The sequence below is a fragment of the Pygocentrus nattereri genome, chromosome 26 (genome assembly GCF_015220715.1).
Source record: "Pygocentrus nattereri isolate fPygNat1 chromosome 26, fPygNat1.pri, whole genome shotgun sequence".
Taxonomy (NCBI): domain Eukaryota; kingdom Metazoa; phylum Chordata; class Actinopteri; order Characiformes; family Serrasalmidae; genus Pygocentrus; species Pygocentrus nattereri.
This window is the reverse complement of record NC_051236.1, coordinates 4,649,908-4,794,086: the sequence shown is the minus strand read 5'-3', so window position 1 is coordinate 4,794,086 and position 144,179 is coordinate 4,649,908. Positions and strand designations below refer to the sequence as shown.

General features: G+C 42.3%; 2 protein-coding genes across 2 annotated transcripts in view; both read right to left on the bottom strand.

The window, feature by feature from the left end:
- The window catches only part of fam83c (family with sequence similarity 83 member C), a 16,352-nt gene extending 9,149 nt beyond the window's left edge, over window positions 1–7,203 (bottom strand). The window contains exons 1-3 of the mRNA XM_017684397.2: window positions 6,422–7,203; window positions 1,830–1,997; window positions 1,011–1,135 (exon numbers count right to left, since the gene is read on the bottom strand). Of these exons, the coding sequence (XP_017539886.1) occupies window positions 1,011–1,135; window positions 1,830–1,997; window positions 6,422–6,934 (806 nt within the window). The 5' untranslated portion in view covers window positions 6,935–7,203. The remainder of the gene's footprint in view (window positions 1–1,010; window positions 1,136–1,829; window positions 1,998–6,421) is intronic.
- Window positions 7,204–40,241: 33,038 nt separating this feature from the next.
- Window positions 40,242–86,806, bottom strand: LOC108411580 (ubiquinol-cytochrome-c reductase complex assembly factor 1). Its single transcript, XM_017683211.2, has 9 exons — window positions 86,570–86,806; window positions 84,263–84,370; window positions 80,197–80,304; window positions 77,511–77,583; window positions 76,820–76,877; window positions 69,131–69,239; window positions 50,918–50,995; window positions 48,895–49,008; window positions 40,242–40,891 (listed from the first exon to the last, which is right to left on the bottom strand). The coding sequence occupies exons 1-9, from the start codon at window positions 86,645–86,647 to the stop codon at window positions 40,757–40,759; spliced, it is 861 nt and encodes a 286-aa protein (XP_017538700.1). The 5' UTR covers window positions 86,648–86,806; the 3' UTR covers window positions 40,242–40,756.
- Window positions 86,807–144,179: the final 57,373 nt, after the last annotated feature.

The following is a 144,179-nucleotide window of genomic DNA, read 5'->3' as shown; positions in this document are numbered from 1 at the left end:
ATTATAAGCGTATAGTGATATGTGGAGATCATAAAACACACGTTCTGTTCATTTAAATAAAAATGTATATTTATTTCATTATTTTCAATTGACAATTTGGTCACGTAAATTCAGATGGACAAGCCAAAACATACCCAGGAGAATAAAGTATGATTAGCTGTCCCTTGAATGTGTCAAACGTTCGTGTTTCAGTCAAAACCAGACTGAATCCCAATCGGCTCGGTACTCCCTAAATAGTGTGCTAGCTATGAAAGTTTACAAGATTACCGCACGATATTGTGTTTAAGATACAAACAAAGCCATTCAAATTGGTTTGATGTGAAATGGTTAATTGTAGCCAATTTACAGATATTTACCATTATAATGATGGGAACCAGGGTTGCCACGGCTACAACACAAATACAGCGATTTTATTTGCTAAAGAAAAAAATTTGAGCTTGATTTTTTTTCTATTACAGTTACTGTTTGGCAACAGCGAAATAAGAAGATATAAGGAGGAGGAGGAAATAAACACTTAAATAAATAAATAAGAATTAGGGGTATTAATTTAATATATAAATCAAAAAAGATAAATACATGTGTGTGTGTTGAGCTTGATTGCTCAGCAATCCATCTGATCAGCTATGAGCCAATAAACATGCTTGTTCTGAAAGCTAGACTGCTGATTGGCTGTGTTTATTATATGGTTTTATATATATACATATACATACTTCCACATCTCTCATTTCTGCTTTAAGCCATTTTCAATTTAAAGAAAGATACCAACAAAGTCTCACTCAAGAATCGGTATAAAAGCCAAATGATCTGTTTGTATTAAAAGTAACATAATATTAATTTTATTATAGAAATTATATATAATATTGATTTTAATGTTACATAAATAATATTAAAAAACATTCAAACACTTCGACCCGGTCAGAGTTGTCTGTGTGCTGCATTTTGAAAAGGAAATCGATACATTTCAATGCATTTCATTCAAAATCAACTTAAGTTGAGCCTGAAATTCTTACCTATATGATCCGGCTATGACCTCCTCGCAGTCGATGATCATGAATTTCTCCTGAACTTGGCCTGTAAATTTCTTTCCACTTTTGGTGCAGTAAGTATCTCCACACACGCTTCGTATCCGCATATTCTGAAAAACATGAATTAATTAATTTTGTATTAAAAGCAGGGGCGCACAACATGAGGCTCTACAGTAAACTCTACGCAGCTATAATTTACTTTCTAGAACAGATTTCGATGCACAAAATTTGGCAAAAAGACATGAAAACGGATGTTTCTGATGAAACTGGACGTTTAATCTGAATAAGTGGCTCTGGGAAATAACAGTTTAAAGGGGAATTCCACCAAAATTTCTGCATAATTCAGTGGTCGACATGCAAATTTATTCCAAGTGGTTTGATGATTTACAGGTTTACAGATATTTAATTTAGCATTATAATGACAGGAACCAGGAGTCACCATGACTACATTACCTACCAACGCCCTGCATGCACCTCTCTCCAGAATTAAAACGCATTTAAGATATATTTTAGCATATTAAAACCAACTTAAAGCAACATCTCAGACATCAGGCAGTGCATTCATGTCTCTGTGAGGAGCTTTTAGAGGTGGACGTCTGGTTCCTATCACCACCACTGTGAACAGCTCTGACTCGGTAAGTTTCTCTAGAATGAAGTATGTCACACCGAGCCGCTCAGAATGATAATTCTGCATAATTAATTAAGCCGATATTTTGAAAAACTGAAAGTTCTCCCCTTTAGGAGCTTTTGAAGTCAACTGATGTTAAAGGTTAAATCCCTACAGCTTCATGAGCTTTGACTTACATTCAGGTGTGAGCTCTGGATGTCCAGTGCTGTGCACATGTCAACGAAGTAGCTGAGATTCTTCTCGTCCAGGAGAATGTACACCGGAACCCTGCGCTTGTTGGAGGCCTCAATTAAGTCACAGAACAAGTCCACATCTGTGAAGACGTCCATGACCAGGGCGATAACCTGCATGCAGAGAGATAACGTGCCGTAAGAGCTACAGAAACAGGTTTCGATAGTCTGGTTGATCTGGATATAAAGCGGTCAGTTGTAGTTCAGCACCACTCACTCACTCATTCATCCATGAAATTAAGGCTCTTTAAAGAGCCAATAAAGCTACGGTCAGATATCAAGCCTCGTCGCTCAAATGATGGTTCAATGTGACGAACCAGCTCCTGAAATGACCCTCGTGAGCTCCTCCTACTCAGTAACATCACGTGACTGAATCACTGCATCATCAGCACAAACTAACGAGCAGAACGAGCTTCGCTGAGAAGATCATAAACTCTGATCAGCTCTCGAGAAAATAGGAAATGGGTTAAAAGTGTGTTTTTGCCAATATAACTTTAAAATAAATACAAACAAATGTAAATACAGTAAAATGTAAGACGTATTTTACATACTGCACTACACTAAATCCGCTTAAACAGGACAAACTGTTGGTCAGCCTTCTTTAAAGGGCTCATATTCTACATTTTTCTTGTAATTTGATTTTTTTCCTCCCTCTGAGGACCAATTATGCTGTTTGTGTAGTTTTATGCACATCATTTTTTTCACAACCCTGTCTCAACCTCTCTTTAGGCCTTATAATTAAACAATTAGGGTTTTTCTTGTTACCGTCCCTTTAAGAATGACGTATGTAAATGAGCTCTATTCTGAGTGACCCTTTCATTCAAAAACCAGCCCAGAGGAAACCCGTCTAATTTCCGTGTGAAGTGCTGGGCCTGAACTGCGGTAAGCTGGACGGGCAACATGTCAACGTGTTTGTTTTTGTGATGTCACAAAAACAGTGGCTGATTTCACAACTCACTGTCCACATATTGACTGGAGAGTGAAAGGTGTGTTTTGAAACGTACACAATGTTTAAAAATGCTACAGAAACCGGTTTTGACTGTCTGGTTCTTTTGGATATGAAGGGGTCAGTTCAGGTCAGTTCAACAGACTCCTCACTGAAATTAAAAGGTTCTTGAACCAGTAATAATTCTGGCCTGTTTTAAATTCACCATTTTTGTGATGTCATAAAAACCAATGCATTTACATATATCCACCTTATCAGTCAACAGCGCTTAAAGGGGAACTCCTCCAGTTTTTCAAAAAGAGTCAGCATGATTAAATGGCTAAGATGTAAACAGAGCCATTCAGAGTGGTTTGGCGGGAAATACTAATTTAGTACTGCAACTTAAATGATTATTTTCACTGTCGATTAATCGGCCGATTATTTTCTCGATTAATCGATTAGTTGTTCGGCCTATAAAATGTCAGAAAATGGTGAGAAAATGTCAATCAGGGTTTTCCAAAGCCCGAGATGACATCCTCAAATTAGTTTTCTTGTCCACACCATAAAAGATCTTCAGTTTGGAGTAAATAAAGCAGAAAATATTGAAATGTAAGAAGCAGAAATCAGAATTTTTTTCCTTTTAAAAAAATTACTCAACCGATTAATCGACTTAATATTCGACAACTAATCGATTCATTGTTGCAGCTCTATACTTAATTCTAGTATTTCTAGACTTACTTAGTAAGTCAGAACGGTTCACAGTGGTAGTGATAGGAACCAGACGTCTGAAGAGACGTCTCCCTCACAGAAAGTTATTACTTTAAACGGTTATGAAAACTGATGTCAGACACTGGTTCACAGTAGTTTTGAGAAGTTTGGGCTGAAAAAGTGCTTTAATACATTTACTCTAATCTGTTCATGGTGGAGGGATACATTACAGGGGTTCTAAGGCAAAACGGTCCCAGAAGGAAAACTCGTTTTTCCAGATTTACCATCAACATTACATGTAAAAACCTCAGCAGGCTGGTGAACGCCGGCGGATTTGGACAGTAAATGAAACGGCTACATCAGGACCCCTGGTTCCTATCACCACCCGTGTAACTCATTCAGAGTCAGTAAGTTTCTCTACAAATGAACCATTTCACATCAAAACCGCTCTGAATGACTTTGTTTACATTTCAACCACTGAATTATGCAGACATTTAGAAAAACTGGTGGAATTCCCCTTTGAGTCCTGCCATCACAAGCTGAAGTTATAAGCAGTGTTTCAGCCTCAAATGCGTTTGAATGAGTCACAACGCAGGGCAGCCAATCAGAGCAGAGCTCATTCTTAAAGGCACAGTAACTAAAACATTAAAAGGTATAAAGAGAGGATGGGAATCATGTAAAAATGGATTATGACTGTTTTTGGTACATAAATCAACACATCTGTTACAAAAAGACCTCAGAGGAAAAATATGAATACGGGAAAAACACAGGAAATGTGTTAAAAGTGTGTTTTTGCCAATATGACGTTAGATTAAATACAAATAAATATAAATACAGTAAAACCTAAGACGGTTATGCTGTTTTCAATACAGTTATGAATATGTAGGTTAGAAAAACAGAAGAGCTCAGGTTTGGTTCCCTGACTTCGCTGCACAGCTTTATCCACTTCCAGCTGTAAATATGGGATTTTTTTTTTCCATAGTGTGATTTGTAATTTGTCTAGTTTAATAAATTAAAAACTTTAAGTACAGTCATTTTTGCTTAAATGTACTTTACATGCAGCACTACAGTAAGTCCACTTAAACAGGACGAACTGGGCTCTGTGTGTAATGAACCGCAGAGTCGGTCAGTGCTCTTTAAAGCGCCGGTATCCAACATTTTTCTTGCATTTTCTTTTCTTTTGAGGACCAATTATGCTGTCTGTGCAGTTTTATGTGCCTCATTTTCCCCCCCAACCTCTCTTTAGGCCTTACAATTCAATAACTACATTTTTTATTACCGTCCCTTTAAGAATGGCATATGTAAATGAGCTCCATTCGTACTGTTTCTCTCAAAAACCAGCCCATATGAATCCTGTCTAACTTCAGCTTGCTGAACAGGCAACATGTAAACATGTTTGTTTTTGTGACATCACAAAAACAGTGAACTAAAAATGGGCTGTTCTCAGAGCTCACTGTCCACATACAGACGGGGGAATGAAAGGCGTGTTTTGAAACTTTAATAACGTTTAAAACAAGCGAGAAAAATTTGCACAAATCTTTAAAATCGCTGTTGTCGGCGGAAAACCCTTGTAATTCCATTTTTTGTCGTTTTTCAGTTTTTTGCACATTTTGAAAGTGACTGTTCTCCTTTACATTGGGTGTGAATTTCAAGATGAATGGACTAGAACAAACGGTCCAAAACGACTCTGGAAAAATTCTGGTTCCATTGACTTACATTGAAAGTAAAGTAGGTTTTTAACTTCTCCTGTAAAGTTACTATTTAGGAGATACGAGGTTTTGTTCCGACAGCAGAGAAATACTGACATAGTCCACGATATCCTGAGAAAAGCTGACTGTGATGAGTTATATCACCATATCAACAGCATATCACATCACCCAGCAAGGTTTAAACAGCACAGCCTGCTTAAAGCAGCAGCCGGTTTGCTTTTATTACTGAAATGATGCTGGTGCTGAAATGCGGTCAGGAGCAACAGCGGACGTGTGTACTGTAGTAAGCAGTTCCCAAAACAATGAGGCTGTTGTCACAATGCTGTGACCCACTTCACATGAAAAGGAGATTTGACTGGACGCAACACAGCGCAGTCTTATTGAATTAAAAGGTCTAATCTTCTGTTTCTGGCTTGTAGAGGCTGTAAATGCAGCCTGGGAGGAGCTTTAGGGCCTAATCACTTCATAAAGATCGAAGTTGGCTGGTGAGTTTAAGGCGAAGGTAAATAATGATGAGGTTTAATAACGACAGTGATGACGAAATCTGGCTTAGAGGATTAGGAAACACTCAGACGACAAGACTGGAGTTAGTTTCTTATTCCAACTTCCCGTTCCACCTTAAATGGTGCAGCAGTTCCATTCTGGCGCCTGTAGAACGCAATAAGATGCCAGCTCGGGAGAATGTACCTACTGCACGATTTAAGGTGGAGCGGAGCATTCAGATAAAAAGACAGTCAATAAGAAGTGAACTGGCCAGAACGTACCTGCCTGCTGCACCATTTAAGGTGGAACGGCAAATTCAGATAAAAAGTCAATAAGAAGTGAACTGGCCAGAACGTGCCTGCCTGCTGCACCATTTAAGGTGGAACGGCAAATTCAGATAAAAAGTCAATAAGAAGTGAACTGGCCAGAACGTGCCTGCCTGCTGCCCCATTTAAGGTGGAACGGCAAATTACTATTAGAAGTTGGTGAACAAGTAGCCAGCTCGCCAAAATGCACCTGCTGTACCATTTAAGGTGGGGCAGAAAATATAATCCAGCAACTGGTGAATAAAAAGCCAACTTGCAGGAAAGTACTCGCCGCACCATTTAAGGTGGAACGGAAAATTCGAGTAAGAAGTCCACTTTGCCAGGTGGAATAGCGAACTTGGCTCAGGGCTAAAGGGAAACGAGCCTCAGCCGCGCTGCTGTTCTTACCTTCTTCGCCTTATTGATCAGCGATCGAATCAGATCTTTCAGGTTTTGGGTTTTGTCTCTCTGGAAGTATATCTGCGTCTCTGAGGGGCCGAAGCGGTTGGGCACCTCCGGCCAGCCGAGCTCCAGCAGCGGCGGCTCTTCGTCGGACATCATGGGGAAGTACGTCCCGGAGGTGAGCTCGGACACGGCGTCGCCCTCCCCGCAGTCCCGCTCGGCTCCGTTGCACCCGTTTTCAGGCCGGGCGCTCTTGGCCGCGCTCTCGGTGATGTAGCGAATCTCCAGCGACGACAGAAAGTTCAGCTCCCTCTCCTCCGCCAGCACTCGCCGGTACTCCTTCTCGCCGGCCTCCAGCAGGGCGTCCGTGGCCAGTCTGGCCGCCTCGTTGTGGCTCAGCTCCAGTGCAGAAACCTGCCTCCAGGAGTTCTTCACCTCCTCCAGCCGGGTGGCCAGTTTGCCCAGCGCTTTGCGCCCGGAGTTGGGCACCGGCCGCAGGCCGTCCGAGTTCATCATCATCGCGTCTGCGTTCGGGAAAGCAACAAGTTCTCGGTCAGCGGCAGTGAGGGAGGCTGCTCCGAGGCATCGCAGTGAGGATGGAGGAGGGTAGGAGCTGCTCCTGGTGGACCTTTTGTTGTTCGCTGCTGAGAAACTAAAAGAAACTCGAGGCTTCCACCTTCTTTACGTCTCTACCTGGCGTCGTGTTAACCTGCGCTGAGCTCCGCCTCCCTCTGTCACATGATACCCAAAACAAGCCCGGGTCTCTTCTCCACCCGCTTTCCGACAAGCCCCGCCCCTCGCGCTACAATTGGCTGGGGAAGTCATAAGCGCGTTAGGATTGGCTGACAGCTCGTAGTAAGTCCAGGTGAACTTGGACTGGAGTTCAGTTTAGAGTTGTTGTTTTTTTATCGATCAAGATAAATTTGTTTCTAAATGACCGTTACTGCGATTGATTTGTTTATTGATTGTTAAATGTTTTTGTGATCGATTGTAGATTTCAGGGTCTTTTTCTGAAAACATACAGGAGTTAAATTTGATCATAAAGACTTTTTATGGAGCCTCTGAAATAATGTGGTGTACTTTTTTTGGGGGATAAAAAATCTGATACTATCAGGTGAGCACCAGTTACTATGTGGTGAACAGGTACTGAAGAACACCAGACAGAATAAAAGAATACACCATGTTCATATTACCATCAGGTGCGCACCAGTTACCATGTGGCGAGCAGATACTATAGAATGATAGAATAAAAATACACCATGTTCATATCGGGTGCTCACAAAATAGTATCAGGCGCTCACCTGATAGTATCTGGTGCGTGCCAGATTTTTTACCTTAAAAATACACCCCATCCTATCAGAGGCCCCCTAGATTTTTGAACTGGAGAAAATCCTTTCTGAGAACCCAAACTTACTTCTGTGCCACCTTAAATGTAGTGCTGTTAATTAAAGTTCCACCTTAAATTCTGTGCCACCTTAAATTTAGTGCTATGTTCTTTGATGTTCCACCCTAAATTTAGCGCTACCTTCAAAAGGGTTCCACCTTCAATTCTGTGTCACCTTAAAAGAAGTTCCACCTTAATTTTATTGCTTTGTTAATTGAAGTTCCACCTTAAACTCAGTGCCATAGTGCCACCCTAAAAGCAGTTCCACCTTAAATCTAGTGCAGTCCTAGCTAAGCCCCAGTTAAAGTGAAGCTGATAGGGCTCGAATGGTTTTAATATCTTATTATCTGGACGTATGTCACTTGCTTTCGTCCTGCGAACCAGCCAATCCTAGCACAAGGGGCGTGGTCTGTCGCAATACGGGTGGAATAAGAAAAACCCTGAGTAGACAAATGCGCTTTGAAGTGAGTGAGCCAACCGGGTGAACGACCAACCTAAATTCAGCTCGCACACCGCCCAGCCCCCCGAGAGGGATAAAGACCTCGCAGAACAAAAGGGGATTACAGGGCCTGCCGTTCTGTCGCGCTTCGCCCCGCGTTAGTGGCTCTGCTGCCGAACACAGCTCATTCATCAGCAGCGTCTCGCACCGTTAAAGGGCCTGTATTATACAAAACGTCATAATAAATTCACTTCACTTTATTCAAATAGAAGTAAACACTGTTATGTTAAAGCTTCAAAACGTACCATTCACCTTCCAGTCCACACATGGCAGCTGCAAAAGCAGCATGCTTTACATTTGTTTTTGTGATGTCACAAAAAACATCACTGTTCATTCAGCAAGCAGCAGTTTAGCTCCACCCACTCATGCTAAAGTTATAAGAAGTGCTTCAGGAAGAAGTCGGGAGTGTGTGTCTTTCTCCGGGTTTAAGCATAAAACAGGAGAAAGTGGTACAATAATACCAACGAGCATAATATACTAATATATTAATACTTTATTACACTTAAAGGGCCAATACCCTACTTTTTCCCATATACTTATTTTTTTTCTCGAGATCTATTTACAACATTTGTGTTTATTATGTACCAAAAGCATCATAATTATTTCTATATGACCATTTTTCAACCTCTCATTGACCCTCAGAGTTAAACAGACTGTACCTTTAAGACCATTATATGTAAATGAGCTCTGTTCTGATTGGACACCTTGTAGTGTGGCTCATTCTAAAAGCAGTCTGGGCTGAAACACTCCTTATAACTTCAGGTTGAATGGGCCAGACCAAACCACTGTAGGCTGAATAGGTGGAGACACGTCAGTGCAATTGTTTTTATGACATCAGAAAAACAGTAATTCAAAAGTTTTTGCACAGCCACTGGAAGAAAATTCAGAAAATTCATGGGCTCTTTAATGTGGAAGATGCTGCTTTTTTCAGCCTAGTGTCCATATATGGACTGTAGGGATGCCCCACTTTAGTGGCTCTGCTACTGAGCAGAGTTCATTGATGAGCACCGTTAAAGGGCCCGTATTACAAGAAAATGTCGGAATAAATTTACTTCACTTTCTTGAAATAGAAGTAAACACTGCTAAAGCTTCAAAACATACCATTCACTTTCCAGCCCAATCATGGAAGCTGCAAAAACCTGCTTTACATTTGTTTTTGTGATGTCACAGACAACAACACTTAGTCATAGACCTGTCTATTCAGCATACAACAGTTTAGCTCCACCATTTATCCTGAAGTTATAAGAAGTGTTTCAGGACTGCTTTTTGAACGATGCCCCTAGGGCAGCCAATCAGAACAGAAGAGCTAATTTACATACATCAGTCTTAAAGGAACAGTAGCAAAAACAGCTTGCTTAGTTACAAAATTGGCCGACTGGAAAAAGATAATATAAAAATGAATTGTGACTGTTTTTAACATATAAACCAAGTGGAGCTGGCGGTGAAAGGAATCCAACACACTAAAAATGTAGGATATCGCTGCAGGCGGGACAAAACCTCGTATCTCCATTTTTGACGTTTTTCAGTTTTTGACATGACTTGAAACTACATGTTCCTTTTTACATTGTGTGGAAATTTCATGATGAAAGGACTAAAAGAAACAACTCAAAATGACTTGGAAAAAATTCTGGTTCCATAGACTTCCATTAAAAGTCAAGTAGGTTTTTCCCTTTTCCTGTAAAGTTACCATTTCAGAGATATGAGGTTTTCTTCCAACAACAGCGATACAGGCCCTTTAAATAAAAGTGTCACGGTACATTGTCATTGTTATATAGTTAAATAGCCTAGTTAGTATCTCAAAGTCACATTTTCAGCTAAGAAGCCTTGGACGACTGCAGGAACAGTTCCCCTGGAGTACCTTCAAGTTAAATGTTCTGCAGAAGGATATGACCTTCTGGTTCATCGCCAGCCGCTGGACAGCTGGCTCTCCTTCCCTACACATACTAGCATTAATAAGCTGTTGGCTGTGTTCTACTCAAAGCATGGTGTCAGAGTGCGTTCGTAAATTCATAAATCCATACATTTGATACCTTTGTTACCCGGTGAAGGGCATGGCTCACAGTTTGAGAGCGATGGGAGATTAGTTTCCACATAAAAGTGAATTTTAACCCCTTAAATGCTCAAGAATCACCAGCAGGCCCAAAGTTTTATCACTCACTTCTACAGCCTAAGCACAGCTCAGTGAGTTTGCACTGAAGTCCCTTTAGTTACCAGATAATAAGCCTAAGTATGTAATAAGATATTAAGGGGTTAAAGGGCCCATATGCTGCAGTTTGCTTGTAGTTATTTTTTCTGACTCGAGATCCACTTATAACATTATTTTTGTGGTTTTATGCACCAAAAACATTCATAATTCATTCATACATGACTATTTTCCAACTTCTTCTACCCCTTAGAATTAAACAGACTGCACCTTTAAGGCTGATGTATATACATGGGCTTTGCTCCGATTGGCTGGTCTGTATTTGACTGGCTGATCGGCTTTGTTTAAAAAGCATGGCTTTTACACTCCTTATAGCTTCACAAAGACAGGCCGAGGGCTAATCTGCTGTAGGCTGAATATGCAAATGAGCTGGACTTTGTTACATCGCAACTCAAAAACACAGCCTCGTTTCCATGAACAGACCTGGGACTGAACGTTTACCAGTGTTTTGTGTCCTCTGTCGAACTTCTACGTCAAAAAGTGGAGGAAATCAAGTTTTCAAGTCAGGCTTTTTCCTCATATGGTCACTTTAACTGACTAAAAGTCACATTCCAATATTCATCCGTCCACTCTGGACATGTTTTGTGGGGGCTTGCTTAAGATCCTGTAAAATCTTCCGCCGAGGCGACAACCGAAAACTCTGTGAAGAAAATCTGTCATCACACGTCTGAAATGGCTGTTCTTTCTTTGTGCGCGGAGGCGGTCTCATTTGAATAGTAAATAAGGTGTAGTGGTTGACACTAGAGCGGTTCATTTACATGACGGATGATCAGGAGATGAAGAGACGCAATAAAAGCCGAAACACCTGACGGACCGGTTCCCGGCTCTGTGACCACCTGACGGCGTACCTGTATGTAAATCCACCTGTCAAGACAAGATACGGAACAACTGAGGCGGCACACGCGCTGCACCTTCACAGCCAAACACAGCACAATACTTTCGGCAGGGCAGTTTCAGTGTAAAGCTTCTGGTTCCTCCAGGTTTAAAGGGGAACTCCATTGATTTTTTAACACTTCTGTAAAATTAAATGATTAACATGTCAACAAAATCGTTCAGAGTGGTTCGGTGAGAAACGGGTCGTCCTACAGAAACGTCCACTGTTCTGTCCTTCATAGGAGTCACTGGTGTTACCGACCGTCATCGGTGTTCCACATAATAAAGGAAACACCAGAGACGTTTTTAATGATCAATGCATTTTACAGAACGGCTGCTGCAGAACATCAAACCACACGCTGTCCATCAGGGAACGTCCACTAAAATATGGAATTTAATCCATTTGTCTTCTATTTTTTCACAGTGACCACAGAATAAAGTCGGTCACACCGGTGACGTCAGCTAGAAGCTTCGTATGAGATCATGAGCTGAATGAGAAGATCTCTGAGAACTGAGAGACACAGTGGACTCACCGTGAGCTTTTCTTCAGAGATCCTCAGAAAACAGGTCAAAGGAGGTCGAGTGACGTCATCGGTGTGACTTTTATTTCAAAATAAGAGATTTTTTGTTACATGGTAACACCAGTGACTCGACTCCTGGGGGACATTCATTATATATTCTATCATATTTATCTGGCGTTTATTTTCTTTATGTCATTTAATTCATATATTCCACAGTCATGTAGAGATTATTGTAGTTAAAGTAGGGAAAAAATGTTTTTTTCTTCAAAATTATGGCCTCGGCCTTCACACACGACTGTGGGGACGAGCTCTTCTGTGATATTTGGAGCTCTAGATGATTGATTAGAAAACCAATATTGCTAAATTGAGGCTGAAGAAGGTGTAATTGTTAAAATAGCTTATTGTTTTATTTGAAAATGTAAATAAGTTGTAACCCCAACATGTTTTTAAGTGTAATATATCTGCAAACGCTAGGGACACACAAACGATAGAATGAGCCAAATGCTTTGTTTCGGAGAAACTTTCAGACTCAGAGTTGTTCACAGTGCTGGTGATAGGAACCAGACGTCTGAGGAGTTTAGCACCTCTAAAAACTCCCTCACACAAAGCAAGTGATCACATTCAGTGGTTATTAACGCCCTGCCTGGTGTCTGAGACGCTGTTTTGGGTCTAAAGTATATTTTAATTTATTTTTAATCCATTCGTGGTGGAGGGATACATGAGGGATGTTCTACGGGGAAAATAATCCCACATTTTTTTCAGATTGGCCGCTATTTTACCTTCATTAGTGTTACAAATAAATAAATAAAACCCCTCCAAACACGTGTAGGTTCACTGGTGGTTTGGGATGGTAAGTAAAATGGTGAGATTTGCATTGCGAACATCCATTTCCATAGTCGTGACCACGACTTAGTAAGGTGTACAAACGAGACCATGCCTTACTAAGTAGTGGCCACGCATCACATTCCTATGCCTTACTAAGTTGTGGCCACGCATTAGGATCTCGTTCCCATGCCTTACTAAGTAGTGGCCACGCATCACATTCCTATGCCTTACTAAGTTGTGGCCACGCATTAGGATCTCGTTCCCATGCCTTACTAAGTTGTGGTCACGCATTAGGATCTCATTCCCATGCCTTACTAAGTCATGGCCACCCATTAGGATTTTGTTGCCATGCCTCACTACGTCGTGGCCACGCATTAGGATCTTGTTCCCATGCCTTACTAAGTAGTGGCCACGCATTAGGATCTCATCGCGAACATCCATTTCCATAGTCGTGGCCACGACTTAGTAAGGTGTACAAATGAGACCATGCCTTACAAAGTCGTGGCCACTTATTAGGATCTCATTCCCATGCCTTACTAAGTAGTGGCCATGCATTAGGATCTCATTCCTATGCCTTACTAAGTTGTGGTCACGCATTAGGATCTCGTTCCCATGCCTCACTAAGTCCTTCTCATGCCTTACTAAGTTGTGGTCACACGTTAGGATCTCATTCCCGTGCCTTACTAAGTAGTGGCCACGCATTAGGATCTCATTCCCATGCCTTACTAAGTCGTGGCCACGCATTAGGATCTCGTTCCCATGCCTTACTAAGTAGTGGCCACGCATTAGGATCTCATTCCCATGCCTTACTAAGTTGTGGTCACGCATTAGGATCTCATTCCCATGCTTTACCTAGTCATGGCCACCCATTAGGATCTTGTTGCCATGCCTCACTACGTCGTGGCCACACATTAGGATCTTGTTCCCATGCCTTACTAAGTAGTGGCCACGCATCACATTCCTATGCCTTACTAAATTGTGGCCACGCATTAGGATCTCGTTCCCATGCCTTACTAAGTAGTGGCCACGCATCACATTCCTATGCCTTACTAAGTTGTGGCCACGCATTAGGATCTCGTTCCCATGCCTTACTAAGTTGTGGTCACGCATTAGGATCTCATTCCCATGCCTTACTAAGTCATGGCCACCCATTAGGATTTTGTTGCCATGCCTCACTACGTCGTGGCCACGCATTAGGATCTTGTTCCCATGCCTTACTAAGTAGTGGCCACGCATTAGGATCTCATTGCGAACATCCATTTCCATAGTCGTGGCCACGACTTAGTAAGGTGTACAAATGAGACCATGCCTTACAAAGTCGTGGCCACTTATTAGGATCTCATTCCCATGCCTTACTAAGTAGTGGCCATGCATTAGGATCTCATTCCTATGCCTTACTAAGTTGTGGTCATGCATTAGGATCTCGTTCCCATGCCTCACTAAGTCCTTCTCATGCCTTACTAAGTTGTGGTCACACGTTAGGATCTCATTCCCGTGCCTTACTAAGTAGTGGCCACACATTAGGATCTCATTCCCATGCCTTACTAAGTCGTGGCCACGCTTTAGGATCTCGTTCCCATGCCTTACTAAGTAGTGGCCACGCATTAGGATCTCGTTCCCATGCCTTACTAAGTTGTGGCCATGTATTAGGATCTCGTTCCCATGCCTTACTAAGTTGTGGTCACGCATTAGGATCTCATTCCCATGCCTTACCTAGTCATGGCCACCCATTAGGATCTTGTTGCCATGCCTCACTACGTCGTGGCCACACATTAGGATCTTGTTCCCATGCCTTACTAAGTAGTGGCCACGCATCACATTCCTATGCCTTACTAAGTTGTGGCCACGCATTAGGATCTCGTTCCCATGCCTTACTAAGTTGTGGTCACGCATTAGGATCTCATTCCCATGCCTTACTAAGTCATGGCCACCAATTAGGATTTTGTTGCCATGCCTCACTACGTCGTGGCCACGCATTAGGATCTTGTTCCCATGCCTTACTAAGTAGTGGCCACGCATTAGGATCTCATTGCGAACATCCATTTAAATAGTCGTGGCCACGACTTAGTAAGGTGTACAAATGAGACCATGCCTTACAAAGTCGTGGCCACTTATTAGGATCTCATTCCCATGCCTTACTAAGTAGTGGCCATGCATTAGGATCTCATTCCTATGCCTTACTAAGTTGTGGTCACGCATTAGGATCTCGTTCCCATGCCTCACTAAGTCCTTCTCATGCCTTACTAAGTTGTGGTCACACGTGAGGATCTCATTCCCGTGCCTTACTAAGTAGTGGCCACGCATTAGGATCTCGTTCCCATGCCTTACTAAGTAGTGGCCACGCATTAGGATCTCGTTCCCATGCCTTACTAAGTAGTGGCCACGCATTAGGATCTCATTCCCATGCCTTACTAAGTTGTGGCCATTTATTAGGATCTCGTTCCCATGCCTTACTAAGTCCTTCCCATGCCTTACTAAGTTGTGGTCACACGTTAGGATCTCGTTCCCATGCCTTACCAAGTAGTGGCCACGCATTAGGATCTCATTCCCATGCCTTACTAAGTTGTGGCCATGTATTAGGATCTCGTTCCCATGCCTCACTAAGTCCTTCCCATGCCTTACTAAGTTGTGGTCACACGTTAGGATCTCGTTCCCATGCCTTACTAAGTTGTCGCCATGCATTAGGATCTTGTTCCCATGCCTTACTAAGTTGTGGCCTAACAAAATGAAGAAAATTCAGTTTTTCATGAAATCGACTCTTCAATGGTGGAAGATGCTGATTTTTCCAGCCTGGTTTCCGTACATGGACTGTTTGGACTTTGGAGTAAACTGTGTGTTATGAAAGAATTCCGTTTTCCATAGCACGAAAAAAGACTTTTTATTTTCACTTACATTTGCATTTAGACCTTCACTATGGTAGATTTAATATTTTATGTTTTCCAGTATGTTGCTTTCAGCAAATACACAGACGTTGTACGCTGACTTTTGACTTATAAAGGGTTTTTTTGCACGTTGGCATAAAAAAAGCACTTTTGGTTCCCTAAAAAATCAAGACGTGAGAGTGTGAAGAACGTTTAAAGGGCTTAAAATAATAAATGCACTCAATTCTAGTCAATATATTTAATGTTTCTTATTTTGAGACGGTTGTGCGCTTATTATAAGATTATTTTGCTTATTTCTATACATGTTTACCTGTTTTACGTCATTCATTAAACGTATAAAAGCATCTTACTATACCGGCAGATCATTTTGCTGGTTTCAAGCTCATTTCTTAAAATGAGCAAACATATCAGCCACTATCCTGAGATAAGTTTACTGAATAAAACCATTTAAAACAAGTAAAAAATGTTTGGAAATAATTGAAATGATCTTAAAATAAGCTTACAGCAATGCCACCAGGAGAAATATTGAATATTTCAACTAGATTTAAGATCATTTTTCCTTGCAGTGCATAATGTGTAACTGTTTTTTAAGCAGGGCTTGTTTACGGTGTCACTAGCAGAACCGTTTGTGGTTCCTTTACGTTCGAGAGTGCGTGTCTGCGGCTTTAGGGATGGCCTCAGTTCTCTGAAGTTCCTTTGTTTTGCTTCTACCTCTTTTTTTGAGCTCTTCCCCTCTTTCTTTCTCGGCCATTGTCACGTCTGTCCAGCGAGGGACGTCACGGCTTTTCCTTCCTCTGCTCATGACCGAACTATTTTAATCTCCTCCTGAACTGCAGCGCTGAGTGAAGGGACAGCAGGAACGTTTATGTGGGGAACAGTGAGTTTGGAGGTAGAAGAATGCCTTCTGTGTGGTGTGTGTGATACTGGGCTGTATAATGATAAAGGGAATGATTTGAATTGTGCATGTGAGTCCCACAAGGCAGGCCTTCAGAGGGCAACCCTTGGCCTTTTGCATTTTTACAGGAAGAGCAGCGTCCTGCACAGCACTATCACACTATGGCACCAACCTTTGACTCCTCATTGTATCCACTTCTCTTTCATCCTCTACTGTAAAGACGCTGGTCAGAAGCTGTGCGATAAGCAGTGATATAACTGAGGGACAAAGGAACAGAACAAAGTTCCTTCTGAGAAAACAGGCAGAGACGCTGGCATATAAAGCTGTCATTGTCAGGGATTGCAGCCAGCTTAGCATATCAGGGCGACGGTTTCTGCCCTGCAGTAATACAGACATGGCAGAAGGACAGCGTGGGGCACAGCTTAGCACATCGCAGAAACACAGATCTGAATATACTGCTATTGAAGAAAACCTTATATCTCCAAAACGGTCACTTTACAGGAGAAGGAAAAAACATGCTCTACTTCTAATGTAAGTCAATGGAACCGGACGTTTTTCCGAGTCAGTCTGGCTCATTTATTTTAGTCCATTCATCTTGAAATTTACACACAGTATAAAGGGGAATAGGTCTTTTCAAATTAGGTCAAAAACTGAAAAACATCAAAAATGGACACACAAGGTTTTCTTCCATTAATTACGTGGTAAAACAGGCAGCGTCACCTGTGAACACTGACAGCAACCAGCCCGTTTTTGATTACTGCGATGTGACTATTATACACCGAATTCACCCATGTTTATTTTAATCTCCCTCTTGGTGAAGGACTGAGGTCAGGGCTCTGGAGCTCCTCCACACCAAACTGGTCACTCCATGCTTTATGCACAGGCGCTCAGTCGTGCTGGAACAGGAAAGGCTCTTCCCCAAACTGCTGACACAAAGCTGGAGGCAGATAATTCTGTAAAATGTCTTTGTGCTGTAGCATCAACATCACCTTTCACTGGAACTAAGGGCCCCAAACCCTAAAAAACAGCCCCAGCTCATTATCCCTCCTCCACCAAACTTTACTGTCAGCACTATGTATTCCAATAGGAATTACTCCGGAGATCATGTATCCACTGCTCCAGAGTCCAGTGGCGGAGCTTTACACCACTCCAGCCGACGCTTGGCATTGCGCATAGTGACCTTAGCTTGTATGCAGCTGCGAGTGAATGATACAATACAGGATAGGTGCTATACACTTCAGTACTCAGTGAGTTTGCGTGGTCTGGCTTTGGGACTGAGCCGGTTTTGAACTCATGCTACACTTTTGGTGTCACGATTGGCCTCTCCCAGTCCTGTCCATGTGCTCCTTTGTTTTGGTCTTCCATGTGCGTTTGTTTTGGTTTAGGTCCTGCCCCCTGTTTGGTTACTCCGCCCCTGATTGTGGTCACCTGTCCCTTGTTACCCTTTGTTATTTAAGCCCTGTGTTTGCCCTTATTGTTTGCTGGTCTTTGTCCTTGCCTTGTTTGATGTATCGGTCTCTGTTAGATGTTTTGGTCTGTTGTTTGAACGGTTTGTGTTGCTCATCATGTCTGTACCTGATTCTGTCCGTATTGGCTCTATGACCCTGGACCGTATTGACCACGACCCTGGATTTGCCCCTAATAAATCTCGCTTATCTCAGCGTATGCGTCCGCCTCCTCACTCCGCGTTACATTTGGCCACACAGTGTACATTCAATATCACTCATTTTCTATGCTGAGGTTTGGCCTTTTTATATTTATTTTAATGCAGATATTTTAATGTATATAGGTTGGAAAGCTTATTCAGACAAAATGTTACATCTACACCAATCAAGCATAACATTATGAGCTCATTGTCCACTTTATCAGCTCCACTTACTGTATAGCTGCACTTTGTAGTTCTACAGTTACAGACTGTAGTCCATCTGTTTCTCTGATGCTCTGTTACCCTGTTCTTCAGTGATCAGGACCCCTATGGACCCTCACAGAGCAGGTACTGTTTGGGTGGTGGATCATTCTCAGCACTGTAGTAACACTGACGTGGTGGTGGTGTGTTAGTGCGCGTGTGCTGGTACGAGTGGATCAGACACAGCAGTGCTGCTGGAGTTTTTAAACACTGTGTCCACTCACTGTCCACTCTATTAGACACTCCTACCTTGTCGGTCCACCTTGTACATGTAAAGTCAGAAACGACAGCTCATCTGCTGCTGCACAGTTTGTGTTGGTCATCCTCTAGTCCTTCATCAGTGGTCACAGAACGCTGTTGGCTGGATATTTTTGGTTGGTGGACTATTCTCAGTCCAGCAGTGACAGTGAGGTGTTTAAAAACTCCAGCAGCACTGCTGTGTCTGATCCACTCAGACAGCTGATTGGTGTACATATAAACATAATACATAACATATAGCTATAATGTCAACATTTCAACAAAAATCACTTCAAATGCCCTCTTAAAGGTGCCAGAATGGTTCTTTGCACCATAGAAGAACCTCTTTTCTAATTCACTAAAGAACCCATCAGTTGATGCTTCATTAGAGAAGTATTTTTGTAAGTGAGTAGTATGAGTGTGAAGAACCTTTTCAAAGTGCAAAGAACCTCCACACAATGTAAAGGTTCAGGGAGAAACCCTTAAACTGGTAAAGAACGGATACATTATGTGCAGGTTACCTTTAAAAGGTTCTCATGCTCAAACATCTCATTTCCAGAAATGGTTCTTTAGAAAAAAAGAGTGGTTCTTCTGTGGCATCACCTGTTCTTTAAGAAGCAAAATGAGTTCCACAGCTATACAACGGCGCCCGCTGAACTGCGCAGAGCACCCTTCGGTCCCACGTTCTCCATTATGTAAACGAAGCCTAAAGGCGAAACAGCAGTGAAGAAGGATGACTAACAGCTCACCCTGTCATACGTGCAGAAGCAAGTAAAACTCAGCAAGAACGACAGCGGCTCCGCCCCAAAACCGACAAATCAGGTTCATCCGACCACAGTAAACAGGTCCACACAGAAAAGGGGTCAACCAGCTGCTGAAACGTAGAGAGAAGGGCTGTCGTCGCAAAGCACCTGCAGATAAGACGGACACAGGCAGCCATGGCTGGGTTACGAAACAACTACAGGCTTGATTTTTGATATGCCACTCAAACCACACTGAACTACAAAGAGGTCAGAAATCTCTGACTTACAACTATAAAGGAACAGATCTTACTTGTGAGGAGACGAAATGTTCATTATTCATATAAAAAGTTGATCTAATGTATGTGACGTCAATAAATAACAGCTTCAGTATTGATATTTGGCCTATTTAATGCTGATTAAAGACAACATACACCTCCTGTACTTCCACTGTATGTCCAGACTTAGGCCTAATCCCATTTCACCACTCAGCCCTACCCCTCTGTTTTGTGCGTTCACGTCTAGGGGTAGGGTGTCCTGATTCTTGTTGAGATGTATTATGATTCTTTTCTTCATAACAAGCAAAGCGGAGCAGTCGTGGGCTGGAGGTTAGGGAACTGGCCCTGTGACCAGAAGGTCGCCGGTTCGATCCCCCAAGCCGACAGTACGTAACTGAGGTGTCCCTGAGCAAGACTCCTAACCCCCAACTGCTCCCTGGGTGCTGTGGATAGGGCTGCTCCCTGCTCACTAGTGTGTATGTGGTGTTCCACTTCACGGGTTTCAGAGGTGAAGTTTCCCCGTTGTGGGAATAATAAGGGTCACTTAATTCTTAATAAGAAATACTAGAACTATGCTGATGTCTTGGTAGCTAGCTAACAAAATTTCCCGTTCCACCTTAAATGATGCAGCAGTATCTGTACATTCTGGTGCCTCAGAACTGTTGCGCCATTTAAGGTGGAGCGGGAAGATTCGTTCAATAAGCTGGTGAATATCTGACTTCAGCTTCATATCACTGAGGAATTAGGGGGGGTGATAATAAATAATTGCCCCCTCTTTGAAGGCGTATGATCCCTAAATGTAACTAAAGCCCACCAGTGAGGAGCTGAACTTTCCCCTCCTCTGCTGTCCCTGCAGACGGGCAGGGTCGCCTACAGAGCGGCGCTGGTAGCTGATAATGAAGTGATGCTCATTTATATTTACAGCGTTTAGCAGACGCTGGGATCCAGAGCAACTTACAGGAAGCGCTTTGTCCATCTAGAGAAAGTCTCTTTGTTAGTTACCAGTAGGTTGGAGAGAAAGACGGTCCTGAGCTCAGATACTGATAGAAACACAGTCACTGTAGATACAGAGAGAAAGGAACCGAGTGGAACACAGAACAGTGCAGTACACTACACTACACTACAATACACTACACTACACTACACTACACTACAATACACTACACTACACTACACTACAATACACTACAATACACTACACTACACTACACTACACTACAATACACTACACTACACTACACTACACTACAATACACTACACTACACTACACTACAATACACTACACTACAATACACTACACTACACTACACTACAATACACTACACTACACTACACTACACTACACTACAATACAATACACTACACTACAATACACTACACTACAATACACTACACTACACTACACTACAATACACTACACTACACTACACTACACTACACTACAATACACTACACTACAATACACTACAATACACTACACTACACTACAATACACTACACTACACTACACTACAATACACTACAATACACTACACTACAATACACTATAATACACTACACTATAATGCACTACACTACACTACAATACACTACACTACAATACACTACACTACACTACAATACACTACACTACACTACACTACACTACACTACACTACAATACACTACACTACAATACACTACAATACACTACAATACACTACACTACACTACACTACAATACACTACACTACACTACAATACACTACAATACACTACACTACACTACAATACACTACACTATAATACACTACACTACACTACACTACAATACACTACACTACAATACACTACAATACAATACACTACAATACACTACAATACACTACACTACAATACAATACAATACACTACACTACACTACAATACACTACAATACAATACACTACAATACACTACACTACAATACACTACACTATAATACACTACAATACACTACACTACACTACAATACACTACACTACACTACAATACACTACACTATACTACACTACAATACAATACACTACACTACACTACACTACACTACACTACAATACACTACAATACACTACACTACACTACACTACAATACACTACACTACAATACACTACAATACACTACAATACAATACACTACACTACACTACAATACACTACACTACACTACAATACACTACAATACACTACACTATAATACACTACAATACACTACACTACAATACACTACAATACACTACACTACAATACACTACAATACAATACACTACACTACACTACAATACACTACACTACACTACACTACAATACAATACACTACAATACACTACACTACAATACACTACAATACACTACACTACACTACAATACACTACAATACACTACACTACACTACACTACAATACACTACACTACATTACAATACACTACAATACAATACACAACAATACACTACACTACAATACAATACAATACACTACAATACAATACACTACAATACACTACACTACAATACAATACACTACACTATACTACAATACAATACAATACACTACACTACACTACAATACACTACACTACACTACACTACACTACACTACACTACAATACACTACACTATACTACACTACAATACAATACACTACACTACAATACACTACACTACAATACACTACAATACACTACACTACAATACACTACACTACAATACACTACAATACACTACACTACAATACACTACAATACACTACACTACAATACAATACAGTACACTACAATACACTACAATACAATACAATACACTACAATACACTACAATACAATACAATACACTACACTACACTACAATACAACACAAATCAATACGTAAGACATGACAATGACATGACAATAAATACTTAATGCAGTGCTGATTTAAGTGCTGTATAAAAAGACGGTCTTCAGTCTGTGTTTGAAGACAGCGAGAGACTTCCTCGCGCCTTGAAGGACGGCGGGTCAAGCCGAGCTGTACTCGAAGCTCGAAGGGCTTTTAATTTGAGGGTCTCATTTCAGAGGGAAGATTTCAACCACTACCCTGTAACTCAGTTCTAAGGGGCAACGCTTGAAAACAAGGGGTAAGGGGTAAAAATAAGAAATGGGACTGGACCTAAATGTAAACCATTCACTCAGAGTAAAACGGTCCATTTATGGAAACTAATCAGCAAAACCTGTCTGTTTTGAATTGATTGTTTCTGTGATGTCATGAAAACCAACTCATTTACATATATCTGCTTATTCAATATTGAAGTTTAGCCCCGCCCACTCGCACTGAAGTCATTAGTAAGATTTCAGCCATGAGAGCTGTTTGAATGAGCTACAGCCAATCAGAACAGAGCTCATTTAAATAAGTCAGCCTGTTCAACTCTAAGGGTTGGAGAGGCTGGAAAATGGTCATGTAAAATTGATTTATGTCACACAAATGTTATTTTTTAAGTGGTTTCCTTTTTCAAAAGAAAAACTTACATACAAAAACCTGTAGAATATGGACCCTTTAAGATCAATACAAATTTTTTATGAGATTTTTTGTTTGTCATTGAATGATAAATAATAGTGTCATTGTCTATTTGTAACATTATATGAGGCTTTCTGGATGTCAGTTTTATTAACCTTTTCATTATTGTTTTCATTTTTTACAACCAAATTTCCCAAAATGTTGTGACGCTGTGCAGAATGTAAATAAAAACAAAATGCAATGATGTGCAAATCATTTAAACCCAATATTACACTGAAAACAGTACAAAGAGAACATATCAACATATCAGATGCTTAAACTGGGAAAGTTTGTTCTTTTTTTTTGATAAATATTTGCCCATTTTGAATTTAATGCCAACAACATGTTCCAAAAAAGTCGGGACGGGGGCCTGTTTACTGCTGTGTTTCATCTCCTCATCTAGTAACAGCACTCTGTCAGTGTTTGGGAACTGAGGAGACGCTGCTGTAGTTCTGAAACGGAAATGTTTTCCTGTTCTTGCTTAAAATAGGGTTTCGGCTGATCATCAGTTCAGAGACTCCTTTGTCGTATTTTTCATTTCATAATGCGCCAGACCTTTCAGCGGGTGACAGATCTGTTCGGGCAGGCCAGTTTTCAGCGCCGATGTTGATGGTTTTCAGAAGTGTTTCTGAGCCCCTGCAGTGATTTCCACTACAGAATCATGTCTGTTTTTAATGCTGTGCTGCCTGAGGGCCCAAAGATCACGGCCAGCAGATACTGGTTTTTGGCCTCGTCCCTCACAGACAGAGATTTCTCCAGATTCTCTGAGTCTTTTAATGATATTCTGTACCGTAGACGATGAAAAGCAGAAGCTCTTTACTATTTTATGTTGAGAAACGTTCTTCTTGATCTGTTGCTCTATTTGATGGTGCAGTCTTTCACAGAGTGGTGACCCCTCCTCATCTTTACTTCTGAAAGACTCCGCCTCTCTGAGATGCTCTTTATACCCAATCATGTTACTGACCTGCTGCCAATCAACCACCAGGTGTTTTTTTTAGCATCACACAACTTTACCAGCCTTTTGTTCCGCTGTCCCAACTTTTTTGGAACATGTTGTTGGCATCAAATTCAAAATGACTGAATATTTTTCAAAAAAACTATAAAATTTCTCAGTTTCATCATTTGATATGTTGTCTTTGTAGTATTTTCAATTAAATATAGAGTTTAAATGATTTCTATCTGTCATAACTATGAAAACACAGTGTGTAAGACATCAGGCAGTGTGTATTTCATGTAGGAACTTTCTGTGAGGGAGCTTTTAAGAACTGGACGTCTGGTTCCTATCACCACCACTGTGAACTATTCTGACTCTGTAAGTTTCCCTAACCACTTTGAATGACTCTGTTTACATCTTAACCATTTAATCATGCAGAAAATTGAAATTTTGGTGGAGTTCCCCTGAAAGCAGTGACACCAGACTTTTCAGCTTCATTCTGTAGCTGCATTTTCACCTCATGCATTACACTACTACTTCCATATCGAGTTACATGAACTAATTTCAGTGTAAAATCTTTAAGCCGTAATCACGCCGAGACAAGTCCGCGCCACTGATATGTGGCTGTAATGTATCATGATATCGTGAGCTTGCCATTGCTGTAGGGGAGCTCCTGTCATACACACTTAGTGCCCCACATAGAGCGATTCAATCAGGCTTTATTACCAGCAACATTAGACGTTCAGTTTCATCCACTTCTCCCATTTTACATTCCTACTTTTGGGAAACAGTTCCTAGACACCTCCTCCTCCAGTGTTTCTTCTGAAATGAAGGGTCTTAATAGCAAGTTTGTGCTGCAGTCACGGCCTCTACTCTTCTGGAAAGGTTTCTAGATGTTGGAACATTGCTGTGAGGATTTGATTGAGCATTATTGAGGTCAGGTACAGATGTTGGATGGTCAGTTCTGGATCTCCAGCTTGTCCCAAAGGTATTGGATGGAGCTCCATCACTCCAGAGAACGCAGTTCTACTGCTCCACAGCCCAACGCTGGGGGGCTTTATACCCCTCTAGCCCAGGCTTGACACTGGGCATGGAGGCTCATGTGCTGCTCCAGAGTGTCCCAATCTATTGGTCAGTGCTTTTCTATGGAGATTAATTGAGCTGTGGGAGCACATTTAAACACTCATAATAGCAATCGCCTTAACTCACTGGACCAATCCCATTTCTTATTTTTACCCCTACTCTTGTCACTTGCCCCTTGGAACTGAGCTACAAGGGGAAGTGGTTGAAATCCTCCCTCTGAAATGAGACCCTCAAATAAAAGAGCATCACTTCATTATCAGCTACCAGCGCCGCTCTGTAGGCGACCCTGCCCGTCTGCAGGGACAGCAGAGGAGGGGAAAGTTCAGCTCCTCACTGCTGGGCTTTAGTTACATTTAGGGATCATACGCCTTCAAAGAGGGGGCAATTATTTATTATCACCCCCCCTAATTCTTCAGTGATATGAAGCTGAAGTCAGATATTCTCCAGATTCTTGTTGGAATTTAACTGTTCCTGCTTAAATGGAGCAGCAGGTACATTCTGGTGCTTCAGGTGTCAGAACTGCTGGACTATTTAAGGTGGAACAGGAAAGTTAGCTAGCTACCAAGACATCAGCACAGCTAATGATTTTTTTATGCTTGTTATGAGGAAAACAACCATAATGCACTGAAATGACATTAAACTAAGGGAATACAGTGGTTATCGTGATTTTTTTACAGAGGAATTTCTCACATTTGTGGGTTTCTTTGGTCTCTTGTGCTCCGTCTTGCCAGTTTCTCTTTTATAACCACATATTATAACCATATCTGTTTGGAGTCTCTGAAAAACCTCCGTGTGGAGGGTCATGTAGCCCCAACACTTCGCCCCACCCCTCTTATCTCAATAAGAGTCGGGACACCCTACACCCAGACGTGAACGCTCACACAGTGGGCTAGGGCTGAGTGGTAGGGGCGAGGGGTAAATTGGGATTGGGCCTTACACGCTACTTTAAACTCTTATTTACAAAAATCGAGGGAAAGTCCGCTTTTCCAGATTTTAGGGCTTTAAGCAGCAATTCAGGAAATTCCCCTTTTATATCTGATGTCAGTATCAGCTAATTTTGACATGCAAATGGTACCCGTTACATGGAATCAGACATGATAATACACAAACCAATCCTTACTAGTCAAACTCGACTGTATGCAAACATCTCCACACAGTTCCAGTCTTGTCTGCTCCGTCTCCTCCCACGGCGCAGCTAAATTAGCATTGCTAACTGAGCTGCTAAGACTTACACCACTGGTCTGTTCTGCACTCTCAGCCTGGCAGGACAGTTTCGCTTCGTGATGATCACAGGACGATGTGTGGACACATGACTCACCCACCACAGTTGCCTTTTTTAAAGCGCTAATGGATTTCACAACGTTAGGAAAGTCATTTGAGGTTTTTATCTGCTCATTTTTTTCAATACGTTGTTTCTGTCGAAAAACCAGTGTTTCTTTTAGCACCTCACCTACCTGCCTTATTACCCCACTTACCTGCCTTATTACCCCACTTACCTGCCTTGTTACCTCACTTACCCCTTTCTTTGCCACTATACACCCTTTAACTGCTGCTGCACTCAGGACTTTAATATAAGACACATACTTTGCACATTGTAAGGTTTACTGGTATGAATGTGTGAAAGAGTGTGTGTTTGTGTATATGTGTGTATGTGTGTGTATATGTGTGTGTTTGTATGTGTGTGTGTGTGTTTGTGTATATGTGTGTGTATATGTTTGTGTGTGTTTGGGTGTGTATGTGTGTGTGTGTGTTTGTGTGTGTCTGTGTGTTTGTGTGCGTGTGTGTTGTGTATGTCTGTGTGTATGTTTGTGTTTGTGTGTGTATGTGTGTCTGTGTGTTTGTGTGCATGTGTGTATGTGTATGTTTGTGTGTGTATGTTTGTGTTTGTGTGTGTATGTGTGTGTGTTTGTGTGTGTATATGTTTGTGTTTGTGTGTGTATGTGTCTGTGTGTGTGTATGTTTGTGTATGGTTCTTCAGAGGTTCTTTAGTAAAGGGAATGGTTCTAGAACCAGGAGTTATATATTGACTCTTAAAAAGATGGTTCAGGGGTTTTTAATGAAGAAAACAGTTCTATATAGAACTATGAACACTCAAAGAACCTTTTGCATGGAGAATGTGCTGCATATGGTTCTATAAAGAACCTTTTTGACAAGGGTTCTATATAGCCCCAAAAGAGTTATGATATCAAGCTTGTTACAATAGAAGTCACCATTTGGTGCTTTTCAAATATAGAACCATATGCAACACATTCTCCATCAATCTGAAGAACCATTTGAGTTAAAGAGTTCTTTGCATCATTAAAGGGTTCTTCAGATGGATGGAGACTGTGCTGTAGGTGGTTCTACATAGAACCTTTTTGAAAGGAGTTCTACATAGCACCAAAAAGGGTTCTGCTATTGTTATGACATCAAGCTTGTTACAATAGAAGACAATTTTTGGTGCTTTATAGAACCCTTTTCAAATAGGTTCTATGCAGAACCATATACAACACATTCTTCATCAATCTGAAGAACCATTTCACCATCTAAAGAACCCTTTAAGCATGAAATGATTCAATATAGAGCTCAAGGTTCCAAATAGAACCAGTTCCTTTACTAAAGAACCCTTGAAGAACCATATTGTTGAGTGTAGTGTAGAAGGACGGTCGTCACACACTGCACCGCACCAGCTCTAATTAATCAGCGCTAATTAGGCTCTCTGTAATGAAACATGCTGTTTGATGCATATTATGATATAATTTATCACAATTTATACAAGTTAGTTCCGGCCACGCAAGCTGATTGGTTGAGGCGCGTTCTAATCGTGCTGTTATGGCTTTGTATCACTCCTCTGGGATGCTGTTGCTAAGCAACGGCTTTGACAGCTGTAGGAGACGCGCGAGCCATTTGAACATTTTTACTTCTTACTTTGCCACAAACAGAAAACGGACGCTGTTAAGATCACATTTGACCGACAGCCGATTTGGTCCGACTCTGAAGACGAGACGACACTAAATTCCCAAACTGTCGTCACCACTGAGCAGCTTTTCAGTCGGCAGCTGTGACAGAAGAACAGCTGAACAACCTGGAATCAGCCAGAAATGAACCCAACACCATTCGCCAGACGTGTCTGATCTTCAGAGTCGGACCAAATCAGACTGAGACGTAAAACTGACCCAATAAAACACAGAAAAGCTGCTCAGTGGTGACGCCAGTTTGGGAATTTAGTGTAAGGAGCTGGAGAACGAACTGCTGGCTGAGCAGCGAGTGGGCGGAGCTTGTTACTCTGACGTAGCAACAAGCTGCTTGTTAAGGAGCTCTAATTAGGAGGAAGGAACTGAACATTAAAACATATTAAACGCCGCGTTCACGGCCAGTTTATTCATTTCTTACTGTATTTATTTAACTGCTGTATTAAAGCAGTAGAGACACTCGAGGAGTGAGTTATCACCAATAACATCACGGCTGAGATGATCTACGGCCACCAGATCACAGCCGGGATGTTATTCCACCATAACACACTCCCTCTCAAGTTCTACTGCTTAAGTATTTTGGACTCATTCTAATGTTACTGTCAGTTTCTAAATGAATAAATATTTACTGCCCAGAAAAGCAGCTTTACAGGTCATTTTCTCAGACGGCTCAAGACTTTTCCTCAGCCACACACAATGCCACTGCCAGCAACTCAGAGTCTCAGAGCCGCTGACAATACAGTAGCCACATTGTCGGTTCCACATGACTAAAGCTAAAGCATGGCCATTAAAGAGACTGCGGTCAGTGAGGCGTACTGTCCAGCAGCTCGCCCTCTACAGAGCAGGCCGATCTGAAACAATACTGTCTTTTACTGGAGTTCACTTTCAGTGTTAGGCTCATCAGTTAAAGCTCAGAAGCACAGGCCTGCGGCACGTTCTCACTTGTTTCCTTTCAGAGGAAGAATCTACAGTCACGAGCGCGAAGGTGAGAACAGTTCTGCGCTTTAAGAACACGTCATGAATCTGACGTAGACTTATCAAGAACACAGTGAGTGGACAAAGTGTTCAAAAACTCCAGCAGCACTGCTGTGTCTGATCTACTCGTACCAGCACAACACACACTAACACACCACCACCAGTGCTGAGAATGACCCACCACCCCAATAGTACCTGCTCTGTGAGGGTTCATGGGGGTCCTGACCACTGAAGAACAGGGTAACAGAGTATCAGAGAAACAGATGGACTACAGTCTGTAACTGTAGAACTACAGAGTGCAGCTATACAGTAAGTGGAGCTGATTAAGTGGACAGTGAACGTAGAAACAAGGAGGTGGTCACCAGTCTGAAGTGCTACCTTTACATGTTTCAGTATAACAATGTCCACACATGAAAGAGCGATCAATAAGAAGCCCATAGATGAAGCTCTAGGGAGGAAGAATTCCAGATTTTTTATACATGATTTTCTCCAGTTTCACAACACAGAGCACTTCTTTAATCCATGAACACAGGTTGATTTGTAACAGAGCAGCAGACAATCCAAAATTGACTGGAAATAAAAGTATGACAATCCGCATGTTATCAAAAAATGTCAAATGGACAACCAAGACGTTCATCCGAGCTATAACTACACAAAACCCCATCACTTTACACCAATCAGAACAGGCCCTGCTACATTTTTCCTCATCACACCAAATTTGTGGCTGTTGCCATGAATGGGTTAAACTGAACGCCCACCTTTCACAGCCAGAGGCGTTTCTGAGGAAACAGCCCAGCAAACAAAAACTGCGCCGGCTCTGTACACAAGCTTCAAACTTTAACCTTTATACAGCAAGTCCAGCGCAAAACACTCACAGGCTGAAATCCAAACGGGCGCCCTCTAGTGTGTCTGCACCGTACTGCAAAAACCAAGCACAAGCTTTTCCACTAATGTCCTTTTACCCCAACTCTACCCCACATCTACAAGAACGCTTGACCTCAAGTATGAAACTTCTCTGTCTGAATGAGGCAGACTCACTTCAGCACACCATAAAAATCACTGTTTTAGTGCTGCTTTAAAGGGCCCACACCGATCTGGGCAAGTGTGTGTGTGCACTAGTGTGTATGTGGTGTTTCACTGCATGGATGGGTTAAACGTGGAGGTGAAATGTCCCCGTTATGGGACTAATAAGGGTCGCTTCATCTTAGAAACACTGTGAAAGTTTCAAACTTGACAGTTTTTAAATTCACTGTTTTTGTGATGTCACAAAACCACATTTACATTTACATAAATCCGCCCATTCACACCGAAGCTTTAAGGAGCGTTTCAGCCTGGACTGCTTATTAAATTAGGTACAGTACAGGACAGCTGGTCACAACAGACCTCATTTCCATATGTCGTACGTCTTAAAGGGACAGTAACAAAATCAGTCCGGTTAATTCTAAGGGATAAACAAGTAATGTAAAATGTAAATGGTCGTACATAAATGATTTATGATGTTTGTTGTATGTGAAAGTTCACAAAAGGCATAAGTAGACCTCCACGGGGAAAAAAAATGAAACAAGAAGTATGTAGTATAATGTCATAGTTAGGTCTGATGCAGTGAAACACCACATACACACTAATGTGAGCACACTTGCCCGGAGCGGTGGGCAGCCCTATCCGCAGCACCCAGGGAGCAGTTGGGGGTTGGGTGTCTTGCTCAAGGACACCACAGTCATGTACCGGCAGCTCTGGGGATCGAACCGGTGACCTCCCAGTCACAGGGCTGGTTCCCTAACCCCCAGCCCACAACTGCCCCCAAGGGAGGGGGCATCATACATTTCTTTTGTAGCATAATTGTTTGAGTCAGTCAGAAAAGCGGCTGGAATGTTGACGTGTTATTTTCCTTAAGTCTCTTATGCAATTTGCCTCTCGCAGTGTCTCAGCACTCTGTGTAAAGAAGGAATGTCAGCACATCTAGGACCAGTTCCCACAACCCAAAGCTTATTCCGGGAGAACGTCTTTAGAAATTGAAGTCACTAAATGCTTCCTGGACTAGATCTAAAGGTCTCTCTTTAAAGGGGGCATTCTAATGATTTCTCAAACCAGGTAAATAGTTAAGATGTAAACAAAGTGATTCAGAGTGGTTTGCTGTGAAATGGTTCATTCTAGAGAAACCGGAAGACTCAGTTCTGTTCACAGTGGTGGTGATAGGAACCAGACGTCACTTCTAGATGCTGCCTCGGGACTCACGTGTAGAGTCACTGGTGGTTTTGGATAGTAAATAAAATGTCTATATTTATGTAGTCATGGTGACCCCTGGTTCCTGAGCCATTTCACACCAAACCGCCGTGAATCACTGTGTTTACATGTCAAACACTATTAAAAATATATTGGAACTCCTCTTTAATTGGTATATCATATTTACAGTGGTGGACGAAGTACACAAATCATGTATTTGCGTTAAAGTTGAGACACCCAAGGTAAAATATTACTCCAGTAAAAGTAGAAGTTCCTCCCTTTAGACCTCCACTTGAGTAAAAGTACTAAAGTATTTACCTTCAAATGTACTTAAGTATAAAGGAAAAGTACTAAAAGATTAATTAACTTAATGCAACTTAGTTCCAAGTTTAAGTTGAATAAAAACTGGCTTTAAACTCAGGATCACAGATGAGCTCCTTTACTATGTTGATCTGTAGGCGTCTGTTCATAAACATAAACCAGCCCAAACTCATTTACTATAAAATGAAATGGTGTTTGTAGAAATTCAGAAAAAAGCCGCGTCAGTCTCGACTGCATATGTGGACATATTTCTATATTGAGCTCTATTTACACAAAGTTAGGTTAGTTCATCATTTATGTTGAACAGACTCTCCCAAAGTTTTACGCTGCTGCGCTGACGTTGAACCGCGTGCTGCACTGGGTCGGTATGACCAACAGGTCAAAACCAGCTCTAAACAAAGTGACCGCTGGGCCCTGATTGGTGCTCTGGCTTTGCGCTTCTTTCGTTTTGACATGTGACGTTTTTATACACACAGAAACCAAAAGGAACGACAGATTTCTCAAAATGTAGGAGGAAAAAGTCAGATATTAGACTCTGAAATGTAGTGGAGTGAAAGGAAATAGTCGCCCAGAACGGAGAAACTTCAGTACAGATACACCAAAAATACTAAAGTACAGAAACTAATTACATTTACTCAGTTACTCAGTTACTGTCCATCACTGGATACAAAGATAATATGGCACCTTTACGAAGAATTCTATCAATATCATGTGAGAGGTGGGGGGGTGAGGGGGAGCCATCATGTGACAGGATGCATCACTGGATCAACTCCAACGATGACAACGTCTCATAATTCTTATGACAACCAAAAGACTCTCAGGCAAAGTCCAGGTAAACGTAAGCGCTCACTGATCTAGGAGCAACTCCTTAAACCTGGAACAACAACGAACAGCACAAGAGCAAATACAGAACTGCTCTCTGATCAGTGAAAAGGGACCCAGTGATCTAAACTAACACGCTGCTTCAGAGTCGACAGAAAAACCCTGCAGTCAGCAGCCAAAGCAAACGAAGCAGCACCATAAAGAGCCACATGACACGAGCCGTCCCGCTCGCCTGTATGTGAACAGTCAACAGTCCCACCTCCCTCCTCAGGGTAATGTCAACAGGATCATGATGACAATGCTATGCTTGTTTAGAAGGTGATACCAAACATCTAGACGTGCAGAACAAGCACAGCCCGAGACTCCAGACTGATTACACTCTCAGAAAGTATTGATGTTATGTTCCTCTATCATCTGGAACTTCTGCTGGAAAAAGCTGAAGGAGGTAGAGATTCACCTTTCAGCATGCGTGTATCAGTGAAGGTGTTTATTGGGTTCTTTCCAGCCAAAGAACCTTTCAGGGACTGCTCCCTTTATGTCACTTTTCAGTTTTTGACATAATTTAAAAATACCTGCTTTCCTTTACTTCGTATATAATTTTATATAATGAGTGAATCAAAAGAATCGTTCCAAAATGACTTGGAAAAACTTCTGGTTCCATTGACTTAAAGTATGTTTTTCCTTCTCCTGTAGTTACCATTTTGCAGAAATATTATTAATAAAATATTTAGTTTTATTTTTAGTACCTTTCAAGAGTACCTTTCTATGCAGGTCTGGCAGAGCGTAGCGGATATGCAAAGCGATATACACTACATACGCAGCAGTGGCCGCTACCCGACCAATGAGATTACGCTTTAGCTCCTCTTTCACTTGTGCTGCCAAAATCACTCCGCTTCCACATAACTTCACTTCCTTTGTTTGATTATGATGATGCAGTTTACAGATAAGTAGACAAAGCTGTACTTCAGAAGCCCAGGGTTCTTCGTCACTCCGCTGCATCTGCTTATCTCTATTATAAGTGCCTGTTTTAGAACACATGACTGCTCTCTGGTCAGTAGAACACCAGGTCTTCCTTTCATACACAATCAAATCTCCCTAAAGATAAGATAAGATAAGATGCCTTTATTTTCATTGCACAGTGTACAATGAAATTGAGCAGCAATCCAACGGCACTTTACACACAAAATAATGAAACATAGAGCTAACATATATAAAATACTATATATATATATATATATATATATATATATATATATATATATATATATATATATATATTTGTCTAAAAAAAAACTAAATAAAAACTATATATTCTAAACAGACAATAGACAAGTATGTATATGAGGTAGCAGTTGGTTATTGCACATTCCTGGATAGCTTATAGTTATATAATATGGCACATCTTAAGAATCATTGCACAGAAAGAATATAGATCACACAGAGGTGGAGAGGAACACTGGAACAGTGTACTGTGTCCTATGAAGTCAGTGCCAGTAAAGAGCTGTAGTGGTGTTCAGTGGGTTCTACTGAGCACAGTGTTCTATAGAAAGTCCTTGTCAGTGTGTTTGGAAGTGTTCAGTTCCCGTACGGCTCTGGGGTAAAAGTTGTTTTTAAGCATGTTTGTCTGGGATGGGATAGACCTAAAGCGTTTACCAGAGGGCAGCAGGTCGAACAGATGATGTCCCGGGTGAAATGTGTCCTTCAGGATGTTGGCTGCCCTGCTGAGGGAGCAGGAGCTGAATAGGTCCTCCAGGCAGGGCAGTGGGCAGCCGATGATCTTCTGGGCCATGTTTATGACCCCCTGCAGTGCTCTCCTCTCTGCCACTGAGCAGCTGCTGGACCACGTTGAGATGCAGCATGTCAGCACACTCTCAATGGTGGAGCGGTAGTAGGACACCAGCAGCTTTTCCTGAAGGTTGTTTTTCCTGAGAATTCTCAGGAAGTAGAGTCTCTGCTGCACCTTCTTGACCCCTGCCATGGTCTTGGTGGTCCAGGAGAGATCTTCAGAGATGTCTGTGCTCAGGAATCTGAAGGGACTCTTTCAACACAGTGCCCATTGATGTACAGCGGTGTGATCTTACAGATTGGGTGCGGTCGGTCAGAAAGTCTCTGATCCAGAGGCAGGTGGGTTGTGAAAGTCCCAAGTCTGTGAGTTTGTTCATAAGTCTGTGGGGGATGACTGTGTTAAAAGCTGAGCTGAAGTCTACGAAGAGCATCCTCACCTGGTGCTCCAGGTGTGTGAGCGCTGTGGAGAGCAGTGGTGATGGCATCTTCTGTGGATCTGTTTGCTTTGTAGGCAAACTGGTGTGGATCAAAGGTGGGTGGGAGGATGGCTCTGATGTGATGCAGAACCAGTCTCTCAAAACACTTTATTATGACCGGTGTGAGGGGTCTTAGCCTCCTTGATGCCTCTCTTCAGGTTGGTTCTAGCCACACTGTAGAGGGCCCTGTCCCCAGACCTGAAGGCGCCATTCTGCTCATTGTGGAGAATTCGGACCTCCTTTGTCATCCAGGGCTTTTGGTTTGGGTACACCCTGATGTTTTGTCCAATGTAACATTGTCCACACAGAGTACAGCTGATGTGTACTCCTCCAGATTCTGATCCTCAAAGACATCCCAGTTGGTCCTTTCGAAGCAGTCCTGCAGCTGTGAGGAAGCTCCTTCAGGCCATGTTTTGATAGTGTTTGTGGTGGGTTGAGATTGGGGGTGTATGCAGGAGTTGAAAATATAGAGCAGTGATCTGATTGGCCCATAAGTGGCAATAATGTTGGTTTAAAACTGTTCTTGATGTTTGTGTAGACCTTGTCTAATGTATTTCTCCCCCTGATAGCACATTTTGTGTTGGAATTTGGGGAGAACTCTCTTTAACTTGGCATGATTAAAGTCACCAGCTATAATGTGAGCTGCTTCAGGATAGCTGTTCTGTTGTGAGCAAATGGCACTGAGCAGGTAGCCTAGCGCTATGTTAGCGTTAGAGTCCAGTGGAATGAAAACAGCAGTTATCATGACCATGGTCAACTGCCGCAGAAGATAAAAAGGCCTGCATTTAACTGTCAGGTACTCCAAATCAGAAGAACAGTGTCTATCAATGATTTTGGCATTAGTGCACCAGCTGTTGTGGACGTATATGCATAACCCTCACTTTGATTTACCAGAGTCTTTGTTTCTGTCCCAGGGAAATGCCGTGCAGCCTGTTAGCTCAATGGCTACATCTGGGACGAGCGAGTGCCGCCATGTCTCCGTAATGACCAAAATGTGGCAGTCATCGATTAATTTGTTGGCGGAAATCAGCAGATTCATTTCGTCCAGTTTGTTGGTGATGGCTCTGGTGTTGGTGAGGAAGATGCTGGGTAGTGCTGGCTTGTGTGGTTGTTTCTTTAGCCTAGCTGCTAGGCCAGATCGGCAGCCGCACTTCTGCTTCCTGTGTCTCCTCCGCCTCTGCCACCTGCTGGAGGCAACAACAAACCACGGAGCACCCGGTGTCCTGACTATCTCCTCCGCTATGCTGGGCGCGTGTGCAGAAACAACAGAACAAATTCCTTCTGATTCTCATCACATCAGGCTGCGGCTGCCAGTGACAGGAACTGACTGGAGTTAGAAAGCAAAAGGTTGGCTTGACAATGGAATGGAATTCCAGGTTGCTAAGGTGTTGCTGGGCTGTTGCTATAGTATCTCAGCTAGTTGTTAAGGTGTTACTAGGTCATTGCTTTAATATTCCAATATCATTCACCAAGAAACTGAAGTTGGCTTGACAAAGCTGTTGCTACAAAACTTCCAAGTGGTTGCTAAGGTGTTGCTAGGCTGTTGCTTGTGGTAACCCAGGTGGCTGCTAAGGTGTTGCTAGGTCACTACTATGGAATTCCTGCTGTGTGCTTAAGTGTTGCTATGATATCCCAGGTGGTTGCTAAGGTGTTGTTGAGCTGTTTGCTACAGCATTTCAGATGGTTGTTAAGGTATTACTAGGTAGTTTACTATGTTATCCCAATATCATTCACCAAGAAACTGAAGTTGGCTTGACAAAGCTGTTGCTGTAAAATTTCAGGTGGTTGCTAAGGTGTTGCTATGGTAACCGAGGTGTTTGCTGAAGTTGTTGCAGGGCTGATGCTATGGAATCCCAGCTGGTTTCTAAGGTAACAATCTGTATCATTTTCTTACAAACTCAAAGAAAAGTGATGGCTGTGTTATTTCAGCTGTAGATCACAGCAGGTGTTTGTCAGCCTTCCTTGGAACTGAAAGCTATTTCAGTTCAGTCTTCTACTGTAAATCATGTGGGTTTCCTGCTTCCTGCTGGTCTCCCTGCATCCTCATCTACGTCCTCCAACACATTTTTATGCATCAAATTTAAGAAGACTGACTGAAAGACTGACTGAAAGACTGACTGCCTCGTATTGTCAGTTAAAACGTGGCCTTTGGTGACGACATATTCTTTAAAGGATTCCAGGTTTAAGGGGATGAATTGAGTTTACTGGACAGATCAGTGTTGTACTTTAAAATGGAATTAAAGGCGTCTACTCAGTGCCCGGATAACACACAGACAGATGGATGGATGGGCAGACAGACACATAGACAGATAGACAGACAGAGACCGACAGACAGATAGATAGATAGACAGACAGACAGACAGACAGACAGACAGATGGACAGACAGACAGATGGACAGACAGACATAGTTAGACAGACAGACAGGTAGAAAGACAGATAAACGGATAGACAGACAGACAGACAGACAGATAGATAGACAACTTTATTAATCGTCTATTACAGCAGCACAAAGTTCAAAACAAGCAGAATTATTGCCTTATGTTATTATACAGATGCATAAACAGAAGAAGATTAGATAATAAAATATTCCAAAACAGCCATAAAATATAATATGCAGCATGAAAATAAGCCAGCAAAATCACAAAAATACTACGCAGGTGAGGACGCAGTGATGCACGACCCGTCCGAATAAACACTGTAAGCGATAACATACGCCAACAGCTGTGGCAGCGCATAGTAAAGAGACATCTAAAGGCCAGTTGGTGCTTATTAGTCAGTGGAATATGATGGTCCTCATTTCTTGGAGGACAGTCTGGCTCCACCTGGTGTTCACTAATAGCAACAAGGGTTCTTTGGTTTGTAACAATAGTGGAACCTGTTTTAGTGCTATAAAGAACCTTCTGCATCACATTCTCCATCAATCTGAAGAACCATTTCACAACGCAAAGAACCACTTAATCATGCAAAGGGTTCTTTGGGTGTTCATGGCTCTATATAGAACCATTTTCTTTACTAAAGAACCTTCTTTTTTTAAGAGATGAGAAAAGACATGCTCCATATTTGAACAGGAGTTCTGCTTTGGCCTCAGCTTTAGAGGAAATCCACATATTTCAGTGGTTTATTCAAAGTTGTCTGGTGTCAAATGGTTCATTGTAAAGACTCCCCTGCGGAAAATATACCATTAGAACCATTAAGATAGAAACCTGACGTTTTTTTTTTATTTGTCTGGGAATGGGAATTGGCTTAATGATTACCATTAAAACCACAACTCTCCTATACAACACCTTTAGATCCCATTATAAAACCCTCACATGGATCCGGAATCAGTCCCGGAACACCTGTTACACCACTGTGATATCAGCCAATCAGGAAAACACAGAAGAACAGGCTCAGACGTCTTTACAGTGGTGGTGATGGGAACCAGGCGTCGCCATGACTACAACACAGATATAGCCATTTTATTTACTATCCAGAACCACCAGAGAACCCACACGGGTCTTCTGAGTTTATATGGAATAATGGCAAATTTATTTTAATGACATCATGAGAGATTTAGAGGCTTTTAGAGGCATTAAATGCTCCAGATGCAAGTTTCTCTAGAAAGGAGCATTTCATATCAAACCACTTGATGATTTTGTTTACATATTAAATATTTCATTATGCAGGGATTTGGAAAAACAAGGAATTTCCCCTTTGAACTACGCAGTCGTCTGGTTCCTATCACCACTACTGTGAACAATTCTGACTCCAAGTTTTTCTAGAACGGAGTGTTTCATACCAAACCACTCTGACCGACTCTGTTTACATCTTTACCACTTAATCATGCAGCTATTTAGAAAGAAATCTCACTTAATTTGAGTTAATTAAGTGTGACTAAGATACTGAGTATGAATGGGTTTTTGCTGTGGTTTGTGAAAACTGGCCCTGCAGGCTGAGGTTTCCTGCAAAAGTAGGTTAGTTGACAGGCCTCAGGCAGTTAGTAACACAACACCTGACACGCTGACAGTCTGAGTCAGTCTAACCGCCGCCATCAGGGCCGATACTTATTCCTGCAATTTTGAACAAAATAAAATGAAACGTAAACACTGTAAACTGTAGTATCTCAGCTGCGGTGGTGGTGTGTTGAATGGAGCTTGGGTACGACTCACGCTTGTCCATCACCAGATCCATTAAAGCCAGTAATAGGTGGTAACATTGTGTTTACATGCACTTAATAATCCGATAACTGCAGGAAATCAGATTGTTGCTAATCCGATCAAAGCGTTCACATGAACTTAGATAATCAGATAATGGGGAAACTCCAGGTCGACGTGAGTCAGACAGTAATCAGATTTCTGCTTTACAACCAGCCAATAGACTCACAGAAGACGGCGTGACGTAAACATAAGGTAAAACATCACAAGGAGCTTTTTAAACAGCATCGCAGCGCTTTCCCTGAAAACATGAACATACATCATCTAAAATAAGAATATAAGCGACGCTGCTCGCTTATTTCTGGTACCGCTGTCTGTTTTCACACATGCACCAACTGAGAAATCGGAATAAGAGTTCACAGCACTGAGAAATCTGATTACTGATCAAATTCAGCTCTTCATCACATTTCTTAATCAGATTACTCCAATCGAAGAAAATCAGTGTGCCGTTTACATTTGAATAATCAGGTAACTGCAGAAATCTTGAGTGCATGTAAACACACTCAGTGACGACTGAGGTAGGGATCACAAAGCAAGTGAGCGAGAGAGAGTGAGCGAGAGAGAGAGAGAGAGAGAGAGAGAGAGAGAGAATGAGAGACAAGGAGAGATACTGTAGGAAGAGATACTGAAGGAAGAGACAAATGAGATAGTGACAGTGTGAGACAGTGTGAGGAAGAGAGAGAATGGGAGAAGAGCAAGATAATGAGGAGAGAGAGAATGAGAGAGAGAGAGAGAGAAAAAATGAGAGAGGAGTGAGAGAGAGAGACAATCAGAGAGGAGCAAAAGGGAGATAATGAGAGAGAAACAAGAGGGAGAGAGAGACAATGAGGAGCAAGAGAGATGAGAGAGAGAGAGAATGAGAGAAAAGCAAGAGAGATATATAGATAATGAGAGAGGATGAAAGAGGAACGAGAGAGATGAGAGGAGCAAGAAAGATAGATAGATAATGAGAGAGAGAGAGAATGAGAGAAGCAAAGGAGAGACTGATAATGAGAGAGAGAGAGAGAGAGAGAGAGAGAGAGAGAGAGAGAGAGAGAGAGAATGAATGAGAGAAGCAAAGCAGAGACCGATAATGAGAGAGAGAGAGAGAGAGAGAGAGAGAGAGAGAGAGAGAGAGAGTGAGAGAGAGAGAGAGAGAATGAGAGAGACAATGAGAGAGAGAGAATGATAGAATGAGAGAAGCAAAGGAGAGACCGATAATGAGAGAGAAGCGAGAGAGAGAATTAGATGTGTGGTGGCAACTATAATTAAAAGAAAAAAAAACTCAGAAATTCAGAGAAACATCTTTATTTATAATTATTAAAATAAAGCTCCTCCATAATTCCACACAGCGTGAAGATCCTAGCACACACACAAACGCTCACATGCAAGCACACACACAAACACACACTTTCCCCAACACACAGAGTGCAGAGACGCAGAGCGGTCAGCGGTCAGAGTGGGCCAGAGGAAGATGCATATAAATATAACGGCAGCACTTCAGAGGAACGTACGTATATAAATACAGAAATCCAGGGTAGTTATAGAAAAACCGAGTACAAACCATCGCGTCTCTATACTCTACGCTCTCTAACCCGCCAGGTCAATGGCCTGTGTGAACGCGTGTGCACTCCTATCACAGTAGGTTGGCTTGTTAGGAAGGGGCCGAGAAAGACAGAGGAGGTAGAGGAAAGAGAGAGAGTGACTGAGTGAGAGTGAGACAGGGATCACTAGTGTCCCCTGACTGGCTGGTCATCCAGTATCTGGACCGTGGTATTGTGGGTATTGTAGCCTGATGAGGCAGGGTTTAAAGGCCTGCGTCGTTGTAGGTCGGGGTGGCCACCTTCAGAATGCTCTGTGCATTCTCCTCCACCAGGGGGCGCCATTTAACCTCTCCAGTCAGGAGAAGGTCCTCGCCATCCAGAGCGTCAACAAACTGCATCTGTTTGAAAAGCGAGAAAGAGGAAAAGGTCAGGATTCCACAAAACACACCCTTAAAAAGCGCTGCTTCACAGGGTCTTTAATAAAGGCCACGGTCACACGTCTGCAGGAAAACGTCTGGGCGCCTTTCGTCAAATTTACATGCTTTGTTGATTTCCTTTAATGCAAATAAGTGAACATGATGTATTATTGTGTTATACACCTTTACTGCTGTGTTATATGCCATTATATTCAGTTTTGTGCCTGTGATCTGAGTTTGTACCCGGAACATTCTGTTCAGCCTATTTTTGTCTGTCCCTATATGGTCATGTCCGTCAATGCGGCCTGTGTTAAAGTTACGGCACACACATATATACGTGTCACTGCTGCTGGAACAAAACTTCATTGTCTCCAAAATGGTAACTTTACAGGACAAGGAGAAAACAAACTTTCCTTTTAATGTAAGTCAATGGAACCAGACGATTTTCCAAGTCATTGCTGGTCGTTTCTTTTGGTCAGTTCGTCATTAAACTCACAGACAATGTAAAAGACAAGACATTTTCAAATTACATCAAAAATGAAACAGAAATGAAGATATAAGCTTTTAGTGATGTATGTGTGTGTATGCAGGTCGTTACAAGTAAGTTTTTGGCTTCTCCTGTAAAGCCACCAATTTGGAGATTGTAGATTGTGAACAGTGACAATATGCAAATTTTTTCCAAATGGATATCCAGCATATTGGACCAAAACTCTTCATACTGTTCTTAATAAAACTGGTACACTGAAGAATCGTAAGTGAAAATCGTGACCTCAGCCGTCAGAAATTGTGATCCATCCTAGGAGGAATCTCATAGGCCCAGTACCAGGTTGCTGCTCAGTTCACTGCTTTGTTGCTCCTGGTGGTGAGTGTCCATCATGGACCTGGGGGTGGTGTGGGGGTGGGGGGGTGGCACTCTTCGCAGGGGCATTTTGAATAAAAAGACCAAAGACCAAAACTGGCTCACTTTTGATGACTAAAATACATTTGGCCATTTTTTTGTTTTGACTAACACCACCGTAGATGGCACGACGACTATGCGACATGCCGGAACGTATTCCAGCGAAACGATGGAATGAGAAAGCGAAGTGGAAAACATGAACACGCCGCACCATGATGTCAGACCGAGTGTGCGTCGGGAGTAATTACCGTTAAACAACGACGGTGTCAAATGCGCACAGAAGGGGCCGCAGTAACCACAGTGACCGTTTCCCTCCGTGTGCTCAGTTGTTAGATGCTGCCACACTTTACGTGCTGCACCTGTGCCCCAGAGCGTGTTTTTTCCTCTTCTTTTAACTTCCACCCTCCTGCCCTCACTTCTTTTTTACTCTCTATCCAGCACTAATCAGGCCCCAGAAAATCAATCCCTGCGCTTTGTGTTTATTTGTGAGGTTCCCCCCCCGCACTCGTTCCTGAATGCCCCCAAGGCCTCCGCGCACACGCACACGCACCTCATTTGTAATAAATTCCTGCCATCACTCGTAATGGGCCAACACAGCTGGTCAGAGCCTGTGGCCTGAACAGAGACGCAGGACAGCTTGTGAGAGTGCGTGTGTTTTAGTTGGCTTCCCCTTCCGTACACTGCATAGAACGAGGCAGGCAGTGTTAAACAATACGCAGGAGGACCAGTCAAACTCTCCTCTTTACATCACCAAGCATCAAGGCATTTTTTGAAAATATAGCGGATTAAAATTTCTGCTCCAATCGAATAAATCAGTGGTTACTTTGCAAGGTGAAAGGTGACCAGGCTCTCCATAAGTCATAAGAAAGTCATGTTCAGCAGAATGAACTCCCTAAACTGTTCCCACGAAGTTGGAAGTGTACAATTCTCCAAAATGTCTTGGTGCTGAAGCACTAAGATTCCCCTTCACTGGAACTAAGGGTTCTAGGCCAACACCTGAAAAGCAGCCCCATGGCATCATCCCTCCTCCACCAAACTTTACAGCTGGCACAGTGCAGTCAGGCAGGTAACGTTCTCCTGGCATTCGCCAAACCCGGACTCGTCCATCAGACTGACAGATAGAGACGCTGATCCGTCACTCCACAGAATACGTTTCCACCGCTCCAGAGTCCAGTGGTGTCCTTTACTCAACTCCATCCGACGCTTGCCGTTGAGCTTGGTGATGTAAGGCTTGTATGCAGCTGCTCGGCCATGAAGCTCCAGGCACTCAGTTTCTGTGCTGATGTTGAGTCCAGAGGTTTAAACTGCAGTTATTGATCAGCAGAGCATTTTATGCTCTATGCTCCTCAGAACTCAGCAGCCCGCTCTGTGACTTTACGTGGTCCGACACTTCGTGGCTGAGTCGGTGTGGTTCCTAAACACTTCCACTTTTCAATAATACCCCTCACAGTTGATCGTGAAACATCTAGGACCTTCTGCAAGAGTTGCATCCTATTACAGCACCACATTCAAATTCAGTGAGCTCTTTAAAATGACCCATCCTTTCACAAATGTGTGTGGCAGACCGCATGGCTAGGTGGTTGATTTTATACGCCTATGGCAATGAGACTGAATGAAACGTGTCCCCAAACTTTTGACAGGCAGTAAATATCACCGTAACCTTTACAATAGTAAAAACCTCCATCCCAATATTGGTGTTCAAAGTACGACATCAGCTACTGAGGCACATTGGAGTGGAGAGCAAACAGTAAACACTGTGTTGTAGCAGCGTCTGAAGGTCCAAGGTGCGAGCTGGTGGAAGGTTCCACTGTAATGATCAAATTACATGGTAAGCACAATTAAAATAACAACAGAAGGCTCTGAATGACTGAATTAAGCTTGTGCTCAGGCTATAAAAGTTCTCACACAGCTGGCACCACATTTGTTGTCTATTTAAGCTGCATGTGTGTAGGTGGGTTTGAATGCATGTGTTTGGGGTTTTGGTGGAGCGCTGCTCTTCATTAGCCGCCAGTTAATGTTGCTGGTAAGTGACTATTTGCGTGCGACATGACCCTTACTGCGCTGGGATCATCTAACAATACCAGCTGAAGGGGATACTGAGAGCGGCAGGCTGGGATGCATGTGCTTGTGGGTAAATGTACATGTGTTTTGTGGAGGAGACAAACAAATTAGGAGCACTTGCACAAACAAGCACATGCAAACACGAGAATACATCATATGAGACCAAGAAATTGCAATTCCATTTAAAGGTTTGGAATAATAATAATAATAAATTTTATTTATAAAGCACTTACACACTGTGCAAAATATCTCAACTACTACTGTAATGACACCTTTCACTGCACTTTAACTTTGAGCTGCATCAATATTACAGTGCATGTCTATAATAAGTGCTGTTAGGCCTCACACCACTCAGTGGCTGCTGTCTGTAAATACAGTGAATCTCTCCGCCCTGTAAACATGTAAATATACTTTTATACCTTATTTAATTTCTCTTGTACTTTAAGTTCCGTCTAGATTTATTTATATTTGTCTGCATAGTTTGTGTAAGTTTGTGTGTAATTATATGTCTGGCTACTGAAACACTGCAATTTCCCTCTGATATCAATAATGTTCTTTCTTTCCGTCTTTCTTTCCATCCATCCATCCATCCATCCATCCATCCATCCATCCATCCATGCTGGTGGCAACATTAATACAAGAAATTATAAGCATTTATTTAGAATCATATAAGAAAATGACATTAAATTAGAAGTTTTACTGAAGGTGTTCAGAAGGTCAGTATCTGCAGATCTAGGATCATAAACAGACAGACACCCTGTGATGTAAGCAGCACTTTAAGGTCATTCAAAGCCTTAAAAACTATTAGCACAGCCTTGAAATCTATCCAGAGCGATACAGGCAGCAAGTGCAGCGCTTTTAACTGATCTGATCTCTGTTTACTTTTTGCTAGGATGCTGCTGCGTTTTGTACGAGTTGTAAAGGATGTCTCGTTTTCTTAGGAATTTCAGTAAGAAGACCATTACAGTGATCAACTCTGCTGGAACAAATGCATGAGCAAGTTTCTCTGATTCGCTCTGAGAGAGAAAAAGGCCGAACTTTAGTGATTTTCTCAAATGATAAAAAGCTACTTTAGTGACTGTTTACATGCAGGATAAAACAGAGCCAACTAGTCATAATAAAGACTACTGTTACTTTACTACATAATAACAATCAGCGTAGGCTGAAACACTAAAGCTAGGCATCAGAAGGTATTTTAAACATGATAGATTTAATATTTCAAGATTTTAGTAACAAAGACGATCAAAATAATTTATCAATATTTGATCATGTTTCAAATATGAGGCAACTGGGAGGTTAATTTTATTACAACTTCATTATCAATGCATCACTTACCAAATCATTTTTATAGCAGCAAACAAAAACAGCGCCAAACTTTTAAATGGTGAACACAGATCTTCGAGGAAAATTTGATGTGCTAGTAGGGTTACGGTTATATTATCGAGGTAAATATAACGTAGTTAATTTACACATCTTAATATATACAGTTAAGCACCTTAAAGCTTCCAAAATCATGTCCAAGGCAAACATTTGTTGGACATTTCCTAGTCTTTTGGTCTTTTGTGTCTGGACAGTTCTAAAGGACCCATAAAAAGGAGTCTCTGGTCAAAACAAGAACAGCCACAGACAGTTGCAGGAACAGCTTTCACCAATTAGTCCTCAAAGAATCAGTGTTTAAAGGCCAAGAAAAGATTTCTGAGAATAATTAGGTTATTGTAACAATTTAAGACGCTAATATGTTTTGAAAGATTTTTGATTTCCCCAAATTTTCTCCCTAGTCCATATGCACACTGGGCAAATATCACTCCAAATTCCTTTCCTTGCTATTGCCAACTGAACACACTGTTCCTTGGCTTTGAGCTCATTAGTCTGCTATGTTACCTTTTTGTTTTTTTGATTGTACACTAACGTTTTTTAGCTCACATGACTTTCACATTACAACAATACGGAAAACAAAGCAATTACAGCCTCTAAACATGTTTAGGTCCCTGCTTGTTGGTCCTTACATCTGGAACTGGGAACATGAAAAACTCAGAGAAACCAATGAAAATCTCCTACCCTCTCAGAAATAAAAGGTACTAAACTGTCTCTGGATCAGTGCCCCAAGAACACGGTTTAGTCGTAACCAATTCCACCTCGTCACTGGGTTGGAACCCTCAAGGCTCCATCTCAGTGCCTTTAGTCAGGAATCATAACTGAACCATAATCCACTGAAATGATCTGTTCTAAGGTGGACTGACTCCACACACCCCGCCTCGCCTCCAGGCTTTTATTCTACTGTTCTGTTTTAAATCAATCGGTTATGAAAAGGAACAAATACCAACTTTTCACCTGGAGAAACTGATTTAAGCTCCACAATCAGACCTTAAACCCACTGCTGGAGCTTTGAGGGAACATTTACACTGTTTGTACATTGATAAATGAAAAATGTACCTGAACAGAACCTTCATTTCTAACGGTGCATAAAGTCATTGTTTTCTCTAGATGCCACTGGATGCACTGTAACAAATGAAGGTTCTGTGCAGGCACGTTTTGCTCATCAAGGTACTAACAATGTAAATTTTAAACCTCAAAAGGTACAACAGTGGTTTTAAGATCCCTAAATAAGGTCAAATTGTGTACCTTAAATACCATCCATCCATCCATCCATCCATCCATCCATCCATCCATCCATCCATCCATCCATCCATCCATCCATCCATCCATCCATCCATCCATCCATCCATCCATCCATCCATCCATCCATCCATCCATCCATCCATCCATCCATCCATCCATCTTCCGCTTCTCCGGGGTTCGGGTCGCAGGGGCAGCATCCTGAGCAATGAAGCCCAGACCTCCCTTTCCCCAGCCACTTCCACTAGCTCCCTGGGAGAGATTCTGAGGCGCTCCCAGGCCAGCTGGGCGATATAGTCACGCCAGCGTGTCCTGGGTCTTCCCCGGGGTCTCCTCCCCGGTGGACTTGCCTGTGACACCTCCCAAGGGAGGCGTCCAGGAGGCATCCTAACAAGATGCCCGAACCACCTCAACTGGCTCCTCTCGACGTGGAGAAGCAGCGGCTCTACTCCGAGTCCCTCCCGGATGACCGAACTTCTCACCCTATCTCTAAGGGAGAGTCCAGACACCCTGCGGAGGAAACTCATTTCGGCCGCTTGTATTCGCGATCTCGTACCTTAAATACGTTTTTCACCAATTTTCTCCCCAATTTAGTCGTAACCAATTCCACCCACTACTTAGGACTCCCCCAATCACATAATACCACCAGCGCTAAGAGGATGAAGGCAAACACAGGCTTCCTCCGAGTCCTATAAAGCGGCATTACATCTTTTCAAACTGCCTCTCACGCAGCGTCATCGGACAGCTGAAAGCGAGTTTGGTTACGTCAACTAACGGACGCCTTCGCTCACCAGCACTGCGCTGTGTGATGGGGGGGGGAGCGGGGCCATCCCACCCACCCAGAGAGAGCGAGGCCAATTGTGCCCTCTTGGACTCCCGGCCATGTACGGCTGTATCATCATCAGGGATTGAACTCACAATGTCTTGATGATGGGGCCAACGCTTAGTTGGTTGCGCCACTCGAGAGCCCATGAAAAATACATATTTGTTCCTTTTCATAACCGAATGTTTTAAAACTGATCAGTAGAATAAAAGCCTGGAGGCGAGGCGAGGCGGGTGTGTGGAGTCAGTCCACCTTAGAACAGAACATTTCAGTGGATTATGTTCAGTTATGTTCCCTGACTAAAGGCACTGAGATGGACCCTTGAGGGTCCCACCCCAGAGACAAGAGGGGAACTGACCCAGTGACAGTTTACCTTTATTTCAGAGAGTGTAGGGTGGTGGGAGAGGGAGGTGAAACATGATATCATTGGTTAATATTATTTTTCCTCCGCCCACCGGTGCACCGTGATGTAATCAAAAAATCGGCTTGATCTGGCCCGTGGGTCTTGAGTTTGACACACGGGTTCCACACAGACATGAATTTGCATTAATTCGTTTATCAGCTGAGGCTCCTGATTAAAGCACATTGTTCTAGATCACTGCCTTTACTAAGCTCATCAGTCAGAGATTTTACACCTGTAAACATTCTATGCATAATCAACACACATGCATTTTGCAAATCTGACAGCAAAGAAAAGTCAAGCAAAGTTGGAGCAAGTAAAACCCAGAGGAAACAGCTTTCTTGGTTACTATTTGACTTTAAGCCAATTAGTGACACTGACAACATTAAGGCCTTTTGTTAGAAAATACTTCAGTTGTCAGTAGTGCTCCTGCTCACTTGGGCCCCAGTAAATGCACAGTAATATGCACAAGCTTGAAAACCCTTTGTCATACAAACTTTAATGAGGCATTTTCGATTTATTTGCTTTTACGTTAAACGTATTGGGAAAAATGATCACTTGAAATTTAATATAAAGTGTGAAACTTGAAATGTGGCCAAGGGGTGCCAAAACTTTTGCATACAACCATACATACCCCGATCATTCATAACTTGCTTCTGCGCTCATTGTCCACTTTATCAGCTCCACTTACTGTATAGCTGGTCTTTGTAGTTCTACAGTTACAGACTGTAGTCCATCTGTTTCTCTGATACTGTTACCCTGTTCCTCAGTGGTCAGGACCCCCATGGACCCTCACAGAGCAGGTACTGTTTGGGCGGTGGGTCATTCTCAGCACTTCAGTGACACTGACGTGGTGGAGGGGTGTTAGTGTGTGTTGTGCTGGTGCGAGTGGATCAGACACAGCCGTGTTGCTTTCATGCAGAGTGTTCTTTGAGCGTTCACAGTTCCATAAAAACCCTTAAAGCATCATTTTCTAAGAGTGTAGTTTGTTGTAAGATGATGTTACCACGTATGTTGTATTGATAACTGCTGTATTTGGACTTTTATATGCACAAATACTGAACAATATTAAAATATTAGTCCCGCACAGAGCTCAGGGGTGGTGGTGAGGCCAGAATGTACGAAACTAATGGGGAGGGCGAACAAACAAACAACAAAACCCAAATATTTTTAAACCCCTCACTGACCTGTTTACGGACATATTCTACCATGAGCTCCAGCTGTCGGGGGTCTTCACACTGCCTGTTGAAGAGATTCCTCCAAAGTGCTGCTGCAAGAACACAGTCGTCTGACAGGATTCCCTAAAAAAAAATAAATATAAAAATAAAATAACCGACAAACGGCACTCTCTTTCACATTATGCAATCGGTTATGTAATAGACTAACTTCCATTCTGCACCCTAAACTACATCCTTTCTCGTAATTTTAAATGCAACTTCAGCCTTCGTCACGTCTTCCGGCACTAAATAACTTTATGATGCTTGCATAATTTGCCACTTTGTGTGCACTTCCACTCAAGAATTGATGGATGGAAGCTATTAAATCTTGTGCAAGCGGAATTTCAGGAGGTTTGGCTGTAATGCTAGCAGGGAACTTACAGCCGCCTTGTGTGCTTGTTTGAAACCTTTCATTTCTCGTTTTTCTCGCATTCTAACCCCGGCAGAACAGGCACTTAACAAAAAGTTCTGGATACGGCAGCTGCCCTTTACATCGTGTGAATTTTGTGAAATTTCACGATGAATAGACCAACAGAAAAGCTCCAAAAACACATAATAAAATCTAACATTAACCTGCCTATATATATATATATATATATATATATATATATATATATATATATATATATATATATATATATATATTTTATTTATTTATTTTTTTGTTTGTTTTTTTAATTAGTGCCCCAATTCAAGGAATCATAAGTAACCAGACAGCCAAACAGTTGCCCATTTGGTTTTTGGCCAGCTACATGTAATAGTTGATGCTTAATAATGCTAAGAAAACAGGGTTTATTCTCAATGTAACATTAAAGTTAGTTTGATATCAGTTTGAGCCACTGTTATCAAGGCAGGTCATCTTCAAACTGAAAAATTCAGAAAAACCAAATCAATCTGAGAACAAAAACATTTTAGGCCCATTTCTCAAACTCGGGTGAGACTAGAAATAAAACCTACTTCATTTTAATGGAAGTCAATGGAACCATTTTCTCCTCTCTCTCAAAGATTAAAGCTTTAAGTGCTGTTTATCTGATGGGGGCAGTGTTAGGGTCAAACAGCTCTTCCAGGTGGTTGTTAGGAGGCACATTTTCTCCGTAGGTTTTAATCAGTTTGTGAGCAGTTCTGAAATTCTTGTTTGTTGCATGTTGCATCATTGCATAAATGAAAGGTGGCCAAACAACAGCAAGGCCAGGTTATAGTTTACTAAAAAGTACATAAACAGCCTGGAGCGCTCCGGGACAAAGTGTCATAGTCCTTTGGGCCAAAGGTAAACCTGCAGAAGAGTGATGGACTGAGGAATGTGTAGAGAGAGAAGGAACTGATTACATACCATATTCTCAACACTAGCAGCTGGATGTATGTGAAGTGTACAAAAGCATCTTTATGGTTCAGATCCAAAAAAAAATGCCTTAAAACGTGAGTGATCATGACGAAAAGTGGAATGCTTTTTTTCAAAAATCTCTATTCTGAAGTCTGCAATTTCCTTTCTAAAGACAAGCAAAAATTGGAAATGACTGCATTTCAAGCCTGCCACAGCATCAACAGGGAAAAGTCTGGTGACATCTCTGGGCCGAAGACCTCAGGAAGGCACTGACTACAAAAAATCTGCAGAAAAACGTTGACAATTTTATTTGAGCATTATATTCATTTCATGACATAGAAACTAATTCCTATATGGTTCCAATATAGATGTAAATACCTTCAAATTAAAGCTGACATACTGCACTATAACCTCATAATCAATGTTTCGTTTCAAATCAAATGTGATGGAGAACAGGGCCAAAACGACAAAATGCGTCACCTTCCATTTGCCTACGGTCTGCACTGTAACTGGATTTACGATGTAACAACAGATTTCCTTCAAGTTTCTGAAACAAAGCAAATCCTACAGATTGTTCGTGTTGAATGGGCGAATGTCATATGGCTTCCATTGTGAGCTTACGCTACATAAAGGGCCTGTGTTTGCTTTGTGAGTGGCGCAGAAGTAACTTACCTCATCATATCCGAAAATAGCAGCGTAGAATGTCTCTGTCATAGCCCTCATACTCTCCTTCCTGTGAATGGCGTCAATCTGAGAGAGAGAGAGAGAAACAATCAACAACAAAGGTTTACAAGAATACAACGAATGAAAGCAGGTCAGATCGGAAGTGCACTGTTACAGCTACAATCTCAGCACCTGCTAATATACTAATCACCTGAGGTGGATTCGTTTCCGTATTTTTTAGGCTACCAAAGTTTCCCAGTTATTTTAGTCGCCACGCGTCGTTACGTTGCTGTGGGGGTTAAACCACTCAGTACTGAAGAGGGCGATAGAGTACAGATCAGAGAGGCATCTACTGCTATTCCATGTATATAATATATATAATAATAATAATATATAATATATTTTTATGCCGTCTTTGCGTGAGACTCAGCTGCTCATCTACTATGGCAGTTGAGAAACACGCTGGTGGTACTAGACCACTTGGTCAGGCTTGGCTTTCGCCATAGTGACCCTTGCTGTAACGCTCAGAATGCAGCTCGCGCCTGCATTACGTTATGAAATGCGTCGTGACACCCCATCTGCGCAGCTCGAAGGCCTTCATCAGAAACGGAGAGGCTCCTCAGGGCGCTACCCTGTTTGATGCGGACCCCTCCTGCATCAAACCGGTCCGGCAAAAGCCGCGGGCCTCAGTCTGCTTCCGGCCGAACCCTGTTCACTTCATCACTGCTGGTGTGAATCTAACTCTCTATAATCAAACGAGGGAGTTCGTCAATAGAGCTGGCTTTCCTCTTCTCCGAGCAGCACATCAGCGCTGTACACCGTCAGTTTAACCTGCCCGTTTTAACTCTTAAAGACTCTCACTGCACAAAGTCTGACAAAAATGACAGATGAGTCTGAAAATAACATCTGCGTTTGATTTCTGCAGAATCAGCGACCTGAGTCTTTAAACTCAAACTAATAAACCCGACAAAGAAGCAGATATCAAGTACGGTTTATCTTTATTGTTGACTGTGACGACGCTAATCCAAAAGCCCACCGAGTGGCGTGAGGTTTTGAGGTGTGTGTCAAATGATGCGCTAAAACCTTCAAAACTAAAGAGACTCCAGGCCCACCAGTTACTCCTGTGGCAAAAAAAGGTTGATTTTAGTTGTTCTGTAGGCGGCTATGCTTTATAGTTCTAAACAGGTGGGAAAAGTTTGAGAACCCCTGAGCTACACCCGACTGTTTAAATGTCCTGTAAGAAGTCTTGGCTTTTCCTATTACTGTAGGTACATTTCCCCTCAATCAGATACACATATACACACACACATAAATGACAGCCTCCAGCCCTAGGTGAACACGTTTGTTTATTTTCGAGCCTCATACGGTGGGGTTTCGGAATGTGCCGAGTGTGCTGGACTTGCATATGTGAGTATGTATATGCAAGAGTGTGCAGTGCAGCAAAGCACCTGTAGATAATTACACAGACCTGCTGATAATTACTCTCATCTGGCTGTGGTCTACTCGCCTCGCACTCTTCTGCTCATTTTCTCCTTTTCAGTCATCTGAGTTTGGCTCCGTTATCCTTCTGTCCAGCTCGCCTCGCCTCCTAACTCTTCCTCTTTCCTTTTCCTTACAGGGGTATATGGATTTTATTTTCAGTAGGTAGTGCTGGTGCTAAAAAGCTGCAAGTGCAGCTGCACAAATTAAAATACCGAAGTACCGCGATAAAAACAAAACACGCCTAAAAAATATCAACCGCAAAGCATGAAACGATGTCATTCGTTTGCAAAGCATGTAAAAGCTTTGATTTTAATGCTCATTTTGTGAAACGCACAGAGCATTTTCTCCTCAGTATTGCAGATTCCTCAGAAATGGGCACTTCTAGCGTTAAAATCATGTTTTCGCCATCATAGCGAGAGAGGAAACCCACACCAGCAGGAGTTCGTGAACACACACAGGGCTGGGCTGCAGTTACAAATTTCAAAAGAAGAAGCAAAACAGAGAAAAGCATCAGTGTTTACATGCACAGATCTTTGACAATCTGACTGAATACCTTTCAACTATAGTTTAAGACCGAGATGTTTATTCAACAATCATCAACAATCTGATGAAAACCTCCGTTCACATGCTCACATGCCACAAGTAATCCGATCCAAAATTACACGCTTACAAAGAGAACCACTTAATGTAGACGTTACCATGACAACCAGCATCAAAGTGAGTCCAGTCAAGAGTGAGATGAGCAGCAGTGAGCAGTGCTTGTGTTTTTAATCGCTTTAAAATGCTGCAGGCCAGTTTCTGCTCCGCCGTGTTGAACGGTATAAACTTTCACTATGACGGAATAAACTTTCCGACGGGGAATGTAATCAGATACAAGCATTTACATTTACATGCCTATTCTTCTTCTATTTATTGATTATTATTTACAGGATTACCCACCTCATTCAATCAGACTAGCCTATTCTGATTTAGGTGTTTACATGGACGCATTCTATTCTGATTAAGCTATTAGTTGGATTATTAGGCTGCATGTAAACGTGGCTACTGTTAATATGTGTGTCATTTTCAATTTAATCAATGAATTCTAAAGAAAGCTTTACATACAACATCATTTGGATTCATTCTGTAGTTTTCGGGAATACCTAAAGGACTACAACTACCATAAAAAGCAGAATGTAGTCTGCAGCATGCGTGCCACCGCTCGAGCAGGGTACAGGCCGTAGGTGTATGTTGCAGATGCGCCATTCGATATTGCTCACACCAAGTCGTGAGAACAGTTAATGAATAATTAAACGCTGTATATCACGCTGCCTTAAGATTCATCACTGGTGACCCCAACAACAGCCATCATTGTATGAAAAGGTTGGCTGGTCATCTCTGTGCGTCGGGAGCCACAGTGGCTTGTTTTATCTATAAAGCGCTTACTGGCCATCGTACATCACAGAAACGCTCAGTGTAAATAATGCAGTTTAGACTCGTTCCAGTGACCGGATCAGCCTTCAGGTGCCGAGAGCTTTTACAGAGCTGGGAAAATCTGCTTTTAGCCCCAGCACCAGTGGCTGGAATTCACTACAGGAAACTCTAAAACTTCGGTCTCTGGTGTCACATGAACATTTGAACAACCTCCAAATCAGCCTGACGCTGCTTTATTTGATTTAACTTAACTTTTAATATGATTTTTGGTATGTTTTAGCTGTGTCTTAGCTACTGTTTCACTTTTATTTCTTTTATTAGTATAATAAAAAACTTTTTATCTCATGTTATTGTCAATTTATTATCACATCCATTTCTTTGATTTCATTAATTTATATTATTTATCTTATCCTTATCTACTCTGTTACTTGATAAGTTACTATATTGTAATTTTAATCGTTTACAGTTTATTGGTACCTTCTCATTATTAAATTTTACTTTATGATTTAATTATAGCATTCATTTTATTTATTAATTTTACTGTACGACTTCTCAATCCCCGATTCCTGTACTGCTCAGCGACATTGTAAATGAGGGTCTCCCTCAATGTATTCAGAGTTTAAATAAAGGTTGATCGATTGATTTCAAGTTCAAGGATCACTAGGAACGGGATTAAATGCGTGAATATAGGCTGTGAAGAATAACGGATCTTTTCTGTGTTTGCTCAAGGCTGATACCTCCTAGCATGTGTGACGATGTTGTCGCTCTGTAGTCACATTTTCTCTTTTTCCTTCTTCGGCTCAACTTAGCTTGGTAAAGGTAAGCATGTGACATCTGACAATTTTCACATATGAGACCGAAAGCCGAGAAAGAGCTGATTATGCACTAGTAAATTAGTGTCCGATCTCGGTTTACTGTTATTACTAGTGCTTAGAAAAACATACATGTACACACCCTTGAAAATAGCATGGAGAGCTTACACCGGCCAGATGCTGAGTGTGTGCGCTGGGAATGAAGGAAAATTCATGGGCTGGTCCGGCATGGCACAAATGACATGTGTTTTCCTTCTCTCGGCACAATTAGCAAGCGTAACCTTATCGTGGCAAAGCTTGAGCAGGAAGGGGTCTTTCACTTTCCACTGCCGTAACATTACTCCGCTCCCACTGAGCCGAACTGTTACAAACCTGCCAGACACACTGATTACACACCAGGCTTTTACAGGCCTTTTCACGTCTTTATTTTCCCTACAAACTTGTTCAGCTCTCCTCAGCTCCGACCCGGGAAGGGGTCTTTGTAAAGGTTCAGGATCCAGGCGAGCCTCTTCTGCCTTTACCCTGCAAATGTTAACCTTATCTTCGAACCTGGCAGGTGCTCTCGACAGCCCTTACATCATATGACGTAAGAATGAAGTGGAAAATGAGGTCATCGTTCTGCTGTGCCACTCCACTACTGCTGCTGCCGCCAGGGCCAAGAGGTCAACAGCAATTAAGATTCAGGGGGTAGGTGGGGGGCAAGGAACAGTCTCAGCTCCAAATGGAACGCCGCACCTCATTTACCTCATTCAAACCTGTGGCATGCTAATGAGCCGAATTCATCAACATGAAAGAAAATATATCCTCCTGCCAGAGCTCTGATGGTGGAACAGCTACAGATCAATAGAAACTGATGCTGGAAAATGCAAACAAATTGTTTTTCCACTTCAGGCAAATGAATAATTACTAGTGTTGCACTGTATGAGTATCACCGCTTTTACCGGCATTTAAACACAGTCTAGATATCAGCAATAGAGGGTCCGACTCACACACCAGAGACTTGACTCAACTCAGACGTGCACCTCAGAGATTCGGGACTCAGACTCGCACCCCAGAGGCTCAAGACTCAACTCGGACTGACACCCCAGAGATCCGAGACATGACTCAGCCTGGCACATCAGAGACTCAAGACTTGACTCGGACTCGCAACCCAGAGACTCCAGAGTTGAACTGGCACCTCAGAGGCTTGAGATTCAACTCAAAATCATACCTCAGAAGCTTGAGACTAGACTCCAGACTCGAACTGGACTTGCACCTCAAAGATTAGAGACTCAACTCAGACAGGCACCTCAGAGACTCGACTCTGACTTGCACCCAAGATACTCCAGACGCGACTCAGATTCACACCCTAGAGACTCCAGACACAACTTTGGCTCATACCCCAGAGACTCAAGCCTCAACTTTGACTCACAACCCAGAGACTCCAGACTCGACTCGGACTCGCACCCCACAGACTCCAGACTCAACTCAGATTCACACCCTAGAGACTCGAGACCCGGATTTGCACCTCAGAGACTTGACTAAGACTCACACCTCAGTGACTCAAATTTTGAATCCGATTCATGAAATGACTTATGAACATCTCTGCTACACGTTCTTCAAGCTATATGCTGTTAATTAAGCTAAATACTACAACTCAGTCGACTGCCCAACAAACAGTCTGTCATTTCATTCTAGGATATAATGAACTACCACTGCCAATGAGCGACACCATTTGTTAGCGAGAAAAGAAGAGCTTGTGAACCCCTTGGAATTCTCTGGATTTCTGCATGGATAGCATAACCTCAACCACATGTTTTCTGTAGCCGGTTGCTCCTGGTGACTTGCTCTTTTGTTTTGGATCATCATCTGGTTGCATAGCCCAACCTGTTCTGAGTTTTAGACCAACACCCGGACAGTAAGCCAGAGAATCTGCTGATTCAACTTGGAATTCTCTGGACCTTCATCGTGTCTGCAGCCCACACCATTACGCTGGAACTCGACCAATATCTTGGTAATACTGACTGATACTGATGCCTTGCTGTCTTATTGGTGAAATTATTGTGAACAATGTGACAATAATTACCGCCGTGTGGTCACGTCATTAACAGATTTCAAACTTATCTCCCAACGAAATGGTAAAAAAATTCCCACAGTCACACAGGCTGATAAAATTCAATTAACGATGACAGTTTTAATGCAATAAGTGAAATCTTAGTCACGTCATTTCCAGAATTCAAAATTATTATCCCCATAACGGTGCCAGTTTTGTCATCGTGGAGCCGTTGTTTAGCTAGATCACATTAATGCAGGCTGAACTGGTGAACCTCAATGTATCCTAACCCAATCAATATCAGCCACATTTTATACCCTGCATTGCACTACCTCCACCATGCTTCACAGCTGGGACGCAGCAAACATAACTGTGTTCTGGTAGTAGAACAATAGGGTTTTTCCGCGGTTTACTCCATGTTAATTTTCCATGAACACCACTCTTGGTCAATGTTATGTTCATCACAGGCTCACGAACACATTATCAAGTACAAATGATGCCTGCAGATCCTTAACTGCCATCCTTTTGATCCTGTAGAATCAAGTACTATGAGCGATGTGTTAACGTATGCGGTCTGCTATCAGTAAATTAATGATTCATACAATCTTATAAGCCAATGCAAAAAAGCTTTATCTAAATTCTATAGTCTAAATTATTTAAAAAACTGCTTTGAGGAAGCCAAAATTTTTTATTCAGTTTTACAAACTGCTGTTCTGAACAAGCAAACACAGACTATAAACCCATCAGACATAATAATATGACCACCTCCTTGTTTCTACACTCATTGTCCACTTTATCAGCTCCACTTACTGTATAGCTGCACTCTGTAGTTCTACAGTTACAGACTGTAGTCCATCTGTTTCTCTGATACTCTGTTACCCTGTTCTTCAGTGGTCAGGACCCCCATGGCCCCTCACAGAGCAGGTACTATTTGGTTGGTGGGTCATTCTCAGGACTGCAGTAACACTGATGTGGTGGTGATGTGTTAGTGTGTGTTGTGCTGGTACAAGTGGATCAGACACAGCAGTGCTGCTGGAGTTTTAAAACACTGTGTCCACTCACTGTCCACTCTATTAGAAACTCCTTGTCGGCCGACCTTGTAGATGTAAAGTCAGAAACGACAGCTCATCTGCTGCTGCACAGTTTGTGTTGGTCATCCTCTAGTCCTTCATCAGTGGTCACAGGACGCTGTTGGCTGGATATTTTTGGTTGGTGGACTGTTCTCAGTCCAGCAGTGACACTGAGGTGTTTAAAAACTCCAGGAGCACTGCTGTGTCTGATCCACTCAGACCAGCACAACACACACTAACACACCACCACCACCACCACCATCAGTGTTACTGCAGTGCTGAGAATGAGCCACCTCCCAAATAGTACCTGCTCTGTATTTAACCTGTACTTAAATGTAATTATTGCATCTCACACTGAAATACTTCACATAATATAATCACATTTTAGTTTTTTTAACCTTATCGGCTGCTATAATACTGCATCAACCAAATACTGTATTCCATTGCTGTTGTTCTGGTTGCTCTCTCAGTGACCACTATGCCCAAATATACTAGGCTATCTCCTAATATGTCATAGTATGTTACATTCTGCCTGGCACAGCTCCACATAGTCTCAGTATCAGGTACTGTATGTGTTCCATTTCTCTATTTATCATAAGTCTTTTGTATTTATTGCAGTGTGGATATTGCATTGTCTTGCACTTGTGTTCCTGTGTTGGTCCTGGAAGAATGTCGTTTTGTTTCACTGTGTACTTGTTTACACTCACCGGCCACTTTATTAGGTACACCTGTTCAGTTGCTTGTTAACACAAATAGCTAATCAGCCAATCACACGGCTGCAGCTCAATGCATTGAGGCATGCTGAGTTGGTCAAGACAACTTGCTGAAGTGCAGACCGAGCATCAGAACGGGGAAGAAAGGGGATTTAAGGGGCTTTGAACGTGGCGTGGTTGTTGGTGCCAGACGGGCTGGTCTGAGTATTTCAGAAACTGCTGATCTGCTGGGATTTTCACGCACAACCATCTCCAGGGTTTACAGAGAACGGCCCGAAAAAGAGGAAATATCCAGTGAGCGGTCAGTTGTGTGGACGAAAATGCCTTGTTGATGTGAGAGGTCAGAGGAGAATGGGCAGACTGGTTCCAGATGATAGAAAGGCAGCAGGAACTCAAATAACCAACCAGAATCTCTGAGGAACGTTTCCAGCACCTTGTTGAAAGTCTGCCACGAAGAATTAAAGCAGTTCTGAAGGCAAAAGGGGGTCCAGCCTTTTACTAGCAAGGTTGTACCTAATAAAGTGGCCGGATAGTGGATATCTGGAATGACAATAAAGCCTCTTGAACTTTTTTGGGCCAGTACCAGACTTGTAGGGTTCAAGTAGTTCAACGTATGTGAAGTTGAGGGACAGGTCAATTAAGACTCTACTAAAAAACCATTAGTCTCTCAGTACAGAGCAAGTAGTGACTTTAAGAGACCAAAAAAAACAGGCCTTTTCAATCAGGGTCACTGCAACTTGGCAAAAATGCAGGCCAGGTCTATGAGGGATAAAACTGGCATTAAAGCTTTTGTGTGTTTAATAGCTTGTCTGAAATGTGACTGCAAATCCTAGAGCCTGAGCAGAAAATTGGAGATTTGTGATTTATATGAACAGGAAAACGACGGTGATATTATGGAACGACTGTAGAACAGAGTCGCTCAAAAGAGGCACTGATTTTGTTATATACATACATGCATATGCACACACATGTGCAAAGACATGCATGTGAGCGTCATTACAAGCCAGATTTAATTCCACACTCCTTCAAACGGCTGTACGTATGCGGGTGCACACTTCAGGCCCAAAGGTAAAAGACATGGTATTACACAACCGTGAAAACACACAACGTCCGTCACCACAGACGCCAAAACAACGCAGGGAAAAAATAAAGCTCACTTGCTTTTTAGACTTTACAAAATAAAACCAAAAACAACGAATGCATGAATATTTTTCTCTAACCTTTAACCCTCTATTGCATGAATTATTCCTTAAACATGACAAAATGTTGTGGTTTTGTTATTTAAAATGGTTTAAATCATGGAAATATTGGAAAACAAAATTATTTATTTCTAAAAATTAAGTGGAGTATTTGGTGAATTGTTACCAATCGTACCACAGCACCACAAAATCTTTAATAAATAAATAAAAAAGCACCATAAAAAGTCATTTCTCTAACACATCCTTTCATTAAAAACAAGAACAAACAAATTCAGCTCGTACTTCGTGAAATGTCTGACTCAATACTTACAAAAATGGGAAATTACTACAATTTCTATTGGTATTTGGAATGTATGTTAATAATAACACCATAATGAGAATTCCTGGTCATGTGAGGTCATGAAGTATTTGTCCTTTCAAAGTCCCTTTTCCCCACAATTAAATAGGAAAACACAGATTTTATATTCCTGCTTTTTAGTAAAGTTGAAATAAAGTGTTGCCATATGGAAACATCGTGCAACAGAGGCTTATGGTCAATGGGTGAGGGACACAATGTCCTTCTTAAAGCTGGAGAAACTGAAATATTCAACTAGAGGATCTGCTCAGAGATTGTACAAGGTGTGGCAGCCATTTTTGGATTATTTCCATTTGGAATTCCTGCCAAAAGACACCGGAGTACACCTAGGTACGGAATAACTGTCAGTCTCTGTAAGTCTTACATATAACAATTTATTTGTCTGTTGTTGTTGCTGTTATTATAAGTATGATGTTGCTGTGCAGGTTGCTGGTAATGTTATTATCATTAATATGTCATTTTGTTTTCTTTTATTTAGTTTTTTGCCTTTTGTTTTTTTGAGAATGTCTTGTTGAATGTATGATGTTTGCGTTTAATATAAAAAAATTGAATATATATATATATATATATATATATATATATATATATATATATATATATATATATATATATATATACACATTTTCTTTGTAGATTGTAGAATCTAAAAAAAAAAGCTTAATTAAAAGTGTAAAGCGTAATTAAAAAATGTGTGCTAACATACTATCACACACACACACACACACACATTTATACATACATACACACTGATTAAACATGAAATCTGATATTTGTAATGTAAATATAGTGATACAAATGTCTTTACAGTGGTGGTGATGGGAACCAGGGATCACCATGACTACAACACAGATATAAACATTTTATTTACCATCCAGAACCACCAGAGAACCTCCACGAGGCTTCTGAGGGAACTTTGAGAAGTGACGTCTGGTTCCCATCACCATCGCTGTAAACAATTCAGACCACTCTGCACGACTGTGTTTACGCCTTAACCATTTAATTATACAGAAACGTTTTACAAATTGGTGCAATTCCCCTTCAAAGTAGCTGAATTCACTCACTACAAGGCCTGTCTGGACATACACTTTACCTGTTAGCAAAACTGATAAAAATCAGGACCTGTTTCATGTCACCTTCATAACTGCGCTACTGAATTTCTGTGCTTGACTTGCACCAAAAAGAAAAGTGTGTGAGAGAGACGTCTGTTTTCACAGCTGGGCAGAAGACTGTTCCCACCCTCTCTGACAGCAGCTCCCCTAAAGCCCTCCACTGGCCTCATCACACACACTTTCACACCCACTCACTCTCCCTCTCTTACACACACACACACACGTTTCACTGACTCGGGTACATTAAAGAACACAATCTCTTTCTAAGACTTCTTAAAGTGTCCATGTCATCAGAAACTAGATTTTCCTGACTGTTTTTGAATAGAAGAGTTTTAGGTACTATTAACGAGTCAGTCCATACAGTCGTGTGCATTATAATGGACTAAGAGGCCCAGTAGCAAAACAGCCTGTTTAACTCTAAGGGATAGAGAGAGGTTGGAAAATGCTCATGTAGAAATGAATGACGACCACGGAAATGTCACATGTGGACCCAAAGAGAAAAAACAAAAGAGAAATATAAGATTTGGGCTGTTTTAACGATGTTTACATACTACATTAAGCCTTTTTAAGCAAAGTGAGGTAAATTCAGTTTTCCGTAATAAGGGCCTTTTAACCTCGTATTCTCCAGGGTACATTTTGGTTTGTCCATCTGAATTTACGTGACCAAATCGTAAGGCAAATTATTCAGTAACTGCATGAAATAAATGTACATTTTTATTTTATAAATGTTTTTATTGAGTGTAAAAGCTCCTCAGATTAACAGAACGTGCGTTTTATGGTCTACACACATCACTATACGCTTACAATTCACTGCTGAAAGCCAAAAATCTCAGAGGCTCTTTGTGTTATTTTCTAAAAGTGATGTTTCCAGAGCAGATCACTGAAGAGACGCCGTCTGTTTATAGTTTAGAGCCCAGATTTGGGGAAAAACGGGTCGACTTTCAGTAGAAAAACAAAGTTCAGCTTCTTTTATTATAAGGGTTTAAAATGACATCACCGTCTATTAGACTGGAGAGAAGAGCTACAGCCTCACACGACGCCCAGCTTCTGAATGGAGCTTATGGAATATGAGAGTTACGGAGAACATGACCAAGTGTGGTCTGGAACCACCGGTGGTCTCGAGGAGTTTACAAGGTTAAGAATTTTACTGATCAGGCTACAGCAAACAGTGGGATTATTTTCTTCCCCAAATAAGACAGAAGATAACAGTTCTGGGCCCATATTACAGAAACCTCTTGGTCTCCATGACGACTGAATTTAGTTCAGTAGCTATTCCAGAATAACAGCTCCTACCGCCATAATCTCATCATTAACTCCAGATCAGAAAACAGCATCACACAAACATCCTGACTAGACTAAACCTCCTAAATCCTGTCCTAACTTTAGGATGAACCCCAACAGGGTCCTGACTTCTGTTTAAGGTCTGTTTCTCTGGTTTTGAGGCGGCTGAGTCAGGCGGCGTAGTTCACTACAAGCATAAAGAGCTCTGTTTATTTCTACTGTAAAACGCGGCTTTCACTGGGAGATGGTTTTCTTTTCTAACTCTGCGTTTTAAACATCTCAGACGCTGGCGACTCGAACTCCACCGCCCCTCTGATCACCTTCCTGTGTTAATGTGGATGATGGAATATTACAGTGATGGTGGTGAATAATGAGGAGGCGGAGCTGAACGTGTGTCAGGCGGAGCTGAACGTTAGTGCGCTCGGCTACAGTGTTTGCGAAATGGAGACTGAAACTGGGGACCGTCAACACTTAAACAGCAGGGGGCGCTCTCACTATAATCCAAACTTGAGGTTTATCACATATTAGTTTTGTTTTGATCTCTTTTACACTGGCAACAGTAGCTGTTTAGATACCTTACCTACATTAACATTTTGATTACATGTTCACATTTTAGCTGTACGCGTATGATCGGTTGCTAGGTTACAGACATGACTGTTAAATTTCGGCTTTGATTAAGCAGGTTAGGTTTTCCTAATTTGAGATAACCCAGACAGTGAGTGTATATCGGTCCGCTGGTTTGATAAGGTGACACCCCGCTGACCACCCAGAATACTGTCCTGCACACAAACCCTAACTAGTTTTTAATCTGTCCAAATAAATTTTAATGGCACACAGCCTTTTATTTTAAAAACCAAACTTAGACAAATATTACAAGCAACCGAGAGAAAAAATATAATGTCTAGGCCTGAAATAAAACAAGTAAACTGGAATGCAAGTAGAGCTGGGCGATATGGCCAAACATGGTATCACGATAACAACATTTCATATCGGTCGATATCGATACATCACAATAAATATCAAATCATTATTTCTTTTGATTTGAAGGCTGGTTTTTGCTCCCGAGTTATCATTTGCTGTTTTAAACTATCCTTTATGGTCAGAACACTCACCAAACAGTGGAACATTTCACATTTTTGTTGTTTATGAACGCACTAATACTAAAATACGACTGAGCGCTATAACAGTGCTGTAGTTGTGAGGAGCAGACGTGAGTTAACGCTGCTAAAGCTTGTTAGGATGTATGGAAAGAGGGGAGTTCACTGTCAGTCAGTACAGTTCCAACACTGATCTCGTCGCTCAGCCTCGGTCGCAGTAGAACAGATCGCGCCACTCAAACAGGGAATATACTGTATAACTCCACATTTCAGATGTTTCTAAAGTATATTTGACAACTCGTTTTACTCACCTCCCCCACTCGGAAGGGCGCCCTCTCCTGGCGACAGCATAGTAGTGTTGCAGTAGAAAATGCCACGTCTGACGCTACAACATGGGAGTGTGAGAATGCTCTATTATGTCGAACATTTATCCAACATTTCTTAACTTTCCTCAATACAGCTACATCACATTAATTATCGTTATCGTTTAATCGCCCAGCCCTAACTGCGAGTGGAAAATGAGCGACGATAAGTGAAATTACTTGCCTTAACCACCGGCGAACCACCTGAAAAATGCTGAGCAAAAAACCAGCTCTGCCATCAGCAGGCCACTATCCTCTTATCAGGGGATAGGCTGTAAGATAGGCTGAAATTCCTAAATTAAGATAAGATTTGCTTCTGCAATACCACTTTGTGAAAAAACTCACATTAAGCTCGTCAGATCTTAACTTGGGACAAAAGATAGGAAGTGAGAAAGTGGGTTCAGGATGGAGTCACTTCAAATATTTCTGCAACTGCATCAGGCAGCAGCATGTCATCAGCAAGGACCCTGCGGAGGTTTAAACACTCAGGCCACTCTACTGGACTCTGCTCAACATTTTCACAGCGTATAAAACGCAGTTGTTACATCCTGAAGGTTAATGAGGAGTTTTCGGAGCGCATGTTTCACCACGTACACTCTGATTACACGTCCCAGCTGCAGAGCGCTGCCTCAATCTTTACTTCGCAGGATTAACTTGCACTTTTCAAAGGACCTGAAAAACCGTTCATGCTGACTTCTTCTCACAACAGACCTAAATAATAACGACAAAAGAATAACGGTGATTAGTCAGGCTGATTGCAATTATTAGGTGTGAACAGAGACTGTACTGTATATCTCAGTACACGGTCACGGTAAACTCCACAGAAGTACCTGCGATTTGTCAAACCTCATGAAAGACTCCGCTCACATTACACTCAACTGGAATACGGTGCAGGCGAGACGTCAAATGGAAACCTCTGTGATTTATTAGGGTGCTGTTTATAGCCACATGCTTGATTCTGATATTATTCACTAGTTTATGACTATACGTCTTCATTCAAATCTGTTGCGATAAGCCAAATCTGTAAAACTGTAACAGTATTAAGTCCTCAGGCTGTTTTCAAACGCTTCGGTCTACAGCAATACAAGGTTTCGAGTGGATGAAAGCACGCTATGAGGAAGATGAAACGCATATACTGTATCACTATATTCGATCTGAAATTGGATATCTGATCTGAAGAAAAAAGAAAAAAAAAAATACAGCACCTGGAATGCTGCAGGACCGGTACGCTGTCCAAAAGTACCCAGACAGCTACTTTTACGTGCACCCACTGCTGACACAGGAGTTCAATGCCAAGAGTTTGCTAGAAGAGTATTATCTGATCTCAACCAAGGTATCTAATCTAAGAATAATAAAACCTGAAGATGTGTTCCGCTTCGAAATGGAAGTCCAACAAATTTCCAAAATATCTGCAGAATTAAATGGTTAAGATGCAAACTATGAAAATGAAACGAACCTTTATTGTCATTACACATTGTACTTGGACTTGTACTTGTAGACCCCGGGGAAGACCCAGGACACGCTGGCGCGACTATATCGCCCAGCTGGCCTGGGAGCGCCTCGGAATCCCCCTTGGAGAGCTGGTGGAAGTGGCTGGGGAAAGGGAGGTCTGGGCTTCATTGCTTAGGATGCTGCCCCCGCGACCCGAACCCCGGACAAGCGGAAGATAATGGATGGATGGATGGATGGATGGACATTGTACTTGTACATTTGCGCAACGAAATTGGTTTACAGCCCCCCCTCCCCTCTTGGTGCAATAGAAATAGAAAGTTAAAATATAAAATAAAGTTTTAAAGTATAAACAAATTAAATAACAGATTAGAGCTACGGTTACCAATACAGGCGTAAGAATAAATTAACTAAGCTCTCCTATTTACACACTAAGCTTTCCTATATACACAAGTGATTTCCTATATACACAGTGGAGAAATTGACATATGCAGCATCAATTATTGCACATTATACTCTGTTTTTAGCAGCAGGGGTCAGTGCACTTATCCCTGTAGGCAGACAGAAACATCTGCCCACTGGTGAACTGTAGTTTTTGTTTAACAGGGATATTTCCCTGATAAAAAAAACTGTCCCTCAAACGGTTTGTCCTTGATTTGAGGTGTCTGTAACGCCTGCCTGAGGGCAGCAGTTCAAACATCCCATGTCCTGGGTGTGTACTGTCCTTGATGATTGTGTAAGCCCTCCTGAGACAACGAGTTCTGTTGAGGTCTTCCAGGGAGGGGAGGGAGTGTCCAATAACCTTCTGTGCCGTGTTGATGACCCTTTGCATGGCCTTTTTGTGTGCTATGGTACAACTGGAGAACCATACAGAGATACAAACTAGAGAGTTTCTAGCGAGACTTCAGAACTGTTCACAGTGGTGGTGATAGGAACCAGACGTCCCCCTCTGTAAGCTCCCTCCCAGAAAGTTCCTCCAGGGAATGGTTATGAATTCACTGCCTGATGTCTGAGGCACTGCTCTACGATAGTTTTGAGAAGATTTTGGCCTGATCTGATCATCATTAACATTACACATAAAAACCCACAGTAAATAAAATGTCCATATCTGTGTTGTAGCCAAGGCGACCCCTGGTTCCCATCACCACCACTGCGAAGACATCCAAGTCTCTACAAATCAACCATTTCACACCAAACTAGTCTGAGTCTGTTTACATCTCAATGTGGTGGTGATAGGAACCAGACGTGCCCCTCTAAAAGCTGCCTCACAAAGTTCCTACATGAATTCACTGCCTGATGACTGAGACGCTGATTTATGATGGTTCTGAGAGTCTTGGCCTAAAGTCTTGCTGACATTACAGCAAAAACTACACTGGTGTTGTACACACTGAAGCCCCTGGTTCCTACAACCCCCACTGCAAAGAAATCCGAGTCTCTACAAACGTCTCTGACTGACTGTTTATTTCTCAATGACTGAATGACACAGAAATTCTGAAAACTGGTGGAACGCCCCTTCAAAACCAACATTGATGCCTCAAATTGCAAGAGACTAAGACAGTCGCAGACTGCTCTACACTGCAGTTGCAATGAGTCCTGTGTGCTACTGGTGACAAGCTACCATTTAGCTTAACCGCTGTTTCCCCACAGAAGTGCATGGGTTCATAAAAGTAATGAAAGAGTTCATAAAAGTAGTAAACGTGTCAGTTATTCAAACAGATTTTCCATTTTTATTTACTAAACATTATTTAAAATTGATCTAATACTACTGAATACTTGCTGCAGCTCTAGATCTCACTAATGCTCTTCTGAATGCAATCAAGTCCTCACAGCAACGTTCCAACATCTAGTGTAAAGCCTTTCCAGCAGAGTAGAGGCTGTTACTGCAGCACAAACTCACTATTAACACCCTTCATTTCAGAAGAAACGCTGGAGGTGGTGTCTAGAAATTACATACACACTTGTATGCAAACGTTTTGGCGCCCCTTTTGTTGAAGTGAACACGTTTCGACACGTGTTAACGCACAATTACTGTTAATTTGCTGAGTTGAACACATTTTGGGGAAAAAAGTAAACATGCAGTAAAATTTGATAAAAAAAAAAAAAATCATATTTGAATGAGCTCGCTGTAGAGCTGGGGTGTCAAACTCAACCACTATAGGGGCCATAACAAATCTGTGGGCCTGAGAAAAAAAAGTTGTGTCGTCACTTTCAGTTAATGATGTGCTGTAACCTGAACTGGACATCGTCTATTCAAAATACTCAAAAACTTCAGCGGTAAAATACAGGCACTTGTAGCAGACCTTGAAATATTACACAGGCACCTGGAATACTCAAAATGCAAAACGTCCCCAGGAGCTCAGTCTTTTAAACCTACCTAGACACCTGGCATCCTTTCTTTGCTGCAAGGTCAATACTTGGGCTCAGTTTCTGAGCTGCTGAGCTCATGCTTGGTGTTTATACTGGTTGAACTGCAGCTGAAATGCAGGACACGTTCAAACCTTAGCGTATGACTGTAGTGTGCTAGAACGCAAGCAGTGGTGGACAGTAACTGAGTAACTGAGTAAATGTAATTAGTTTCTGTACTTTAGTATTTTTGGTGTATCTGTACTGAAGTTTCTCCGTTCTGGGCGACTTTCTCCTTTCACTCCACTACATTTCAGAGTCTAATATCCGACTTTTTCCTCCTACATTTTGAGAATTCTGTGGTTCCTTTTGGTTTCTGTGTGTATAAAAACGTAACATGTCAAAACAAAAGAAGCGCAAAGCCAGAGCACCAATCAGGGCCCAGTGGTCACTTTGTTTAGAGCTGGTTTTGACCTGTTGGTCATACCGACCCAGTGCAGCACGCGGTTCAACGTCAGCGCGGCAGCGTAAAACTTTGGGAGAGTCTGTTCAACATAAATGATGAACTAACCTAACTTTGTGTAAATAGAGCTCAATATAGAAATATGTCCACATATGCAGTCGAGACTGATGCGGCTTTTTTCTGAATTTCTACAAACACCATTTCATTTTATAGTAAATGAGTTTGGGCTGGTTTATGTTTATGAACAGACGCCTACAGATCAACATAGTAAAGGAGCTCATCTGTGATCCTGAGTTTAAAGCCAGTTTTTATTCAACTTAAACTTGGAACTAAGTTGTAAATAAATCTGAAACTGAAACTTTGCTTGTGTGTAAAAAGTGATTTCAGAGCCACTCGGTTCTCCCTGATGGAACATGTTTACCTTCAGTGTTTTGTGCTTATGATCATTTTAATAGACGTCAGCGTCGCTAATTAATGACGTTCTATTAAAAGACTGGTTTACCAAGAGAGACGCTGGAGGACTTTCACCTGAAATGAGTTCATGAAGCCAGTCTGGTTATAAAAATGATAACAGGACATCAGAGCCAGAATTACTCTTTTAGTACTTTTACTTTATACTTAAGTATATTTGAAGGGAAATACTTTAGTACTTTTACTCAAGTGGAGGTCTAAAGGGAGGAACTTCTACTTTTACTGGAGGAATATTTTACCTTGGGTGTCTCGACTTTAACTCAAGTACATGGTTTGAGCACCTCGTCCACTGCTGTACGCACGCCACTGATAATTCTGCCCTGCTGCTGACATTCTATAGGAATTCATATACAAGATTGGAGGATGGACAGTTTAAGCACCAGATGTTCAAACGCACATAGAATTCTGCACTCGCCATTTCTGTGAGATGATGTTTAGATTACAGCAAATTCCACCTATAAACAACAGACACAGGCGTGTAAAAGTGAGCGAAAGTGAAGGCCCCCGAGGCCAAGGGCAGAGAGGATGAACAGATCGTATTGGAACCAGGTGAGCGTCTGGCTGAACTCACCCCCATGATCTTGCTCCTCTGCTCCACATCCTCCCACATGGAATGGACGATGTAACGGCACATGTACTTCCCTTCTCTGCCCTCCTGACGCATCCGCACCAAACACATCCTGCACAGTAGGAGCAAAAAATCTGTCTTGACCACAAATTACACAGGCAGGAATGCTTCAGCTGCTGACCTAAAGGAGGCTGGGTCCTTTTATTATGACTCATTTTCACAGCCCTGGATCAGCATGTGAGTGTTTTAAAGGGAATTACACTGATCTTTCAAAATATCTGCACAATTAAATGGTTAAGATGTACACAAACACTGCTGCAAGCTTGAAGAAACTTACTGAGTCAAAACAGTGGTGGTGATAGGAACCAGACGTCCACCTCTAGAAGCTCCCTCACAGAAAGTTATTACATGAAGTCGTAATGCACACGACACCTGATGCCACTGTTTTACGAGGTTTTTTTTTTTTTTTTTTTTTTTTGAACATATTGCTAAAATCCATTCATGTTGGAGGGTGTTGTTATAAAAAAAATCCCCACAAAAACTTTTTTTTTTTCAGATTTACCACAATTTTACTGTCATCAGTATTTCATATAAACACAGAACACCACTATAAAGGCATCAGTCAGTAGGTTTCTCTATGGTGAACCCTTTGTCCGATTACCCTTGTTTACATACATAAATCATGCAGAAAATATAGAAAAATTGGAGTTTCCCCTTTAAGAACATATACTAATTAGCAAAACAGCCTATAAAAGTGTTTACATTAAAACAGGGGTTATGTAAAATAAAAGCAATAATAGTTATATTAATGTACATTCACTTGTGCTTCAATTAGCCACGTTGTTTTAATGCACTTTATTAGGAACACTTTATAGGTACTTGTCCCATAATCACAGACAACAAAACTGTTCTTGGACAATTGTGTGGGAGAAAACTCTCAACCTACTAGCTACAATGGTAAAGAAGGGGTGCTCGAGCTAAAAAACTTTGAAAATGTATTTTTAAGAGGAAAACAAGAACCTAAGCTACATATACAAACTCATCCATCCATCCATCCATTTTCTAAGCCGCTTCTCCGTCAGGGTCGCGGGGGGGTGCTGGAGCCTATCCCAGCAGGCTTCAGGCGGAAGGCAGGATACACCCTGGACAGGTCGCCAGTCCATCGCAGGGCAGACAGACAGACACAGACAGTCACTCACACATTCAGACCTAGGGGCAATTTAGCCTGGCTGCATGTCTTTGGACTGTGGGAGGAAACCGGAGAACCCGGAGGAAACCCACACAGACATGGGGAGAACATGCAGACTCCACACAGAGAGGACCCTGGTCACCCAGCCGGGGAATTGAACCCAGGCCCTCCTTGCTGTGAGGCGACAGCGCTACCCACCACGCCACCGTGCCGACCATTATACAAACTCAATTAAAAAAAAAAATAAATAAATAAATCAATCAATCAGGGACAGTCTGCTAATAAAACAGCTAATAAAAACAGAAGGAAGAGATTAGTACATTCTGTTCAACCAGTACTGAACTGAAAATGGTACAAAAACACAACATTTGATGTACCACCTTATGAACTTAATCTTTTTTTGTAAATATAGGTCCATTCCAATTTGATGCCTGCGACATGTTCCATAAAGGTTGGGAATGGAGGATTAAGAATGTTGCATCACCTTTCCTTATAACAAAACTTAATAACCATCTGGTGACCGAAGACAAAAACACACCTAGTTTTTTTTTGTTGGTCTGAGTATTTCAGAAACTGCTGATCTACTGGGATTTTCACACACAACCATCTCTAGGGTTTACAGAGAACGGTCCGAAAAAGAGGAAATATCCAGTGAGCGGTCAGTTGTGAGGACGAAAATGCCTTGTTGATGTGAGAGGTCAGAGGAGAATGGGCAGACTGGCTCCAGAAGATAGAAAGGCAGCAGGAACTCAAATAACCAACCAGAATCTCTGAGGAACGTTTCCAACACCTTGTTGAAAGTCTGACACGAAGAATTAAGGCAGTTCTGAAGGCAAAAGGGGATCCAACCTTTTACTAGCAAGGTGTACCTAATAAAGTGGCTGGTGAGTATGTTTTCAATGGATGTCAGGCCAGCACTTCAGGCAGACTCGCACTCTCTAATTTCGCTATGCTGAAAAACACGGTGTCTAGAAGGAACTCTATGCGGGCAACAATCTGGACCACACTTTGTTCTTTAGCTCAGAGAACACGATGTTCATTACATCCATAAATAATCTGAAAGGCTGACTCATCAGACCACAATACATTTCCACGGAGCATCAGTACATTTCCGAAGAGCTTGAGCCCAGAGAAGGAGGCAGCGTTTCTGGACGTGGTTGATCTTTGGCTTCCACTGCGCATAACCTGCATTTGTGGATGCAATGAGGAACAATGTTTAATGACACTGACTTGTTCACGCATTCAGGAGCCCCTGTGGCGATTTTATCCAAGAAGTATGCTGGATTTCAATGATGTGCCATTAAAGGAGTCAAAGGTCACAGGTTTATGGTTGTGGATTTCTGTCTTGCCCTTTTCAAAGAGAGATTTCTCCGGATTCCCTTAATCTTAATCTTTTGATGTTCTCATGCGCTGCTGAGGGTGAAATTAATCATTGAGGAACTGTGTTTCTAAACAGCAGAACTATTTGCTGATGCATTTTTGGAAAAGTGGCCTCGATCCATCCCAGCTAATAAAAGCCTTGATGCTCCTTTTTGTACCCAAGCATAACATCTTTGACTAATTTCTTCAAATTTCTCCTGTCCCAACTTTTTTTTGGAACATGCTGCAGGCATCAATTTCAGAATGAGTAGATATTTACAAACAACTACTACAAAGTTTACTACATAAAACAATGCATTCTGTCTTCTTGTTTAAATACAGGTGAAAGTAGATTTACAAATCACTGCTTTTTGTTTTGACCTGTCCAGGGTGTATCCTGCCTTCCGCCCAATGACCGCTGGGATAGGCTCCAGCAACCCCCCGCGACCCTGAGGGAGAAGCGGCTTAGAAAATGTGTGTGTGTGTGTGTGTGTGTGTGTGTGCTTTTTGTTTTATTTGCAATTTCCACAATCTACTAACTCTTTCAGAGCTGGGTGTGTAGTATAGACCCAAGTATGTGGGGTTAGGGTAATGTTTTGGGGTAAAACACCCTCACAGACTAACTTTTTAAAGCGGGGCTGCCCAAAGTAGGAGAATGTTTGATATAACTCCTGGAGGATTCACCACAATTCGTTTAAAAAACACTTTTACATGAAATCTAACAAGCTGTATCAAGATACTTTGTATGGAGTCAATGTATCTTAAATATACACCAATCAGGTGTAACATTCTGACCACCTCCTTGTTTCTGCGCTCACTGTCCATTTTATCAGCTCCACTTACTGTATAGCTGGTCTTTGTAGTTCTACAGTTACAGACTGTAGTCCATCTGTTTCTCTGATACTCTGTTACCCTGTTCTTCAGTGGTCAGGACCCCCATGGACCCTCACAGAGCAGGTACTGTTTGGGTGGTGGATCATTCTCAGCACTGCAGTAACACTGACGTGGTGGTGGTGGTGTGTTAGTGTGTGTTGTGCTGGTCTGAGTGGATCAGACACAGCAGAGCTGCTGGAGTTTTTAAACACTTCACTGTCATTGCTGGACTGAGAACAGTCCACCAATCAAAAATATCCAGCCAACAGCCTCCTGTGGGCAGCGTCCTGTGATCACTGATGAAGGACTAGAGGATGACCAACACAAACTGTGCAGCAGCAGATGAGCTGTCGTCTCTGACTTTACATCTACAAGGTGGACTGACAAGGTAGGAGTGTCTAATAGAGTGGACAGTGAGTGGACACAGTGTTTAAAAACTCCAGCAGCACTGCTGTGTGATCCACTCACACCAGCACAACACACACTAACACACCACCACCACGGCAGTGCTACTGAAACAGATGGACTACAGTCTGTAACTGTAGAACTACAAAGACCAGCTATACAGTAAGTGGAGCTGATAAAGTGGACAATGAGCGTAGAAACAAGGAGGTGGTCAGAACGTTATGCCTGATTGGTGTAACTGCAATGGGATCGATACAACTGTATCCCCAACCTAAAGGTACTGACGAAGTACCATGAAAGGTACCAGATCAGTGACAAGTCAGTGTTTTTGCCCGATCCACACACTCGGCAGGAGTTTTCTGAGGGGATTTTTCGGCCGTGCTAACTTGCATTAAATCCAAGTGCCAACGAAAGGCCAGTTAATGAGAGCATCAGTGCGGTGAGACTACGTTGAGCTCCGCATTTACAGGCCACTGGAAAGGTTTAGAAGTTTCACACTCAGTTTGTTCCCACCATAATAAGTCTACATCCCCTTTCACATTTAGCCCAGAATTTCCAGGGGTTGTTCCAAGACATGCTAGTTACAAGGTCACGACTGGGATGCGAAACTATGAAGTTTTGGGTTTTCATGTCTCCCATAGAATCGACTTAGCATTTGAAACCAAAAGAGTAGTGCCTATACTTTACCACAGCCTTAACGGGGGGGATAATGAATTAAAGAAGTGAGTGCCAGGCGCAGGGAGGTGTGCAGTGTGTGCTGTGGGCGAGTTTGACTAAATACAGACTGAGCTTTTCCATTCGGTGTCACTCTGCACAGTGTTAGTCATAGAAACAGCGCGCACACACACGCACACGCACACGCACACACACACACACACACACACACACACACACACACACACGTGCGCGCTGGCACTCAGTCACAATCATTAATCATTTGCCTCCTTCTGATGACATCACACATTCCGTGAAGGTCTCTTTTCATAAACAAGGCCAAAAGCAGTCACCTGTGCATTAACATTACGCATGCAAATGGCAGCGAGGATGATGAAAGGCGAGAAAGAGGAATGAAACGCCGTGATGACTGAGAGCAGCGACAAACCGCAGAATAATTTAACAGATTTGTCATTTCTGAGCATTTTAAAAGCTGCAGACTCTAAAAGGGTTCTGCTGTTAATTCATAAAAGGAACATTAACGCAAGCACAGCAGGTTTGAGGTGTCCAACAATAAAGCAGTAATGGATCCATAGTAACTGCGATAACAGTAGGATTAATAAAATACAGCCCGCCCCAGAAGCGCTGGCTGTGCTCGTGGAAAATAAACAGAAACAACGAGTGTGTTTACATGCACTCAGCAATCCGATCATTATCGGATTTCTGGAGTTCTCTGATTATTTAGATGGTCAAGTATACGGCGCATTCTGATTTCTCAGACCGAAGTAAGGTCTAGAAATTTCTGATTAGGAAATCTGAGGAAGAGAGCTGGATTTTGGCTCAGTAAGCAGATTTCTCAGTTCACGAGAACTCTTACTCTGATTTCTTTCGGATTTCTCAGTCTGGGCATGTGTGAAAACAGACGGCGGTACCGGAAATAAGCGAGCAACGTCACTCCAAAAGTGACTGCTGCTGCCAGGTTACTGACTAGCACTAAGGAAAGAGACCACATCGCTCCAGTGCTCGCTTCTCTACATTGGCTACCTGTCCAGCACAGAATACAGTTTAAAGTGCTGTTATTTGTTCTTAAGGCACTAAATAAGCTTGCCCCCTCTTATATTACAGACCTGCTAACACCCTCAACCTGTCAACGTTCTCTTAGATCATCTTCTCTGAACTTGCTGACTGTTCCCAGGACTCGGCTGAAACTTAAAGGTGATCGTGCATTTGCGGTTTATGCTCCGAGACTTTGGAACAGTCTTCCGCCCGATATTCGCCAAGCCACTTCTATCTCTGTGTTTAAAGCAGGTCTAAAAACACACTTTTACAAACTTGCATTTGAATAGCAGGAGACTGTAGTGATGTGAGGTGCTGCTAGGTTTCTTTCTCGATTTCTTCTAAGTTCTTTTTACTCTTGTTACTTTCACTACATATTTTATTTGTTTTATTGTTTTAACCCAGTGTGTCCAGGGGATTGGTTTTACGTACAGCACTTCGGTCAACTCAGGTTGTGTGTAGAGTGCTTTATAAATAAATTCTTACTTACTTACTCCAAAAGTGCTTTGCTGCGTCTCACGGCAATGCTGCTCGCTTATTTCCAGTAGAAAGAAATCAAAGTCTGAAACCGCTACATGCTTGATGAAATAAAGGGTTTAAATATTCTTGGACGTGTATTTTTTCAGGTGAAGTGGAGCGATATTTTACTGAAGAAAAAAAAAAAAGCTGTGGCATGAAGTTTGAGTTTTCCGTTAGGTTTACTTCACGTCTTATTCAGTGAGTTTATAGGCCGATTACAGAAATCCGATTACAGTCTGACTGATGCAGACCTGGATTTTCCCCCATTACCTGATTACTCAAGAGTATATAAACAAAAGACAAAATCTGAAATGCACTCAGTGATGTGCAATTTGACATGAGTGACGCATCTAAATCACGCCTATATTTATTGTCTCAGGATGCTCAGGGGTCAAAAAGACAAAACAATGTACATAATAAAATTGAAAAAGTGTATTTTTATAACAGTTCCCTATATTTTGTGACTAAAATACAAAACAAAAACATATAAGCACATTAAAAATGTTATTAATACCCTAAAAAAGGCTACGTTCCACTACCAGGCAGAAGTGGCACTGATTTTTGCCCTGATGTGACTCCGATCTGGTGTTTTCAGGGCTGTGTGGACACAAATCTGATCTTTTCAAATCCGACCTGAGCCACTTTCATATGTGGTCCTAGATCGGATACGTATCCGATTCGTGGACATATGACCTTAATGTGATGCTCAGATTGGAATCCGTGTGCTTACTTTCCACTGCGCCTGCGCCATCATTCAGCATTACCATGGCAACAGCACCGAACAGACGTTAAAGCCTGTAAACGGTGGAAAAGCAGCTCATCTCACCTTTTTCTCCTCCGTCTGGCTCTAATAATGAAGCTGAGAGCTGATCAGAGTTAATGATCTTCTCAGCGAAGCTCGTTCTGCTCGTTAGTTTGTGCTGATGATGCAGTGATTCAGTCACGTGACGTCACTGAGTGGGAGGAGCTCATGAGGGTCAGTTCAGGAGTCGGTTTGTCACAATAATGACAGATTTGAACCACTGACCTAAACGAGTGTGAACCATCGAGTCAGAGATCGGATGCTTGTAATGTGAACACAGCTATAGGGAGCCAGAAGTGATCTTGCACTGATACACACATCTGGAGACAACCTGTTAAACATCTGGCGCTGGAAGAAGGTGAACCACATTCAATAATACAGTCTCTTAGCCCAGCAAACAGTGAGTACGTACATACTTCAATAGTCTCGAGAGAAAAAAAAAGTATGGGAACGGAAATCTGCATTACAGACATGTCCCGTACTCTCTTCTGAGGATCTGGTCTAATACTACTTTAACAGCATGTTTAATTCCCAGTTTTAGGGGTTGAAAATGGACATTATATAATCCAATGTAAGGTGTCATATGTGTCATGAGTTTGGATATTTGCATTGTTTATAGCTCAGGTGCACTATTTTATGAGAGCACATGCTGTTTTACAATCTTTTTCATTTTGAAATGAAATTTTCCTGAGCTAAACTATTCTGTGCAGCGCATCATTAGAGCCCTGCAGTTTAAGACATATTTTGCATAAACTGTTGAAAGTGGAATGAAATTAAAATAGTATCAAACCTAAAAACGTGTCTATCACTGCAGCCCTAGAGCCGAAACACTCACCAGACATGGAGCTGTGCCACCAAAAACCAGGAGTTGAGTGTGTCGGGGAGGGAGCACTCTGAGAAAGAGAGAGGAGAAAGTAAGTGAGGGTGTGTGGGGGGCGGGTGAGAGAGGGGAGAGAGGGGAGAAGAGAGAGAGAGGGAGGGAGAGAGAGCAACAGGAACAAAACATTAAACCAAACTAAACAGTTCCAAAACCTCTACTGGGTTTTACACCTGCTTTTTTCCCCCCCTTGGTAAAGAAAACAACATAATGCGGCAGTAAAGTGCCACATAAATCTTTCAGATGGCGATGAAAAGGTCCCTTTACGCTCATTTCAGCATTTCTGGTGAAGTGAGGGGTGCCTGGGTCCTTTTTTCAAAAACTCTAAATGAGCATGACTCAAGACTCATAAGGTCATAGTGCCATATTACTCCCCGGGACTAGAAAACTCTGTCTCTCTCTCTCGCGCTCTCTCTCTCTCGCGCTCTCTCTCTCGCTCTCTTTCTCTCTCTCTTTTTCGCTCGCTCGCTCGCTCTCTCGCTCGCTCTCTCGCTCGCTCTCTCGCTCGCTCTCTCGCTCGCTCTCTCGCTCGCTCTCTCTCGCTCGCTCTCTCTCGCTCGCTCTCTCTCTCTCGCTCTCTCTCTCTCTTTCAAAACTATAGCAAAACACATCAATAAACAAGTTTGAAAAACAGTAAAATAGGACTTACTTTCAAAAAATTCATCGTAGTTGATTCTCTCCACACAGCAAGTGTACATACGCAAAGCTGCTATCTTAATTTTCTGCAACAGAAGAACCATTTGAAAAGTGAATATACACTCGTGCTAATTCCCCCTAAACCATCCTGAATACTGGCTTTAGAGCCGCGCACTGATAACAAGCTGAGTGGTCTTCAGCTTGGAGGAAACAGCGTCCACGACTTCCAAAAAGAATGTCAAATGTTGATTCATCGGACCAGAGGACACTTTTCCACTTCCCCTCAGTCCATTTTAATGAGCTCAGGCCCAGAGAAGGTATTCAATTCAAAATGGGCATATATTTAAAAAAAAAAATCTTCTTCTTCTTTCGGCTGCTCCCTTCAGGGGTCGCCACATCTGCCTCCATCTTGCCCTATCCACTGCCTCCTCTACTTTCACACCAACCATCTCCATGTCCACCTTCACTACATCCATAAACCTTCTCTGAGGTCTACCTCTTCTCCTTCTACCTGGCAGCTCCATCTCCAACATTCTTTGCCCAATATCTCCACTATTCCTCCTCAACACATGTCCAAACCATCTCAACCTGGCCTCTCTGGCTTTATCTCCAAACTGCTCCACCTTCACCGTCCCTCTGATCTGCTCATTTCTAATCTTGTCCAGCCTTGTCACTCCCAACGAAAATCTCAGCATCTTCATCTCCACCACCTCCAGCTCAGCCTCCTGTCTTTTAGACCGAGCCACAGTCTCCAAACCGTACATCATAGCAGGGCGCACTACTGTCTTGTAAACCTTCCCTTTCACTCTTGCTGCTATCCTTCTGTCACACATCAGCCCTGACACCCGTCTCCACCCACTCCATCCTGCCTGCACCCTCTTCCTCACCTCTTTTCTACACTGTCCATTGCTCTGGATGGTTGACCCAAGATATTTGAAGTCATCCACCTTTACTACCTCTACTCCTTGCATCTTCACCTTTCCACCTGCCTCCCTCTCATTCACACACATGTATTCCGTCTTGCCTCTACTGACCTTCATTCCTCTCCTCTCCAGTGCAAACCTCCACCTCTCCAGATTCTCTTCCACCTGCTCTCTACTCTCACCACAGATTACAATGTCATCTGCAAACATCATGGTCCATGGGGCCTCCTGCCTGACCTCATCTGTTAACCTGTCGATCACCATTGCAAACAAGGAGGGGCTCAAAGCTGATCCCTGATGTAACCCCACCTTCACCTTGAAACCATTTTATATTTAAAAAAAATCATCATTTCATCACTTCCATCAGTTTCATTCATCATGTTGTCTTTACACTATCTTCTATTAAATATAGGGTCCAAACGATTTGCAGATCATTGCATTTTGATTTGATTTACATTTTGCACCAAGTCCCAACTTCTTTGGAAGTGGGGTTGCAGTCAGCAACAGAGGAAAGGCTAGTTTTGGCTTTTTTCAAACATCCAGAGCTGTACAACACTTGGCACCAAAGTAACAAAGCTAAGGCGAAAAATAGGCCAAAATTCTTCTTTTAAGCCAGTTTCAAAATTTTTATCACCTGTTTTGGCCTTTTGTTCTCTCAAATCTCTTTCTACCTCAGTCAAAGGCATCACTCTCTTAAAAAGCGCATCCGGCTCCGTTAAGCAGGAGACCAGACGTACTTCGCATTTCAAAAGGCATCTTTTAAAAAACACACAGCTGCAGGGTCTTACAAATATTTTAAATATTTTATTCTGCATTTCCTGGGATTTTAACCTCTTATTCTCCAGGGTATATTTTGGTTTTTCCATCTGAGTCTACATCGGCAAATCGTAAGGCATATTATTCAGTACCTGCATGAAATAAATGGACATTTTTATTTTTCATTTTGGTTTATTGTAAAAGTTCCCTCAGATTAACAGAACATGTTTTATGATCTCCACATATCACTATACTCTTACAATTTACTGCTGAAAGCCAAAAATCTCAGACGCTCTGTGTTGCTTTCTAAAAGTGATGTTTCCAGAGCAGATCACTGAAGAGACGCCGTCTGTTTATAGTTTAGAGCCCAGATTTGGGGAAAAACGGGTCGACTTTCAGTAGAAAAACAAAGTTCAGCTTCTTTTATTATAAGGGTTTAAAATGACATCACCGTCTATTAGACTGGAGAGAAGAGCTACAGCCTCACACGACGCCCAGCTTCTGAATGGAGCTTATGGAACATGAACGTTATGAAGAACAAGAGCGGTTTTGGAACCACCGGTGGTCTCAAGGAGTTGACGAGGTTAAGAAAAAAACAGTGTGTGGGTTTTAAATAAACCAGCTGTCCTAATAGATTTTCAGAGTTGGCTGGTGCGGCTCCGGATGCGAGCTGACAGGAGCAATTTCGTTTCACCTACAGCTTTTTCCAACATCAAGGCGACGACATAAGCCCCGCCCCACACTTCTTCCCATTGGTGAATACACAGAAACTTCAGAGTGCACTATGACAAACTTAAACAAACAACAGAGCACAATTTTCACAAAGCGTCATACGTCTGCTGCCCGTCAGCGCATCGTTTTCACTGAAATCAATGGCAAGAGGTGCCTTTGTTGACAGACACCATAATGTCCGCGTGAAAGCGGTTGGATTCTGAAACAATCAGTGCCGAAGCCGAATGACAGCATGCTGGAGGCTCTGTGACTAAGGGATAGCAGAGTGTAGGGGTGCCTTAAATTTACCCATTTGTTGTATTTGAGGGGCCCAGTGAAGCCCATGGCCTCGATGAGTTTGGTGAAAGCGCCCACCTCTTCCTCTGAAGCCTGGGGGGTCTGCTTTACAGTACATAGCTGTGGGAATAGGAGGAGAGAAGAGTGACGGAGCAGACATTAGTGCTAAATCTACACCTACAGACAAGGGCACAGTGAAGGCATGTAAACATAAACAAGACAGCAGTTATAATCAGTAACGAAAACTATTGTGAAAACTAGCAGTGAAAAATGTGCTTATTAATAATAATTACAGCACTGCAGAAAGAAACTTTCCAGTCACTTTTCTGTTTTTTGTTTGTGAAGGGCGGTCTAGACTATTTTGTCAAACCTTAAGTACCAAGAAAATGGCAATATCTGAGTAAACCTAGTCAGAGTCCACTGTCTGACAATAACTATTAGGGCTGTCAAATGTTACCAATAACTAACGCATTACCGAACTAAATTATTTGCACTTTTTTAATACTGTTAGATCATTTTCGGAATTTTCTCGTCAACCCATCTGCAGAAGTGCAGGCTGAAGCCCAGCTGCAGTGCGCTGTATGTTGCTCTGATAGAATCCATGATTGTAGCTCTCCTTTAAATACAGCTTTAACGTCTTTTAAAGCAAAACCTTCAGCATCTTCAGCGGACCGCTCCGGACAGATGCTTGCAGAGAAAAAATATGGATAAATCAACAAGCAGCAAACTAACAAAAGCAGCAGTTTGGTGGAGCTCCGGTTCCCCTCGAGATCCTCCACTGTAACAAGAACCCACAAGCTGTATGAGAGACTACAATCACGAGAAGCTACAATCACAGAGCTGAACCACTAACTGATTATATATATATATATATATATATATATATATATATATATATATATATATATATATATATATATATATATATATATATATATATATATATATATACACCTCGGGGTCACGGGGGGAGGGGGGTGCTGGAGCCTATCCCAGCAGTCATCAGACAGAAGGCAGGTTAAACCCTGGACAGGTCACCAGTCCATTGCAGGGCAGACAGACAGACAGACACTTAAGGGGAATGTAGCATGTCCATTTGGACTGACTGCATGTCTTTGGACTGTGGGAGGAAACCAGAGAACCCGGAGGAAACCCACACAGACACGGGGAGAACATGCAGACTCCACAATTTAGTAAGACGTAGGAATGAGATAATTAAGTCGTGGCAGATTGTGTGAGAACGAGATCATGCCTTACTAAGTCATGGCCATGCATTAGGATCTCGTTAATCATGCCTTATTAAGTCATGAGATAATTATCTTGTTCCAATGCCTTACTAAGTCGTGGCCACACATTATTTTTATTTATACAGGACATCAGTGGGGCTCTGTACTCATTAACAATATATGATGTACAACATATCCACTCAATGACTGTATATACGACATAAGCACTAATTGACTGATGTATAAGACATACACTCACTGTGTGTGTGTGATATATAACCTCATTGGCTGTATATGTGATATATATGATTTATGCACTCATGGGTTGGAACATGCAGACACCGCTCCTCTTGCTGGACATCAGAGACGAAAACTGGAAACCGCTTTTACTCTGTGACACTCTCTTTAGGACCTGCGTTGAATTATTGAAATAATTCATCAATAAGACATTCTGTTAAAGTTTATTTTGTCCACTCATTAATTATACCACAATGCTCTGCTTTTAAATGGAAAAAAGTAGGTGAAATGAGATCTAAGACACAATAGACTAAACGCAAATAACTACTTTATATCAGTTGAGAGCTCTAGCCATAACACTAAAGCCCAAAATGTATCTTTATTCTTTATTTAAAACAAACAAAACAACTTTAAATGGACTCAACAAAAAACAACAACAACAAAAACGTCAAACTATAATAACCCTGGTGCAAACTTATAAAACATCCAACTCTTGACCAAAGATTACTGTCAGACACAACACAGGAGAGGTAAACCGCCAGAGTCGTCCACCATATCAGGTCTCATTTGTCACAGCAACTGACCAGTAATTATGTGGGATTTGGCAGGTTGCGGTGAACAGACTGCCAAGTGACACAGACATGCAGAAAGCATCCCTGAGAAAGTCAGCGTGGCCATTACTCCTCAATTAAGGCCACATTAATGCGCCTGTTCCACAGAGAACAGCAACAAGCTGAGATTGAGAACCATCATTAAAACTTTCAGTTCAAAATTGCCTCGGATTTGTGAATAATAAGGGCGATTCCACTGAAAGGAATATAAAAATTTTCCTACCACAGGTAGTAAAATTATGCAAATTTACAACACAATTTCTAGTTTAATTATTCCTAATTTACTTACACTACAAGTTACTACACTGTATATAAAATATACTGTAAAAAGTAGTTTGTAAAGGGAAATTCCACCAATTCTTTTTTTTTTTTTTACAATTTCTGCATAATTCATGCAAATGCAAATTCATTCATATCGGTCTGAAGTGAAAAGATTCACTGAAGAAACGTTACAGTAGTGATGATGGCCCACGTCAACAACGCAAATATAGACGTTTTATTTAATATCCCAAACCACCAGTGAACTGTCTTCAGAGTTTTATATGGCATTTTAATGATGGAAAATAGTAAAAATCTGAAATATGAAGTTTTCTTTGGGGACTATTTTGTCTCACAATGGCCTACATGTATCCCTCCACCATTAATAGTTTTAAATCAAAACCTTCTCAAATCTATCATAAAACAGCGCCTCAGTCTCCAGGCAGTGAATTCATAACCATTTCATGGAGGAACTTTCCGTGAGGAGCTTTTAGAGGGGGATGTCTGGTTCCCATCACCACCACTGTGAACTTGGTAGGTTTCTCTATGATGAACCATTTAACATCAAACTAATCTGAATGATTTTGTTTACATCCCCAACATTGAGTTATATAGACATTTTGGGAAAATGGGTTCAGTTCTGCTTTAATCAAGAGGTCTTAAAAGACACTTCCGCCAACACGTAACCACTAATAGACCTGCAGAATTTTCTTCTGATGATGCATCTTGAAGGTGGAAGTAATCACTGAAAAAGTAGAACTGCTTTGGCCCCGCTCACTAATTCATGAACTCAGTCGAACCAATGAGGCTGCTGCACCACAGAATATCACAAAACATGACAAATAACTTATTAATTGCCCCTAATTTACTACAGATTTACTATAACTATATACTTCTTTAATAACTGTGGCATATGCCTGCCCCCGGGCCCCGACGGTGACAGCCGAGAGAGCTGGCAGAAAGGCGGGGCCTGAAGCACCCGCCTGAGGCACGAGAGTGGTGGCACTCACTCTTTGCACTAGTGCCTCTCACGTTTGGCACTAGCATCCTCGTCCTCCTCCTCCCGCTGCCACTCTCGTGCCTCGCATCCGTCCGGGGAGCTCAGGCTTTGCGCTCTGCCCCCCCACACTGGAGGCCCTCTCCCCGGCATCCTGCCCGAGGTTCGTCACCGCTGAGTGTTTGGGGCCCGGGGGGCTGGCGCGTGCCACAATAATAAATATCTGTGTTTCAACAACACCCCTGAAAAAATGACAACAAAAGTGTTTGTTCTTCTGAATCACTGTGACGCTGGGAAAAAAGGCTGCAGGGCCTCAAAAGATCCTCATAATTAATCAAGTTTTTAAACCCCACTCCACAGCAAACAGCACTAGAGAGGTGGTTGGTTAGTGTAGTGGGTAACACCTCTGCCTTCTATGCTGTAGACTGGGGTTCAATGCCCCACCTGGGTAAACACCCTACACCACACCAATAATAGTCCTTGGGCAAGACTCCTAACACCACCTTAACCTACCTGTGTAAAATGATCAAACGGTAAGTCAATCTGGATAAGAGCGTCTGCCAAATGCCATAAAGGTAAAATGTAAATGTAACTAATATTACGGTGTCGAGGAGTTGACGCCTCTGCTGATTATGTGGATGCAACACAGCAGGAGTGAGTGTGTCTTCATGGCTGAAGGCCCCACTTTCAGGCCCTAATCTCAAAACTCCTCAGTCAGAGCTGTTTGACACGAGAGGGATGGGACTCACCTGTCTTGTGCTATGAAGAGCTCGACTTTGCGTCCGAGCAGGAGTTTCTGCTCCTGTAACATGACAGGCCACCAAAGCCTTGGTGAGACAAGCTTCCTGCTCTGTAACCTGAAGGAGGAAAGACAAGAAAACATGATACGAAACTGTTACCTTCTTAGTTCTTGCCTCTGATCATATTAAGCACGACTCATCATAACAAATCATTTTAAAGACCATCACAACGTAATGATGCCTGTTCCACCTCCACAGTGTCTGACTGAAACAGTTCTTATAACTATTAAATGTAATGGTGCCAAAAAGGGTTCTTTAGAGGGCATGTCATATAAGAACTACTTAAAGTTCCTTAAAGCACTGGTTCTCAAACTGGTCCTCAAGGAACCCCAGAATGCACACAGGTATGTTCTAGGCTTTATGTGTTTTGATCCGGTCGGAGGAACAGTGTGGACCATTGCTGAGGACCACTTTGAGAACCACTGCCCTAAAGAACCATTAAAAATTATTTTTTTTTAAGAAACATTTATTATAAATGAGTTTTATTAGTGTGAAGACCCTTTTTATAGTTTAAAGAACCACCAAGTTGTATGTATATATGGTACTGATCTGATAACAGGTGTCTGTATTGGGTTGATATCTGTAGAAAGTGTTGGATGAGATCTGAGAGGGGGAATAAAAGAATGAACGTGACCAAATTGGCAACAAAACTATCGTAGAAACATCTGAGCAGTTTCAGCACGACAGCCTGATTTTAGACGTTCATCTTAAGTAAAGTTCTGATGTTGGGCGAGAGGGTCTGGCTCACAACTGACATTTCATCTCATCCCAAAGGTGTTCAGTGGGGTTGAGGTCAGGGCTCTGTGCAGGCCACTGGAGTTCCTCCACACCAAACAGATCAATGTCTTTATGGAGCTGATTGGCGATCAGTCATACTGGAACAGGAACTGTAAGAAATGTCTTTGTAGCACTAACATCACCCTTCACTGGAACTAAGAGGCCAAACCCTGAAAAACAGCTCCAGCTCATTATCCCTCCTCCACCAAACTTTACTGTTGGCACTATGCATCCCAGTAGGTAACGCTCCACCAAACCTAGATTCATACATCAGACTGAAGATAGGGAAGCGCGATTTGTTATTCCACAGAACACGTCTCCACTGCTCCAGAGCCCAGTGAAGGCACTTTACACCACTCCAGCCGACGCTTGGCATTAGTGATCTTAGGCTTGTGTGCAGCTACTCGGTCATGGAAACCATTTCATGAAGCTCTCTAAGTAGATCCTTTTTCTGACGTTGCTTCCAGAGGTAGTATGGAACTCTGTAGTGAGTGATGCGATGGAGGATATGTTTGTGTAGTCTTCCACCTTATAGTTGAGCTGTTGTTGCTCCTAGATGCTTGTGCTTTTGGCCACACGGTGCATCTATATACAGCTGCACAAAGTCCTTCACCACTGGGCGGTGAAGCAGCAGAACTGCGTTCTCTGGAGTGATGGAGCTCCATCTGGAGTGATCACCCAACATCAGCACCTGACCTCTCTAATGCTCTTGTGTCTGACTGCAATCAGATCCTCAAAGCAATGCCCAAACATCTAGTGTGAAGCATCCCCAGAAAAGCAGACGGCGTTACTGCAGTAAAGAGGGACAAACTCCCCCAGATTTACCACTATTTCACCATCAACAACCTTCTACATAAACTCAGGAGACTGGTGTGGGTTCTCTGGTGGTTCTGGATGGTAAATAAAATACATCCGTGCTGTAGTCATGGCAACGTCTGGTTCCACAGCACCACTGTAAAGACATCAGAGTCCGCAATCATAGCCAGTAATGGTATTCCGACGTCTGCGTTTTCCTGATGGGCTGATATAACAGTGGAAAGGACTCTAATGGTTTACCAGGTGTTCTGGGATTATTAAGCAGAGAGCAAAACCATCAGGTTTTAATGGGCAGTAGCTAATGTTATTTAATGGCATTACACAATCCACATTATATATACACTAGGTTACTAATAGACATTAGTACTAACTGAATAGAGGCCACTGAACAGGGAAAGGCACCAAATATGTCTATTTTTGAATATTTACTTTCTAAAATAAGCTCCAGCTGGCTAATGTTAGCTTCCAAGCCAAGTCCATGACTACAGTTATCCGCAGCTAAAGTCACAGAAAATGCGCTTATTTCGTGTTACCACCCTTTACGTGAAGACGAACGGCACACCAGGCTGAATTAATGAGTTTAACCACCAAATAAACGAGTAAATAAACGGAGCGGCTCTAATCTGAGCGGGGCTGTTAGCATTAGCACGTAGCTCTGTTTACCTTCCCCAGCGCGCTCCGGCCGCCCGGACAGGCGCTTATCGCGGCTCTGAAGGCGGACTGCAACGGGCGCCGATACATGGTTCCGCCACAAGTCACAATAACGGATTATTGCAGCTCCTCCAGCCGGAATCAGGGAGTTTTACTGCGGCTCCTCACAGCTTCTATAGCTAACTAGCTCTCCTCCTCCTCTCCAGCAATGTCAAAGAATCGGCTCCACCGCCTAACAGGTCCGGCTACAACACAGGCTGCGCTGTTCATTCCGCATAATAGTATGAGCAACTCCTTGTTTCTACACTCATTGTCCACTTTATCAGCTCCACTTACTGTATAGTTGGTCTTTGTAGTTCTACAGTTACAGACTGTAGTCCATCTGTTTCTCTGATACTCTGTTACCCTGTTCTTCAGTGGTCAGGACCCCCATGGACCCTCACAGAGCAGGTACTATTTGGGTGGTTGGATCACACACTGGAGTTTCTAAACACTGTGTCCACTCATTGTCCACTCTATTAGACACTCCAACCCTGTTGGTCCACTTTGAAGATGTAAAGTCAGAGATGATAGCTCATCTGCCGCTGCACAGTTTGTGTTGGTCATCCTCTAGTCCTTCATCAGTGGTCACAGGACGCTGCCCACAGGACGCTGTTGGCTGGGTATTTTTGGTTGGTGGACTGTTCTCAGTCCAGCAGCGACACTGAGGTGTTTAAAAACTCCAGCAGCACTGCTGTGTCTGATCCACTCACACCAGCACAACACACACTAACACACCACCACCACGTCAGTGTTACTGCAGTGCTGAGAATGACCCACCACCCAAACAGTACCTGCTCTGTGAGGGTCCATGGGGGTCCTGACCACTGAAGAACAGGGTAACAAAGTATCAGAGAAACAGATGGACTACAGTCTGTAACTGTAGAACTACAAAGTGCAGCTATTCAGTAAGTGGAGCTGATAAACTGGACAATGAGCGTAGAAAGAAGGAGGTGGTCAGAATGTTGTGCTTGATTGCTGTATGTAGCACATACTGGGTTAGTTATGCAGAGCCAAGGCCAAGGCCAGAACTGATACTTCTATGAAAATAAAAGAGGTCAAATCGGCCAAAATGACAAATGATAGGTCTAAGTCTAGTGAAAAGATTAATGGCAGATAAGTACCTGATTTCACAGCTCCCAGGCCATTGAGTAAACAAAGCCACGCATCGCTGCGTCCACAAATTGTTGAAAGGTATCCAAGCGCCGGGCAGGCTTCCTGCCGAACTGCATCCAAAAATCACATAATATGTAATGCCCTTGCCCTTATGCATGAAAGATTGAGAAAAATAATACATGTGCACCCCCCCCATGACCCCCCCAGCCTCTCACCCCTCGCCAGGGCACACATGCTGAAGTACCGAAAACACTCGGGTGCTTTGAAGTAGGGATGTTTTCACAGCAGGGAGTGGATGAGGTAATGTTTTAGTTGTCTGTACACAGCTTTCCAAAAGACTGTTTATGGTAGGCGAGAGGTTCTTCCTCGTAGTTGTGGAGTTTTAGCTTAATGTCACAGGTTCGTGCTTCAAGCACAGGAAGGAGAGTGTCACTGCTATTACCCATGAAATATTTGTCTAGCTTTCACTGCTGCCTCTTTATGTCTAGAGGAAACACTGAGGAAATGGGAGGGGTGCGGGACAGCTAGGTGGAATTATGGCCAGTTTTGAAGGGTCCACTTCTACGACTCCACAGAGGCCTACTGACAAGAAAGTGGGTTTGCGAAGGTTCTGAGGAGGTTACTGGACCACAGATGGGCCTACTGTACAAATACGGGTGTCGGATCAACCAAACTGACATATGAGGCTTAAGTCTAGTCAGGTGCATGATCACAGGTGATTTTGGGCCGTCTAGTTACAGCATATTACCTTCATATGTGAGGCCGAATTAAGACCCCCTGGGTGATACTCTACGTGCACCGGTGCCGGCCGTAGATAAACATATCTAGATGCCGCATTGTCTGTTGTGCTCTAGCTGAGGTGATACGTCTGCGCCTCCGCCATGTTGGAGAGGTCAACCAACGCTTGTCAACCAATTCACTTGTATTGAGAGACGAAGAGTCTAGACCAGTCCAGACCAGCAGGAAGGTATTTGGTCTGATCCTGATGCTAAAAACCGAGTTTAGAGAAACAGAATCAAACACATCAGCAAATCCATCAATGTGTGAATCACTTCTAATCTTAATCCACATAAAAATAAAAGAAACTCTTCAAAAGAAGAGCGGAGTTGACTTCCTATTCACTGTCACTGCCTGAAGCTACATTTAAGGTGGAATGGGAGCATTCAAACAAGAAACTGGGGAAAAAGAAGCCAACTAACAGGTTGGGCTAAGAAGGTGCTAATGTTAATCTATTAATAATCTACGGTAATCTATGAATATCTACACGGATTAAGGAACGCTATAATTTACCGCTACAAAGCTTTAACCATCACTGTAAATAAATAACTACATCAAGTTAACATCAAGTTAAGACCCCCTGAATAGACCTGCAGTGTTCAGAACTTTGTTGCAGCCTCTGTTGTTTTTAAAGTGCTTTACAAATAAATTTGAGTTGAGTTGAGTTGAATATTTAATAGCCTATTAAATAAAATAAGCTTAATATAAAACCAGAGGAAAAACAATCACATCAACAGGTTCCAATTACAATCCTATCCTGATTTCTGAGAGCAATATTCCTGAAATAGTGCCACTTTAGGACAGTATCTTTCTTAAACTGCTGCTCAGCAATGCTACTGAAGGCAGTCCAGCAGAGATGTTGACCTCACTTAAATGGTGGCGCCGTTGACGTGCCTGGCTTGACCCAACGCGGCATCTAAGTATGTATTTCTATGCTGCCGACATTCTGCCATTCAATGTTTTGCCATTATAACATTTTATTAAAGCCATATTGAGACCACAGATACTTTACATTTACTCAGGGAAATGGCAGTTAGTCTTTTAGATGCTACTGTTACTACAGCCAGCTTTACTAACTCAGTCTTTGCTTCACTGCCATTCACTGTTATTAATAACGACGAAGCTTTCACAAGAGTTGTGGTGCTTTATTTTCCGGCTGTTGTTGGCCACAGCTACGCCGTACGCAGGTAGAGTTTTCTTTTTTCTGACAGCTCGCTTTTAGCCCCACCCTCTGCAATAAGAGTCCTTTGCAAAAAGAACCCAGTGAATACATGCTAAAGAACACCCAGCCTGAAAGCAACATGTAAACATTTATTGCACACACTACTTTATGTTGAAAGCTTTATTTTGGTGAATCTATAGGAGCGCAGAGTAAAAATGAACTTGTCCTTGACATCTTTCAGCGCTCTCACTGTGATCATTCTATAGTATTGCAGCTCTCGGCTATGTGATGCTGCACAGACAATATAAATTCATGTATGATATTCTGTTTTTTTGCATATTGGTGAAGCTTATAGCATAAAAACCGGAAGCATGTCCATATGGAGAAAGCAGTGAGGCTCTGAAGACAAAACAACAGCGAGGCTATTCACTGCAAAAACAAAACAAAACAAAAAAAGGATCAAGGCAATTGTCTTAAAAAATTGTCGATACATCTAATATCAATCTAATATTTCTCACCTCATCTTTGTCTTAACTTATGTATCGGCCCACTGGTTTGAAAAGGTCGGCGCCACACTGACTGTTTGCCACTGCTGGTCTACTGCCCAGATTATTGTCCTGCATACAATCTCTAACTAGTTTTTAATCTCCTCAAACTGATTTTCAAATGCATGATACTTTAATTTTAGAAAATATACAAACAAAAAATATACATTTTACAAACAACCAAGAAAAAAAATGACTAGGCCTGATGTAAAATGATGCTACAGAATATGCTATTGTTGACACTGAGCTAGATTAAAATTATTTACTAATCTAATTTACAAAGTATAACTAAAGAAAGGAAGGAAAGAGAAATCAATACATTGGACTGTGAGTGGACTATGAGCAATGATAGAATAACAAACGGATAGAATAAAACTAATTCCATCTACCTGCTTTCTTTCCGTAGGTTCTACTACACACTTGGAAAGGGAGGGGCGAGGGAGAGGAATGCAGTTTGTCGCAATCTCACGACTTTGCACAGACTCTAAGTATTTACTCATAGCCATTGCTTCACCTGCTTTTCCCCTTTTCTGTATTTTGATATTTTATCAAGAGCCAGTTTCTGCCACAGGGGCCTAGGCCACCAAGGGCCTCCCTGCCATCTCCCACTGCCTATACGGCACTACACCGCTCCCCCATGCTGGATCTTGCAGGTGGTGGGCCCACATGGTCTCCCCATGTTGCCTCTTCGGGCTGAGCCCGGCCGGGTTACGTGGGCTACCCGGCCACCAGGCGCTTGCCGAAGGATGCTGCCCCCAGACCTGGCGCCAGTGTCTGATTGTGTTTCTCCCAGGCAGGGTACACAATCGTCTGTGTCTGTTTTTCATGGAGGGTTTTTGGATTGAGTTAGTCTGGGTCTTGGGAGATCCTACCAGGAGCATATTGCTCCTGACGACTTAGCTCTGAAGATCTCTAGACCACACAAGCCCTTCCGCCACGGCAAGGCCCCAATCCAGGAAGAGCCTTGCCCTTTCCAGGTAAGGGGAAAGGACTTGCCCCAGGTGGAGGAGTTTAAGTATCTCGGGGTCTTGCTCTTGAGTGATGGGAAGAGGGATCGACCCCAGGCTGGGACAGGAGCCGGAGGAAGTTGAATGGGGACAGGGTCATCTGGGATTTTCTGCTCTCCCAACTGCTACCGCGACCCTATCTGGTGATGATGATGATGATGATGACGATGATATTTTATATTAATGCTTAAACCTCATTCTCTGTTCATATTGCTCTTGTGTTATCGTTTGGTTACATTTACATTTCCAGGCTGAAGTGGCACAAATCAGAATTTTTGCCCTAATGAGATCTGATGTTGTCAAATCGAACCTGAGCAACTTTCATATGTGGTCCTAGATTGGATGAATATCCGATTCATGGACATGTGACCTTAATGTGACGCTCATATCGGAATTCATGTGCGTTTTTTCCCACTGCACCTGTGCCATCATTCAGCATTTTTTCCTTTGGTGATACTCCCTGGGGCTCAGACCCAGATTTTTCTGTAAAAAAGTGGTTATATGAATGAACTTTGACTCGACTTGACAAGTAGATGCCACTGAATCTTACACACTGCACTTTTAAGTTATAGATTTGCAAACTACTGGTGGCAAAGATGCAGCAACTTCAACACAAGTGGATATTTTGTATTTGGTTTTGGGTAGAAAGCATCACTGGGTCTGAATTGACGGTCAGGCTCGACTGGACATTAAATACAGCAAACACATTCTGTTCTGTTGCAACTTTTGTATGTTTTTATGAGGCAGATGAAGATGCATATTTAATTCCTTGTTAAAAGTTGTTCTAATTATTTACTACCTTTTAAAATCCTGTATCATTTTTGTATCTTGAATTCTGACGTTGGCTTCTTGCAGTTCTGGCCTGCTGTGTTTAATATGCGCATTAGTCATTGCAGTCAATTTAGCGAGAAAAGGCCCCATCTGTCATTGCATTGCTTATTTGGGTTCCTGTATGTATTTCAGTGCTGCCTGTCATGGCCAGTAAAATTTTTAATGTCTCAATACAAATATTTATGTTATAATGTCGATTTGGGCCCCCCCCACATCCCAGCTTTGGGTCCCCATGTGAGCAGGACCTGTAAAGTCAAGCATGGACTGTTTGTCATGGCCATTGAAATATTATATGTACTAGAAAGGTTGAATCTATGCAGCCCAGTTGGCCAGACATAGTGGCGTAGAAAAAAAAGGATCTTTGTAGCTTCTATTTTAAATCTTCTAAAGATTTTTGCTGTAGTGCCTTTTTACCTACATATACAGAACATTATGACTGTAAACAGCAAGAAAACTGTTTCCACAAAAAGAAAGAATTGCCAGAAACGCTGTTAAGTGAAAAAATTAAAGTGATGCAACTTCTGTGGCTTCAGTCGCTTACTAGTTATTCCTCTAGATACTATTTCTATAGCTAAACTCTACAGCTCTGTAAGAGAACAGAGAGGGTTTGTAGATGTGTCCCTTGTTTCAATTGTTTCTTCCCACAGATAAAAGAAAGTACATCGTGAACACAGAAGAAACTGAACGCAGATAGAATAACTTTATAACTCGGTTGATTGTCACACATTATACAACAGTCAGTTTCGGCCACGCGAGCTGATTGGTTGAGCAGCGTTCTAACTGTGCTGTTATTTCACCATAACATCACAAGTTTATTCACTCCGCTGGGACGCTGTTGCTAAGCAACGACTTTGACAGCTGTAGGAGCCGCTCGAGCCATTTGAACTCGAGCCATCTTTTACTTCTTACTTTGCCACAAACAGTAAACGGACACTGTTAAGATCACATTTGACCGACAGCCGATTTGGTCCGACTCTGAAGACGAGACGACACTAAATTCCCAAACTGTCGTCACCACTGAGCAGCTTTTCAGTCGGCAGCTGTGACAGAAGAACAGCTGAACAACCTGGAATCAGCCGGAAAAGAACCCAACACCATTCGCCAAACTAAACGGGCTGTAAGAAGCTTTACAGACCGGCTGGAACAAAACAACATTAATACTGATCTGGAGAAACTGACCAAACTGAGCTGAGCAGCGAGTGGGCGGAGCTCGTTACTCTGACGTAGCAACAAGCTGCTCGTTAAGGAGCTCTAATTAGGAGGAAGGAACTGAACATTAAAACATATTAAACGCCGCGTTCACGGCCAGTTTATTCATTTCTTACTGTATTTATTTAACTGCTGTATTAAAGCAGTAGAGACACTCGAGGAGGGAGTTATCACCAATAACATCACGGCTGTGATGATCTACGGCCACCAGATCACAGCTGTGATGGTATTTCACCATAACACACTCCCTCTCGGGTTCTACTGCTTAAATGGTGTACTTGTATTGGTCCTCTCAGGCTATCTAACACTGTATCATGTGGTATTACACTGTATTTTACTTCATTTTGCAATACAACTGACAATGTTTAATATTGTATTTGGACTATTTTTGTTTGAAACAGTTTCTGGTGAATTATCAAGGGATGTGTTATAACTACATATTGCAGCAATTGATTGATTCACAAAGAATAAAATTCTGTAGTCTGTGTTTGGAAACCATGTGTCACAACTTTATACTTTAGGGCTTTATTTTGTCAGCATTTACAATAATTTAATTTTTCCAAAATTACAGAGCCTCACCTTAAAGGGAAAGTCTGCTGCTTCTTTCTAAATTTGCACAATTAATGGTTGAGATGTAAACAGAGTCGTTCACAGCGGTTTGGTGTGAGTCAGAATTGTTCACAGTGGTGGTGATAGGAACCAGACGTCCACCTCTAAAAGCTCCCTCACAGAGAGCTACTGCATGAAATGGTTATTAATTCGCTGCCTGATGGCTGAGAGGCTGTTTTATGATAGCTTTGAGAAGATTTTGTTCAAAGATATTCATGGCAGAAAGGTACACACAGGAGTGTGTACACACAGTGAGGCAAAATAGCCCCCCCACCCACCACCACCCCCCACCCCCAAACTTTTTTTTTTCAGATTTTACTATTAATTTTCTCTATAATCAACCGTTTCACACCACATTTAATTACTGTTTACATCCCAAACACTGAATTATAGAGAACTTTGGCAAGCTTGTTGGAAAGTAGAGGTTCCTCCCTTTAGACCTCCACTTGAGTAAAAATACTAAAGTATTTACCTTCAAATGTACTTAAGTATAAAGTAAAAGTACTAAAAGAGTAATTCTGGCTCTGATCTGGTCCTGTTATCATTTTTATAACCAGACTGGCTTCATGAACTCATTTCAGGTGAAAGTCCTCCAGCGTCTCTCTTGGTAAACAAAGGGAACTGAATAAAGCTGATTTTCACGTATATCTGTTTTTTTAAAGTAATTTATTATACAAATCCACAAACATTGTGCTCATTCAGGCTGCTGTTGTCGCATCAGCACATTAACGACTCTCATTCATTCATTCTTTGAGAGCGCTCAGGTCAGAACCTGGTCCGATGAAAAAACATTTTTCTTTCAGAAAACAAAATGGGCCTCTTTCCTCGAGTGAAGCAAAGGCTCCCTTTTTCAGTGTGTTTGGATTAATAAGGAGTGATTGATGGAGACAGGAGAGGAAACATTCGATTCCTGCTCTGCTCCTGTTCCTGTGAGAAAAACCTTGGGAAAGGGAGAAGCTATAAATAAGGGATGTCTGCCCGAGTGGAGCGGCCGTCCTGCAAAGCCATTCCTCTCTGTGTGTCTATTCATCGTGCATGACACAGTCTGGCAGCGTTGCTTTGGACACAGGGCAAGGAAAACATTCACTTTTCACGTATACAAACACGCGAGTGAAAATACACTACATGGTGGCTCTCTTGGGACACAGAGCCACAGCCTTGTTCATCGCAATGATATCATATGGCCCATCCATGCCTTCGTAACCTCAAGAGGAATTCCACCACCTTTTAAAAAATTCTTTATAATTAAACAGTTAAGATGTAAACAGAGTCGTTCAGAGCCGTTTGGTGTGAAACTTGTAAAGTCGGAACTGTTCACAGTGGTGGTGATAGGAACCAGACGTCCATCCTTTTAATGCAGAGTTTTAACGCAGAGGACGTTTGAATTAGTCCGCCAGAAGGTTACCTTATATTTTTTTACCAAATGAGTTCAGACAGCACTGCCACACACAAACAAACACTAAAAAATTCATATTTTAAATATTTACAAGGATTATGTTCTGATCTATCAAATCCCAAGACATTAATAGAGATTGTAATAAGCTATATGTATATATATATATATATATATATATATATATATATATATACACACATATATATATACATATATACACATACCTTCTATTTGGAGGAGTCTGTCCCAAACCAAAACCCCTACATTTACACTTATGAAAATAATTTTTTTTTTTTCTTTTGCATTTTTCTGTGTTCTTTCTTTGATTTCTTTTGGAGTTGAAATATTTAGATTTCTTTATATTTAGTTAACATCTTATTCTCCAGGGTAAATTTATGATTTAGCCATCTGAATCTTTGTGACCAAATCGTAAGGCAAATTATTCAGTAACTGCATGAAATAAGTGTAAATTTTCATTTATTTATTTTTTTTGGAAAAGCCCCTCAAACGAACAGGACATGTGTTTTGTGATCTATGCATATTACTATATACTTACAATTTACTGCTGAAAGCCAGAAATCTTTGCGTTATTTTATAAAAGTAATGTTTACAGAGCAGATCACTGAAGAGTGAATGCGGCAGCTCGGCTCGTCTTCAATCTGCCCAAGTTCAGCCACTTCACCCCACTGCTGCGCTCCCTTCACTGGCTTCCTGTAGCTGCATGCATCAGGTTTAAAACCCTAATGCTGGCCTACAAAGCCAAAAACCACCCCCTCCTGACCTGATGGCAATGGTGAAATCTCGAACTGGACCACGAGCCCTTCGAGCTTCGAGTCCAGCTCGGCTTGACCCGCCATCCTTCAAGGCGCGTGGAAGACAAGAGTCGAGACTGTTCTCCGTACTGGGACCCAGGTGGGGGAACAAACTCCCACTGGCTGTCTGAACAGCAGAGTCTCTCGCTGTCTTCAAACACAGACTGAAGACCGTCTCTTTATACAGCACTTAAATCAGCACTGCATTAAGTATTGATTGCAATATATTGGGCTCCACTTATATATCATATTTTATTGTATTGCACTGTGTTTTGTAGTGTATTGTATTGTATTGCATGACACTGCATGGCACAGAGTTCCTCGGTTCCTTTTCTCTGTATCTACAGTGACTGTGTTTCTTGCAGTATCTGAGCTCAGGACCGTCTTTCTCTCCAACCTACTGGTAACTAGCAAAGATACTTTCTCTAGACAGACAAAGCGCTTCCTGTAAGTTGCTCTGGATCCCAGCGTCTGCTAAACGCTGTAAATGTAAATGTAAGAGACGCCGTCTGTTTATAGTTTATAGCTCAGATTTGGGGAAAATATTTTTTGAAATAAGATTTTAATGTAAAATGTATTTTTAAAGTGAATTCTTGGTGGAAGGGTACGTGTACTTTTCACTTTTTTTTATCACATAAAATGTCTATATCTGTGTTGTAGTCATGGCGACGCCTGGTTCCCATCACCACCACTGTAAAGACGTCTCAGTTCACACCAATTTCACATCAAAAAATTGTGGAATTCCCTTTCAGACCTGCTTCAACCAGAATCCAAGAAAGAGGACAGCTGTGGGGGAAGATTTATGAAATGTAGTTTGCAAATTAAGTAAAAATTAATATTTAGTGCCTTGTTTTATGGCTCTTATGTAACTCATGAAGCAGCTCTGAAAGGGGCACTGCTGGTGAAATATGATATGGAGAACTATAAAATGTTATTTTCATTCAGCCGCAGTTTTTTTTTTCTTTTGCAGCTTTTGAGTGATATACGCTCACATCTGTATCTTAAAGCGACAGACCTTTCCAGATGAATGGTCAGCACATATCTTTGTATTTCACTCAAGTGAGGCATGCAAAGGTGAAACAACAAACCCAGGCCTAATTATCAGGCCTGTATGTGTGGCTTAGCCTTAGAAAAATAAACCCCCCCAATAAACTGGGAGTAATGTTGGTGGTAAGGTGGGGTGGAGGTGCACTCACCAGCAGAGACTTCCTGAGTACAAAGATGTGGAGAGTCGACGCTGAAGAAAGTTTCTTTTAAAAGCACTCTGCGGAGTTTGTCACCACTGATGTGAACTGACAAACCGGCGTTGCGGCCGAGCCTTTCATGCTTGCCGGCTGTGCTGGTAGATTAGCATAACAAGCAGCACCTGAATAAACTTGTTTTAGGGCAGCATCCACCGACCTGACGGCTCTGGAGTCCATATCACTTTATCATGACATGACGTTTTACAATTAGCCCTTTTCACAGTCGCCATGAAATGCTATTTCCGTCTGTTTCGGAGGTCACTCTGCTTTTTTGTGTTCAGTAGTGTTGAATATATGCAATGAATGTATGTGTTATTTACTAAACTGGACTTTCATCTCCATAGGTGAGCAAGCAAGTCAACATCTACTGTATAAAAGTGTGCCTGGCTTCAGCAAACGATACGACCTACAGCCCCATATTTTTTGAAACTTTTATATTTTTAAAAATTTTATTGTTTTCTGAAAAATATTTGCCCATTTTGAATTTGATGCCAAAAACACGTTCCAAAAAAGTCGGGACGGGGTCGTGTTTACCGCTGTGTTTCATCACCTCTTCTTTTAACAGCACTCTGTAAGTGTTTGGTAACTGAGGAGACGCTGCTGAAATGTTTTCATGTTCTTGTCTGATACAGGATTTCAGCTGCTCATCAGTTTCAGTGGCTCATTTGTCCTATTTTTCATTTTATAACCCTCCAAATGTTTTCAGTGGTAACCGGTCTGCACCGCAGGCAGGTCAGTTTAGCACCTGGACTTTTAAATATGGAGCAATGCTGCTGTAATACATGCAGAATGTGGTTTTATATTGCCTTGCTGAAATAATCAAGGCCTTCCCTGAAAAAGACGTCGTCTGGATGGCGGCAGATGTTGCTAAAAAACGCATCCATCGTTCAGCCTTAATGATGCCTTCACAGACGTGCATGTCACCAATGCCATGTGCACCAATGTCACCAATGCCCCCCTAGACTATCATGGATACTTAACTCAATGCTCATTTAAGTATAAAGAGATGGTCTTCAGTCTGAGTTTGAAGGCCGTTCGGACAGCCAGTGGGATTTCGTTCCACCACCTGGGCACCAGGACAGAGAACAGTCTTGATGCTTGTCATCTGTACGTCTTGAAGGATGGCGGGTCAAGTTGAGCTGTACTCGGAGGTAGAAGGGCTCGAGGTACAGTTCAAGTTTTGACCACTGCCATCAGGGAGGGGTTAGTCCATTTTTGGCTTTGCAGGCATCAGGGCTTTAAATCTTCAGCTACAGGAAGACCAGCCAAGAGAGATTTGCAGTAGTCGAGCCTTGAAATGACAAGAGACCGAACGAGCGCCTGGGTGGCCTCGTGAGCGAGAAAGATCCATTCGCTGTGAAGTAAATGTGCCTGAAAATCAGTGTGGAACATCAAGAGTTGTCACGACTGAAACACATTTTCTGCCGTTAAGTATTTTGTTTAGCATATTTTTGCTGCATCTTCGCACATGTAAGTTTAAAAAGTGCTTTTTTTGTTGGTAAACATTCGGTCATCTCATGCTTGAGGCCTGTTTCTTTGTCTAGGCACTTCATGCACTTTCGTTGTTAAAGCAATTCTCTTAACGAGTCTTTGGAGACCCCAGTGCGAATTTACACCAGGTTTTAAAAGGCGGAGCAAAACAAAATTGCCGGAAAAGGCTTAGCACGTTAGGCTGAGAGTCACAACATTACACACGTACACACAGAGAGCCAACAGCGTCCTAGTTAAACTAATAATGGGAAAGCAATATTTTATTTGGTTATAGTAATTAAAATCTGCCACTAGGGGGTGTGCAGAAAGAGGCTACCATTAGATATGTAAATGTTTTGCGCTGCAAAGGTCCTGGGAATGGTGGAGAGAACATCTGAATTTGTTTCAAACTGTGAGCCAGAGGTGAGTAAGGATCAGCACACAGTACAAGCGCTATTACGTTCTTAAGTGGTTGAATTCAAAATAGATCCACGCAAGTTTACAGTTCCCAAATCCATTGCTCCAGGGCATCGTAAACAACAAAACACTGGCAAGTAATTAGCATAGTCTCTTTCCAGTCAACTCTCAGAACTCTGCAAGCTATGTGAGGTTTGTGGTGAAGATGTTTGGCAGCAGGAGCTTCTGACACTAGAACAACATGCATTGTTGAATCTTGGACTGTCGTAGGTTCTGGATGACAGCAAGAGTCAGTCAGGTCCATTCGTCCTTCCAGTTTCCCATGTGCTACAAATGTTGCTGTCATTGCACAAGAACTACAGGGAAAACGTATTTTCATTATAAAATACTCAGGGTGTCTATACATACATGTAGATGCATCACCAATAATAACACTATGACCACCTCCTTGTTTCTACACTCATTGTCCAGTTTATCAGCTCCACTTACTGTATAGCTGGTCTTTGTAGTTCTACAGTTACAGACTGTAGTCCATCTGTTTCTCTGATACTCTGTTACCCTGTTCTTCAGTGGTCAGGACCCCCATGGACCCTCACAGAGCAGGTACTATTTGGGTGGTGCATCATTCTCAGCACTGCAGTAGCACTGAGTGTGTTAATGTGTGTTGCGCAGGTCTGAGTGGATCAAACTCAGCAGTGCTGCTGGAGTTTTTAAACACTGTGTCCACTCACTGTCCACTCTATTACACTTTCCTACCTTGTCGGTCCACCTTGTAGATGTAAAGTCAACTGTTGGTTGGATATTTTCTGTTGGTGGACTATTCTCAGTCCAGCAGCGACACTGAGGTGTTTAAAAACTCCAGCAGCAGCTGCTGTGTCTGATCCACTCAGACCAGCACAACACACACTAACACACCACCACATCAGTGTTACTGCAGTGCTAAGAATGACCCACCACCCAAATAGTACCTGTTCTGTGGGGGTCCATGGGGGTTCTGACCACTGAAGAACAGGGTAACAGAGTATCAGAGAAACAGATGGACTACAGTCTGTAACTGTAGAACTACAAAGTGCAGCTATACAGTAAGTGGAGCTGATAAAGTGGACAATGAGCGCAGAAACAAGGAGGTGGTCAGAATGTTATGCCTGATTGGGACATATGGATTAATATGAAATCTCTGTAATCTAATGGAACAAAGTAAGACACCATGTACCAATGCTGGAGGGGTTTATATGCTTGGCATTGGGCATGATGTCCTTAGGCCAGGGTTCGAAAACACGTGGCTCTGGTTCTGCATGTGACTCTTTTGCAGTCCTGTTGTGGCTCCACAGGTGATTTAAATTAGTAGGTAATAGTAAAATAATCCTCCATTACAATAAAGTAAAGCTCTGCTGATTGTTCAACACAATTTAACAGTAAATGGCCTTTGTGGGATGCGCCCTCCCCCCGGGCCCTGACGATGACGGCCGAGAGAACCGACCGGGCGGGCGCATGCCGCAGCCTTAAACGCTGGGGTTAATGTAGAGCTGCTGATTCACCCTCTAATCCTGAAGATCTGTGCACACAGCAGTGACAACAGTCTCGCCAGCTAGTAGCTAACGAAAAGGCAAAGAGAGAGATTTAAGATGAACATCGATGATTTGGCGACGAATGGAGTAATTTGCACTTAGAATCACTCCAACTGGTTTCCTGATACATTTAATCAGCAATGAGAAACTCTGAACAGTCACTGAACAGTCAATAAGCTGAAGTCGCTTCTCATTCAAAGTTACCCGTTCCACCTTAAATGTGTTACATTCTGTTACGTTCTGGCACTTCAGGCACCATTTAAGGTGGAATGGGAAAATCCGAAGAAGAAGCTGGTGAATGAAAAGCGACTTCAGCCTCATAACAAGTTGAACATTCAGAGGCATTTTTCAGGAAACTGTTCTACTTTTGCGGAAAAGTTTCCTGCTGGAGATGCGAGAAAAGCGGCTATAGCTGAGCTGAAGCTTCGAGCAGAGCAAGGTAAGTTTAAGTGTTTGTTTCTATTTTTAGCCTGTACTAGTACATCCGCACATACTGAGACACATTTACAGCCAGGATGGTAAAATGGACATTAAATGTTGTGGCTCCCAGGGTAGTTAGATTTGTTTTTTTGAAAGGACAAAAAGCTTTTCTTAAGGTTTGGGTTGCCGACTCCTGCCTTAGGCTTGTGCAGCTGCTCCAGAGCATCTCATTCTATTTGCAATGCCTTTCTATAATGGACAACTCAGCACCTTCGCAATTAGTGCAAATTAAACTATCTGAATTCACTCATTAGACGGAGCGTCTTAGGTCAGCCGAGTTAACTCTCATTACTTTCTGATTTGTGATGCTCCATTTCAGTCAAGCCGTTTGATGTTGATTGACTGGATGAGCCATGGGAGGTCCTGCACCATCCCAAACCCATGTCATTTCCCGGACAACCACTGAGTGCTAATTTGCCCTGGTATATTTGGCCAGTCTTGAGAGGAAACTCCCAGACCAGACCACTGCAGCAGCACTGCCAGAAACATTAAGTGAGCTGACAAAGGGTCAGAGACAACCAGACGACCTAGCCTCTAATATAAAAGACCCAGATGTCCCATGAAGTGCCCAGACATCTGCAGGAATGGGTCCAAAGCAACAACATGTTGTCAGTAAAATTGTTCTTATGAGTAATGGCTATTTTAACAGCAGGTGGACGAAAGAGAGGAAATTAGTCTTGCATCATTCTGCATGAAAACTGGAAAACGTGCAACCAATAGTTTCTGCAACTTTACTAATGAAGTGATGGAGCCACACTACAGACAGACAGACAGACAGACAGACAGATAGATAGATAGATAGATAGATAGATAGACAGACAGACAGACAGACAGACAGACAGACAGACAGACAGACAGACAGACAGACAGACAAACAGACAGACAGACAGACAGATAGATAGATAGATAGATAGATAGATAGATAGATAGATAGATAGATAGATAGATAGATAGATAGATAGATAGATAGATAATATGGACAAAAGTATTGGGACAGCTACAGGAGCTTTTCTGAATCCCATTCTAAATCTATAAGCATTAATGTGGAGTTGCTCTGTCTTTGCAGCTCTAACAGCTTCCACTCTTCTGGGAAGCTTCTACAGATGTTGGAGAGGGTCTGTGTGAATTTGTGTCAATTCATCCAGAAGAGCATTTGTGAGGTCAGACACTAATGTTGGACGAGAGGGTCTGGCTCTCAGTCTCCGTTCTAGTTCATCCCAAAGGTGTTGGATGGGGTTGAGGTCAGGGCTCTGTGAGGGTCAGTCAAGCTCTTCCACACCAAACTCACCCAGTCATGACTTTATGGAGCTGCTTTGGTCACTGGGGCTCAGTCCTGCTGGAACAGAAAAGGTTCTTCCCCAAACTGTTCACACGAAGTTGAAAGTGTACAATTGTCTAAAATGTCTTGGCGCTGAAGCAATAAGATTCCCCTTCATTGGAACTAAGGGTTCTAGACCAACCCCTGAGAAACTGCCCCATGGCATTATCCCTCCTCCACCAAACATTACAGCTGGCACAGTGAAGTCAGGCAGGTAATGTTTTGCTGGCATTCGCCAAACCTGGATTCGTCCATCAGACTAACAGATAGAGAAGCTGATTTGTCACTCCACAGAATACATTTCCACTGATCCACAGTCCGGTGGCGGCGCTTTACACAGAGGCCACTCTGTGTTTTTGAGTGGTCTACCTCTCTGTAGCTGAGCTGTTGTTGCTCCTAGACACTTCTGTTTCACAATAATAGCACTTACAGTTGTTTAGGGCAGATCTAACAGGGCATCCTAGGACAGTGCCACATTAAAATCACAGAGCTCATCAGTAAAACTCGTTCTACTGCCAGTGTTTGTCTAACAAGACTGCAAAGCTATTAGCTTGATTTTATCCAACTGCTAGCAATGGGTGTGGCTGAAACTCCCAAACTCAATAATTAGGAATGGTGTCCCAATACTTATGTCGGTGTAGATAGATAGAACCCCTCCTCTAATCCCCTTCTACTCTATCATCACTGCTGATCTGATATTTGGGTGGTGGACGATTCACAGCGCTGCTAGGTTGAGAAACGTCTGTCTGAAAGCAGCGATGAAAGGCCCACCAGCAGGCCGGACCTACAAGCTAGGTGTTTCTAATAAAGTGGCCAGTGGGTGAGTCTTCCTAAACACAGAACTTTGTCTTCTTGAATCACTGTCTCATGTTTGGTCATGCTTGACCAGGGACAGATGGAGTAATTACTTTAACGCAGCACTCCATCACAGTGAAATTAGCTGAAGGCTCCCGAGCCAGTGGACTTCGCCCCAGGTTTATTCAGTTCAGATGGAACGGCGGGTTTCAGCTTCCTTTATTCAGTAAGAAGTGCGAAACTCAATAGCCCGTGAGCCTGGTGTGCATCTGTGCTGGCTCTGTTCTGCGGCTCTTGACTGATGTTGTTGGTTTTTCTTTTGTTTTCTTGGTGTGTTGTTTGGTTTCGCTCATTAGGGATGAAGTGGAGGAGAGTGTAATCTGATGTCTCTGTGTATTTGTGTAAGAGATGGAGCGAGGTGCACTGCCACAGCCAAGGTGTGAAGAGCGAGAGAGGCTTGAGTGTGTTGTGAATGTAGTTAGTGAGAGAGAGAGAGAGAGAGAGAGAGAGAGAGAGAGAGAGAGAAAATGAAAGAGGGGTCTGTATGTATGTGTGTCTAGTGTATCTAGCCAAATACCAGCATAAGAACATATGTGTCTTCCAACCTCGCCAAGTCTAGATCAAACCAACTTATGGCGTGGGAGTGTGGGAAGGTGGAGGGGGTGTAGTACTGAAAATTTCTACTTAAGGCAGCACTGTGTGATTTTTAAGTATCATTACTGAGTGAGGAGACAGAAATAGGCTACAATACGTTGAGCGTGCGCTGCTGCCAGTCGTCCTGTAGAGCCTATGATAATCATATAAAAGGCAGAGGCACTGAGTCAGATTTGGCAGGAATTTTTCAGACCACGTCATATATCTTTACATATTAACGTCATACGCAGGACTCTAAAAGAAGGTCCAGCTCAAATCTCAAATGCAGAATTAACATCAGAAGCAAAAAATTTGTGAAAGAACTTCAAGTTGGCTTGACAAAGTCTTTGCTGTGGAATCCCAGGTGGTTGCTAAGATGTTCAAAGCCATTATCCTTGGTGGTTGCTAAGGTGTTGCAAGGCAATTGCTATGACATCCCAGGTGGCTGTTAAGGTGTTGGCTGGATGTTGAGATCCTTGGTGGTTGCTAAGGTGTTGCTAGGCCATTGCTATGGTATCCCAACTGGTTGCTAAGATGCTGCTAGGCTGTTGCCATTGAATCTCAGATGTTTATTAAGATGTTCAAAGCCATTGCTGTGGTGGTTGCTAAGATGCTGCTAGGCTGTTGCAGTGGTATCCCAGATGGTTTCTAAGGTGTTCAAAGCCATTGCTGTGATATCCGAGATGGTTGCTAAGATGACTTTTGCTATGGTATCTCAGATGGTTGCTAAGATGCTGCTAGGCCATTGCTACGTTATCCCAAGTGGCTGCTAAGGTGTTCGCTGGATGTTAAGATGGCATTTCAGGTGGCTGCTAATGTGTTGCTAGGTTTCTGCTATTTCATCCCATATAGTTGTTAAGGTGTGGCAAAGTCATTGTTATGGTATCCAGAGTGGTTGCTAAGGTGTTGCAAAGCATTTGCTATGGTATACCAGATGGGTGCTAAGATGCTTTGCAATGGTATCCCAGGTCATTGCTAAGATGCTCCTAGGCCATTGCAATGGTATTCCCAGATGGTTGCTGAGATGCTGCTAGGCCATTGTTATTTAATCCCAGATGGTTGCTAAGGTGTTTAAAGCCATTGCTATGGTATCCCAGGTGGTTGCTAAGATGTTGCTAGACTTTTGCTATGGTATCCCAGGTGGCTGCTAAGGTATTGCTAGGCTTTAGCAATGGTATTCCAGCTGATTGCTCATGTGTGCTAGTAGGTAGGTCAGTCTGTATGAAATGTCTGTGATGGTCAGTGTGAGAGGTGTCCACTGTGAGATCAGATGTGGTGGTTAGATATGAAATTTCTCAATATTTTGGATATATATTTTCCTATAAGAAAAAAATTGTGATTCTATATGATCAGTCCCAAAAGCCCAGACTCATTCTATTCTGGTATGGGTTCTTCCAGTTTTGTGGTTCCAGCAACAAACAAACAAACAAACAAATAATAATAATAATGATAATAATAATATTGATAATAATAATAATAAGAAGAAGAAGAAGAAAAAGAAGAAGGAGAAGAAGAAGAGGATGATTCAGGGGTCTGAAGCACAACCCATGCTGTGTGCAATAACACATTTCCACCAGAGAAGTCTCCAAATCGTGTAGATTTAAGCAAGAGTGTTGTTATTATAGTGATAATTTATTTGAGTATAAGTAAAAGTATTCATAAGTAACTCATGGTGATCACAGAGAACTGAACAATTGCATAATCAGATGTGATTATAAGGCTTCCCAGCCTAAAATGTGCTTATTGTGCTGTGGACTGGGGTTCAGTTCCCTGGCTGGGTAACCACTCTACACTATACCAATGAGTCCTTGGGCAAGACTCCTAACACTGCCTTCGCCTACCTGTGTAAAATGATCACACTGTAAGTCGCTCTGGACAACAGTGTCTGCCAAATGCCATAAATGTAAAATAATCGAAAGGCTGCGCATAGTTTATTATAGTTTAATCAAGACTTTTTTTTTTTTGACATGACCTTAAAAAAATCATTTGTCTTTTGGACGTGAATCTGGTTGCTGTTCTGATACACTGATGCCAAACGAAACAGGGATTCTGAATCAAAGCATCGCTAAAGCCGTATTCTGAAAGCTGCTTACCCTCCAAATTATTTTAGATACTTCCAAAATTTGACCACCTGTGAGAAAACCGTTTTGACATGTTGTGTATTGTTTGCAAATAAGCCTAACTTATAATCTTCAGCTGAATGAGAGGTCCATGCAGACGTGATTAGAATGTTTCAAAGTCATGTTCACTCTCCTTTAAAAATAACTGCAGCTGAGGGAATTTAGGCAAAACAGTTGATCAAAGTGTTGCAGGTACTGTTTTCTCAGTTGCCATACTTTACATTCAGTATCTCTGCTGCCACTTTGACAGAGCAGCCATCTGCCTGCAGGCCTTAGAGAAGTGAAATGTACCAAACTGGAATGCAGTCATTAGTTCTCTTCAGCTTGTGACAGAAACGCAGTGGTATCAGAGATGAATGGTAATGGTGAGCTATTTTTGTAGTCACTAAATCATTAAACACGGCTTCTTCTCATGTACAAGACGTTTGTTTGGTCAATATTTCACTTGATGAAGTGTGACCACACGTAATATGCACTGTTTTATTTTGTTATTATTAGAAAAGTTATCCAAAACTGTCACTGCAGGTCAACGCAGCTACAACAGGCCACCAAAATAGGAAAAATATAAAGGACTGTTTAAAAAGGTACCGTAGTTATTTACAACTCTGATACACTTGCTTAGTTATGTATATAGATGTTTTTCTTTATTACATGTGTGTCTGAGTGTGGGTTTGATGGTGGTTCTAACGTTCCTAAAGATCTGAACAGTCCTATTGTTCTTCTTCTTTCGGCTGCTCCCTTTAGGGGTCGCCACAGCGGATCTTGTTCTTAAAGAGGAATAATAGGAATTTTTCCAAATGTCTGCATAATTGAATAGTTGAGATATAAACAAAGTCACACAGAGCAGTTTCAACGCCTTACTATGTCATGGCCACGTATTAGGACCTCATTAATAAGGCATTGCCACGCATTGTTTTTATTTATATGGCAAGTCACCAGCAGGGTGACACTTAAAAAAACACTTAAAAAGCAGCAAAAGTCCGTCCTCCGCTTGATACAGATTTGCTTATATCATAATCCAGTTTTCCCATGCCATGTGCACTAATGCCTCCCTACACCATCATGAATACTGGCTTTTCAACTGTGCACTGATAACAAGCTGAGTGGTCTTTAACCTAAAGGACACAGTGTCCATGATTTCCAAAAAGAATTTCAAATGTTGATTCATTGGACGACAGGACACTTTTCCAGTCCGTTTTAAATGAGCTCGGGCCCAGAGAAGGTGGCAGCATTTCTGAATTCTGTTTATATGCAGTTTTGTCTTTGCTCTTGGGTGTGTATAGATTCCATTCTTACCTAAGAACAAATCCCATATAAGAAAGCATTTTAATGTGAAGTTTGTGCTGAATTGAGTTTGATCCCCATTTTTGTCACTGTTTTCGCACAGTTTGAAAGCTCCAGTTACTCTTTGCATTGTGTTCAGGCATCATAATGAACAGACCAATAGAAATAGTCAAAAAATACTTGGAAAAAACAACTTTTTTTAAAAATTAAGTTCCATCACAAGTTCTGAAAAGTTTATTCAGGAATAGAATTTGGCCACGAGCACAAGGATGGACGTTTTTCAGCAGGCCTGAGGGAATCTTCATTTTTAGAAACAATGCTGAAGGTATTTTCAAACGCAAGCCAGAGAGAGAGAAATGTATTTTGTTTTTCTTTGCAGATTCTGAGAAAGTCAGCACTTTTTTTTCCTCCCAGGGAGAAGCAGCATGCCAAAAGCCATTCCAACACATCTAATTACCTCGCCATCTCGGTGCAGAACAGTATATCATACAATTACTCTACGGAGAACCAATTAACAGGACTGCGGCGCTGAAAGGCGAGACTCGGAAAGCGTTAATGGTGCGGCTTGGTGCCACTGGGAAAGCGTTGCCTTGTGCGTCGCCGAGCTGGGACTGAACGGTGGCATGATTTGCTTGGCAGTCACTTGGCGGCCTCATGGCCAGTGCATAGTGCTGACCTCATATCTTTCATGTCTCCCGTAGCACAATAATCACCTGGCAGAGGCTGCCTGGCTCTTTAAGGGGCTCAGGGAGACCAGCAATCCCGACTCGCTGCCTGGAGCCAGTCAGCACACTCGCTTGGTGCTAATTGAATGAGGTTGTTTGAGTATATAAGCCTTTCGCATGTGATGCTGAATGCTCCTCATGTGACAAAACAAGATTTCAACAAAGTTTGGCACTCTGCCTTTTTTAAAAGGTCTTTGGAAAACATTAGAGGTGCCTTTAAGTAATTGATTTCATGCACATTCACAGACCTTTTCATTGCTGTTGAACAAAACTTCGTATCTCCAAAATGGTGACTTTACAGGAGAAGGAAAAAACCTACATTACTTTTAATGGGAGTCAATGGAACCAGACGTTTTTCCAAGCAATCTTGGGCCATTTCTGTTGCTCCATTCATCATGAAATTTACACACAACGTAAAGGTCAACAGGCCTTTTCAGATCATGCCAAAAACGGAAAAACAACAAAAATGAAGATACGAGGTTTCGTTCCAACAGCAGCGTTATGGTAAGTTCAGCTTCAGAATAATGTCATCATTAAGTTTTATTTTAATTTAGCAACCATACCTTTCCCAGCACCATTAAAGCATCCCCAATCGGCTGTACCAAGCTGAAAACAGTGCTAAATCTACATGCTGAACCTGCTAATAGAGTAGCTTGTGTTACAAACACATAAGCACATCCATTACATATAAAACAAGCCATTTTCAATGCCCACTGCGGCTCCTCCGAAACACAATATCCTCTCACTCTACCTACACTTTTACACAGTTTATTGACACGCTCTGTGTTGGCTCGCGCAGGCTTCTCAGAGCAGCGCTCTGCGCCCTGCAGCTCAGTAGGAGGCCTGAACCGCTCAGTGGCTCCTTGTTTAGTCACTGTTTTATTGCCACTGCCTGTTTTTCATTGAGTGTCCCATTTGACTCTTTAGAGTGGCAGCGAACGGCTCTCAAGTGTAGCACTAACGCAGCTTTAATGCAGTACGTTGCTGCTCCTGAAGAAAACAATCAGGCAGGGCTGTTATGGAATAATGTCTGCTGGGGCCTCAGCGATCGAATTTACGTAATTTATGTAGAGTAGGCCCGATTGTAGCCGTCTTGAGATCTGGCCAAGCACATTTGGATCAGGCATCATGTTTGACAAGCCTTGTTTGGCAACTCTGACTGAACGATGAAAGCTAAGTGTGAAAATCAGACTCGATCCAAATGACCCCTACGTTGTAGCCGAGCAGAAGGGGAGACCTAACTCAACCTACTGAGATCTACTGTTTCACCACAGTAGTGTTTCTGGGAAACGTGAAAAGCACTGATGTAAATGAAAGATTCCCAAAATTAAAATGCCTTGTATTATGCAGGATAAAACATAAATAAAGTACAATATGGCTTAGCACATTGGAGCAAGTGCCCTAAAACAAGCTTCCTTAGTAGGGCGTAAAAGAGAAGAAAAACACTTGTTAGGGAACGAGTGAACTTATGAACTTCTCAAGGCCAAACGGCCAAGATGGAAAAACACCAGCGATCAAGCTAGAATGTGTTAGGATGTGCCTGGTACAGTGTCTTTTTAAAGAAAATGATACAGAGATAGCCCTGCGATGGACTGGCGACTTGTCCAGGGTGTATCCTGCCTTTCGCCTGAAGACTGCTGGGATAGGCTCCAGCACCCCCCCGTGACCCTGACGGAGAAGCGGCTTAGAAAAAGGATGGATGGATGGATACAGAGATAATGGTTTCCACACGATCCCATATGATAGACGTATGGAGGTCAATTTGGACATAATGGTGGTGTCATGAGATCAGGAGATAATAAAAAGAGGTGGGGCGATATCACCCCACCCTTACTGAGGGTATAAAATACGTGTACAAACCCTGTATATGTGTGAGTGTCACCCGACGGCCTTTGGGAAGCATTCTCCATGCTCGGAAGAAGGAATAAATGACCTGCACTTCTGAATTCTGAAGAGTCTTCTCGTATTTCTTAGTTCGTTTGATTCTTTTATTTTCTTTTAACAAACTATTGAATTCGTCTTATTTTACCAACCACAAATAATACTTAGGCTTGGTAGTCAAAACAAGTGTCGAGTGACGACAGCACTACAAGCGCCTAAGTTGTAGACACCTGCTTTTCCAGCGTTTCTTCTGAAATGAAGGTGTTAATAGTGAGTTTGTGCTGCAGCAACTGCCTCTACTCTTCTGGAACCGTTTCTAGATGTTGGAACATTGCTGTGAGGGTTTGATTGAGCATTATTGGGGTCAGGTACTGATGCTGGATGGTCAGTTCTGGATCAGAACTCATCCTGAAGGTACTGGATGGAGCTCCATCACTCTAGAGAACGCAGTTCCGCTGCTCCACAGCCGGATGCGGGGGGGCTTTATAGTCCTCTGGCATTGGGCATGGTGACCCTCGGCTCAGCTGCAGGAGTGTGTTCCTTTCTATTGGTCACTGCTTCTCTCTGGAGATTATGTAAGCTGTGTGAAGGGATGGGTGACCCTTAAAGAAGCTCACTGGATACTTCTGCGCATTTCAGACTATACCTGTACAGCTCCTTATCAGAACTAGCTGTACTGAGACTGTTAGTGGGTGGATGTCGTGTTGAAGGTCTGCACAACAGGCCAAGTTTCATATTTGGCCACTGTTCTGCTTGGTATGCAATCATGTGAAGAGAACTCATTCTATATGCATAGGCACATACTGTATATGCTTATGCATACAACATCTCAATCAGTTCATCAGTGTCTACATCTAAGATAAAAAAATCCGATAACTGCAGAAAATCTGATTTTGTCAGTAAATCAATGTGTTTACATGCACCTGAGTAATCAGATAATGGGGAAACTCCAGGTCTACATGAGTCAGACAGAAATCTGCTTTACAACCAGCCAATAAACTCACAGAAGAAGACATAAGACGTAAAAGTCGAACTTCATGCTCTGGAATTCTTTTTAAACAAACCACCACTTTACCTGAAATATAAACATACATCATCTAGAAGATGAAGAATATTTACATCCTTCATTTCGTCAAGCATAGCTGGTTTCAGTGTCGCTCCAAAAGTGTTTGGCTGCGTCTCGCGGCGACACCGCTCGCTTATTTCCGGCACCGCAGATTGTTTTCACACATGCTCCACCTGAGAAATGTGAAAGAAATCAGAGTAAGAGTTCACACTGAGAAATCTGATTACTGAGCTAAAATCCAGTCTCTTTATCACATTTCCAGACTCTGATCTAAGAAATCAGAGCGTGATCTTCACATTTGAATAATCCGATAACTGCAGAAATCTGGGTATCACCGGATTAATTAACGATTTTCTATATTTAAAACTACTTAAAATGTATTTAAAACCAATCCGGTTGTGGATCCGTAACATAATTCTAATATGACATCAGATATTTGTATGAATTTGTATGAAGCTGTACATAAAAATTTAGTAATGTTTGATGAGTCCAGATTGATGTTCAGAGCTGTAGATGGACTAAGAAAGCTGTGGAAAATTTAGAATTAAGTTCTAATAAAATTAACATTCAGAATGCCTTGCATGTAAAACGTTTTCATCAAATTTTAGAATAACTTTTGGTATATATATATATATATATATATATATATATATATATATATATATATATATATAAACACACCAATCAGCCACAACATTTTGTCTACTGAAAGTCGACCCGTTTTCCCCCAAATCTGGGCTCTAAACTATAAACAGACGGCGTCTCTTCAGTGATCTGCTCTGGAAACATCACTTTTAGAAAATAACACAAAGAGCGTCGGAGATTTTTGGCTTTCAGCAGTGAATTGTAAGCATACAGTAATATGTGCAGATCATAAAACACACGTTCTGCTAGTTTGAGGGCAGATTTTAAATTAAATAAATAAATAAATAAATATAAAAAATGCCCACTTATTTCATGCGGTTACTGAATAATCTGCCTTACGATTTGGCCACGTAAATTCAGATGGACAAACCAAAATAAACCCTGGAGAATAAGAAGTAAAATGGACATGAACTGTTTTAGACCTTAACTACACATACAGTGGCAGAAAGGTATGTGAACCCTTTTGGAATCACTTAGTTTTCTGCATTAATTGGTCATAAAATCATCTAAGTCACATTGTGCTAAAGCTTATAATACATAGGCAGTTAGAACGCTTCATGTCGTTATTGTGCAGACCAACTGAACACTCACGGTGCTGGTGGAAAAAGTAAGTGAACCCTTGGATTTAACAACTGATCAAAGCAAGCAGTAGAATACTTGAGGAATATTTGCCCATTTTCCTCTAACAGAACTGCTTCAGATCAGCCGTAATCCTTGGCTGTCTGGTGTGAACGGCTCTCTTGAGGTCTTTCCACAGCATCTGTGCTGGGTTAAGGTCTGTAACCAACGGGGCCTCTCCAAAATACAGATTTTATTATTGTGAAGCATTCTGCAGTAGATTTACTTGGCTGTTTAGGGACATTGTCGTACTGCATCACTCAGCTTCTACTGAGCTTTAGCCAGCGGACAGCCACCCTTGACAGTCATGACCCAGTAGGAGACCTTGATAAACTCGGGAATTAGATTTTCCCTCAATGGTGGCTGTCCGTCCAGGCCTAGAGGCACCAAAGCAGCCCAAATCATGATGCCTTGCATGATGGTATACAGTGCTACTTTTATGCCATACATCAGGCGTAACATCATGACCACCTCCTTGTTTCTACGCTCATTGTCCACTTTATCAGCTCCACTTACTGTATAGCTGGTCTTTGTAGTTCTACAGTTACAGACTGTAGTCCATCTGTTTCTCTGATTCTCTGTTACCCTGTTCTTCATTGGTCAGGACCCCCATGGACCCTCACAGAGCAGGTACTATTTGGGTGGTGGGTCATTCTCAGCACTGCAGTAACACTGATGGTGGTGGTGTGTTAGTGTGTGTTGTGCTGGTGTGAGTGGATCAGACACAGCAGTGCTGCTGGAGTTTTTAAACACTGTGTCCACTCTCTGTCCACCCTATTAGACACTCCTACCCTGTCAGTCCACCTTGTAGATGTAAAGTCAGAGACGACAGCTCATCTGCTGATAAAAAAAAAAGTTATATATATATATATAAATGAAATTTGAAATTTGAAATTTTATTTGGGCACTCCTGGTCAAATTGTGAAAGATATTGTTGATTCATGTGACAATAAGTGAACACATCGTCTACAGAGAACACACTTCTGCATATTTTAATGCACAATTATTGTTTACAGTGTAACATAATGGAATAAAAAACACATAAATGTGGTCTTTTCAAAAGTTCTGGCACTTTTTAGATTTTATGTTTTATTTTTCGAAGTGAGTACAAATTAGAAACTGTGCACTAAAAATGTGAGAATTTTTAGCGAGAGGTTGGTTAGTGTAGTGGGTAACACCTCTGCCTTCTACACTGTAGACTGGGGTTCAATCCCCACCTGGGTAAACACCCTACACTATACCAATAAGAGTCCTTGGGCAAGACTCCTAACACCACCTTGGCCTCCCTGTGTAAAATGATCAAATTGTAAGTCACTCTGGATAAGAGCGTCAGCCAAATGCCGTAAATGTTGAGAAAATGGCATATTTGAGATTTTCTGCATCTGTTTGCAAACGACTGTATGAATGAATGCAAAAAGTAAAAAATGACTTATGCTTACAATTATTATTAAGTGATGCACATTGTGTGGGAATATGGGGATGTTATGACTTCTGGATAAAGGTTACTACCAAATTATCTGCCCCCTGGTTGGGCAAGAAATTCCCGTGGATCCAGCCGTATTGTTGCTAAATGACTACAGTTTAAATTGAACAGGGAAACAAAGGAAGACGTGTCTCGCAGTGAGACGTTTAACATCGGCGCAGAGGTGGATCCCCCACATAATCTAAGAGTACGAAACTGGCTGTTTCCACTGCATGACGTAGAGATGTCAGAACTGACCACAGCTGGGATTAATAAAGTCAAAGCATCCACTCCTGAGACATGGAAAGAGATTTGTTGTGACGTGACGTTTGGATTGAAGATGGGAGCAAATGCTGTGAGCTACATTTTTATAGGTTAACATCGTTTTCGCTCTCTTCTTTTTTCCATTTTATTTCTTGAAATTTCATCTTTTTCATCGAATCTTGTTTAGTAAATAGTGTAAAAGTGTGTACAGAAAACAGGGCTGGATGGATGGACCAGTGGGGCGGGGGGGGATGGGATGGGAAAGGGGGTTGTTTTTTGATTTCCTCTGTAACGTTGTGATAAAGAGCTTCTTGATTAATAGGAAACAAATAAAAAGAAATGAAAAAAAGTGATTCTGAGCTTCTGAACGATAGCGTAGTGTAATCCTGGATAGAGCTCCGCTCCCCGGTGTCCGTGTTATTTGCCAAATCATTTTTACAGCGTCACACTCTTGTGCAGATTTACTCCACATCCTAAAACTCCACGGAGTCGTCTTCTCAGCAAATCGAGGTTCTGATAATAAAACATCACGCTTGTATAAACATTGCGTAGGTGCAGTAAAGCAGAAGCGGGGAGTGAAGTCAGCTCGCGAGGCTCAGAGGCCACGACGCCCGTAAATTAAGCGCTGCAATGACATTGCCGGGGTTTCTGTGAAGAGTGACAGTGACTCTCCCAGCGAGAGAGCCGGATATGTGAGAACGCAGAGCCACTGTCAGCTGAAGGGCAGAAAAACATGAAATAACAGCAGCGATAAATGTGGTCACCTCACTCTTTCAAAGCTTTTCTATTCGAGAACCAGAACTGAGCGCCCCAAACTATAAAGCAAACCTCTGCCTGTTTATTACTCCTTATAACATCTTTATAATCACCATCGTTCTCTCTAACCCCCCCCCCTCACTTCCCTGTTTCTTTCTTCACAGCCTCTCCATCACCCACCACTCAATACGAGGTGACGGCTGGTGAAGTAACAGAGTTTGTTCCTTGTTTTCTTTCTTCTCTGGTCAATGAGCGCTCTGAGACTCGAGTGACTGCGAGGTCACCGCTGCCCTCTGTTTCCGGTCCGAGGCGGCCACAGAGGCCTAGTCCTCCCCTGAGCCCAAACAGTAGGTGCCTGCAGTGAGGTGTGTTATGCTGTGGAGTGAAATGAGGAGGAAAAAAGGTCATATAAATAATTATGAGCACGTCTGTGAGGATTTATTGGCCCAAAGTAGGCGGCCCCTGCCACCACTGAGTCGTTAAACACAGAGCTGATAAGTTAAAACGAGTAGAGGGACGATGACATCATGACGTGGCCGAAAGGTGTTGTTTAACGTTTGTTGTTGGTGGTGAGGTGATGGCTTGATCGCTGATAGTGAGGTGACCCATTCATGTGAGTGTGTGTCCATGTGGCTATGAATGTGCCCAGTGACGGTGAAACTGAATGCATATATAATATATAATACCAATAATAATAATAATGATAATAATGATAATAATAATATCTTTTTTCATGGTGCACTTTTTATATCAGTGACAGCTCAAAGTGCTCTACATACAGATGATAAAGATGAATAGTCACAGTGTAACCAAGCCGCAGAATCCAGACGCGTGCGGATAGAAGGGACAAGACTGGTTTTATTATCGCAAGGCTTAAGCGTAGTCGAGGAACAAGAATGCGTCAAAACCAAGAGGCGGATGAAGATCGCAAGAGTGATCCTAACAATGAGCTGATTGCTGGCCTACAAAGCCAAAAATGGACCAGCCCCTACCGACTTGATGGCAATGGTGAAATCTCGAACTGGACCACGAGCCCTTCGAGCTTCGAGTACAGCTCGGCTTGACCCGCCATCCTTCAAGGCGCGTGGAAGACAAGAGTCGAGACTGTTCTCCGTACTGGGACCCAGGTGGGGGAACAAACTCCCACTGGCTGTCCGAACAGCAGAGTCTCTCACTGTCTTCAAACACAGACTGAAGACCGTCTCTTTACACAGCACTTAAATCAGCACTGCATTATAAGCTGCACTTATATATATATTTTATTGTATTGCACTGTGTAGTGTATTGTAGTGTATTGTATTGTAGTGTAGTGTATTGTAGTGTAGTGTAGTGTATTGTATTGTATTGTTGTGTAGTGTATTGTAGTGTATTGTAGTATATTGTAGTGTATTGTATTGTAGTGTAGTGTATTGTAGTGTATTGTATTGTAGTATATTGTAGTGTATTGTATTGTAGTGTAGTGTATTGTAGTGTAGTATAGTGTATTGTAGTGTAGTGTACTGTAGTGTAGTGTAGTGTATTGTGGTGTAGTGTAGTGTAGTGTAGTGTAGTGTAGTGTATTGTAGTGTAGTGTAGTGTAGTGTAGTGTATTGTATTGTAGTGTATTGTAGTGTAGTGTAGTGTAGTGTAGTGTATTGTAGTGTAGTGTAGTGTAGTGTAGTGTATTGTATTGTAGTGTATTGTAGTGTAGTGTAGTGTAGTGTAGTGTATTGTAGTGTATTGTAGTGTAGTGTAATGTATTGTATTGTAGTGTAGTGTAGTGTAGTGTATTGTAGTGTAGTGTAGTGTAGTGTAGTGTATTGTAGTGTAGTGTAGTGTAGTGTAGTGTATTGTCGTGTAGTGTAGTGTAGTGTAGTGTAGTGTAGTGTAGTGTAGTGTAGTGTATTGTAGTGTAGTGTAGTGTATTGTAGTGTATTGTAGTGTAGTGTATTGTAGTGTAGTGTATTGTAGTGTAGTGTAGTGTACTGCACTGTTCTGTGTTCCACTCGGTTCCTTTCTCTCTGTATCTACAGTGACTGTGTTTCTATCAGTATCTGAGCTCAGGACCGTCTTTCTCTCCAACCTACTGGTAACTAGCAAAGATACTTTCTCTAGACGGACAAAGCACTTCCTGTAAGTTGCTCTGGATCCCAGCATCTGCTAAACGCTGTAAATGTAAATGTCTGATGAAACTGAAGGGCAAGGCAGAAGACGTGGTCAAAAAACAGGCAAAAAGGGTCCAAAACTCCAAGGAGACTGTACAAAAAGGGCAAGCAAAAACAGAGAGAGAATAAACAGGCAAGGGTCGATAAATCAGCAATAATAATCAGATAAAACGCTCAGTAAGTTCAAAAAGAAGCAAATCAAATCAAATCAAATCAAATTTATTTATATAGCGCTTTTTACAACTGATGTTGTCACAAAGCAGCTTTACAAAAATGGGAATCACAGCACAGAGAATCAGACAAAACACTGAACATAATATACAGAATATACAGAATATACAGAACCCCCGTGAGCGCTGAGGCAAGGAAAAACTCCCTCAGAGCTGGAGGAGGAAGAAACCTCGGGAGGACCAAGACTCACATCTAAAGGGGGGACCATCCTACCACTGGTCAGACAACTTATAAGTTAAACATTGAAAAGTCAATTTTACATCCACGCAGTTCTGAGCAACACCTCACCCTGACTACAACTAAAGCCCGGGCTTATATACTAACTGATACCTGAACACAGGTGACCCTTCTTAATAGTCAGGGGATTGGGAACGCTGATAGGTCGGCACCGGAGCGTCAGAATTCACGTGATCCCCAGTAGTATTCTGGGTCGTGTAGTCGGTTTCAGAGTCCGAATCAGGAGGAAGCTGAGAAGTCACATGATCTCCCGAAGGAGTCTGGGTAATGTAGTCCGTTTCAGTTCGAGAGTCCATCCAAGGCGTGACACACAGAAGAAATGCAGAGTTTAAATTAAAGACAATAACCACGTTTACATGCAACCTAATAATCTGTTAACAGTCCAACTAAAGCTGCGTTCACATCACAAGCCTCATTGCTCTAATCTGAGTTTTTGCTCAGATCTGATCGCCTTGAGACAACAGCTCCTCGTATCTCGATATTTTCTCATTTTTGATGTTTTTCAGTTTTTGAGATCATTTGAAAATGCCTGTTGTTCTTTACATTGTGTGCAAATTTTATGATGAACGGAGCAAAACAAATAGCCCAAAATGACCTGGAAAAAATTCTGGTTCCATTGACTTACATTGAAAGTAAAGCTGGATTTTTCCTTCTCTTGTAAAGTGAACATTTTGGAGATGACAACGTTTTGTTCTGACGACAACAGCGATTTAATGCGGACAAAGACGATACGTAATTTTTTGTGTTATTAGTTTAAGCAGATTGTGTTTGCTCTGTTTTGACCATAGTTTAAGGCGACTCTGGATATATTTTAAAAAAAGCATGTCTTGGTGTACCGCCCTGCGTGAGCGCTCTGGTTCAGTTTTACCCTCCTTTTCGGCTTCTGATGTTGTGAAAAGCCATGAGTGGAGCGTCTCTGCATAAGCCGAGCATTTTTAACATTATTAGTAAAGACGATCTGCAGCAGAATAAGCAGAGCCCGCTGAATTCATGTATAGCTGTAGGATATAATTGCGACTAATAAAAGTCGCTTATCTCAGCGTATGCGTCCGCCTCCTCGCTCCTCGTCACAATGTTCATGACGTCAGCGAGCGCGAACAGCCAATGAGCTGCTCCACTAGCCCGCCGATCATCCCACTCTAGCAGTAAAGCCCGCCTCCTGCTGCCCAAAACCCGTTTGCTGTAGAAAAAGGAAACATATAATTAAGATTTCTTTTTTTTTGTGTGACATTCATCCTCCTACTTTCTGAAATTAAAGAAACGTTCTGCCCGAGTGATTAGAAACTATTTTAACTTCTCGTTTTTAGCCGTTGAGCTCCATACACTCGCATTTCATTGAGGACTCACTCGCAGACGCCCTCTGCTGTTTAGTTGTCCTGTTTTTGATATAATGTGGGAAATAGGAAGAGGCCAGATTCCTCATAACCCGGCCCTGATAGAGTGCTGATGGGAGCGTGAGAAAAGGTCAGGAGTCATGTGATTCCCCAGAGAACTCTGGGCAATGAAGTCCGAGTTAGACTCAAAGTGTGAGGGAAGCTCTGCAGTCATGTGATCTCCCAGGGGATTCTGGGAGATGGAGTCTGAGTCCCTCTGAGAGCTCAAAGGATGCATTTTTCTAATTTGTCACCTGTCTATAGGAGTGTGCTGTGCTGTGGAGCGAGAGCAGCCAAGAGAATCAAGTTCCTAATTAACATCCAGATCAAGCTGATTTTAGAAGTCATTGATGGTAGTTTTGGTGCAGAGACCTGGTAAAGGAGGTCTTTACACACTGCAGCACTCTCTCATCTCCATAAATGGGAGCAGGGAATTTACGTCGCAGCTGCGCTACCCAAGAATGTGTAGTCTTGAATTAAAAGTGTTGTTCTTTGCCGTCCATTTCAGTTACCCTTCATCGTCCATACAGCTTTAAACTGTGTTTGACTGCGGAGTTAGATTACAACCGAACAACCTCAGAGCTGTAAAATCAATTTTGAGAGGCATGCAGCGGAATTCAAGCCTGTTTCCTTTCAGACTCAGGTGCAGCCGGAATAAAACACATGCAGTGATTGAATGTTGCATGCATTTTGTGAGGAATCGTGACTCAAGTCATTCTTGTAGCTGATTAAAGCTCAGTCTTCACAAATGCTGCCCATCATTATCTCAATGAAAATGTCTGGGTTTGCTAATGCATCATAGGTGAGTCCTTTGTTTTGTCTTTTTTTTTTTTTTTGCAGTTTCAGTCTCCATTTCAAGAACCCTTCTAGTAACTGGCAGCGATGTGGAGGAAACAGGCTGTGGACTATTGAGGTCAAAGGACGATGACAAAATATCTACACACTGCAAAAAATGATATGTTAGCAAGGAAATCATCTAAAATGAAGTCAATATATCTATTATTTCTCATTTTGGTAGTGTTGAAAGAATATTACGAGATTTTTAGACATTTTTTACCAGTTTTAAGCAAATTTATCATGAAATCATCTTATTCTATTGGGGTATAAATTTGCTTCTTTTCAAGCATTTTTCCTGCATACAAGAACAAACTATCTGCCAGGAGGGTCTGGGTTTGATTCCCCAGCTGCTCTGAGGGGTCCTCTCTGTGTGGAGTCTGCATGTTCTCCCCGTGTCTGCGTGGGTTTCCTCCGGGTTCTCCGGTTTCCTCCCACAGTCCAAAGACATGCAGTCAGGCCAGCTGGACATGCTACACTGCCCCTGGGTGTGAGTAAATGTCTATGTCTGTCAGTCTGTCTGCCCTGAGATGGACTAGTGACCTGTCCAGTGTGTATCCTGCCTCCACCCAATGACTGCTGGGATAGGCTCCAGCTCTCCCTGAGACCCAGAAGAATATGTTCTTACAACAAATTCAAAACCTCGGAATTAGATATATTAGACATACTGACAAGGTTTCACTTTCCAAGATATCAGTTTTTGCAGTGCACTCCCAGAAATAAAGGTACTAAACTGTCTCTGGGTCAGTGCCCCTCCCATCACTGGGGTGGGACCCTCAAGGGTCCATCTTAGTGCCTTCAGTCAGGGAACATAACTGAACCATAATCCACTGAAATGATCTGTTCTAAGCTGTCCTGACTCCACTCACCCCGCCTCGCCTCCAGGCTTTTATTCTACTGCTCTGGTTTAAAACATTCGGTTATGAAAAGGAACAAATACCAACTTTTCACCTGGAGAAACTGATGTAAGCTCCACAATCAGACCTTAAACCCACTGCTGGAGCTTCGAGGGAACATTTACACTGTTTGTACCTCGATGAAGGAAAAATGGACCTGAACAGAACCTTCATTTCTAACAGTGTGTTGTGTACTGTCTCCCCAGAAGGGGGGCAACATTCCCCAATAATACTCTTGATTTCAGAAAAATACATTGATGTCTACAAACCTCTGTATCTGTAATGGGATCATTTCAAATTGCCAATAAATAATCAAATCTAAAGTAGAGCATTTGACCGAGTAGGATGAGCAAACTTTTGCACGTGTGTTATAACAGCTTAGTGTTAATGAACCCTTGCAAATCAAAGAAAAGGCTGATTTTAAAATAAATAACTGAAATGACCTTTATTTCTTTAACCATACTGAAAAGAGGAGGCAGGAGTAGAGAGGAGAGATGGGGATCAGCTGTTTCACTGTGAAATAAAGCATAGAGCTCAAATTTAATACAGGGTCCCTTTCAGCAGCAGCTGAAGTGACAGCTCCGAGTTCATAACCACAATTTCAATATTAGATTCAAACCCACAGCAAAGAAATCATCCCTCATATTCGACGAAGGAGACTAATTGTCAAATACAAGCCAGTTGTTTGCTTCCAGGAAAGTGAGTAATCACAGAGACATGATGAGGTGGCGTGTACTGCCTTCCTACGTTTGTGCTTGGTGTATGGGACCAATTAGGCCGACCTTCCTCGGTTACTCAGTTTCAGTTAGTGGGGAACTGTTATTGTCAGAGCTCGGCCTTCAGTTCACGCCATATGTGTCAAACCATGGTCAAAAAATGGGGGAAAAACACAGATAATGCTCATTTCTGCCCAGTAGGATTTAATCTAATGACCACTTTAAATAAAAATCAAAATTTGTAGAAGATATCTTGCATGCTTTATATGAAACTTGGACAAATATTAACATATATGTGAGCTTGAATGTATCAGTGTTACAGTGACTCTTTCAGCAAACACTTCTGACTTAGAACTGTTTTATATATATATATATATATATATATATATATATATATATAAATTCATATTCATATATATATTCATATTCAGAGCCATCGGCCAAATGTGTTTGCACACAATGGAATTAGACTTCCACACTTAACCCATCCGTGCAGTGAAACACCACATACACACTAGTGAACACACACACTAGGGGGCAGTGAGCACACTTGCCCAGAGCGGTGGGCAGCCCTATCCGCAGCACTCGGGGAGCAGTTGAGCATTAGGTGTCTTGCTCAAGGACACCGCAGTCATATACTCTTGGCTCAGGGGATCAAACCTGTGACCTTCTGGTTACAAGGCTGGTTCCCTAACCCACAGCCCATGAATGCCCCACTATTCACAGTCAGTGACATATCTAGAACTTCCAGACGGACTTCTCATGAGATTGGTCCCATTGTAAATTAAAATGTGATGAGTTGATATTTTTGTCAATTCCTGATTATGTTGGTTGTTAATCTAACACATAGGACCTTCAGTTCAGCTCCTGAAGCTCTAACCAATGAGAGAGCTCGCTTGGCTGTATCTGCCTAGATACCACAGAGAGAACAATCCATATTGGATAATTTTATATTAGACATTTCAAGATTTTAACCTTTGTAAGTTCTACTATATAGCTGGTCTTTGTAGTTCTACAGTTACAGACTGTAGTCCATCTGTTTCTCTGATACTCTGTTACCCTGTTCTTCAGTGGTCAGGACCCCCATGGACCCTCACAGAGCAGGTACTATTTGGGTGGTGGATCATAAACAGCACTGCAGTAACACTGACGTGGTGGTGGTGTGTTAGTGTGTGTTGTGCTGGTATGAGTGGATCAGACACAGCAGTGCTGCTGGAGTTATTAGACACCTCAGTGTCGCTGCTGGACTGAGAATAGTCCACCAACCAAGATCCAGCCAACATCCTTTGGGCAGCGTCCTGTGACCACTGATGAAGGACTAGAGGATGACCAACACAAACTGTGCAGCAGCAGATGAGCTGTCGTCTCTGACTTTACATCTACAAGGTGGACCGACAAGGCAGGAGTGTCTAATAGAGTGGACAGTGAGTGGACACAGTGTTTAAAAACTCCAGCAGCACTGCTGTGTCTGATCCACTCGTACCAGCACAACACACACTAACACACCACCACCACGTCAGTGTTACTGCAGTGCTGAGAATGACCCACCACCCAAATAGTACCTGCTCTGTGAGGGTCCATGGGGGTCCTGACCACTGAACAACAGGGTAACAGAGTATCAGAGAAACAGATGGACTACAGTCTGTAACTGTAGAACTACAAAGACCAGCTATACAGTAAGTGGAGCTGATAAAGTGGACAGTGAGTGTAGAAACAAGGAGGTGGTCAGAACGTTACGCCTGATCGTTGTCGGAGGCAGATCTCTGATAGGTTGAGTGGGACGATGTCAGTCATGTGATCATTCAGAAGATCCTAGGAAATGGAGTCTCCAGTGTAATAATAAATAATAATAATAATAATAATAATAAAGCCAGAGGTTCATAACCATCATTATTATCATGCTGATTATGTATATTTACTCCTTACAGGAATAAACATATCTTTATGCAAAAGTTTAGGCACCATAGCCAAATGATAAAAGTGGAAAAAGTAAAAAACATCCTGTCCATCAAACCATTTTAAACAATTACATTTATTCTGCAAATGTTAAATCAAATGAACCTTTAAAGAAACAAATTTCAAACAAAGATAATAAATAAAAGTAAAAATATTAATTAACACCTTAACAATCCAGGTTTATTCTATACAAAGGCTTATTATTCAGTAACTACAGGGACATTATTGCAAACTATCTGAACTATTCTTAGGGTTATAGGAGTGTGTAATAAAACTGACAGGCCTGTTAGGAGCAGCAGTGGACAAAGTACACAAACCATGTACTTAAACTTGAGACACTCAAGGTAAAATATCACTCCAGTAAAAGTAGAAGTTCCTCCCTTTAGACCTCCACTTGAGTAAAAGTACTAAAGTATTTACCTTCAAATGTACTTAAGTATAAAGTAAAAGTACTAAAATATTAATTAATTAATGCAACTTAGTTCCTAGTTTAAGTTTAATAAAACTGGCTTTAAACTCAGGATCACAGATGAGCTCCTTTACTATGTTGATCTGTAGGCGTCTGTTCATAAACATAAACCAGCCCAAACTCATTTACTATAAAATGAAACGGTGTTTGTAGAAATTCAGAAAAAAGCCACGTCAGTCTCGACTGCATATGTGGACATATTTCTATATTGTGCTCTATTTACACAAAGTTAGGTTAGTTCATCATTTATGTTGAACAGACTCTCCCAAAGTTTTACGCTGCTGCGCTGACGTTGAACCGTGTGCTGCACTGGGTCGGTATGACCGACAGGTCAAAACCAGCTCTAAACAAAGTGACCGCTGGGCCCTGATTGGTGCTCTGGCTTTGCGCTTCTTTCGTTTTGACATGTTACGTTTTTATACACGCAGAAACCAAAAGGAATGACAGATTTCTCAAAATGTAGGAGGAAAAAGTCGGATATTAAACTCTGAAATGTAGTGGAGTGAAAGGAAAAAGTCGCCCAGAACGGAGAAACTTCAGTACAGATACACCAAAAATACTAAAGTACAGAAACTAATTACATTTACTTAGTTACTTAGTTACTGTCCACCACTGGTTAGGAGTAAATAAAGAAGCAAGTAAGTAAAAATGTGCAAACAGATATTACAGTAAGGAGCTCAGCAACAAAATAAAGCACAATTTGGATTTAGTGGGGTCCGAGGCATGAAACCCCTCAGCCCTCTTTTTCTGCAGGACAGTGAACTATTCCAGCACTTTGTTTGTTTATGGAATTTGATCTAAGCTCATAATTACCTTAAACCTGATTAGGCAAGAGCTAAAGAGAGTACAGCTGGAACTGCTTTTCAGACAGGGGAGTGAAAAAAAGCTTCAATTTTTTGCTGAAAGAGAAAGACAGTGTTTCTAATTCCTTGGCTAAAGACCTGCTAAGCAGAGAACACGGCCTGGAATTCCAGAGTCCTACAATCTGGCCGGCTGAGATTTCCAGCACTCGAGTAGGTTTTCTGTTTAGTTGTCCATTTAATTTTTCCGAGCCTTTATTAACACTCGTTCAGTGATTCTTGAAAGGACATTCGTACTTATTCAGACTTACGTGGCCAACTTTGTTCTGTATTCATAAACAATTAACTCTAAAAGCTTGTCGGAGGCCTCGCGGATCCTCATGGGATCATCGTTACTGGATGGAAAGAGCAGCGATTGGCCTGTTTGCCTGTGCAGTACATTCAACGTTTGACTCGAGACTCACAGTCCAAACAAGCCGTTAATCATGCGGGTGGAACAAACACAGCGGCTGAGTTTATAGCCCAGACCGTTTAAGGAGTTAATCTCATTTCTAATCTCCACATTTGTTTCTCCCAGATCATCATAAAGCACCTCCTACATCTGACAGATGTGAAGCTGTGTAGAGATTTATCCAGCTCTTCTGGCTGAGGAGATAAGAGACTTTTACTCTCATTCACAAGCTAATACTGTACAGACCAACACGTTACAGTACAGATCATTTTATTTGAGAAAGTCAAATGAAAATAGGTGAAGAAACAGGATTTTTGTAACACGATGACGAGGTGGACACATACGCTGTGATCAGCTAGATTTGTTAGGGGCAAATCCATTCTTAGGGTCTAGACAGCCCGGCGTCAAAGAGCCAACACGGACAGAACGAGGGACAGACATGACAAAAATAAACACAGACTAAATAAACAGAAAAAATAAACAATAAACACAAAAATAAACACAGACTAAACACAGAAGTCAGAAGAAACAAGACCAGACAATACAATACAATACAAAGACCAGCAAAACCCACAGGGGAAAACACAGGGCTTAAATACAGAAACAGGTACAATAAATACAGAAACAAAGGCAGAGTCTAGAAACAAGGGGGCAGAACAGGGAAGAAACAAAACAAGGAAGCACATGGACAAGACCAAAAGGTAAACACAAGCACATGGATGACTAGGAGGGGCCAATCATGACAAGTTTCAAAAAACACTTTTGTTGTGAAGCTGAAACCGATGACATGCTGATGAAATGCAGCATAAAATAGTCTTCATCTTCTAGACGATGTATGTTTATACCTTTAAGAAAAGTGGAGTGATGTTTTTTTTTTTTTACAAAAGCCGCGGTTTGAATTTTACATTATGTTTCCGTCACGTCTTATTCTGTGAGCTTATTGGCTGGTGCTAGTCATGTGTGAAGGCTGAGGTCATATTTTGAAGAAAAAACATGCTCTTCTGCAATTTTAACTACAATAATCTATACATGACTATGGAATATATACATTAAATGACAAAAAGAAAACTAACGCCAAGTAAATATGATAGAATATATAATGAAAGTTCCCCAGGAGTCGTGTCACTGGTGTTACCACGTAACAAAAAATCTCTTATCTTGAAATAAAAGTCACACTGATGACGTCACTCGACCTCCTTTGACCTGTTTTCTGAGGATCTATGAAGAAAAGCTCATGGTGAGTCCACTGTGTCTCTCAGTTCTCAGAGATCTTCTCATTCAGCTCATGATCTCATACGAAGCTTTTAGCTGACGTCACCGGTGCGACCGACTTTATTCTGAGGTCACTGTGAAAAAATAGAAGACAAATGGATTAAATTCCATATTTTAGTGGATGTTCCAGGATGGACAGCGTGTGGTTTGATGTTCTGTAGCAGCCGTTCTGGAAAATGCATTGATCCTTAAAAACGTCTCTGGTGTTTCCTTTATTATGTGGAACACCGATGACGATCAGTAACACCAGTGACTCCTATGGTGAGATATAAAGTGGGCATTTCTATTCATTTCTAAATGGTGTTGAGTTGCAAGCAATCATATAATGTCCAACTAAAGGGGTAACACTGCAGAACATTGGCACCTCCTATGAAAACATGCACCTTCTCTTTCTCTCCTTTATATTCGCTTTCTTCTCGCTTCTCTTTACACCTTGTTCTCTTCATGGTTCTCTACCTCTCTGTACCTCTCTCTACCTGTCTCTCTGCCCCCTTGCTGGCTATGACTTTATTGTTCATGTCTCCATCTGGTTTCTATTGGTGGAGTTGAGGAGTCCAGGATGGAGCTGTTGGCCAGTGGCCACTAAATCTGTGTGTGGGAGATGAAGACTGTTCTCTCTAGAGCAGAGAGGTCAGGAACCTCACTCAGACACCCTGCAACTGAACTACACTGCATCTAAAGGCTTTCTGAGGTCTGGGAGGGTCTGTCACATGGGTATGGAGGCAATAATTCAAGCAAGATCAAGATACTTGATTAACATATGCAGTAAAGGAGGGAGGCCAATGTAGGAGGAGATGTAACCAGTCAATCAGTCTTTGGGAGTCTAAGCCAGATCTTCATTCATCTTTATAGGGAATATCATCATAGATAATGCTCTCAAAAGCCATGCCAAAAACTACAGAACCCACTTAAATCAGATCCCTGACTTTCTTTGAATGTCCTTCATTTTCAGGTTTTCCTCAAATAATGGGATCTAGAGGTATGTTGATTTTAACAGATATGCAGCTAATTTTCCAAAGATGTGAACTGGTGAGGCAATGCAATGTTCTCCTTTTGTCTACATCAAGTCAAGTCAAAGTTTACAACAGGTGTTGTCACAAAACAGCTTTACAGAAAAATCCAAGTTCGAGCCCTCATGAGCGTCACCAATGCTGACAGTGGCAAGGAAAAACTCCCTAAGAGCAAGAGGAAGAAACCTTGAGAGGAACCAAGACTCAGAAGAGGAGCCCATCCTCCTCTGGACCGCACCGGACATCAAACAGCGTTAGTATAAAATATTAGAACATAAAACGGGGAAAAACAGGTGGAGCAATGGTTCATTAGATTGTTTGAGTTTATGCAGCAGCAGCAGGAGGATGGTCAGTTCATGAGGGTGAGGTTTGCACAGCTTTGTAAAGCGTGAAGCTCCCATGTGGCGACTCAGGCAAACGTCACTCAAAGGCTCAAATGAAGAGAGAGAAAGAGATTAACAGACATGATACTCAAAAAATCTGAATTGCTATATCACTTTCACTTCATGACATGCACCAACTCATTAACACTACCTCCTTGCATCTACTCTCATTGTCCACTTTATCAGCTCCACTTACTGAATAGCTGGTCTTTGTAGTTCTACAGTTACAGACTGTAGTCCATCTGTTTCTCTGATACTCTGTTACCCTGTTCTTCAGTGGTCAGGACCCCCATGGACCCTCACAGAGCAGGTACTGTTTGGGTGGTGGGTCATTCTCAGCACTGCAGTAACACTGACGTGGTCGTGGTGTGTTAGTATGTGTTGCGCTGGTCTGAGTGGATCAGACACAGCAGTGCTGCTGGAGTTTTTAAACACCTCAGTGTCGCTGCTGGACTGAGAATAGTCCACCAACCAAAAATATCCAGCCAACAGTGTCCTGTGGGCAGCGTCCCGTGACCACTGATGAAGGACTAGAGGATGACCAACACAAACCGTGCAGCAGCAGATGAGCTGTCGTCTCTGACTTTACTGATCCACTTGTACCAGCACAACACACACCACCAGCGTTACTGCAGTGCTTAGAATGATCCACCACCCAAACAGTACCTGCTCTGCCATGGGGGTCCTGACCACTGAAGAACAGGGTAAGAAAGTGATGTAGAAACAAGCAATTGTAAACAGAAACATATATCCGTATACTACAGTATACAAACTGTATACAGTATAGACAAATATTAACGACACATTTATCCAGAAACATATATCCAATAAGCACTTGACAACATATTATAATAATATAAAAATACAGAAGATGTCTGGTTCGCGACTATTTGTCGCGAATGGGGGGAATGATGTAAATTAAAGATTCCCAAAACTAAAATGTCTTGTATTATGTAGATAAATCATAAATAAAGCACAAATATGGCCTAGCACATTGGAGCAGGTGCCCTAAAACAAGCTTCCTCAGTAGAGCGTAAGAGAGAAGACAGGCACTTTGTAGGGAGTGAGTGAACTTGTGAACTGCTCAAGGCCAAATGGCCAGAATGGAAAAGTACTAGTATGTGTGAGGAGGTACCTGGCACGATGTTTTTTTAAAAAATAAATCAGACTAGGCTTGGAAATAATGGTCTCCAAAAAAAACCCATATGATGGACATGTGAAGGTCAATTTGGATATAATGGTGGTGTCAGGACAATAGGAGACAACAAAAAAGAGAGATAATAAAATATGTGTACATTCCCTGTATAAGTGTGAGTGTGTCCGGGGACCATTGGAAGAACATTCTCCATGCTCAAAGAAGGAATAAAGGACCTGCACTTCTGAATCTAGAAGCGTCTTCTTGTATTTCTTAGTTCATTCAATTCTTTTATTTTCTTTCAACAAACTATTGAATTCGTTTTATTTTACAAACCATAAATAATACTGGGCAGCACGGTGGTGTGGTGGGTAGCGCTGTCACCTCACAGTGAGGAGGGCCTGGGTTCGATTCCCCGGCCGGGCGACCGGGGTCTTCTCTGTGTGGAGTTTGCATGTTCTCCCCGTGTCTGCGTGGGTTTCCTCCCACAGTCCAAAGACATGCAGTCAGGCCAATTGGACATGTTACATTGCCACTAGGTGTGAGTGTGTGAGTGACTCTTTCTGTCTGTCTGTCTGTCTGTCTGCCCTGTGATGGACTGGCGACCTGTCCAGGGTGTATCCTGCCTTCCGCCGAAGACTGCTGGGATAGGCTCCAGCACCCCCCCGTGACCCTGACGGAGAAGCGGCTTAGAAAATGGATGGATGGATAAATAATACTTCGTTCAATATTCAAGGACTTGTTTTCCCCTCTTGCCGTGTTTGTTTATGTTGTAGTTGCTCGTGGCTCCCTGAGCATTTTCTCACACTCTTATTGGCTGCTTCTCATCGCTGCTCCTCCTGCTTGTCAGTTTTTGTTCACACAAAAAATTTCAAACATGCTTAATGAAGTAATAATGTCTGTCACAGTTTACAGACGCAGCTGAAGTGCTCACACTATGCGAGCAGTCGTTATCGGAGCATGTGGCGATTTATCACTAAGGTCGGTGGTTTCCAAAAATCCCCAAGATCCCCAAAATCTCCCTGTGACTGAAAAATTATGGCTAAACTCTACAAAGTATGTGCTCAGCTTTTTGAGACATACACATCTTCTAAGCCACTTATCCTTCTGGGTTGCGGGGGGAGCCTATCTCAGCAATCATTGGGTGGAATCACTGTGGAACACCTTGCAGCAGAAACATTTGTCCACCTGGTTTAGAGGCAGACATGTTGCTTAAAAATGGACTGATAACATTACCTGGATTCTATGAATTAAGCAGTGTTGGACAGTAACTGAGTAACTAAGTAACTGAGTAAATGTAATTAGTTTCTGTACTTTAGTATTTTTGGTGTATCTGTACTGAAGTTTCTCCGTTCTGGGCGACTTTTTCCTTTCACTCCACTACATTTCAGAGTCTAATATCTGACTTTTTCCTCCTACATTTTGAGAAATCTGTCGTTCCTTTTGGTTTCTGTGCATATAAAAACGTAACATGTCAAAAACGAAAGAAGCGCAAAGCCAGAGCACCAATCAGGGCCCAGCGGTCACTTTGTTTAGAGCTGGTTTTGACCTGTTGGTCATACCGACCCAGTGCAGCACGCGGTTCAACGTCAGCGCAGCAGCGTAAAACTTTGGGAGAGTCTGTTCAACATAAATGATGAACTAACCTAACTTTGTGTAAATAGAGCACAATATAGAAATATGTCCACATATGCAGTCGAGACTGACGCGGCTTTTTTCTGAATTTCTACAAACACCATTTCATTTTATAGTAAATGAGTTTGGGCTGGTTTATGTTTATGAACAGACGCCTACAGATCAACATAGTAAAGGAGCTCATCTGTGATCCTGAGTTTAAAGCCAGTTTTTATTCAACTTAAACTTGGAACTAAGTTGTATCTTTAACTGAAGTTCATGATTTGTGCACTTCATCCACCTCTGAATAGTACAGACAGCACCGCCTGCTGTTTTGGAGAGCGTTGCTCTGATGCTGCCATCATAAATACCTTTATCTAGTGTCCCAGAAGGCGACACCTGTGCCTGTACCCCGGCAGGTATTGCCATGCTACAAACCAGTGGAGAATCCCAGGTCTTTCCGGGACCCTTACTGCTTATGGTCTAATCCAGGGTTTGGCAACCTAAATGTTAAGAAAAGTCATCAAACCACCTTGGGAGTCACAACGTTTTATGTCCATTTTACCATCTTGGCTCATGTGTCTCATGTGTCTCATGTGGCTCATGTGTCTTACCATGTGTCTCAGTGTAGGCTGAGTCTCATGTTGCACTGTATAGGCTAAAAATATAAACAAAAACACAGACTTACTTTGCTCTGCTTTAAGCTTCAGCTGAGCTATAGCCACTTTTCTCGCATCTCCAGCAGGAAACTTTTTGCAAAAGTAGAATCATTTCTTGTAAAATGTCTCTCAACATTCAACTTGTTATGAGGCTGAAGTCGCTTCTCATTCACCAGCTTCTTGTTCGAATTGTTCTTGTGCCAACCCCTTCTCTGACCTTCACTGATCCTCCTCAGCACTGCCAACAGCACCCAGAATTCCAGTGGAAAACACTCTGCTACTGCCATCTCTGTTCCTGCTTTTGTTGTGATAATCTGCTGCTAAGTGATCATCATTGCCTACACTTGCCACCTGGAATTCTGGAGGATCATTCCAGGCCATGGGAAAAGTACCACTTGTAGCCTGGAGAGCATTGTTATGGCTGCGTGATGCTGCCTGGAGGTGTGGGGAGTGTTGCCAAGCCGCTGCATCTGAAGGCAGAGCTGTTCAGTGCTTCAAAGCTTCCACTGTCTTAGTTAAAGGCTACACAAGTGCAGCCCCTTTTTTGCCCTCTTATCCTGTTTTTCACCACCAGGTTCTTTTTTTATTCCCACTTAATCAAATGGGAAGCAGCCTCCTCTTCAAGCATCTGTCACCATGCACCATTGGGCAGGGAAAATAATATTAATCAGTAATTACATCTTTTTCCACCCCCTTTGATGGCGCCCACCTATCAGCTCAAAGACTGTCCCAGATAATGTGTTTCATGGACAAATACACTGATCAGGCACATCATTATGACCACCTCCTTGTTTCTGTGCTCACTGTCCACTTTATCAGCTCCACTTACTGTATAGCTGCACTCTGTAGTTCTACAGTTACAGACTGTAGTCCATCTGTTTCTCTGATACTCTGTTACCCTGTTCTTCAGTGGTCAGGACCCCCATGGACCCTCACAGAGCAGGTACTGTCTGGGTGGTGGATCATTCTCAGCACTGCAGTAACACTAACGTGGTGGTAGTGTGTTAGTGTGTGTTGCGCTGGTGCGAGTGGATCAGACACTGCAGTGCTGCTGGAGTTTTTAAACACTGTGTCCACTCACTGTCCACTTTATTAGACACTCCTACCTTGTCGGTCCACCTTGTAGATGTAAAGTCAGAGACGACAGCTCATCTGCTGCTGCACAGTTTATGTTGGTCATCCTCTAGTCCTTCATCAGTGGTCACAGGACGCTGCCCACAGGACGCTGTTGGCTGGATATTTTAGGTTGGTGGATTATTCTCAGTCCAGCAGTGACAATGAGGTGATTAAAAACTCCAGCAGCACTGCTGTGTCTGATCCACACTCCCTCGACTGCGGTCTTCTTGCCACCCATCTCCTAATTGCAGTTTTAAGCCAGGATCCACAGTTTCTCTACTGTTTCGCTGCTGGGTTTGCTATTCCCTTGCAGGCCACTAGGGGACAATCCCACTTCTGACACCACTGTGGCATCGGCATAAAAAAAATAAAAATAGATTTTTAAAAATGCAAGAACGAAACATGACATGCACAGACACAACTACTCATATGTTTTGATTGTATCACTGCAGCCATGGTGCTCCACACCCACCACTCCACATGGCCAAGCAAGTTGGTAGTGAAATGCTATGGTATGTTTTGACATTTGACATGTAGCATTTTAACAATGTTTACATACTAGATCATACTGTTTTACATCAGAACAATATAAATTTTCCATGATTTGGATCCTTTAAAATAACAATGGTGTTCTTTTCCATCTTTGTTCAGTATTTCAGTGTCTACTATATATATATATGTGTGTGTGTGTGTGTGTCTGTGTGTGTGTGTGTGTGTGTATAAAACATTTCTATACATTTTGTTTATTCAAATATTAACACTTTTCTCAGCAAACAAACACAAACTACACAAATAAACCGATTTTGAAAATGTGTCTTGGCTGCCTAAGACTTTCACACAGTACTTATATATATATAAAACTCATTTGTGATCCTGAGTTTGAAGCCAGTTTTTATTAAACTTAAACTTTGAACTAAGTTGTAAATAAATCTGAAACTGAAACTTTGCTTGTGTGTAAAAAGTGATTTCAGAGCCACTCGGTTCTCCCTGATGGAAACTGTTTACCTTCAGTGTTTTGTGCTTCTGATCATTTTAATAGACGTCAGCGTCACTAATTAATGACGTTCTATTAAAAGACTGGTTTACCAAGAGAGACGCTGGAGGACTTTCACCTGAAATGAGTTCATGAAGCCAGTCTGGTTCTAAAAATGATAACAGGACATCAGAGCCAGAATTACTCTTTTAGTACTTTTACTTTATACTTAAGTACATTTGAAGGCAAATACTTTAGTACTTTTACTCAAGTGGAGGTCTAAAGGGAGGAACTTCTACTTTTACTGGAGGAATATTTTACCTTGGGGGTCTCGACTTTAACTCAGGTGCATGGTTTGTGTTCTTCGTCCACCGCTGCTGAATTCACTCATTAGGAGGGCCGTCTGGACACTTTCGGATATTTGGGGTTTAGCATTTCAGCGTGTGTAAACATGCAGATAGCACGGCGAGCAAATCCACCCCTCATTCTCACGTTTCTGAAGCAGCCTTCCCGACACGATGAATGTTTCTTCAGCAATTCAAATCAAATTGCATTTGACACCCTCTCAGAATCATCTACAGCACGTTTCTCCGATGTCCTGCTCGCTCTCCCTCTCTGCCCTCCCTCCAGAGTGAAGCTGAGCAGGAGGAAATTGCTTTGGAGAGAGCTGATGTTTTCACATTTCAGGGGCGATGTGTTTGCCTAGCACCTTGCAGAGAGAGCGCACTGTTTTCTTAATGACGAGTAACGGGTGAGAATGTCAGCGGGATCATGTAGCAGTGCCATGTGTAGAAGTATGTGCGTGACTGTTGCCCGGGGCCTCAGCGCACTAAGCCGAAGTGCCAGATGCAGGAACGGTTAGCCGGAGCCACATCGCACGAAGAGCGGGTGAACAAAAGCTTGTTTCTTTCGTGATTTGCTCCCCAAGGGAGCGCAGGTTCGGCCCGTGGGTCAGATGAAGGTGATAAAAACAGCCCTGGCCTTCTCTGTTTCATTTGCTCTGCTTCACTCGTTTATCAGGAGCGGTGGATGGCCTCAGGTAGGCCACCTGTTTCTGATACAATCGGAAGGAAAGGAAAGCAGGAAAATGTTAAGAATGAGAGAGAAAAGCTTTGATATTGAACAAAGTGCACTGGGAATGTCTTTTTGGCCAAATATTCAAATTTCTTTGATGGAAAATTTCATTTCTGTACTTTTCTGAAAACAAAAAAAGCAAGCAAACATAGGGCTGGGCAATATGACCATATACTCCTGATAAATTATGTCACAATACAGTATGCGTTTCTGAACACGTGTATAACGCTGAACAACTGCATGTTTCTACATTTTTAAAATATATTTTTTAATATTTTAAAATTTGTCTGATCAGATATCTGAAAAATAAATCTTGTGTCATGAAAATTTCTTGAAGTATCACAATTTTATACAACCCCAATTCCAATGAAGTTGGGACGTTGTGTAAAACATCAATAAAAACAGAATACGATGATTTACAAATCCTTTTCAATCTGTATTCAATTGAATCAATTACAAAGACAAGATATTTAATGTTCAAACAGATAAACTTTATTGTTTTTTGCAAATATTCACTCATTTTGAATTTGATGCCTGCAACACGTTCCAAAGAAGTTGGGACAGGGGCAACAAAAGACTGGGAAAATTGAGGAATGCTCAAAAAACACCTGTTTGGAACATTCCACAGGTAAACAGGTTAATTGGAAACAGGTGAGTGTCATGATTGGGTATAAAGGGAGCATCCCTGAAAGACTCAGTCGTTCACAAGCAAGGACGGGCGAGGTTCACCACTTAGTGAACAGCTGCGTGAGGAAATAGTCCAACAGTTTAAGAACAACGTTTCTCAGCGTGCAACTGCAAGGAATTTAGGGATTTCATCATCTACACTCCATAATATCATCAGAAGATTCAGAGAATCTGGAGAAATCTCTGCAAGTAAGCAGCAAGGCAGAAAACCAACACTGAATTCCCGTGACCTTCGACCCCTCAGGCGGCACTGCATTAAAAACCGACATCATTCTGTAATGGATATTCCCACATGGGCTCAGGAACACTTCGGAAAACCACGGTCAGTGAACTCAGTTCGTCGCTCCATCTACAAGTGCAAGTTAAAACTCTGCCATGCAAAGCGAAGCCACATATCAACAACACCCAGAAACGCTGTCGGCTTCTCTGGGCCCGAGCTCATCTGAGATGGACTGACGCAGAGTGGAAAAGTGTCCTGTGGTCTGACGAGTCCACATTTCACACTGTTTTTGGAAATCATGGACGTCGTGTCCTCCGGGCCAAAGAGGAAAAGGACTCTCCGGATTGTTTTCAGCGCAAAGTTCAAAAGCCAGCATCTCTGATGGTGTGGGGGGGTGTTAGTGCCCATGGCAGGGGTAACTGGCACATCTGTGATGCCCCATTAATGCTGAAAGGTACATACAGGTTTTGGAGCAACATCTGCTGCCATCCAAGCAGCATCTTTTCCAGGGACGTCCTGCTTATTTCAGCAAGACGATGCCAAGCCACATTCTGCATGTGTTACAACAGCGTGGCTTCATAGTAAAAGAGTGCGGGTACTAGACTGGCCTGCCTGCAGTCCAGACCGGTCTCCCATTGAAAATGTGTGGCGCATTATGAAGCACAAAATACGACAGCGGAGACCCCGGACTGCTGAGCAACTGAAGCTGTACATCAAACAAGAATGGGAAAGAATTCCACCTACAAAGCTTCAACTATCAGTGTCCTCAGTTCCCAAATGCTTATTGAGTGTTGTTAAAAGGAAAGGTGATGTAACACAGTGGTAAACATGCCCCTGTCCCAACTTCTTTGGAACGTGTTGCAGGCATCAAATTCAAAATGAGTGAATATTTGCAAAAAACAATAAAGTTTATCCGTTTGAACATTAAATATCTTGTTATTGTAGTGTAGTTCACTTGAATATGGGTTGAAAAGGATTTGCAAATCATCGTATTCTGTTTTCATTTATGTTTTACCCAACTTCATTGGAATTGGGGTTGTATTATATTTTTGCCATATCGCCTACTTTTAGCACAAAAGGGTTATTTGGCTTTGTAACAACAGTAAAACCCCTTTTGATGCTATTAGAACCCTTTACAGAAGGCTTCTACAGGGAGATTCATTCGAAAGAGCCCCCGAATGCTCTGTAATAACTTTCTCTGGGATGAAGCAATCTGACCAAAACAATGTGCAATGAGCTCCTCAGTATATGGAGCTTCAAACAAGCCAGGACGCCCCTGCATCGAGTGATAAGGCAGGTGCTGGACAGCCATCACACCATTTAACCTCTGTTTGCAACTTCTGGGTGCAGAACCCCCAGACCCCTTCATGTGTCTGGCAGAGAACGGAAATCACTTCCAGCATCACATGCAATGCAATCGATTACACAAACATCAAGATATGTTTCGGATTTTGGTTCAGGTTGCTTCATCCTGATGGGAGTTACAGCAGAATATCTGGGGCCTCTTTTGAGTGAATCTCCCAGAACCATCTACAACACATCCTCCGTCAAACTGAAGAACCCGTCCAATTATGCAAAGTCATGCAAAGGGTTTTTGAGTGTTCATGGTTCTATATAGGACCATTTTCTTGACTAAAGAACTCTTGGAGAACCCTTTTATTAAGAGTGCACCTTTACTTAAACATTGTTTACCAGATCCATGTGATCTATATAATGTGGGGGCTATGTAAAAGTAAAAAAGCCTGTTTTAATATCACTGTTTTTGTGATGTCGCGTGATATCAGCTATATCCACCTATTCAGCCCATAGCAGTTTAGCCCCGCCCACTCAGAGTGAAGTTATAAAGAGTGTTTCAGCCCAGACTGCTCTCAGAATGAGGCCCAATCAGAACAGAGCTCCTTCACATATATAAGACAGAGTAAATATCCTGTTTGACAATGGTAAAGTAAAAACGACTGTTCTTGGTACACGATTAGAAACGAAGGTTCTGTGCAGGGACATTTTACGTTCATCACGGTACAAACAGTGTAAATGTTCCCTCAAAGGTTCTACAGTGGTTCTAAGGTCTGATTGTGGAGCTTAAATCAGTTTCTCCAGGTGAAAAGTTGGTATTTGTTCCATTGTTTTCATAACCGAATGTTTTAAAACAGAGCAGTAGAATAAAAGCCTGGAGGCGAGGCGAGGCGGGGTGTGTGGAGTCAGTCCAGCTTAGAACAGATCATTTCAGTGGATTATGGTTCAGTTATGTTCCCTGACTAAAGGCACTGAGATGGATCCTTGAGGGTTCCACCCCAGTGATGAGAGGGGGACTGACCCAGTGATGGTTTAGTACCATTATTTCTGCACAGCTAATTCTCATTACGACACGGTGATGTGAACTCACACGGTGATGTGAACTCACTTTTACTGGTGAATGTTTGTGCTGCACAGAAAGGCCCCGTCCTGCCTGATAGAGCTGAGTGTGCTCTATGAGCATCTCCGCTGCGTTGTGACGGGTTTATCAGCGTTTCTGAAGTTGCGTATGTTTACCGTATATGCAGCGCGGTTATGAAATGTAATGCCGTGATGTCATTTTTGTTGAAGGTGCTTTCTGAGTTCACAGCCCGTTTTTTTATTGGCGGTTCGTTGGGTCTTCCCAGCCACCACACATCTTGTGTTTTATATGTTTTCTAAACTCAACTTTAGAAAATAAACAGTAATTGTGAATTAAACTGTGCAGGTGTGTTCTCTGTAGAGGATATTATTATTATTATCATTATTATTATTATTATTATTATTATATACTTATTCTCACTAAAAAATCAACAAAACATGGAATTTGACTGCTCGAACTTTAGATATACAGACAGACAGACAGACAGACAGACAGACAGATAGATAGATAGATAGACAGATAGATAGATAGATCACTTTATTAATCATAGAGGGATTTTCTTCTATTGCAGGAGAATAAAACACAGTAAACAGCGAAACAACACACTGCCGTAAACTCTTTACAGATATTGAGATTGAGAAGATGAGAGACAAGGCTGCTGGTTCTGATGGTATCCCAATAGAGGTCCTGAAGAAAGGCGGTCCTGATCTTCTTGAGCACATCCATGCCTTGTTTCTCAAAATATGGTCAGAAGAGAAAATCCCTGCTCAGCTCAGGGATGCCCTAATTGTCCCCATCTTTAAGAAGGGAGACAAAGCTGATTGTGGGAATTACCGTGGTATCTCTCTGCTTTCCTCTACAGGAAAAGAGACCAACATACTCACCCCACTGTCAGAGAGTATTCTTCCTGAGTCTCAGAGTGGATTTCGGCCACACAGAGGCACCACAGACATGATTTTTACAGTGCGTCAGCTGCAAGAAAAATGCCGGGAGCAAAACCAACCATTATACATGGCCTTTATAGATCTCAACAAAGCCTTTGATTCGGTGCACCGGCAAGCTCTTTGGTTGGTCCTGGCAAAGATTGGCTGCCCAGAAAAATACATCCGAGTTCTGAGACTATTACATGATAATATGTCTGCCATGGTACTCGGTGACAGTGGAGATGAATCCGCTCCCTTCAGGGTTGACAAGGGAGTCAAACAGGGTTGTGTCATCGCGCCAGCATTATTCTCCATCTTTGTCGCTGTTATCCTCTATCTTATAAGTGAGAACCTGCCTCAGGGTGTAAAAATTATGTACAGAACTGAAGGTCAGCTCCTCAACATCAACCGATTTAGGGCTAAAGGTCAAATTTCCACCGTGTCCATCATGGAGCTTCAGTATGCGGACCACAACGCCCTTGTGGCTCTCTCAGAAGAAAACCTACAGAGCACACTGTCTGTCTTTGTGAAAGCTTACAAACAGCTTGGTCTAGCCATAAACATAAGGAAAACCCAAATCCTCTATCAACCTCCACCTAAAAGCGGTTGGCCTGTCCTGGCCCCGAATATAGTTATTAACAACATCAGACTGGAGAATGTGGACCAATTCCAATATCTCGGTAGCCTCCTGTCCTCGAAGGCTGATATAGATGATGAAATAGACTTCCGTCTCAGCTGTGCAAGTAGGGCTTTCTCAAGGCTAAGGAAAAGAGTCTTTGAGAATTGGTCTATAAAGCAGTGGTGCTGCCTACCCTCCTGTATGCATCAGAAGCCTGGACCACATACAGTAGGCACTTAAAAGCACTTGAGACATATCATCAAAGATGCCGCCGTAAAATATTGAGGATTAGATGGGAGGACCGACGCACTAACACCAGCGTTTTGGAGGAGGCACATATTTCTACTATCACCGCCACCATTGCTCAAAACCAACTTAGGTGGGTCGGTCATATTATTCGCATGCCTGACTCTCGCCTCCCAAAACAAGTTCTCTACTCCCAGCTAGCTGTAGGGAAAAGGGCCCCTGGAGGCCAGAAGAAGAGATTTAAGGACAACATCAAAACGAACTTAAAAAATTGTCACATAGAACTTAAATCATGGGAAGATGCCGCAAAAGACAGGATGGGCTGGAGAAATCTTGTCCAAAAGGGTGCTGCGCTGTATAACGTTGACCTCTGCCAGGCTGCCCAAGTCAAACGCAGACTCAGAAAGGAGAGATTAACGTCCAAGCAGGCCAGACCCAAATCTGTCCATATTGTACAAGAATAATTGGGTCCAGAATTGGCCTCTATGCCCATCTAAAGACCCACAAGGACTAAGAAGGAGGACAGTCATACTCGACCACGAGTGACCGCCGATGATGATGACAGATATATAGAAAGAAAGCAGAAATAAATAACAGAATAAAATACAGTAAAACAGTAAACAATAAGCATGAATACTCTGCCGGAGACGGTGCGGTGGCGCCCGTCCCTACAGTGAATGAACTACTGACTATGGACTGCAGCAATAAACGTTAACAGTTGTACATTTTACCAATTTGACCAATTTGACACTCCTGGGCGCATAAACAGAGTGACAGCGCAATATGAGTGGCTCAGTATACAGTAATGTCCCGCCACAGTGCCGAGGTTCTGTCCAGTGTTGGTACAAACGAGTCTGCTGCTGAAGGTGCTCCACTGCCTGACCAGTAGGCCATGGAGGGGGTGTGTACTGTTCATTGTTTATTCGTTTTGTAATCGATGAAATAAGAGCAGGTCCTGGTCGTGGACCTCTAGACCTGAGAGCCGTCATGTGCCATAACTTTTTTGCTGGCCAGATTTTTCCTATTATGTAAAATTCCTCAAATAAACAGTAATTGTGCGTTAAAGGGTGCAGAAGTGTGTTCTCGGTAGAGGGTGTGTAGCTTATTTACACAAAAAAATGATCACAACGTGGAATCAGCCTGGCTGTGCAGCTTCTTTAGACGCTTTTAAAGACTGTATTTTTTCTGTCTTTCTATTTTTTCTGAAGCCTACGCATCAGCTCAGGTGCGCGGAGGAGTGTGCGTGCACAGTGAGCGCGACCGGACGCTTTCAACCTGCGATACGACGGCCAATCATAACAGGAGGAGTTAAGGACATGTTTGTTTAAGCGCTGGAAATTTCGCTGTGGGAAAAGCCAGCGCTTAGGGGGCACTCTGATTACAGAGCCTATGAACATAGACCAGGCGAGGGCGTGGGGGGGTAGTGGGGGACTCGGCTGAGGGGGGTGGTGTGGGGAGAGAGCCGAAGAGTGACGTGGGTCAAGTATAAAGGAGCGGTTTGTGGAAGCGTACCCGCCGTTGATACCCCGAACCTTCCTGCAAATATTATTTTTCAACACCTGAGCACGAAGAGCTGAATAATGACGAGAGGCTGGGTCCAAATCGAAATCGGGAGCGGACGTCATTATGATCCATCAGCCTTTGCTGACTCAGGGCCTTCGAACAGAGGGGTCTCTGTGCGTCTGCGAGACGAGTCTTCTGAAACGAAAGAGTGGAAAGCTTTAAGAAGACAAAGTCCACTTGACTTTGGTGCTTGACTTCGGCTTTCTTTCCCGTCTCCACCGCAATTTTGAGCTACCCCAGCAGCTCTGAATGCGTCCCGGCTGAAGCCAGATCAGATTGTTGACTTAAACGTGACACAAGTGACCTAAATCATTGGCCTATTGCTGGCTGCAGTTTCAACACAGGATTTTTATAACATAAGGCACCTCATCTGTTGAACTATGGTCCGCAGGGCGCGTGCACACGTTTTAACACAGGAAATGACATCATTGCGTACATGAAGTTTAGGCGGTTGGTCAGCGACTAACAGGCCGGCATTGTTTTAAGTGGCGTAACTGTGTTTACACACCAGGCTTGAGTTTCATACTTTGGCCAGATGCAATAAAAAAAGGTTACTGTACCTCGGTGCTGTTAAGAGCTGTCCCAACTTCTGTTGCGGCTGCTTGACAGTCGACATGGGCTCACTGTGTACCTGGTGGTGTTCCTATTCAAACTGACTGTACTGCCGCACTTTCTCTGGCCTTGAGTTCTAGAGCCTTGAGCTGAATCTGGGGCCTGCTGCACCAGCTGTACGTAAGCTCAAATGCAGGCTAGTTGTAATGGAAGTATTTACTAACTTCAGGTTTACGCACTGCTAAATCAAAACAGGCATGTTTTTCGAGTGTCACCCTGACCCCTTGGATCTGAGCTACAGGGCAGTGGTTGAAACCTTCTTCTATAAAATAGGACCCTCAAATAAAAGAGCATCACTTCATTATCAGCTACCAGCGCCGCTCTGTAGGCGACCCTGCCCGTCTGCAGGGACAGCAGAGGAGGGGAAAGTTCAGCTCCTCACTGCTGGGCTTTAGTTACATTTAGGGATCATACGCCTTCAAAGAGGGGGTCAATTATTTATTATCACCCCACACCCCCTAATTCTTCAGTGATGTGAAGCTGAAGTCAGAGATTCTCCAGATTCTTGTTCGAATTTTCCTTGTTATGAAGAAAATTACCAAAAATACACTGAAATGACATTAAACTAAGATAAAACACTGGTTATCGTGAAAACTTTCACATTTGTGGGTTTTTTTGGTCTCTTGTTCAGCCACCTTGCCTTTTTTTTTCCACACAGTTTGGAGTCTCTGAAAAGCCTCCGTTTGGAGTGCCCTGTAGGCCTATGACATCACCCTACCCCTCTATCTCAAGAAGAATAGGGACACCCCACCCCTAGACATGAATACGCAAAACAGAGCACTAAGGGCTCAGTGGTAGGGCCGAGGGCTGAAATGGGATTGGGCCTAAGTGTTGGCTAAAGTGGTGTAAAGCTCCGCCACTGGACTCTGGAGCAGTGGATACATGATCTCCGGAGTGATTCCTATTGGAATACATAGTGCTGACAGTAAAGTTTGGTGGAGGAGGGATAATGAGCTGGGGCTGTTTTTTAGGGTTTGGGGCCCTAAAAAAGGTGAAGGTGATGTTGATGCTACAGCACGAAGACATTTTACAGAATTATCTGCCTCCAGCTTTGTGTCAGCAGTTTGGGGAAGAGCCTTTCCTGTTCTAGCACGACTGAGCGCCTGTGCATAAAGCAGCTCCATAAAGACATGGAGTGACCAGTTTGGTGTGGAGGAGCTCCAGAGCCCTGAGCTCAGTCCTTCACCAAGAGGGAGATTAAAATAAACATGGGTGAATTCTGTGTCTTATACTCACATCTCAGTAATCAAAAACGGGCTGGTTGCTGTCAGTGTTCACAGATGATGCTGCCTGTTTTACCACGTAATTAATGGAAGAAAACCTTGTGTGTCCATTTTTGATGTTTTTCAGTTTTTGACCTAATTTGAAAAGACCTATTCCCCTTTATACTGTCTGTAAATTTCAAGATGAATGGACTAAAATAAATGAGCCAAAATGACTCGGAAAAACGTCCGGTTCCATTGACTTACACTAGAAGTAGAGCATGTTTTTTCCTTCTCCTGTAAAGTGACCGTTTTGGAGATATAAGGTTTTCTTCAATAGCAGTACATTCAGATCTGTGTTTCTGCGATGTGCTAAGCTGTGCCCCACGCTGTCCTTCTGCCATGTCTGTATTACTGCAGGGCAGAAACCGTCGCCCTGATATGCTAAGCTGGCTGCAATCCCTGACAATGACAGCTTTATATGCCAGCGTCTCTGCCTGTTTTCTCAGAAGGAACTTTGTTCTGTTCCTTTAAAGCATGATGTTAATGCTGCAGCAGGTATTTTATAAGAGTAAACTGAAATGAACACAACAGCAGACTGAGCTCATCTTAGTCTCCAGCTTTCCTTAAAGATGGCAGAACACAGAGGATAAACTCTCCTTCACGCATTCAACGAAAACTAAATCATGATTTTACATCCAAAAGCAAACAGATAACAATAATAACTAGATGTGCATTTACTGACGGAACTGTTTGTGTGTTTGTGTGTGTTGTTCGCTTTATCAGCTCCACTTACTGTATAGCTGCACTTTGTAGTTCTACAGTTACAGACTGTAGTCCATCTGTTTCTCTGATACTCTGTTACCCTGATCTTCAGTGGTCAGGACCCCCATGGACCCTCACAGAGCAGGTGCTATTTGGGTGGGGGATCATTCTCAGCACTGCAGTAACACTGACGTGGTGGTGGTGTGTTAGTGTGTGTTGCGCTGGTCTGAGTGGATCAGACACAGCAGTGCTGCTGGAGTTTTTAACACCTCAGTGTCGCTGCTGGACTGAGAATAGTCCACCAACCAAATATATCCAGCCAACAGCGTCCTGTGACCACTGATGAAGGACTAGAGGATGACCAACACAAACTGTGCAGCAGCAGATGAGCTGTCGTCTCTGACTTTACATCTACAAGGTGGACCGACAAGGTAGGAGTGTCTAATAGAGTGGACAGTGAGTGGACACAGTGTTTAAAAACTCGGATTTACTTAATGTAAATCAATGGAAGTAATTTTGGGTAATTTCTTTCACTCCATTCATCATGAAATTTACACACAATGTAAAGGGTGACAGGTATTTTCAAATTATGTCAAAAACTGAAAAACATCCAAAATAAAGATACGAGGTTTTGCCTCGACAACAATGATGTGTGTGTGTGTGTGTGTGTGTGTGTGTGTACAGTACAATGTTTGACTTTGACTTATGTGAACATATCAGTATTTGATCTTCATTTAAACAGTACAATGGGAATTTGACTTTGCATTTAAATAAAACTAATAGACGTTTTATTTTCTATTGAAAAAGTAAGTACACCCC

Excerpts from the sequence above, each read along its gene's own strand:
- LOC108411580 (XM_017683211.2), bottom strand. The coding sequence starts at position 86,647 with ATGTATCGGCGCCCGTTGCAGTCCGCCTTCAGAGCCGCGATAAGCGCC. Across the intron at positions 76,878-77,510 it reads CTACGATGAATTTTTTGAAA|AGTGCTCCCTCCCCGACACA; the intron begins GTAAGTCCTATT and ends TCTCTTTCTCAG. Across the intron at positions 50,996-69,130 it reads AGAGGAGCAAGATCATGGGG|ATTGACGCCATTCACAGGAA; the intron begins GTGAGTTCAGCC and ends TCTCTCTCTCAG.